The 104,497-nt window shown below is 42.6% G+C and overlaps 4 protein-coding genes across 8 annotated transcripts; all 4 read right to left on the bottom strand.

Moving 5' to 3' along the window:
• Positions 1–27,994: 27,994 nt before the first annotated feature.
• Positions 27,995–30,311, bottom strand: LOC307018910 (uncharacterized protein; the record flags this gene model as incomplete). Its single annotated transcript, XM_079649411.1, has 3 exons — positions 30,050–30,311; positions 29,797–29,929; positions 27,995–28,183 (listed from the first exon to the last, which is right to left on the bottom strand). The coding sequence occupies exons 1-3, from the start codon at positions 30,193–30,195 to the stop codon at positions 27,995–27,997; spliced, it is 468 nt and encodes a 155-aa protein (XP_079505537.1). The 5' UTR covers positions 30,196–30,311.
• A 4,042-nt stretch (positions 30,312–34,353) lies between these two features.
• On the bottom strand, positions 34,354–40,849 carry metrnlb (meteorin like, glial cell differentiation regulator b). The gene is made up of 5 exons (XM_079655502.1): positions 40,493–40,849; positions 39,202–39,385; positions 38,887–39,112; positions 36,074–36,133; positions 34,354–35,173 (listed from the first exon to the last, which is right to left on the bottom strand). The coding sequence occupies exons 1-5, from the start codon at positions 40,585–40,587 to the stop codon at positions 34,863–34,865; spliced, it is 876 nt and encodes a 291-aa protein (XP_079511628.1). The 5' UTR covers positions 40,588–40,849; the 3' UTR covers positions 34,354–34,862.
• Positions 40,850–55,825: 14,976 nt separating this feature from the next.
• b3gntl1 (UDP-GlcNAc:betaGal beta-1,3-N-acetylglucosaminyltransferase-like 1) lies at positions 55,826–71,741 on the bottom strand. The gene is made up of 12 exons (XM_079655493.1): positions 71,336–71,741; positions 70,294–70,410; positions 70,096–70,195; positions 68,206–68,270; positions 65,897–65,962; positions 64,814–64,909; positions 60,393–60,488; positions 60,191–60,315; positions 57,801–57,936; positions 57,575–57,643; positions 57,325–57,399; positions 55,826–56,133 (listed from the first exon to the last, which is right to left on the bottom strand). Exons 1-12 carry the CDS (start codon positions 71,420–71,422, stop codon positions 56,053–56,055), a joined length of 1,113 nt encoding a protein of 370 aa, XP_079511619.1. The 5' UTR covers positions 71,423–71,741; the 3' UTR covers positions 55,826–56,052.
• A 3,018-nt stretch (positions 71,742–74,759) lies between these two features.
• epn3b (epsin 3b) lies at positions 74,760–100,052 on the bottom strand. Of its 5 annotated transcripts, XM_079673667.1 has the most exons (13): positions 99,362–100,052; positions 98,047–98,086; positions 87,835–88,067; positions 87,443–87,601; positions 86,447–86,530; positions 85,642–85,939; positions 84,311–84,438; positions 82,990–83,076; positions 78,700–78,823; positions 78,453–78,623; positions 78,231–78,326; positions 77,467–77,760; positions 74,760–76,705 (listed from the first exon to the last, which is right to left on the bottom strand). In XM_079673667.1, exons 3-13 carry the CDS (start codon positions 87,901–87,903, stop codon positions 76,413–76,415), a joined length of 1,803 nt encoding a protein of 600 aa, XP_079529793.1. In that variant the 5' UTR covers positions 87,904–88,067; positions 98,047–98,086; positions 99,362–100,052; the 3' UTR covers positions 74,760–76,412. The 5 variants fall into 5 exon arrangements, with proteins under 5 accessions (XP_079529793.1, XP_079529790.1, XP_079529794.1 ...); XM_079673664.1 differs by lacking the exon at positions 98,047–98,086; XM_079673668.1 differs by lacking the exon at positions 98,047–98,086 and having other exon boundaries at positions 99,378–100,052.
• Positions 100,053–104,497: the final 4,445 nt, after the last annotated feature.

Below are 104,497 nucleotides of genomic sequence, written 5' to 3'. Positions count from 1 at the left end.
AACACACAATTATTCTTGTGTTTATTTATTTGTTTGATTGTATAATGTCGGACTTTTGGAGTCTGTCAGGACCGAGGGTCGGAGCAGCTCATAGTAGTTGCTTTAGAGAATTTTACACCCGGAAGTAAGTATTCTCTCTTCTTTGCTTGACAAACCCACGGATAGTCCTCAAGCTCTGTGATTGGATGTTGGAGTGGCAGTGCGCCGAGCGTCCAACATCACTTTGAAATGGAATGGAACCACGGCACATGGTCCAAAACTGGAGTCGGACGGGTCCACCCCCTCCCCCACCCCGTCACCAGAACTACACATGCTGGCTATTGTGTGTTTCGCACATAGGTTTCCATGTTCTATGGCACGTCTCTACTGGGAATTGTAGTTTTAAAAGACGTTTTCGTATTTCCCATATTAAGAAGTAGCCAGTATTAAACTGTGTACACACCTAGAGGTTTAGGGGATACGAAACACAGTAGTGTTATCACATTTAAAACATATAATTAATAAATGGGTGAAAATTGCTTGTGCCCATAATGGGCAGCATTAGTATACCCACATGACAGCTGAGGTCAGAAGAGCTTTATTTAACAGCTGGTCTTATGTCTGTGACCCCTCCTGTTGTCCATTGATAAGCCTTGAAACATGCACTTGTCAAGGTTCGAAGGCAAATTTTGCAAATATGGCAGTAGCCATCGATCATCTTAAGATAAGATATACTTTATTGATCCCAAGCGGGGCCATTTTTTCGTTACAGCAGCATGTGTAACAGTTGGAAATATGCAGTGGTGTTTATTTGGAAATCATTTAGTATAATCACACAAATTCTATGTTTTATATTTAATAATTCTCTGTTCCTCATTTATTGGATGTTCAATACCTGACAAGGTCAGAGATGAAAAAGGTCAGAGATTAAAAACTTGGGTCGCAGGTTCCTCAACAGTGCATTACAAGACAACTATCATCTGTCATATTCTGCACATTTCTTATACTATCTAGATACATCTTATAAGAGTATAATACATATGTATAATATCAGTTAAAATAAGTGCTTCAACTTAGTTAACATTGCAGGAAAATTGATTGTCAAGTTCCAAAACAAACTATGCAATATATTAGACGTTAAGTACTTTGTCAGACTTAATATTTGTCTGTAGATAGATACCCCCAAAGCTTTTTTCTTATTTAAAAGAAGACCTTAACTTAAAGTATTCTTTAATGTTTAAATGAAGCCTATTTAGTTTGTCTGTTTTGCACATCCTCCTATTAATATCTTTGGATGTCCTGCACTAAACTGTTTTATTGTGGAGATCACAACAGTATCTTCTTAATATTTTCATCTATATTTCTATGATTGACCTTCTACTTTCCCCCTATGTATGTACTCTTAATATTTTTATGTTTAATCAAATATAACATAATTCAACAAAAAAAATGCAATAACGTACTTTAACCACTAGGCGGTACGGGTTAAAAAAACTCAACTTTAAAGTGTTAACAAGACAAATTATACTGCTGTTTCCAGTTTAGTTTATGATGGATGTACTGTATTTTGTTATCGACACATATATTTTTTTGATATTTGTGACACCAATCTTCGGATAAAGTGTGTTTGGTATCTGAAATAAATTAGGGTTATGCAGGTTGCTGAGAGTTGACCGGCTCCGTTTCCACGGCAACGGTGGCTGAGGATCATGGGTAATCTAGCCTTCCGCTGTCGAAAAAGACCACAAAAAAACGAGTAAAAAACCTTTGAAGCCCCTGTACTGGTATTTAGAAGTTATCTACTGGCACTTCAGCATAGCTTAGTTAACTGGGGAAAGAATAATAACAGTAAATTCCTCCCATCAAGAGCTCCCCATCAAACACCGCATTGACTTTAAATATTACTTTTCACTTTCAGAGCCCTCAACAACCTTGCCCCCACCCGTCGCCTCAGATGTTAGCTGAAGCTAACCTACTGCAGCCCACCAGGACAAAGCTCCGCATACATAACAGTTATAAATGAGACCCCAGCTCTTCAAAATTACTCTCTTTGTTGCTTTGAAATAAACAGGACAAATCAACACCACACATTGCATCTCACCTGCAACCATCAGCTTGAAAATGGCCTCCACGTTGTCGAGGCATGTCTTGGCTGATGGGCTAATCTGGGCATGCATGGGCATCAAAACCTTCATTTTAGATGTCCGTGGAACCCTCTTGGTAGGGGGATACGCCAGCAGCAGCAGGTGCTTCAAGCCAAGGGCATGCAACTTCTCCAGCTGGGAAAATAATTGTTGAGAGGTAGAGAGATCAATTAGATAAATACACAAAACTGTTGTTTACATTTGAATTTATCCTAATATCCTGGCATCATAATAAAAACAATGATTTGTTCATAATGTTTTGTTGGATACATTTGGGATTTTGAACTTATGAGACACTTCCTAATCTTCCTACACATAATAGTTCATTCTGTTTGAAAATCATTAATCATGAATTATATTCTCATTAATGATACAATTAATACTGTGGATGTGAAGCAATGTAACCGGCTGTGTCTGACTCTGCGTTGTGTTGTGTAGAAAGACGACGACCCAGACGTGTAGCTTCATTCAGGATGTACATTTATTTTCACTCCTGACGAAACAGCGACAGAAAGAAAACATTTCTCCAGTCAGTACTCTCTTTAACGTGCCCCTCTCCCACAGAGATCAGTATCAAAAGGGCATAACGTAAAAAGTAACACAACATACCTGACGAAACAGCGACAGAAAGAAAACATTTCTCCAGTCAGTACTCTCTTTAACGTGCCCCTATACAAATTAAACAACACAGAAATACATTGTGAACACCCGTGAGACACTACAACAAAAATAAGTAATAAAAAGTAACTTAAAGTGCATAAAGTCGACACTAAAACACGGAAATTGCTTCTGGCTGAAGAGCCGCCTACCTCTCCCACAGAGATCAGTATCAAAAGGGGAGAACGATGCATGAACCCCGCGAAAAAAAGGGGAACAGTGTCACATACATAAGGAACGTAGGGGTACACGCTAAAATTATAGTTCCACATACTGATGTGAGTCCTACTGCGTCAGGTATTAACACAAGATGAAACAAGAATAAACACAGATTTTGTGTAATTATATAGACATATTTACATAATATATTATATACAAATGAGACATAACTGTCCCTGTTACACTCACCCCGCTAGAATTATGCAAAATTCTGGGTCGCAAAACAATCCACATATAAACACACTGGCCATTACAACAAGCAACAAAACCATATGAAACAGCAATAAGAGCTTCCTACCTAAAGGATAAGAGAATGAGGGACTCGCTTGGGCCCAGCAAGAACCCACAGTACTCTACAGACAAGGTGAGGTGCAGTTTACACCCCACACCCTGGCCAAACGATGTGGATGAGCGAAAAATAAAATAAAAAAAGGCTCAATACAGCAGTATATCACCAGAGCACAAATAATGGCTAACACGCCACATTTCACACATTAATAACAGCACGCGGCCTTATCTCAACCCTCAAGAAGGGACTCAAGTTGTGCCATGGACTCAATGAAGCGGCGCACAGGTCTAATGACTCTGCCGAATCGTGAGGTAACCTGGCCATCTACATGTGATGCTTGACGCTTATTGGCAGGGGGCCGTTGTGGCAGAGGAGCTGGGAAAGCCATTGGGGTCTCTACAGCAGTTGCAGGGTCACTAGAAACGGGGGTGACCAACACAGAAGGAGGTGGTGGGTGGTCTGGATGAACAGAGTCATCAAAAGGGGACTGCTCAAGGACCCATGAGGCGGTGCGGCCATCCTCCCCGTCAACATCCGAGAGGGAACCAGCTAGGGATGGCCCAGCTGTTGCAGCTGCTGTGTCTAACTCGGACACCTCTGTCCCATGCCAATCAGATGCCGGAGCGGTATCGGTCATGCTAGGGGTAGGTGCGGGCACAGGAGCATCATCTTCACCATCCGAGGCCTCCTCCAGCGGAAGGAAGTTGACTTGCAGCAGCAGGTTTCGGTGAACAACACGCTCATGTCCCTCTGGATCCCTGATCCGGTAGATATGGAGGGCTGGTTTTGAGGCCACCACAGTGTGCACAACAGGCATCCACTTGTCAGAAAGCTTGCATTTTCCCTTGGCGCCTTTGTTCGCCAGCAGCACCTGGTCACCGACAGACAGAGGTTGGCCCCTGACCGCTGTGCAGTTTTTCTGGGCCAGTGCCATGGCACAGTGCAGGTCTTCCAAGAGGGATTTCACGTAGGCATTGTAGTCACACACAGTCACATCATGAAGTACATTCCTGAACAGAAGGTCCACTGGCAGCCTTGGGATTCTCCCGAACATCAAATAGAAGGGCGCGAACCCAGTGGTCCCATGGACAGTGCAATTGTACACGAAAGTCATTGTCTGTATTATCTGCGGCCACTTCTGTTTGGAGCGAAGTGGTAGAGACCTCAACATGTTGCCCAGGGTGCGGTTGAACCTCTCTGTGCCGCCGTTCCCCATAGGGTGGTAAGGTGTGGTGTGGGACTTGTCAACCCCTGACAACTGCAAGAGCTCAGCAATCAGCTCACTTTCAAAGTTTGCTCCCTGGTCAGAACGAAGGCGCTGAGGGAAGCCATAAACACAGAAAAAGTTGTCCCACAGCTTCTTGGCTACTCTCTTAGCTGTCTGATCCTGGCAGGGGAAAGCATGTGCCAACTTTGTATAGTGATCGGTGATCACAAGAACATCCACAGACTTGTTGTGACGGTCTTCAGCTGACCAGAAGTCGATGCACACAAGCTCCAGAGGGGCAGAGGTCTTAATGCTCTCCAGTGGGGCTCTTGCGGAAGGTTCAGGAGTCTTGCTGAGAACACATCTGTGGCAGTGCTTCACATGATTGCGGACATCCTTCTCCATGTCGTACCAGAAGAAACGCTGGCGGGCCAGAGACAGTGTGCGGGGCTGACCTTGATGGCCAGCATGGTCGTGAACACCAGATAATGCATCTGCCTTTAGCGACTCCGGCACCACGAACTGGGACCTCTTCTGTCTAGTCAAGGGATCTTTCGTGACCCTGTAGAGGACGCCATTCAGAAGAGTCAGTTTTTCCCACTGCTTCAAGACTCTCAGAGTCGGCTGACTCTCATTGTAGCGTTCCCGTCTGGAAGGCCTGCGCTTCCTGTCGACATAGAGAGCGACCCTGGAAATTACTGGGTCCTGTTGCTGGTGTGACTGCAGCTCAGAAAGAGATAGGGAATGCAACGTGTCCTGGCCAGGTGGTTCAAAGGTGGTGAGGTGATCAACCAGGGAGGCTGCACGCTCCCTAGGAGCAGAGTCCCACTCGTCCAAGGAGGAAAGAAGAGAAGAGACCTCATCCTCAGACATTGAACCTTCAATGGCGTCAGAGTGAGATGGACCCTCCAGTGACTGTGGTTGGCAGGTGAGGCGGAAGGCATCTTGCACAGACCCATCACTGACGTCACAGACCTGGTCCAGTAGCTCCAAGTAGGGTTCACGCAGCAACCGTTCCCTCAAAGGTTTCACGAAAGGGTCTCTGCTGAGGGCATCCGCCACCACGTTCAACCTGCCGGGAATATGTTTGATTTCGAAGGAATACGGAGCCAACTTAGCAACCCACCGCTGCTCACAGGCGTCAAGTTTCGGCTTGGTCATGATATATGTGAGAGGATTGTTATCTGACCAGACGGTGAATCTGTGACCCTTGAGCCAGTGGCTAAACTTCTCACAAACCGCCCACTTTAGAGCCAAGAACTCCAGTCTGTGTGCAGGATAATTGAGCTGGCTGCGACTGAGAGTTTTGCTTGCAAAGGCGATGGGTCTTGCCTTCTCCTCACCAGCAGAAATTTGGGACAGTACAGCACCCAGACCATCAAGGGAAGCATCGGTGGAGAGGATGAAAGGCCTATCAAAGTCTGGGTGTGCCAGCACCACGCTGTTGAGGAGTGCGTGTCTCAGATCATCAAATGCCTTCTCACAGGCAGGGGTCCAATCCTGAGGAGTCAGTTCTCGAAAGGTGCCAGCTCTTCTCCGACCGAAAGAGCCCTTGGCTTTCCTCTTCTGCCCTGCAGTTAAGGCGTAGAGTGGCTTTGCGATGGAAGAACAGCCAGGAATGAAGTGTTGATAATACAGCACCATCCCGAGGAAAGACCTGACCTTCCGCTGAGATGGGGTGCAACCGTCGTCGTTCATGAGATCCTCCTTCCCGAAAGCTGAGATGACCCTCACCTTCTCTTGGTCGACTGAGACGCCACTGCTGTCTATCACGTGACCCAGAAACCCCACAGTCCTGCGAAGGAAGTAGCACTTCTTCTGAGACAGCTTCAGGTTGTTGGCTCTGAGCCGCGAGAAGACAGTCTCCAGCCGTTTCAGGGCTTCCTCCTCGGATGGAGCAAAGACAAGCAGGTCGTCCAAATAACAGAGGAGGCTGGAGAAGTTCAAATCACCAAACACACTCATCATCATCCGCATAAAGGACGCGGGACTGTTGCAAAGACCTTGGGGAAGTCTGTTGTACTCATACAGGCCTAAGGGTGTTGTGAATGCCGAGTACTTCCTGTCAGACTCATGGAGGGGGATGTTGTAGAACCCCGATGTGAGATCCATGGTGCTGAAAAAGGCGTTTCCACCAAGGGCAGCAAGACAGTCGGCCTGGTGAGGCAGCGGGTGGGCGTCCTTGACGGTCTTGGCATTAAGCCAGCGAAAGTCAGTGCAGATCCTTAACTCTCCTGACTTCTTCCAGACAAGGACCAGCGGCGATGCATACTCACTGACTGATTTACTGATGATGCCTTTCAACTCCATCTCAGACAGCACCTCTCTCAGTTTGTGATAGTGTGCTGGAGGGACACGGCGATAGGGTAGCCTGAAGGGGTGATCATCAGTGAGATGAATCCGGTGGACGAACTCTTTCGCTTCCCCACAGTCCAGCTTGTCTTTGGAGAAGACATCCTGGTAAGTGAGCAACAGTTCAGAGAGTCTCTTTTTCCATTCATCTGACACCGCACAGCCTTCGAGGTCGATGTCTGCCAATCCACAGTCTTTAAGCTGCTGAGTGTGGGTAGAGCTGGCATCTGAGTTGGGAGGAGGGTCAGCTGCCTGACTGGTCTGTGGCCTATTCACACCCTGAGAGAGGGGAAGGTCTTCCATCGCGACACAAGTAAACACATCGGCCACTTTAGCATTGCGGCGTAGTGTCACGGGACTCTTGGTTGGGTTAAGGACCTTCATAGGGACCCAACGATCTCCCCACATGGGTGCCACAACCCGTCCCACAATAATGTCTTTGGGGGCTGAACGGGAGGAGGTGGGCTCCACAATGACAGTGCTCCCAGGGGACACAGGAACACTGCCAGGTAGCTTTCCCCACACCAGATACTCCTTCTGTGGTGCTAGAGTGATAGCTTGCCGTAGCTTGACCGTGCCAACCTTGTCAGGCAGTTCAGGACCAGACCAACGAGTGATGCAGCTGAGCAACTGAAGAAACTGCTCACAGTCGGGGTCTGAGGTGTTGGACTGGATGAGCTCCCAGTACTTCTCATCAGACTTCATCCTCTGTAATATGGGCCTGATGACGTTGCTACCAATAATGAGTTCGTCTCTCTGCCCTGGGACAAGGAAAGTTGGCACAATGAATTTAGAACCGTAAACCTCAATCTCCAGGTCATAGATACATCTGGGTTGTGTCATAAGGCCACCACAGCCAACTAGGACCACCTTCTCTGGCACAGGCTGAGGACAAGGGAGGACACCAGCAGCTCTAAGATTGGACTCTGCCTCTTCGCTGAGTGTGCATGACATGCTCCCTGAATCAAGCATCCCCCTTAAAGTTGACTGACCCCCTACTAACACTGGGGTATAAAACAAGTCATTGGCTCCTTCAACTCTATGTGAACCCACAGCAATCACAGTTTTGTCATCAGGAAGATTACTACAGCAGTTCACATATGTTGATCTTAAGTCATTTTCCTCACTGAGGGTGTCACTAGTGCCGCCCATGCTATCCCTCTCACTGCACGGGCGGGCTAGTTTAAACCAGCATTGGAGGGAGAAGGTGGCATGGCTGAGGAAGGAGAGGCCTGTGGGCACTGATTTCTTATGTGACCAGGACTGAAGCAGTTAAGGCATAATCTGTAAAGCCTGCAGTGTGCATGGGTTGAATGGTCCCTGGAGCCACAAACCTTGCATGGAAAGGACTCAGATGCCTGCTGGTAACGGGGTCGACCATTCTGACGGTGGACTTGTTGGTGGTTGCCTGGCTGACCATTCTGACGGTGGGCTTGTTGGTGGTTACCTGGCTGATGGTAGTCTGGCCTTTGACTGGTTGTAAGGGAAGCGTTGCACATAGCCAGAACTCTGTCAAACATTGCAACTACCTGTTGAACACCAGCGTCGGTAGTAGGTGGGTTGACGGTGGTAGGGGCTGGGTCAGAGACAGCAGAGAGAGGCAGGGATAAGGGGGACACTTGGGGACTCACCCTAGCATGGTCTGGCTGAGGCTGACTGTAAGCAAGGGCAGTGGCCGGTAGAGAGTTGGGAGGGGGGTCTGGTTGGTGCGCTAATGAGGCCTGAGACATCCCCAGATTGACAGGGCGAAAAGAATCAGTCACAGGGCTCTGACTATAAACTGACAGACCCACCACATTATGAGACTGCGCTGCTGTTTTTCTCACATTTCTCATATGGGCGTCCAGACGCTCCTGAACCTCAGCCGTGGTCCACCGCTCAGGTGCCTTCAGTTGGAATGATATGGCGAGACTGGGGTCAGGACAGTGATTAATGAACATCAAGACCACTTCTGCACTGGGGTCATCTACACATTTACCTCGCCTCCGGAGGCACTCGTCCGCAGCATCTATTGACTTGTTAAGGCGTATCCAATAGTCCATAGCACTTTCACCAGCACGTGGAACAGTGCCGTAAAAATCTTTCATGGGCAAGTTAGAGTATGACAGCTCACTAAAGTTACCCTTCAATATGTCAAACACAGCTGTGGGCAGGTCGGTCGCACTCAAGTCAGGTCGGCTGCGGATTGACACTTTCACCACATCCCTGGCTTTACCTGTTAGTCTTGACATAATCAGATCAAACCTTTCTACGTGAGTGTCACATTTCACTCTATTCAGGTAACATCTCATCATGTCCTCCCATTCATGAATAGAAAATACATCAGCACGATCACCCCTGAAGTAAGGCGGAGCCTTGGTGTCTGACTGCACCACAACCTTCAATTGAGACAAATCAGCCTGGTGGGACGGGTGTGGATTGGTGGGAGACTGAGGCTGGGCAGCACTGGGCTGGTGCATGGTGCTTGATATGTTCTCACCTATCTGTTTAGCCAAACTTGTTATCATTTCCCCAAAAGCTTCAACAGATACTACTTGTGTAAGTTTACGGTCTGGCTGCATAATAGGTGTGGAGCTTGCAGCAGGTGTTAATGTCGGGTTGAAATCACTAGCGAACCCAAATCTTTCACTACCTTTAAGTCGCTGGCCCCTCCCCAACCCAAATGTGACATCATGCCCACTAACATCCATATTGTTAATGACAACAACAAAAAAATCCCACAAAGCAATCAAAACACAGTTTAAAGCCACCCACAAGAGATAAAACACTAAAATAAAATAAAATGATAAAACACAGATAGACAGATATACTCAGTGATAAGTGTCCTCTCAGACTCAGTGCATCTCTCAATTTGAATATGTACACTGTCCCTTTAACGCACCTGCCGTCGCAGCAAGAGAGGGGGGGGAAAAAAAAAGAGGAAAAAAAACACACACTCCAGTCTTTCCTTCTTCCCGCCGGTGGGCAGCAGCTTTATCCCGGGGACCAGACGGCGCTGGTCGCGGATACAACGGGTCGTCACGGCACCAAGTGTAACCGGCTGTGTCTGACTCTGCGTTGTGTTGTGTAGAAAGACGACGACCCAGACGTGTAGCTTCATTCAGGATGTACATTTATTTTCACTCCTGACGAAACAGCGACAGAAAGAAAACATTTCTCCAGTCAGTACTCTCTTTAACGTGCCCCTCTCCCACAGAGATCAGTATCAAAAGGGCATAACGTAAAAAGTAACACAACATACCTGACGAAACAGCGAAAGAAAGAAAACATTTCTCCAGTCAGTACTCTCTTTAACGTGCCCCTATACAAATTAAACAACACAGAAATACATTGTGAACACCCGTGAGACACTACAACAAAAATAAGTAATAAAAAGTAACTTAAAGTGCATAAAGTCGACACTAAAACACGGAAATTGCTTCTTGCTGAAGAGCCGCCTACCTCTCCCACAGAGATCAGTATCAAAAGGGGAGAACGATGCATGAACCCCGCGAAAAAAAGGGGAACAGTGTCACATACATAAGGAACGTAGGGGTACACGCTAAAATTATAGTTCCACATACTGATGTGAGTCCTACTGCGTCAGGTATTAACACAAGATGAAACAAGAATAAACACAGATTTTGTGTAATTATATAGACATATTTACATAATATATTATATACAAATGAGACATAACTGTCCCTGTTACAGCAATACCAGTTCACTTATAATCCTCTGTCAAAGTAATAAAACTACTTTTCACACTTTTGGTGAATGAGATAATTCTGTAAACTACATACCAGAAGGGCGGCGTCATCAAGAACGTGGGACTTGATTCTGTTTTTAGTCATGGATGACAACCACTGCTTCAGCTGGCTTTGGAATTTGTACATTTTCTTTTTGAGTCTCACATTGTTTGGCTGTGGATTTTCACATAGTGGGCAGATTTTATTTCCACAGTAAATATTTTCTCTACAGTTTGGGCAGGTCATTTTTTGTGACCCTCCAGCCATTTGTAGGAGTGAGAGAGTGATTAAAAGAGAAAGTGAGAGAGTGATTGAAAGAGAAAGTGAGAGAGAGTGATAGAAAGAGAGACAGTGAGAGAGAGTGGCTCTTAAAAGTGCTGTTGGTTTTATATGTGTGTGTGTGTGTGTGTGTGGGGATATGTGTGTGTTGGTGATAGTAAGCGTTGTAATGAAGCTGTAAAACAGGAAAAATAAACAGGATTATTTAGAATAGCAGTAACATCTGTGCATTACTATATATGCAATAATAATTAATCTGAGCATAACTCTGGCACACATTATGCATTTATACTGTGCATATCAGTGTTTCCCCTACCATTGTGACCATTGAGCCCCGCGCTCCCCCTGGAATTCAAGGTGTTTAAAAACACTTTTTTATAAAAAATGTTTAATTTATATATATATAGCTATATATATATATATAGCACCAAATTGCAACTAATCTATACCTACTGTCACTTTTCACGTTGAACAAATCCTACTTTGATTGAGCGAAGTATCGCTGGTGTTTTCTTTTGTTTTATTCAATTCTCTTTGGTTCTCTAGCCCCTCATGCTATAATCATGTGTATTTTCTCCATTCCTGTTCATGTGTCCTCTCGCAATTATTACTGGCCCCGTGTATCTCCTAATCGATTTAACCGGCCTGCTCTTGTCTATCCCACATGCTCCACTGAGATCCAACATCTCGTTTCAGGGGGGCTGTGGAACTGCCAGTCAGCTGTTCCTAAGGCTGACTTCATCTCTGGCTACGCTTCCCTGCAGTCTCTGGATTTCCTTGCTCTCACGGAGACCTGGATCACTCCATCCAACACATCCACCCCAGCAGCTCTCTCCACAGCATATTCCTTCTCCCATACACCCAGACCCTCTGGCAGAGGAGGTGGCACTGGTCTCCTGCTCTCTCCCAACTGGAGCTTTTCCCTCTTCAAGCTACCTAACTTCACTCCTTGAACAATAACTATTATTTATTTCAAGAACTGTTATTTACAGAAACTCAACATTTCTAATCTGTGTGACACAAATATGCACGATTGTTTTGGGCTCCCCCTATTTATCTCAAAGTCAGCCATCAAGGGAGCTCCCTCCCTCTTCGGGGGAGCCAAGCTCCCCCTAGCTCCCCCCCATTTCGAACAGTGTCTGTGGCTGAATGGCCAGCAATTAGTTGCAGCGCATTTATCATAGGTGATCAGAGCTAACTGCCTGCCGTCAGATTTCATTTAAAAAACAGATCTGATTTTAAGACTATTTCTGCGCTCACAAAGAATGATAAGAATAAGAATAATGCGTATTGAACTGGTTTCATTAATTAGTGAGTTTATTTAACACTAGAACCGCCAATCGGATCAATTTGTGTGATGTGTGTTGTGTGTGTGCAATGTAACTTTTTTTCAATAAAATATTAAAGTCTCCCAGTCCGTGACTTTTCCTGAAAGTGTGTTATGTAGCACCCTATGTTGTTAAAAATTGCATTCTAATAGCGGGATTTGACGGGTTTAGGTAGGCCTATACAAAAACCTCTGGCGGTTCTAGTGTTAAGGTAATTAGGTACAGTAGAAGCCCTTTTTTATCAGTAATGAATTTAGCAGTTGAACATAAAACTCAACTAACTGAGGGTCACTTGCAATGACAGTGTTGTGTCCAACTGTAAGCTTGTCACTCAAAGTAACCTACCGTTAATTTAGCTGCTGGAGAAGAAAGATCAAGGGGGGAGGGGGGGGAGAGAGCTGTGGTTGATGGGCCATTAGTTGTGTAAATACACAGCTGAGAGCTGCCGTTTCATTCAGACTGTTTAAAAAACTGTAGGCCTAACAACGGACTATTTTTCTTAGCGGATGCATGTCAATTTAAATCAATACAATAAATACATACAACTATTTTTTAAATCAATAAAAACATTTTCTAAATCCATAAAAGCATTTCAATTAATATTGGGAGTCATGTCGTTACTTTGTTGAGAATGTGGCGGTGTAATAAGCGGGATAATTTGCAGCGACTTGTAACACCCGTCATGTATGTGTAGAGGTGTGTGTGGTTAAAACACTTTCATGAAGTGAAGGAATTTCCTTCTATAAAACAGCTGTGGGCAGCAGTGAGTGTCACGGACATTAATTCATAGATCAAGGCAGACTGGTGCACACAATCTCCTGTCCTGCCAGGCGACACGCCCGTTCTAAGCCGTGTCTCTCACTCCTCACATCCCAAGCATCCCCACAAGTGTATTATGTTGTTACATCGTTTCAGATGTTATGTTTCAGTTGTGCTCTGTCTATGTTCAGTGATGCAAACTTGTCACCTTTCGGCGAAATTCGCCGTTTTGAATCCAAAATAAGTCGTTTGTGTGATTCATGTAGATCTGCAATACAAATATTTTTGGGGTATGGGGGGCGCTGTGACCCGGAGTAATCTGCGGCCGTGAGCTGTTATGTGCCATCATGACACGCATGGTGTTCTTTTTTTATATATATTATAATGAAGTGCGAGCTGTGTGCTCGAGTCTTCCTGCCTGTCGGCTCTGCTCATGGATGTATAATAAGGCTCTGCTGCTCCGAGATGATGGTCTAGCTTCAGCAGCTACATTACCTACGGGTGCGTTCGTTAATATTAACTGTGCGTCCGGAGTCACTGTGGCACAGACTGGACCGCTGGTGAACAGCTGTTAGAACGGGCTGTTCAGGTGTTCAGAGCAGAGCTCCCTGTCGGAGCGGCAGAGCATGATGTGAACTGAAAAGTTTTTCTGTGGCAATATTATTTAAGAAATTGTTGAGCTAGCTAGCTAGCATACATTGTCACTATCTCCTAACGTTAGCTTTAGCCTTCTATTTCTAATAGTTTTTTTCATAGGCTATAAACAGAGGTGGTATAAGTATATATATATTGTACTTGAGTAAAAGTAGAAGTACTCAGATCTTGTACTTGAGTAAAAATAGAAGTACTCAGGTCTTGTACTTGAGTAAAAGTAGAAGTACTCAGATCTTGTACTTGAGTAAAAGTAGAAGCACACAGATCTTGTACTAGAGTAAAAGTAGAAGTACTCAAGTCTTGTACTTGAGTAAAAGTAGAAGCACACAGATCTTTTACTAGAGTAAAAGTAGAAGTACTCAAATCTTGTACTTGAGTAAAAGTAGAAGCACTCAGGTCTTGTACTTGAGTAAAAGTAGAAGCACACAGATCTTGTACTAGAGTAAAAGTAGAAGTACTCAGGTCTTGTACTTGAGTAAAAGTAGAAGTACTCAGATCTTGTCCTTGAGTAAAAGTAATAGTCCCAGAGTGTAGGAATACTCTGTTACAGTAAAATTCCTGCATTCAAAATGTTCCTCAAGTAAAAGTAGAAAAGTATTATCATCAAAATATAGTGAAAGTAGCGACAGTAAAAGTAGTCATTGTGCAGATTGGTCCATTTCAGAATAATAGATATGATATGTTTTATAATGATTGATCATGAAAGTGTTCTCAAAGCTGGTAAAGGTGCAGCTAGTTTGAATGACTTTGTATACTGCAGGGTAGCTTGTGGATTTACTCCAGGTGGAACTAAAGTCTGATTTAACACTTGATTATATTTCACTTAATTAATCCAGATCTGTGAAGTAACTAAAGGTATTAAATACATGTAGTGGAGTCAAAGTACACCATGTACCTCTGAACTGTAGTGGAGTAGAAGAACAAAGTAGCAAAACATTGAAATACTTAAATAAAGTACAAGTATCTCAAAATTGTGCCCAAGTATAGTACTTGTTGAGTTTATGAACTTAGTTACTTTACACCATGTGGCTATAAAGATAAAAAGACTTAAGCCTTGCACAGAGGCATGAAAATACATTTTCAAAATGCTCAACAGTGCTGCCAAAATTATAAACTGACTGCTCCACAATTTAAAATAAATGCTTTTATATATTTCTATTAGATGTGACTCTTTGTCGTTTCTGTTATTATTAACACTGCTGCTTTAGTTGTTCTGACTGCTAAAATCCTCTGTCATTCCGTGGGGTGGGGGAGCCGGGGGCTCGGATCCTTGTCACCTTTTTCATACCTGATGAGTTTGCATCCCTGTATGTTAAAAAGCCTCAGTCACCTTAATTCATGTAATAAAAACATCTCAGGTCAGTAACACTCAAAGCTAAATGTGCAATACCATGTTCAGCTATGTTACTATTTATAATGTTATTGTTGTTACATCAGAAGATGTACATATTGAAATGATTTCTTAACTTACAGTAGGCTATTTTTTACAATGTGTGTTGGAAGGATTTATTAAATTACAATGAATATTGTCATTGTTGAAGGCTTTTAGAGAAGGGTGAACTATAAGCCTGAATTACATAACATTTTATACCTAAAAACATAAAAGCCACAATAAATAAATCACAATTATTCTAGTTATTTTTACCTCCCATATTGCTTTCAACCCACCAGCTTTTATGGTGTTGTTATGTCACTAACTGTAAGCTTGTCACATACAGTCTATGGTCACTCAGAGTAACCTACTGTTAATTTAGCTGCTGGAGAAGAAAGATCAGGGGGGGAGAGGGGGAGAGAGCTGTGGGTGATGGGCCATTAGTTGTGTAAATACACAGCTGAGAGCTGCCGTTTCATTCAGACTGTTTAAAAAACGGTAACAACGGACTATTTTTCTTAGCGGATGCATGTCAATTTAAATCAATACATACAACTATTTTTTAAATCAATAAAAACATTTTCTAAATCCATAAAAGCATTTCAATTAATATTGGGAGTCATGTCGTTACTTTGTTGAGAATGTGGCGGTGTAATAAGCGGGATAATTTGCAGCGACTTGTTCCTTATGGGGAAAATAACACCCTTCATCCAGATGAGGATCCCTCCGCTACACTTTGGGATCCTGATCGACCGACGAAGCTCCATTAAAATATACATATTTTTGGTGAATTACTGAGTTTAGGCACGTTAATAACGTTTTAATGAAGTTGAATACAGTATATTCATATGTGTCAGTGATTTCATGTCAATTCGGTGAACATCAACATAAATGATCTTGGTGAAGATGATGATTAAATTAGGATTAAAAATCGAGAGCCGGGCTGCATTTCCTCCCGTTCGTTTTTTTCTAATAACAAAATTATTTTGTTAAATAACAACATGGTGATGTTTTGTAAATGATTACATATCTCTTATTTAGCACAGTAGTATGATATCCGTGACATATGGATCTTAACAAAGTTCCGCTGTACATCCAGCATACTGTATTTCACTTTATTTCACATGAGCTCCAGTGTGGAACCCCACTGCACCCCCTGGTGGATGAATGATCCATTGCAGCTGGCTTCATTATAATTACATTTATCTATCACGGGGGCGGTCTCAAGTCAAGCTGGAGGTTTTCCCTTGAGCGAGGGCAGATCACGTACCAATCACGGCCCTCGCGTTTCAAACTGTCTGAAATGAATCGCTACATCTGTAAGTGTTAGACATTAGAATTGACTATTCTTGTCTGTCACATAAGTGGCGCAACTGAAGCGGTATTGCGCTAAAGGGAAATGATTTTGACCGAAGAGATTTAGATTTGCCGGATAAAGGGAACTCTGACGTCGCCATTTTGTGTGCTTCGCGGATGCGCTCGGCTCCTCTCGACTGCTGCTCGGTCAGCTTCCGGATGAGGAAGCATTCATTCGACCAACTTACAGTAGATAACATTACAAACATTTTTAACAGGGGCCATAATCGTGTAAATAATGTTTATTTTGGCAGTTACAACTGAATGTAATGTTTTGTACTTTTTTGCATCTGAGATGGAAAGTGTCTTGACAAACAACGTAAGTATTTCTTATAGCTAAGCAGGGCATGCAAGCGAAGACAAACACAAACAAGAACAAACAAACTTGAAATTGTACAATATAATATTGTGGTGGTTCATCTTGTAATTATAATAATAATAATAATGGCTTTAATTTATAAAGCACTTCATATTTGCATTCAAATCCCGAAGTGCTAACATCGTAAAAAGAATAAAAAGCAATAAATAAAAATAAATAAGTAAAAAGAATAAAATAAGATAAAAGGGTGATAATAAATAAATAAAAGGTCTAGGGAAAGGCTCTATTGAAGAGTTGGGTTTTGAGGCCTTTTTTAAAAACCTCCACGGTCTGTGATGCTCTCAAGTGGTCGGGGAGAGCGTTCCACAGACTGGGGGCACCCGAGCAGAAGGCCCGGTCTCCCATGGTATGGAGCTTAGTCCTCGGGGGTTTGAGGAGGTTTGAGTTGCTGGAGCAGGTGGTCCGCACGGAGGTAAGGGGGGTGAGGAGTTCCTTGAGGTATGGAGGGGCTGTTCCATAGATACACTGGTGTGTGAGGACGGAGACCTTGAATTTGATCCTCAATTCCACGGGGAGCCAGTGTAGTGATTTCAGGATGGGGGTGATATGATCATATTTGCGCACCCTCATCAGGATCCTAGCAGCGCTGTTCTGGATGTACTGGAGCCTCTGGATGCTTTTCTTAGGGATCCCGATGAGGAGTGCATTGCAGTAGTCCAGCCTTGAGGAGACAAAGGCGTGGACTAGCTTTTCCGCGTCAAACAGAGTGAGTGAGGGGCGGAGTTTGGCGATGTTCCTGAGGTGATAGAAGGAGTTTTTGCACAGCTGTTTAATGTGGGCCTCAAAGGTCAGATGGGCGTCCATTTTCACACCCAAGTTGGTGACTGTTGAGGAGAGGGTAATGTCCTGGCCGGAGAAGGTGATGGTCGTGATGGTGGATGACCGAACCTGATGTGGGGTGCCAACTATAATGGCTTCGGTCTTGGAGCTGTTGAGTTTCAGGAAGTTTAGCTTCATCCACGCCTGTATCTCCTCCAGGCAGGTAGTGAGTGTGGGTGAAGGCAGGGCTGCAGAGGAGGTAGGGTTGATCCTGAGGTACAATTGGGTGTCATCAGCGTAACAATGGAATGATACTCCATGTCGGCTGATGATAGAGCCAAGGGGGAGCATATAGAGTGTGAAAAGGATGGGGCCGAGAACTGATCCTTGAGGGACACCACAGGTGACGTTGTGGGTACCCGACTCTGCCTCACCCAAGGAGACGTACTCTGTTCTCCCGGTGAGGTATGATGTGAACCAGTCAAGGGGAGAGTCAGAGAGTCCGATGGTGGAGTGCAGACGATGGAGGAGGATGCCGTGATCGACGGTGTCGAAAGCTGCAGTGAGATCAAGGAGGATGAGGAGAGAGGGAGAGCCAGCATCAGCCGTCATCAGCAGGTCGTTGGTGACTCTGACCAGGGCAGTTTCTGTGCTGTGGCCTGAGCGGAAACCAGACTGGAACTTCTCAAATAGGTTGTTGGAGTTTAGGTGGTCCTGGAGCTGAGCAGCAACTATTTTTTCCAGCACCTTTGACAGAAATGGAAGGTTGGAAATGGGTCTATAGTTGGCCAGGACTCCCGGGTCAAGGGAGGGTTTTTTAAGACTAGGTTTGATGATAATTCAGTGATAATTCAGTCTAGAGAATGCACCAGACAGCATCTAAGACCTGCAAAAATCTTTTCTTTTCTAGGGGGAGGCCCCCCAAACCCTTCGTGCCATTTCGTCCACGCAAATTTTTCAGGGCAATCTCTATTGGGATCAGGGCCATCTGTAAATTAGCTTAGATGGCCCACAGGGCCATCTCCCAAAATCCTTAATGTCATGCACTGCCGTGACGACCTCCTAACCTATCAGGCTCTCCTCTCCTCTTTCTCTGCTTCCATCTCTCAGGCAAAAAGCACTTTCTTTCAAGATAAGATCCAATCTTCCTATTCCAATCTCGAAAAACTATTTTCTATCTTCTCCACCCTCTTGGACCCCCCCAAAGCCCCTCCCCCCTCCTCCCTTCTGTCAAGCGACTTTGTTAACCACTTTGAAAAAAAGGTTGATGATATTCGCTCTTCTTTTTCTGAATCACCTTTACTCACCGCTGGGTCACCAGACCCACCTTTCACCCACACACTAACCTCCTTCTCTCCTCTCTCTCCAAGTGAGGTTCTTTCCCTCATTACCTCTGCCCGTCCTACCACCTGTCCTCTGGACCCTATCCCCTCAAACCTCCTTCAGACTATCGCTCCTGATATTCTACCGTTTCTCACCCATTTCATCAACACTTCTCTAACTTCTGGTCACTTTCCAAACACTCTCAAGGAGGCAAGAGTAAACCCTCTCCTAAAGAAACCCACTCTCAACCCGTCTGATGTTATAAACTACAGGCCTGTCTCTCTCCTCCCGTTCCTGTCTAAAACACTTGAACGTGCTGTCTTTAAACAACTCTCCTGTTATCTCCATCAGAACAACCTTCTGGATCCGCACCAGTTCTTGGTCCCCTCCTCTTCTCCTTGTACACAAACTCACTCGGGTCTATCATTAGCCTGCATGGTTTTTCATACCACTGCTACGCTGACGACACCCAACTAATTCTGTCCTTTCCCCGCTCAGAGACCCAAGTCGTCGCACGCATCTCTGCTTGCCTAGCAGACATCTCTCGGTGGATGTCTGCTCATCACCTCAAGCTCAACCTTGACAAGACTGAACTGCTTTTCCTTCTGGGAAAAGATTGTCCCACTCTTGACCTAACAATCAACATCGGCACCTCTGTTGTTTTCCCGACTCAGACTGCAAGGAATCTGGGTGTGACCCTAGATAACAAACTGTCCTTCACTGCAAACATTGCTGCTACAACCCGCTGCTGCAGAAACACTCTTTACAACATCAGGAGGATACGTCCCCAGCTGACCCAGAAATCAGCGCAGGTTCTGGTCCAGGCTCTCGTCATCCCACGCCTAGACTACTGCAACTCCCTCCTGGCTGGTCTACCTGCATGTGCCTTCCGACCTCTGCAGCTCATCCAGAATGCAGCGGCTTGTCGGGTCTTCAACCTTCCAAAATTCTCCCACACCACGCCGCTCCTCCGCTCCCTTCACTGGCTTCCGGTAACTGCTAGAATCCACTTCAAGACACTGGTACTTGCGTACCATGCTGCGAATGGATCTGGCCCTTCCTACATCCAGGACATGGTTAAACCGTACACCCCAGCACGTGCACTCTGCTCTGCATCAGCCAAACAGCTCGCTGCACCCGCACTGCGAGGGGGACCAAAGTTCCCATCAGCAAAAATCCTGGCTCCAAAATGGTGGAATGAGCTCCCCATTGACATCAGGACAGCAGAAAGCTTACACATCTTCCGGCGCAGACTGAAAACTCATCTCTTCAGACTCCACTTCGAGCGATAGAATTACTAACAAAGCACTTATATACTAACAAAGGACTGGCTTATCTAAAGCCAGTTGAGTAGCACTTGAAATGTTTTAGCTCTATGAAACCTGATGTACTTATATGATTCTGTTTTCTTCAAGGTTGTATCTTCCTGGTCGAATGCACTTATTGTAAGTCGCTTTGGATAAAAGCGTCAGCTAAATGCAATGTAATGTAGTGTAATGTAATGTAACGTGTTCTTTTATTAAATAAATTATCGGTAAATGCTTTCATTTTAAGTTGTGAGTTTAGTTTTTTTGACCCTAAGAAACACTGATGCATTAATCAATAACAATAATCCACAGCTCCTCTCTCCCCTCAGCCAGCACCCCCCCAAAGCAGTAAACCTAGGGGAAACACTGCATATTGTTATATTATGCACATATTTTGACATACTTGTTGTTCTTATATCTTCTACTATATATTTAAATTCTACAATGTAACAATCCCAATTTCCCCCGGAGATCAATTAAGTATTTCTGATTCAGAGTGGGACATTGGGTGGTCCCCACTGGCCAGTCAAATCCTCTGGAAATACTCCAGTTCCACATTTTTGTTCCACTCCATCGCCGATGCCCTTTAGCCACTATTAAAACTCTGTGTTGAACACTGTCTTTACAACACATGTGCAAATACATGCATTTAAACATATCTTTCTAGCAGGCACCTCCACTATCCAACTGTGCCGGGGACAGCTAATGTCATGTAGCTGTATAAACTATAAATGCTATCCAGCTAAAAACTTTGACCGGAAGGCCGGAGGCCGCTAGTAGCTGGTAGCTGGACGTGGCCGCTACAGTAGGTTGCGCTTAGCCTATTGTAAAAGCTAAACACACTACAAAACTCAACCTAATATCCAGGAATGAAACGCTATAGAGACTGTGCTACAGTGGAATAAATAAAAGCAATATTATTTCGTGTTTTAAAGAAATAAGCTCCCCTTGATTTTAGGTTACTGTAGTCCGTTGTCAGATGAAATTAATGAAAGTGAGGTGATTGTGGGTAACGTAACGTGGCTACGTCACGTTGCCGTCAAGCGCGACGTAACGTTGCCGTGGTAATGACGGAATCTTCTTCTGGTTTATTGTTGTTATAATAAAAATGATTATTATTACTATTAAACAAAAAGCATTTAAAATACAGTCAGTAGCCATCGTCATTCCGATTACATTACATTACATTGCATTTAGCTGACGCTTTTATCCAAAGCGACTTACAATAAGTGCATTCGACCAGGAAGATACAACCTTTAAGAAAACAGAATCATATAAGTCCATCAGGTTTCATAGAGCCAAACATTTCAAGTGCTACTCAACTGGCATTTAGAAAGCCAGCCCTTTATTAGTATATAAGTGCTTTGTTAGTAATTCTATCGCTCGAAGTGGAGTCTAAAGAGATGAGTTTTCAGTTTGCGTCGGAAGATGTGTAAGCTATCTGCTGTCCTGATTTCAATGGGGAGCTCATTCCACCATTTTGGAGCCAGGATAGCAAACCCACGTGTTTTTGCTGACGGGAACTTGGGTCCCCCTCGCAGTGCGGGTGCAGCGAGCTGTTTGGCTGATGCAGAGCGGAGTGCACGTGCTGGGGTGTACGGTTTAACCATGTCCTGGATGTAGGAAGGGCCAGATCCATTCACAGCATGGTACGCAAGTACCAGTGTCTTGAAGTGGATTCTAGCAGTTACTGGAAGCCAGTGAAGGGAGCGGAGGAGCGGTGTGGTGTGGGAGAATTTGGGAAGGTTGAAGACCAGACGAGCCGCTGCATTCTGGATGAGCTGCAGAGGTCGGATGGCACATGCAGGTAGACCAGCCAGGAGGGAGTTGCAGTAGTCTAGGCGTGAGATGACGAGAGCCTGGACCAGAATCTGCGCTGATGTCTGGGTCAGCTGGGGACGTATCCTCCTGATGTTGTAAAGCGTGTATCTGCAGCAGCGGGTTGTAGCAGCGATGTTTGCAGTGAAGGACAATTTGTTATCTAGGACCACACCCAGATTCCTTGCAGTCTGAGTCGGGGAAACAACAGAGGTGCCGATGTTGATTGTTAGGTCAAGAGTGGGACAATCTTTTCCCGGAAGGAAGAGCAGTTCAGTCTTGTCAAGGTTGAGCTTGAGGTGATGAGCAGACATCCACCGAGAGATGTCTGCTAGGCAAGCAGAGATGCGTGCGACGACCTGGGTCTCTGAGCGGGGAAAGGACAGAATTAGTTGGGTGTCGTCAGCGTAGCAGTGGTATGAAAAACCATGCGGGCTAATGACAGACCCGAGCGAGTTTGTGTACAGGGAGAAGAGGAGGGGACCAAGAACCGAGCCCTGAGGGACCCCTGTAGTTAATTGACAAGGGTCGGACTCGGACCCTCTCCAAGTAACCCTGTAGGTGCGGTCGTTGAGGTATGAGGTGAGGAGGGAAAGTGCAGTGCCTGAAACTCCAAGTTCTTGGAGAGTGCGAAGGAGGATCCGATGGTTCACCGTGTCGAATGCAGCAGACAGGTCCAGAAGGATGATGACAGAGGAGAGGGAGGCTGCTTTAGCAGTGTGCAGTTCGTCAGAGACAGCAAGGAGAGCAGTTTCTGTTGAGTGACCTGCCTTGAAACCAGACTGGTGCGGATCCAGAAGGTTGTTCTGATGGAGATAACAGGAGAGTTGTTTAAAGACAGCGCGTTCAAGTGTTTTAGACAGGAACGGGAGGAGAGAGACGGGCCTGTAGTTAATAACATCAGACGGATTGAGAGTGGGTTTCTTAAGGAGAGGGTTTACTCTTGCCTCCTTGAGACTGTTTGGAAAGTGACCAGAAGTTAGAGAAGTGTTGATGAAATGGGTGAGAAATGGTAGAATATCAGGAGCGATAGTCTGAAGGAGGTTTGAGGGGATAGGGTCCAGAGAACAGGTGGTAGGACGGGCAGAGGTAACGAGGGTAAGAACCTCACTTGGAGAGAGAGGGGAGAAGGAGGTCAGTGTGTGGGTGAAGGGAGGGTCTGGTGACCCAGCGGTGAGTAAAGGTGAGTCAGAAAAAGAAGAGCGAATATCATCAACCTTTTTTTCAAAGTGGTTAACAAAGTCGCTTGACAGAAGGGAGGAGGGGGGAGGTGCTTTGGGGGGGTCCAAGAGGGTGGAGAAGATAGAAAATAGTTTTTTGGGATTGGAATAGGAAGATTGGATCTTATCTTGAAAGAAAGTGCTTTTTGCCTGAGAGATGGAAGCAGAGAAAGAGGAGAGGAGAGCCTGATAGGTTAGGAGGTCGTCATGGTGTTTGGATTTCCACCATTTCCGCTCTGCTGCCCGAAGGATGGTTCTATTAGCACGCAGTGCGTCATTTAGCCAGGGAGCAGGAGGGGACTGACGAGCCGGCCGCGATGTGAGAGGACAGAGAGAGTCCAGAGAGGATGAGAGAGTAGAGAGGAGAGTTTTTGCAGCAGCGTTTGGAGGCAGGAGTTGGAACGAGTCAGAGGAAGGGAGGGCTGAGAGCACCGATGAGGCAAAGGTAGAGGGGGAGAGGGAACGGAGGTTACGGCGGACAGGAGCAGAGTTAGAAGAGATTAGGTTGTTATGTTTGGAAAGGGGTAGAGAGAATGAAATGAAGAAGTGATCGGATGTGTGGAGCGGGTTTACAGAGAGGTTAGAAGTAGAGCAGTTCCTTGAGAATATGAGATCAAGGACATTGCCAGCTTTATGAGTTGGTCCGATGTTGGTCCGATGTGGGGGGAGTGGTTTTCACCATCATTATCATCATTATATATTTTTTAAATGACTAATATTGGCCTACAATACCCCTTTATTGATGAAATAGGAATATAATTGTCTTTTAAATAACGTAAATTAAAGGGAACAATCTATTTGACACAGCTGAAGCTCTGACCTTCCTTAAAAAATAACTAATTTAATAAAAATCACAGTTGTATTACACACAATGCACTGTTTTTTGAGAACACAAACTTGGTAAATAATGCACCATAATACATTCTGACGAAAAATTAAAATTATTATGAATACAAATAAAATAAAACAAGCCTCCCGTGAGTTACTACAAGCTATAAAGTAGATTTTAAAAACGTTTTATAGAATAAAAAGCTCACTGCAGGACGTTGTAGAAATAAGTGTGTGCACCACGACAAAGGAGCCTCATTCACTTTACATTGGCGTTGTTTGCGTGGTGCCGACACGTAAATGTAACAAATGTCGTGACTCCACCACGCAATGCGGTGTTAAGGAGTCGTGGTGGAGTCACGCATTCTGGTGAGATCAAATAAAAGCAATAATTGTGGCTTGCTATTGAGTAAGAACATGTTTTCATGAACCACACAGCTTCCGGTCTTCCTATAACACGTAATGCCGTGAGACTACCAATAGAAATATATTGCTTGCAACACGAAAAAAAGGGGAAAATCGTGTTGGTGAAAACGAATCAATAGATTAAAAATCGTGTTGGTCAACACGAAATGCCATGAGACTGGGTTGAGCATACAGATAGCGATATATAGTTAGCATAGATTGATAGAGAGATAGATAAATAGATAGATAGATAGATAGATAGCATACAGATAGCGGTAGAGCAAAGGGAGAAGGTTAACGTGATGGCACTATTTTACCCTCGATGTCTCCAAGACCTACCGAAGGTTAACATCAGTGATGTACATCGGCTGGTACAAGCGGCAAGCTCAGCCCAGAGGAGCAAAAGAGAAAAGGGGTTCAAGATGTACATATCCAGTTACATCGACAATTATGAAGGTAAGTGACAAACAAAGCTGTAGTTACTGGCTAACTTTGACAACTTGACAGTCTTGATACAGTGTAAAGCAAAACATGATGTACTATTACGTGTTTTGGATAACATGAATGATGTCCAATTCCCCACAGTTTCAAACAAAGATCTACCTTCAGGGAGAGTGAGCGTCAGGGCTAGCTGTTACAGGTCCATGAGAAAGCATGAAAAGCCTCATGATCTCAGAGTAGGGAGAAAAATATAAAGTGTTCATCGGTTCAAAGCCTCAATCAGGTTCATGTTCTGGGGTTTTGATGTAGCTCGAGTAGGTAACCTGTGATTTAGGATTTAAAAAAGCCCAGCTAGCTGACGTTTTGCAACAGATTCGTGATAATAGTGACAATAAATTAGCTCACATCAACTAGCTATGTGTGTGTAGCATGAAGGGGCTACAGATTTATTTTCGTTTTGTAACCCTCTCGTGTAAAATGATAAATACATTAGCTAAACCCAAACTTAGCTTTCATCAACGATTCTTAATGAGAGGTTGAAAACCGTCTCTGCTTTCATGGAAACCCCAGAAACTGGTTGTGACGGCTGCTGTTCTTTACTGTATGTATGGTTAGTATAATCCATGTAGGGTCCAATTATTTGTGTTGGCCAGTGTTAGGTCAGTGCTGGTTTTGTACCCTATATCTATGTTAAGCTGTTCAACGTTCTACTAACACATTTTATGTAGTTATAATATAATAATAAGATAATAAATTGAGACAGCTGAGAGAGCTTATCGGTTTGAATGTCCTTAAATTACCGTATGGACTGTCCACTCCAAGTAGAGAATGAGTCCTTACCCCAAGTGAAGGAGTTCAAGTATCTCGGGGTCTTGTTCTCGAGTGAGGGAACAATGGAGCGTGAGATGGGTCGGAGAATCGGAGCAGCGGGAGCGGTACTGCAGTCACTTTACCGCACCGTTGTGACGAAAAGGGAGCTGAGCCAGAAGGCAAAGCTCTCTGTCTACCGCGCCATTTTCGTTCCTACCCTCACCTATGGTCATGAAGGATGGGTCATGACCGAAAGAACGAGATCACGGGTACAAGCGGCCGAGATGGGTTTTCTCCGCAGGGTGGCTGGTGTCTCCCTTAGGGATAAGGTGAGAAGTTCGGTCATCCGGGAGGGACTCGGAGTTGAACCGCTCCTCCTTCGCGTCGAAAGGAGCCAGTTGAGGTGGTTCGGGCACCTAGTTAGGATGCCACCTGGGCGCCTCCCTAGGGAGGTGTTCCAGGCACGTCCAGCTGGGAAGAGACCAAGGGGTAGACCTAGAACCAGATGGAGGGATTATATCTCTTCGCTGGCCTGGGAGCGCCTTGGGATCCCCCAGTCAGAGCTGGTTGATGTGGCCAGGGAAAAGAAAGTTTGGGGCTCTCTGCTGGAACTGCTACCTCCGCGACCCGACCACGGATAAGCGGGAGAAGATGGATGGATGGATGGAAATTACCGTATTCCAAACAGCAGAACTTCTGTGTATGTGATGTGACTGATAACCTGACATGGTTTAGCCTTTTCCCACACCTACTACTTGCCTGATCAGCCTGCTCTCAGCTTTCTAATTTTTCTGTGTTGTATTGAAGCAGTGTCCTAAATGTAAAATGACTGATATTTTGTTTTAATGTGTAGATTGTCTTTGAGAACTGCTCACCAGTGGAGATTGCAGTGGCAAAGTGTTCCTGTGTAGCTGGAACAGCACTCTGCAACCACAATGTTGCACTGCTGTTCCAGACCGCACACTACTCTACACTCAACCTGGCTGCTGTACCCCCTGTCCTCAGCTGCACTGAAACCGAGCAGCAATGGCACAAGCCAAGAACCATGGTAAGTACAGTATGTGTTCACAACCAATCCACGGTTTAATGAGTATTTCCTTTGTGCCAAGAGCTGATTTAGTATGTTGCATCAATGACCATTTCAATTAATTTGACAATTCTTTTTTGTAATTAATAGGGTGTGAAACCAGGCAGAGTGAGTGACATGGTGTTTATTTCCACTAAGCCAAAGCAGTTTACAGTTGCTGATGGTGTAAGGTAATATCTATTGTCCTAAGTAATTGTATGTAGCCTGCAACTTTGTGATTGTTGTTTGAGTGTACAATTGTTCTTAAAGTCCTAATTATCATATAAACTTGTTCAAAGGAGTACACGTTACAAGGCCGTACGGGGGGAGCTGCCAGACCCAGATGTCCTCAAAGTCTGCGAGGCATATAAGGACTTCTCAGCAGACATCGCACCACTGATCACCACCATGGCTATAAGTGTAGACGTGCCACTGGTTAACTACACCTTTGGAAAAGTTCAGGAAGGTAGCCCCATCTCATTCCAGCATCCACTACCTCTTAGCCGGGTTATAGTGCGCCACCCAGATGCCCCTCCACCACCACCTCTACCTGTGGATGGCTATAGGCTGGAGCCTACCACCTGTGAGATTGTGTGCAGTCACCAACAGCACCTCCATCTACTGTCACTTGCGACAACATTGCCCATGGCAAGGAAAATCGAGGTGGCCACAAGGGAGCAGAGCAACAGTGTGGAATGGCACCGTGTTAGGAGGCCAAGAATAACTTCTTCCCGTTTCAGGGAAGTATGCCATGTTCGAGGTCAGAGTTCGGCTGAAAAAGAGCCATAATTCCCATCACTAATTGCTGCCCAGGCTTGCCCATGCTTTTACCAGCGGTCCGTTCTGGTAGTTGACCAGGAAGCAAGCCACATTGAAGAGCTCCTCAATGCTTCCACACACAGACAGTGGTATGGCTTTGTCAAATAGTTTGTTCTCTTTGACTCTTCTGATGTACCTCTCCACATGGACCATCAGACGTGCAATGGATTGAGTCTGCCTGGGATCCTCGCTGCTCATTTGAGTTTTTTTGTGCAGAAAGGCAGGCCGGTACACTTTACACTCAATCAGATTGTTCACAAGGAACCCTTTGTCGACCATTATCGCCATGTCTGGTGTGAGCAGCTTGAAGATCTCCCGGTCACTCATAGATCCTGCATACAGGCCAGACACAAATATAATGGCACCATGGGGTGCCATGCCGATCATGTCCTTAAATGTAACATGCGACTTGTATGTCGAATACACCTCACTCTGCAGCAGGAGAGATGATGGAGTCTGGCAGAATACTTCAGTGCAGTCAAGCACCACTTGTGTGTCAGGGAAAGCTGAAAACTCTGGTGGAACGTTTGCTTCCAAGCAGTTGGTAGAGGAAGTGTGTCCAGGTGGAAATAATTCTGCTGACTGTGGTGCGGTGAATGCCAAACCGTTCTGCTAGATCCCTCAGATGTAGGCCCACTGACAGGTGCATGAGGAACAGCAGCAGCTCATCTATGGGTGGAAGTGTCTGTGAAAACAAATAAGTGTTAGGCATACTGTAGATACTGTTATAGGGGAGACCGGGTACAGTTGTAACTAGGGATGTAACGATACCAAAAACTCAGGGTACGATAATATCGCGATAACAAGTCCACGGTACGGTATTTATCGCGATATTGTAATAAAGGTAAGAAAAAAAAATTCATTAATTTTTTTTTCAATAAAACATTTTTTTACTCGGAAAATGTTTCTTTATTACATAATAAATCTGATTTTTACAGCATTTTTGTAGGATAGCAGTATTTTAAAGTGTCAAAAACAAAGTGACAGTAACAGACTGGAACAAGAAAACCAGTGTTTTTGTACCTACTAGTACTACCAAACAAAGTAAGCATTTTCTTTATGCCACTGCATCTCACAAATAAACAAGGACATTTAATAATCAGACCCTGCAATAAAATAAATAAAGTTTCACTATAGTTTTTCAAGTAACTCAACTCAAACTCACTAGTCACTCACTCAGCATCATCAGACAGGTTTTTAGGAGAATGTCCACATTTCTAGGTATATATGAGCTGGGATGTATGGGCATTTACAATATCCCCTGCTCTGGAAAAAACTCTGTTGCTTTGTACTGATGTTGCTGGGACACCAGTGGTCGCGTTAACCGAATATTTTATTTAACAATGACGGAAAAATCTGAAAGCAGTCTGTAATTTTGAAAGATTAAAACAAACTCGGAACAGCGCCAACGTTTCCCCAGAGCCAGGCTCTGGTGTTATGCCGTGTTATGCATGCCCTCCAAAAGGAAATGATATAGTTTCCAAACCGTACTTTGCCGTACAGATCAATACATGTCTGGGAGATTTTGCTTTACGCTGTGCGCGTCCCGCGAGGTGCATGCACACACGGCATAACACCGCCCCCCCCACCCCCCGTTGACAGTTCATGAGCATGCTCTATCGTGAACTGTTCAGACCCGACGGGTAATAAGGGATTATGACGGATATTTTACGATCCTGTCTGTCAAAATGACGGACAGCAAAAAAGTCTAACGCCAGGCTTATTGACATGGCGAGATATAAATATATGGTTGGTACTTGTCAATGTCTCTAGGTGTGTACATGTAGCCCTGTAAATACGATGTCCTTTTGTGTTATCTGTTGTTTTATTTTCATGTTGTAACCTACTTGCTGCCATGTTGGACAGGTCTCTCTTGAAAAAGAGATCGATGATCTCAATGGGACCACCTGGTTAAATAAAGGTTGTTTTTTTTAAAAGTGTTTAAAAAAAAAAAAATTCGCGGTAGATTTAGTCAGTCTCACGACGGTATTGGGAAGTTATATCGTTACATCCCTAGTTGTAACACATTTTCCACTCTCTCTCTCTGTGTTTGTGTGTGTGTGTGTGTGTGTGTGTGTGTGTGTGTGTGTGTGTGTGTGTGTGTGTGTGTGTGTGTGTGTGTGTGTGTGTGTGTGTGTGTGTGTGGGTGTGGGTGTGGGTGTGGGTGTGGGTGTGTGTGTGGGTGTGGGTGTGGGTGTGTGTGTGTGTGTGTGTGTGCTGTGATGCACTTGTTAAACGGTGGTATAGTGCGCAGCGTGCATAATTATTAATATACAACCATGCTTGTATGCTGCTTACCGTTGTTGATGGTTGAGAGGAATCCGAGCTGCTGGCAGAGGATGCCTTGGCGTTGGTGATCCGCACCATCTTCTTGTTGGCTGCTGGCTCCACCAATTTCCAAAAGGCGAGGAAATGCTTGTATGTGGCAAATCTAAGAATGTAATAATATTCATGTTAGACATTGTTTTGTTTCTTAAATTAGCTTCCCCAAATGAAACATGTTTTTCAAACTAGTGGCCATAACAACATCCTGATAGCCTTATAAACAAACCTGGTGTAGAAACGAATGTCCTCGTCCGACCCTGCCAGGCGTTGTATCCCGAAACGAGATCTCAGTTGTAACACTTCCAGCTGGTGTTGGAGCTCCCTAACCTGGATTTTCAAGGCTTCGTTCTCGTTGGCCACCTGATTTGCCATCACTGCCGTCGCTGCATTTACAGAGTAGTCATGATCCGGCGGCGCAAGTGTTTCCACCTCCTACTCAGCTGTCAAGTCCGGGGTGGGACTCTCTGCCCTCGGCCGACGCTCCCAAACATTACGTCTTGGTGTAGGTAGCTCGTAGTTATTCCAAGCAAAGAGAACAGGTGTCGCTCCTTTCTTTACTCTGTTCAGTCCTCCAGCTGTGACCAATAAGTCTCCTGGTCGAAAATGCCTACACACACGGGTATTTGTTGTGGGGCTGAATTTGTCCCTACGGACCTTGATCAGCCACTGAGCCTTTACCTCAGCATCAATGGGAAATGCATGTAAACTTATCTCCCGATTATAACGGGAAGAATGTGTACAAAGGGGCACACAGCAATGTAGTGCCGACTTTCTTACCCGCTAGAAGGCCAATCGCTTTTCTTTACCGCTAATCATCTATGCTAACTCTATTGCTATCTGTATGCTATATATCTTGCTATCTATCTATCTATCTATCTCTATCTCTCTCTATCTATCTATCTATCTATCTCTCTCTCTGTCTCTCTCTCTCTATCTATCTATCTATGCTAACTATATATCGCTATCTGTATGCTATGTATCTTGCTATCTATCTATCTATCTTTCTCTCTCTCTCTCTCTCTCTCTCTCTATCTATCTATCGATCTATCTCTCTCTCTCTCTCTATCTATTGTATGTATCGCTAACCACCCGCTCAAACTCCACAACACCGCAGACCGGAAGTACTGGTGCGCACACCCAGCCACCGGAAGTTGATAGACGCCATCTTGTGCACCGAGCCTATAGTGCTCTAGGAGGAGATTCGGGCAATAAGATGGGTAGGTGTTACCTTGGTTGGTTATTGGCTAATGGTTACACAAGCCAAAAAATCGTTATGACATCACAAAGTGGCCAAAATCTGATCAGCTCATTTTCAGATAGGTTTTTTTATAAATGGATCAGGACAAAAAGAGAGAGAATCTTTTTTCCTGAAACTTTCTGAATATATTTACACAGAGGGGACACGTGTTTATGTATAAGAGTGAAAAAGTGGATTTTGCATTTTGGTTGACCTTAAAGTCTTGCATCCGTGTCAGGGGGCAGACAGCTTAATTAAAGGTCATACTTTGGACCCCCTGTAGAAACCAGACATACTTTAACCTAAAGTATTGTGCCACTGTTTAAAACCACTGATCCCACCCTGTCCAGCACATTATAAAATGCCAGTGGTGGTATATGTGGGTGTAAGCATGTGTGCGTTTTCCCTGAGCTCAGCCATTCCCTGGACTCCAGCTGACCGCTCAGCTGTGCCCCTCGCATACTGCAGCACACTGTTTCCATATCTCAGGCTCGCTCACGCTGAAAGGTTACCATGAAGACCCTGTGAGGCGAGGGAGGGATAAGTGTGTCCCGAATTAGAGAGGATGCCAAGGCGAGCTGGGCCCCTTGCCAGGTTGGGTTGCCAAGGAGTGTTGTGTGTTGCTACGGTGGGTTGGGTTTCTGCTGTGTGGCATGTTTGCATGTCTGCAGCGTGCAGGACGCGTGTATTGTGGTCTTCTCAAACTACCCAAGACACACACACACAACACACACACATACACACACACACACACACACACTCCACTAATTTAATTTTTAAGAGACATTTTGTTAAAAGTAGCTGAAGCTGTTTAAGTAAAATTACATTATTTCCCTTTTGAATGCAGTGGAGTCGAAGTATAAGAAGGAAGATTGTGGCTGACCCCTCCCGCCCTGGACCCAAACTGTTTGCCCCACTTCCCTCTGGTAGGAGGCTGCGCTCCATCACTTGAACAGTGGCATTACACAAATGCACTCTATGCAAACAATATCTTGTTTTATTTATTTCATTTAATTTGCATAGGTCTTTATTAGAGAAAATCAATAAGGGTATTTGTGGCAGATAAATGGACCCCCTATGCTTTTTTCATTCATATGTTATTATTCTTACTTGACTTTATTTTACGGCCAAATAAATATTCCTCTCACTTTACTTTGGAGGCTACTTTGGTAACATTAATGGTTGCACTGACAGGCTCAGTGAGATAAGTGTGGACGATGACTAGAAAAATATTTGGTTTATGCTGCCTTACCGTTTTCTTGAAGGCTGGTTTCTGACTTTTCTCTATTAAAAACCTGCAACTCTTCATAAATATTCCCAACCTTAAAAGCCTGCTTCCTGTATTTATTTTTGCCACATTTCAAAAATCCGGTAGTGACAGTTAGAAAATATATTAAATAAACATGAATTTTATTAAATGTTACAAAAATGTTTTAAGGTGACATGAGTGAAGGTGATATTTGAAGGAAGAACCAGGCCAAGTAGGCTTTACATTGTGAACCGACAGGTGTTTGAGATGGTTATTGTCAACTGACAACACCTCAACGATATCTAGTTTTTGCTGCAGTTTCCTCTTAGTTTATATTCACATTATTTTTTTAAGACTCAAAATGTTTGGTTATACCTTCATGGGAATAATGTTGAAGCTTTCTCTTTCCTTCTCCATGTAGTCCTTCACCTGAAAGGCATTTCTTTCCTCAGCACACTCTCTCGAAAAAAATGCATCTATAAGGAAGTGAAATCAGCATTAACTTGATAACAAGTCATAAACACATTTTTTATTTATCCTAACCTTTTTGGTGTAGTACAAACTAACAATTTTTTTTTACAGCGCATACACCAACCCACCCCCAATGAAGGGGGAGTATTATGTATAGGTATATTTGCTTCTTGTATCTGTACATTTATAAAGAAGATTCATAGAAATATATTTTCTTGAAGTGGCTTGTCTTTGTGTGATTTAATTCATTAACAGCTGTTGACGCTGGTATCGGTTTCACGTGAGTCTGTGTGATTGTCATCATGGCAAAATGTGATCCTGAAGATCCCTACTGCATCGGGAACTACCACGGAAGCTGTGTTGAGCCCTTTGTCCGGTGTTTATGTTTCTATTTGTCTGTGGACAGATTCTGTGTTTGTGATAGCTTCGCAATAAACAACATAGTCGATATAAAACCCACTTTACACCACTGGTCAAATGTGGCATTACAAACATTTACAGGTGGGTAGTTGGGTTCAAAACAAAGTCTGAGTTTGAAGATGGGTGTGGAATTAGAAAGGTAGGAAGTGAGGAAGCCTCCCACTTTTCCCCACCGCTTTACGGCCATGGCCCAATTTGGCGTCACGGCTACTGTTTTACCTCACAACATGGTCTCAAGTTGGGTGTGTTTTTCTCGTTCTGTACTCTAGTGGTGACTTTACCGTGTATTTGAGACACATTGGCAGTTTCACGGAACTGCATCCTGCTGAATGATACTTGTCAGGTATTAAGAAGGATTGTTATTGCCCTGCAGTACAGAACAAATGGTTTGTCTCAGCAGAGGGAGTGTGTGGGGGGTGGGTACATTCCAATCATTCTTGCTCTTCCTGAGGAAAGAAGGAAATCATCACGCGCACACAACTGCCGACAGGAGGCAGAAGAGAGGTGCAGCTACACACCTCTAAGGTCATTCACACATCCGCCTCTTCTTTTACCTCTCCACCCGTTAACCCACACATCAATCCACCACGGTATAGTTTCATTCCGACAGCTGTACATGCCTCTGTGCGAGAGAGAGAGGGCACGTTGCATTAGCACTTATTGTTTAAGCTTGTGTGATCATTTAGGCCACAGGAGTCTGCTTACATGAGGGGAAAAACGTTACCACATTAGTTATTTAACAATTTGCCTCTCTCTCTCAGCTGTGAATGCATGAACACACACACGCACAGAAGCAAGGAGGATGCCAACCAGAACAGAGGCTCCTCAAAGCTCCACAGGGGCAGCTACGCCAGCACTGACGCACTGCTGCTCTCCTGCCAGCTGACGGCCACTGAACACTCATAATGGTTGTTTTCTTCTCGTTAGTTTGGGGTATAATATCTCTTTCTTTTCATCAGAGAGAACGGTAACATTTGCTCCTTTATATTTTGGTCCTTCTATTAACTTCACTCACCATCTGGTTTTAATGATCTGCACCTCAACCACACTCAGCCTCGTATGACACACAGAGTGCAGGTTTGTTCAAAAATGTATTGCATGGTCCTTATATAAGAAATACTGGCTCAGTCACAAAAATGGAAATGGGGTAATCTTACACCTTTCAATGGCTTTTTATTTTTTGTAAATATATAGAAACCATTTGAAATCATTAGCAAAACACACACGCACACACTTAGACTCACAGAGCTGCATACTGTACACTTCTGTCAGAAGATTTCTACATTTTACAGAAAGCTTTTTACAAAGCAAACAATCATTTCAAGAATGATCACACAAGCAGTATCGTCGTCATGAGAATAAACAACAGTGAGCACACAGAAGTATACAGTCAAACGGGACAATTTAGTTCTTGCAGCACGGTGGCTATTAAAAGGTTCAAACTGTCCAACTGTCTTTTCTGATGCAAAGCAACAACAAGTTGCTCAGGTTTTCAGACTTAGCTTTTAAAGATGGCAGGGCGTCCGTGTTTCTGTGTATCACTGTGACAGGCTCAAACATACCGTCTCTACATCCTCAAAATCTCAAGCCTGTTCCTCTTTGCGTCTTCCTCACTGACTTGTTTGAGATGTGCTCCACCTTGTTTCACCCAGAAGAGATTTCTCAGTTTGTGTCTATTTCACAGGGGTTTGTTCCGGCTCTCTGTGCTCTGACGTACAGCCTCAGGAAGTCTTTGTATCGAGGTGCACAGCCAAGCCAGGCTTCACCAAAATGTACGGAGCCAGTCAGAAGGTACTCGTCCCCTCCAGGGTGCCCGATGCATTGTGAGGGAACATTGATGCGTCCCCCCCAGCCCCGCTTCCTGGCTCCCCCCCGAGCAAACACCCTGCTCTTCTGGCGGAACAGCCGACTCAGAGTCACCGCAGCAGGGGAGCGGTTTTTAGATCCCACACCTCGAAAGATGCCACTGCCAGCTACAGATACAGGAGCAGGAGAAGGAGATTAAATGAATAACTGTGTGCATAATAATGGGGCAATGTAGCCGTTGAAATCAATCAATCTTCCTTTTTTTCAAGATTCAAGGCTTTATTGTCATGTACAGACAGTAGCTACAGTGTAGATCTGGCAAAGAAAAACTTAAGGCTCCTCCAACAATGCAACATGAATATATATGGGACATAAAACAAATAAAATAGTGCAAGAGAATGTTTTGAGATGTGCAAGTAAATACAAATAAATAGTGCAAGAGAATGTTTTGAGATGTGCAAGTAAATACAAATAAATAGTGCAAGAAGTGTCAATGTACAAGTACATTTCGACAAATTCTAAATTTAAATAAATAAATAGCCAATAAAACATACTCTTACGCAATTCTTTAAACATATAGATACAGCCACGGTAGCTAACGTTGGCTATAGGTACTTTAGATTGATACTGTTGTGCAATAAAGTGAGTTTTCTGCTACATTTAGCTTATTCAGATCACATACCTGTGATGTATTTAAAGAAACATACTCAAAGAATCTTGAAAGATGTATAAAAAAGTCCAAAGGAGTAATGTTCTCTCATTGCCCTAATGACCACTGTTTAGTAAAAGTACATCAGCTTGGAGATAATTAGCTTAGCTTAGCATAACAACTGAACACAGCTGGTAACTTTCAAGATATCATGTGCTAATTTATGAGCTTAAGAGCTGCATGTTGGATGGTTTGGTTTCCTTTAGACAGCTGCTGGCTGTAGCTTCAGATTTTACCGCACAGACATGACAGTCGATTTATCTTCTTGTCTAACTTGGCAAGAAAGGGATTAAGCGTCTTTCTATAAACTACAAACTATTCCTGTAATATATATGTTTGTGTGTGTGCATGTGTTTACCAAAGTCACTGGTACACACTGCCATAAGGACCTCTTCATCTGAACAGGGTTTACAGGTAACTATAATGGGAAAACAGGAAAAAAGGCAACATGAAATACTTAATATATTACTTAAAAACACATAAGTTCTTATTGTCACAATACATTTTCTCTCCTTATTAATATCTGTATCATCCTGGGAGTTTTTTCACCCTTTGTCTGCTTCCTGTTCTCTCTTTTTCTCCGTCTTGGCGGGTGTTTACGAGACAAAAAAGACATCAGGAGAGAGTGTGTGAATGTGAATGAGAACAGCAGGTGAAGGAAGAGACGTAATCACTGAATTACCCCCTGACCCCATCAGCTATAAAAACAGCTATAAAAGCTCCAGACACACAGACAGACAGGCGTGGACAGGCTTTCTTCTGTCTCATTAGGAGGGCAGTCCTGCCTTCCTCTCCACCCTCCTTCAGACCGCTCTACTCATACGGGTGGGCTACCCAAAATCCCCTTCTTTAGGGGCGGCGGTCTGCTCTTGATTGACAGTTGAGAGACGATTGGCTGACCTTTGTGCTTGACCCTAACGTGACCTTTTGATTGGCCTGCTTGTTTTCATAAGTCTGGCTGAGACAAGGGAGTGTGGGAGTGAGGAAGTGGGGGGAGGGGGGGTTGTCAGAGAGGAGCAGCATGTAGTTGAGATGAAGAAACGGGGACAAACAGTAACGTGGCCTTCTGTCAACTTCCCTTTATGTCAGTAAGAAGACGGCCTGTGTAAAGTACGAGGAGTTTAACCGACCACTTTAAGAGTACTGACATTTACTTGAGATAGATGTATTTTCATAAATATTTATACTACTCCATTGTTTGTAGATGATAATAAATCAAACCCTAGCTTATACTGCACAAAGTATGTGAACAGATGTTTTGGTATAGTTTCACTGTGGTTAAAAGCAGCCCATAAAACATTAATTCATCAAGATTCTCTCAGTTTATGAATAAACTAAGAGATAAAACATTGAAGCATATGGAAAACATATATATAAATGTTAATTTAGGGTCTGGAGTAATCTTTAAAAACGTCAACAAAAAAAGTACTCCTCATGCAGGATGGTTCTTTTAATATTATAATATTAGATTATAATTAGTTTTATGTATTTACATGTAACGGTACTTTCCTAATGTAGCTGGTAATTCAGTAGCTAACTTCAGAAACTAGTTTATTCTATGAAACTGCATCATGTAATAAGCTGATCTTCTTTGTAAACTCTTAATCTAAAAAGGTAACTATAGTTTTTTTTATTTAGTAATATAGTGGAGTAAAAAACATTTTTGCTTTGAAATGTAGTGGTGGTATAGAAGTATACTAAATAGGGATGTAACGATACCAAAAACTCACGGTACGATAATATCGCGATAACAAGTCCACGGTACGGTATTTATCGCGATATTGAATAATAAAGGGAAGAAAAAAAAAAACATAAATCTTTTTTTTCAATAAAACATTTTTTTATTCGGAAAATATTTCTTTATTACATAATAAATCTGATTTTTACAGCCTTTTTGTAGGATAGCAGTATTTTAAAGTGTCAAAAACAAAGTGACAGTAACAGACTGGAACAAGAAAACCAGTGTTTTTGTACCTACTGGTACTACCCAACAAAGTAAGCATTTTCTTTATGCCACTGCATCTCACAAATAAACAAGGACATTTAATAATCAGACCCTGCAATAAAATAAATCAAGTTTCACTTTAGTTTTTCAAGTAACTCAACTCAAACTCACTAGTCACTCACTCAGCATCATCAGACAGGTTTTTAGGAATATGAGAATGTCCACATTTCCAGGTATTTATAAGCTGGGGTGTTTGGGCATTTACAATATCCCCTGCTCTGGAAACAACTCTCTCGCTTGGTACTGATGTTGCTTGGACACCAGTGGTCGCGTTAACCGAATATTTTATTTAACAATGACGGAAAAATCTGAAAGCAGTCTGTCATTTTGACAGATTAGAACAAACTCGGAACAGCGCCAACGTTTCCCCGCAGTGAGGCTCTGGTGTTATGCCGTGTTATGCATGCCCTCCAAAAGGAAATGATATAGTTCCCAAACCGTACTTTGCCGTACAGATCAATACATGTCTGGGAGGTTTTGCTTCACGCTGTGCGCGTCCCGCGAGGTGCATGCACACACGGCATAACACCGCCCCCCCCCCACCCCCCGTTGACAGTTCACGAGCATGCTCTATCGTGAACTGTTCAGACCCGACGGGTAATAAGGGATTATGACGGATATTTTACGATCCTGTCTGTCAAAATGACGGACAGCGAAAAAGTCTAACGCCAGGCTTATTGACATGGCGAGATATAACTATATGGTTGGTACTTGTCAATGTCTCTAGGTGTGTAAATGTAGCCCTGTAAATACGATGTCCTTTTGTGTTATCTGTTGTTTTATTTTCATGTTGTAACCTACTTGCTGCCATGTTGGACAGGTCTCTCTTGAAAAAGAGATCGATGATCTCAATGGGACCACCTGGTTAAATAAAGGTTTAAAAAAAAAAAAGTGTTTAAAAAAAAAATTTTTTTTTTTAAAAATTATTATTTTTTAAAAATCGCGGTAGATTTTGTCAGTCTCACGACGGTATTGGGAAATTTATTTACCGCGATACCGCGATATTCGGTATATCGTTACATCCCTAATACTAAATCAAGGTAAAAATAAAAAATACACAATGTTAAAGTTGTATACACAGTAAGTACAACAGTTGAGTAGATTCACATACATCTCTTCATCCTACATGTAAGAACCATGAAGAATGGGTGCTTGCATTCCCTCACCTAAACCAGGGTGCAGGTACGGGTACATGTGTGCCCCGGGACCCTGACTGGGCACCAGCTCGTACTGGAAAGCCGTGATCCTCCGGCTGATGTCTGCCTGGGGGACGGACTCCACAAAGAGAGCCCCCTCTGCCAGGTTGAAGCAGGTCACTGTGCCCTGAGCCTGGTCCTTCTCTGCCAGCAGCATCCTCAGGTCCCCGTTATTCTCCAGAAACACATGAGAGCCCTTCACATGGAGGGAGGACACACGTGATCACCACCCATCTGATCATCGCATCACACTGCAATGGTCATTTTCTGATGACTCGCTCTTACCTGGGAGAGAGGGTGGGGTTTGATGCACACATGGAGACCTGCCATGTGTCCTGATGAGGGCTCTGTGTTTGGCCGCAGGTTGATAATGATGGCTCCCGTAGGGTAGAGCCACTCCAGAGAGCCCTGAGAGCAGCGCAGGTAGACCTGCTCCACGTCCCTGCGGTGAGACTCGTGGCTCAAACCACTGCAGAGGAGAAGACACATTTACTTTTAATATGTTTTAGCCATGTGGTTTTGTCTCTGATCCAGAGTGAGGAACATAATAACATGCCTAAGATCATCAACAACAGAACATACATTTCTTTAATGCACGTAAGGGGTTCTTTGATATTGCAAAGTTCATTAAGATCAAGTCTAGTGCAGCTGTCTGCTGACTAATCTGTCGCTGTCCTCTGATGTGCACAAGTTACCTCAACCCGAGGAACTGATTGGGCTATTAAGTCGTAAGATGTTTGCGGCTGGTAAACTTTACAACACAGAGGGTGCTGAGGACCGGCTTTCATATTTTATGACTTGCAGACTTGGAAAAGTGATCAAAGGGGCCATATAGCTGTATTTACTTAAGGTAGGAATTGAAGCAGAGACATTCCTATATGTAAGAGGCTTATGATATGATTCAAAGTCAAGTTAAAGCACCTTGTTTACACTTATAATGGGTTGAACCATCCTTGATAGCAATTTTCCTCTTGGAGAAGAGTGATTGTCTAAAAATATGTAATGTTTTTTATATGTAACACTGAGCTCTGTCTGTGAAGTAACCACAAGTAAGGGCACAAAGCAGGCCAAAAACATCTGTACTAGTTTCCATTCCATCAGAATATGAAACCTTGTTTTTTTTTACTCTGACCTTCCAGTGGCCTTCCTGGAGATTACATTAAATCTTAATCAAACATACATGTTTAATTACTCCTTTGAACAAGCTGAAATCCAGAGTAATGCACAGCAGAGCCACTTCAAAGACACAGCCTCCCTCACACGACTGCAGTCCCTTTCATGATTACACTGCATTTACAGAATGTCATTTCCATGGGTTAAAGTAAAAACGCACATGATAGTAGAAAATCAAAAACAATTAAAAACCTTCTTTTCAAATGTAAGAAAGTGTATAACATTCTGACAACATTCCCGAGCAAAACTAGAGTGTTTTAAATTAAAAACAAAACAAATCTGGGATAAATAAAGACAAGTACATCTAATCGTATTTCTTTGTTGAAACCGTACTTTGCTTGGTAATAGAGAATATTATCCAAACTTAGAAGCCCATAAGTCCTTTCTTCAGGTTTTTCCTCACCTTCCTCTCCAGCTGCACTGGTCGCTGGAGTACTGTGCCCCCGCCATGCACAGGAGCAAAGCCGTGATCCAGAGCGCAGCCCACGGCCGGAGCATGGTGTCCTGTCCGCCGCGGCGCTCCCCGAGTCCCGCACAGCAGACCTCTGAGCAGCGCGCTCTGCTGCTCCCGAACAGCAAGATCCCGTAAAAAAAAAACCGAGCTCCGTTCAGCGTGAGCGCTTACGCTACATGGCGGGTTTAGTCGAGGCTGAGGTCACTAGTGTGACTGAAAAACATTTTGACACGAACTTTGTAAAATAAGTATCCAAGAGAGCGCGCGCAGCAGGACGACAGACTTGTTTTAAAACTCCTGCTCTGTGGAGCGCGTGCCAGCTGCTGAGTCCACTTGAGCGACACGCGAGCGCTCGCTCCAAACCACGCCCACACAACCACTGGGACATGTGTGTGGAGAAAGCCCTCGAAGACTCACTTCTAATACCACCAGACTTTTACACACATTTAAATTGGACGGTTTGGACCTACATTGAAGAGCATTTAGCCAGAGCTCGTCACACTGGTTATAAGTTATTAGCATATATGTTTGAATCATAGCATTAGGTAATAAAAAACTTGCCCCACAAATAGCCAATGCACAAATAAAATTCGCCTTCAATAAAGTAAATTCGACAAACGCCCGTGAAAATAAACACAATATGGCTGCTTTTAAAGCATTTGACTTCTATCCCTTTTAGCCAATGCCCCATTTATTTGCCAAGCTTTCTAGGGGAAGTTTGGCAGCTGCTTTTTAAGTCCTACAGGTCTTAAGATGCCAGAGAGAAACAGCACAAAATAATTTCAGTGTGTTGACGTTATAAACAGATGGATCATAATTATCGCAGGGAAAATTAGAGCAGCATGTCTCTTTCAAACATGCACAAAAACCTCTTTTACAAAGATTGGAATGATTTGTTTATTTTATTGGCCATGGGATTTAGGTATGTCTTTTTGTGTAGCCTATTTTAATGGAGATTGAATATGGCTGTATCATGATATTTCACAATGAAGCTCCTTAGGAAAAAAGACCCTGACGTAACGTGAAGTCACACATGTGCTCTAAATGTCTGTTTGGATCTCAGAAGGTTTTCCCGTGAGAAAACCGTCAGAACAGCAAGTATGTTACTGACTCGTCACATTCCCCCACACTGCCAGAGCTGTAACGCATTTCGAGAAATACCGAACCCTTCTCTTCACACACACACACACACACACACACACACACACACACACACACACACACACACACACACACACACACACACACACGCACACGCACACGCGCACGCACGCACGCACACACACACACACACACACACACACACACACACACACACACACACACACACACACACACACACACACACACACACACACACACCTCCCACACAAACAGTCACACACACACACACACACCTCCCACACAAACAGTCTTCCATTATAGCTCTGTGGAAATGTGATTTTCCAATACAGCTACAGTTCTGTTATTAGTGTATTAAATGAGCCATTTATTTTAAGAAATCAAATCAAACTACATTCATTTGTCCACCCTTTTTGTTGTTCTTGAGGATGCTGTGCAACAGGCTAAAACAAAAGTAACAACTATAGGCTTAACTTTAAAACACCCACACTCAAATGATTACATGGAAACTGAGTCACAGACTAAAATTAGTTTAAAAAAAGGCAACATTTATAAAGGGTTCCTAGGTTTATACTTGGCTTTATAGATAAGTTATGGGCCATTAATAATGAGGTCAACATTTGGGATAAAGGGTTAGAAGAATCCCTTTGACTTATTGGACCATAGGACCACAATCATTTATAACTGCAACAATACCAGAGCAAACAAGCAGCAAGATATTTGTCATAGCCCAACATGTGTCCTTATTAACTGCTATTTAAATATATGCATTCATGTAAAACATTGGAAATTTAGTAATTTCCCGGCAATGAAACCATAGTTTCCTTATAAACCCTGAATAAAAGATTACTTTTAAAAAATTGGAACCAAAAATAATTTCTTTAAAGTAAACGTCTTACAGATTTAATTTAAATAATGTTCTGTTTAGTTATTGTCGACAAATTAGGCACTGACTGATGGAAGTCTTTGTGTTGGCATTTTCTGGGTATCCCTGGGGACATTCCTGGGAAGAATCACAAGTGTAGTGCTGAGGACATGGAGTCGGAGGCGGTGCAATGGAGATGTGAAAGGGTACTTTAATAGAGAGCAGAATAGGACATGTTGTCGGGTCGCAGCCCGGGTTGACAAGAGAAAGAGCCAAGAGGGCACACACTATATATAAGTAACACATAACATGTCCGTGCGGGAACAATAGCCGCAACTGTAGTTCCCAGTTTGACTTATGAACCCAGTGTATAAATAGGTGGTCACCACACAAGTGTCAATCACTGGACAGTGAGATACAAAAACAAACGTGCATTACATCCACACAGCGGCGTGCGTTGACGCTTCACCATTAGGCTTGTTTGAGACGCGTTGCGGCTCGCCTCGAAAGTAGACGAGAATAGCCGATCGCAGCCGGGGGAGGTCTCAAAAAGCTCGCCTGAAGTCGGACAGCTCCGAGTCTTCTTCTTCTTCTTCTTCTTCTTCTTCTTCTTCTTCTTCTTCTTCTTCTTCTTCTTCTTCTTCTTCTTCTGTGGTGGATGTGTGTTTGAAGAGGGAAGAGGGAATTTCAACTTTAAAACTTTAATTCTTTTGTTTCTGTTTCAATCGTTTCTTTAACTGTATGATCTTTCGTTGGGATTTTTGTACCCTTTGCAAGTACGGTTAATTTGTTAATTTAGTGTTTTTCCGTGCCTCGTGGCGGGGATGGCGTCCTCCGGGGCGCCGCCGGTGTCTCTGAGACACGGAGTGCGGCTGGTGGCTCAGGCCGCAAGCACAGTGGAGCAGGTGCTGCTGGCTGTGGGGGATCAGGTCGGTCATGTAAATATCTCCTATGCTTCCCGCATGAACAAAGCGGTCGTGGTCTTTTTGAAAGACCAGAAATATGTGACGGAACTTATCGAGAGCGGATTAATGCTAAACGAGGAATACATTCAAGTTTCACCGCTGGCGACACCGTCCACGCGGATCACTGTGTCTGGCGTTCCTCCGTTCATCCCGAATGAGGCGCTGGAACGGGAGCTGAAGCGTTTTGGTAAGTTAGCCAGTAATCTCCGCACTGTTGCTCTGGGGTGTAAGGATGAAAAGTTAAAACATGTCCATTCTCTGCGGAGACAGGTTTTCATGTTTCTGAATTGTCCCACTCAGACACTAGATGTGTCCTTCCGGGTGAGGCACGAAGAGGGTTTTTATATGGTTTATGCAAGCTCAGGGAGCGTAAAGTGTTTTGAGTGCGGGGAGTCGGGTCACAAACGTGTTGCATGTCCACAGAGACGGCACGCCGCTCCGCCGGGTGCGGCTGTGCCCGGGGCCGCCGAGCCCGGGGCCGCCGGGGCAGCCGAGCCGGGGGCGGCCGGGCCGGGAGCCGCTGGGGCGGCCGAGCCGGGGGTGGCCGGGGCCGCTGGGCCCGGGGTGGCCGGGGCCGCTGTGGCGGCCGAGCCCGGGGCGGCCTGGTCCGCGGCAGCGGGACCCGGTGTCGCGGGGGCTGCTGCTGCTGCTGCACCCGCCGGGGCCCCGGTGGCTGCGGAGGAAGTAGGGATGAATATCGTGAGAGATGAAACAGGGACTGTAGAGAGTGTGGTGAGTGTGAGAGGAAAAAATGTGGAAACAGGTAAACGGATGAGAGATGATGTAGCAGGACAGGTGAGGACTGGTGCTGTGGGACAGGTAGAGGCTGTTGGCACACAGAAGGAGCTGCCGTCTGGCTCTGGGCGGCAAAAAGAGTTTCAACAGGCTGCAGACAATAATGAGGTGACAGAGATGGACACAGACGGTGAGGGGGATTCTGACTGTGTTTCAGTTGCAGATAGTCTCTCTCAGAACGCAGAGATATATTCTTTGGAAGAGATTAATGTCTTTTTAGACGAGTCTTTTGGCAAGTCAGTGGAAGTGAGAGATTTTTTCCCTGACATTGACAAGTTTCTTCATACAGTGAGAACTCTTCAGAAAGTTGTAGGGTTAGACCTGCTGGATGAAAAGAAACGTTATCGTCTCAGGAGGCATGTAACTGCTATGAAAAAAGATACGACAGGAAGCAAAAGAGGAAAGAAACTGAAAAGGTCTAAATAATTTCAACATGATCATGCAACACTGGGTGTCTCCTCTCTGCTGTGTGTACCTGTCTGTTCTTTCTCTCTGTCTCCTTCCTCTAATGCAGGCTTTAAGGGTTGCTTCCTTGAACATGAACGGGGGTAGAAGTGCACAGAAAAGAGCTTTAGTGTTAGAAGTCTTTAATCAGAAAAAATTAGATTTGATATTTCTGCAGGAAACGCACAGTGATAGCCTGAATGAGACGGACTGGGGGATGTGGTGGGGGGGTCAGTATGTACTCAGTCATGGCTCAAACTTTAGTGCTGGAGTAGCTGTTTTATTCTCCCCCTCTCTAAATGTAAAGATTTTATCCAGCATTGAGATAGTGGCAGGTAGAGCCTTGATGGTGAAAGTGGAACTGTTAGAGTTCAGTTTCACCTTTATTAATGTGTATGCACCCAATCAGGGCCCTGCACGTGTATCTGTGTTTCAGTTATTAAAAGACAAGCTAGACACTAGTGTACAGGGAGAGTGTGTTATACTGGGGGGGGACTGGAACGTTTGCACTAATGTCACTTTAGACAGAATAGGACGGGAGCCTCATCCTCAGTCGTCCCTTTTACTGTCACAGGTGATAAGAGAGGCTGACTTAGTGGATGTGTGGAGGATGAAGCATCCCTCCGTTAAACAATACACCTGGATGAGAATGCTAGATGGGGGCGTCAGTGCAGCCAGGCTAGACAGATTTTACATGTCTTCTTCTTTTATTACTCGTGCAGTGAACTGTCACATCCAACCTGTTGGTTTTACAGATCATCAGCTAGTTTCTTTGGATTTGGTTTTATCCAACACAGAGAAACCTAGATCGTTCTGGCAGTTTAATGTTAACATTTTACAAGATTTGATTTTCTGTGAGAATTTTAAATTGTTTTGGATCAACTGGAAATCAAAGAAAGAGTCTTTTCCCTCCCTGAGTCAGTGGTGGGAGGTAGGAAAGGCTCAGATTAGAGTGTTCTGTCAACAGTATACAGCCTACTCCACTGCAAACATTAGGAGAGCTATAGAGCAGTTAGAGAGAGAGATCAGAGAGTTAGAGAGTGTGTCTGCTCGAAATGTAGAACAGTCCCTCCTAAAACAACAACAGCTTAACTGTTTTCTTCAGGAGAAGGCCAAGGGAGCTCTGATCAGAGCCCGTTTTACTTCCATGAGAGACATTGATGCACCAACCACCTTTTTCTTCAACCTGGAGAGGTCTGTGGGCCAAAGGAAGCAGATGGTATGTCTGCGTCTTCCCGATGGACAGGTAACCTCTGAACCTGCTGAGATGAGGAGACATGCAGTGTCCTTCTACACGGACCTGTTCAAAGCCGAAGGTTGTGACGTGGAAGCCGCTGATGAACTTTTTCAGGGTCTTCCACAGCTGAGTCCAGCCGAAAGTGAGACCCTGGGCTCTGACATTACGCTGGAGGAACTGACCTCTGCGGTGACACAGATGGCCTCCGGCAAGGCTCCGGGCATAGACGGTTTACCTGCAGACTTTTTAAAACATTTTTGGAGCATTTTAGGACGTGATTTGTTGGATGTATTGATGGAGTCCTTTGGGAAAGGGACTCTTCCAGCTTCCTGTAGGCGTGCAGTGATTTCACTGTTGCCTAAGAAAGGAGATCTAACCCTGCTGAAGAATTGGAGACCTGTGACTCTCTTATGTACGGACTATAAGATACTGTCAAAGGTTTTAGCTAACAGACTGAAGTGTTTTATCGAACTTCTTGTTGGTACTGATCAAACATATTGCATCCCTGGCAGATCAATTGTGGACAATTTGTTTTTGATGAGAGACACTTTTGATGTTTGCAAACTGTACAATATAAATGTTGGTATTATTTCTATTGACCAAGAGAAGGCCTTTGATCGTGTGGATCACACTTTTCTGGCTGCCACATTGCAGGCTTTTGGTGTTGGGGAGCATTTTTTGTCCTGGGTGAAGTGTTTGTACAGTGATGCATGTTGTGTTGTGAAAGTGGGGGGAGGGCTAAGCAGACCTGTACCAGTTAAAAGGGGGATCAGGCAGGGCTGCCCTATCTCAGGCCTATTATAGTATTGCCATCGAGCCACTTTTGTGCAGGCTTAGAAACCGGCTGAGGGGCCTGAGTCTGCCAGTGTCAGCTCAGGCCCCCCCGGTGGTTGTATCAGCTTATGCTGATGATGTCAGTGTTTTTATCCAGGGTCAGCGAGATATCCAGGAGCTACAGGACAGTTTAGTTTTGTATAGGAAGGCTGCCTCAGCCAAAGTTAACTGGGAGAAGAGTGAGGCAGTTTTGGTAGGTCAGTGGAGTTTAGAAAATAGGCCCAGTCTTCCTGGTAACCTCAGCTGGGGAAACGAGGGTTTAAAGGTCCTGGGAGTTTGGTTGGGGTCTGAGGACATGGTGGCACAGAACTGGGAGGGATTGCTGGGAAAGGTGCAAGCAAAATTAGCCAAATGGAAATGGCTGCTACCCCAGCTGTCCTACAGGGGAAGAGTTCTTGTAGCCAACAATCTGGTTGCCTCATCTTTGTGGCACAGACTCCAGGTGTTAACCCCACCGCCGGACCTCATGAAACAACTGCAGCGGCTCCTCGTGGATTTCTTCTGGTCGGGTCATCACTGGGTGCCAGCATCGGTCCTGTACCTCCCTGTGGCGGAGGGGGGGCAGGGCCTTGTGGACATTACTGCGAGGACTGCTGCTTTTAGACTGCAGGCAGCTCAGCGGCTGCTGTATGGTGCCTCTCCCTGCTGGCTGGCTATGGCCCGGCTGTTGCTCTGGAGGGCAGGGGGCTTTGGTTTTGATAAACACCTGTTTCTGCTGAAGGCCCCTGCGTACAAGATAACTGGACTTGCACCTTTTTACTGCTCAGTCATCAATGCCTGGAAGATTCTGAGTTTTACCAGACCACCCGACCCCCGGCCTGGGATGTGGCGGTTTGAGGAGCCCCTGTTTGACACTGGTTTTCTTTCCGGAACCATTTTCTCTTCAGCCGCCCTAAAAAATGCGTTCATTGAAGCGGGAGTGGTAAAACTTGGCCATTTGACAGGGATCTCCACAGAAAAACTGGCTGAGGTGACGGGCATTCGATCAACTCGAGTTCTGGAGAACCTGGTAGAAGAGGTGTGGCAGTCGCTGTCGCCATCCCACCGGACTTTTGCTCTGGATGCAGATCTGGCCGACCAGTGGAGAAAGGGACATGATTATGTTTTTCCTGCCTTGAGTGTGGGTCCTGCGGTGGGGGAATGGAGAGAGGAGGATGGTCTCCTGCTATCACTGGGGACTCTAACACCTGGAATGTTCAGCTCCTGCAATGGGAAGAAGCTATATCTTAGCTGCGTAAAGGTGCTAAACCTCAGCTCGCTCGCAGGCGTCAGAGAGTCGAGGTGGACAGATGTGTTTGGTTTGGGCTCTTCCCCTCAGGGCAGCTGGCGGATCCTGTATAAGTCTCCCGTTGAAAAACGGATGGCTGACATCCAATGGAGAATTATACACGGTGCAATAGCCACTAACAAATACAGGGCTCATTTTGACCCAGGCACAAGGGGGGGCTGTCCGTTCTGTTTTATGGCAGAAACATTGGAGCATTTAGTGGTGTCCTGTCCCCGGTTGGCTGGTCTTAAAAAAATGTTACAGGAGTGGGTGGAGGGGTTCGGGGAGGTTTTCTCCATACCACTTTTTGTCCATGGCCCCAAATACATCCTGAAAAAGAAGGAAATCCTACTATTGATCAATTTCTTGTTTGCTAATGCAAAATTAGCAATCTGGAAAAGTAGGAAGAACCAACTTGCTGGAGTAGGGTGGACGGATGCAGTGCTCTGTCTGAGGGGGCTGGTGGCAGCGCGTCTGAAGGTGGAGCATGCATACTATACGCTGATCAATCATCTACAGGGGTTTCTGGATGTGTGGGCTGTTGGGCAGGTTCTGTGCTCACTGGGGGAAAATGACTCTTTAATATTGAAGTTTTAAAGGGTAGGTGAATTTTTTTGTTTTTAAAGTGTGTAAAAGATGATGTTTTGAAATGGGTAAAACGTTTTCAAATGACATTTATTTGGTAGACGTGAAAATCTGTTTATTTATTTGATTTGTGTAATGTTTTTTGTTTCGGTGTATAGTTAAAACAAATGGAAATAAAATTTGTTTTAAAAATCAAAAAATCTTCTTCTTCTTCTTCTTCTTCTTCTTCTTCTTCTCTCGATTTTTTGGCGGATTGCTAACCACTTTAAGGTGCATACCGCCACCTCCGTAGTCGGCTTGACTCGGTTTGCATTTATAAAGAATGTGTTTAATCGTTAATGTCAGATATGTACTAAGTAAATACATTTGTTCCTTCTCAAGATTAGATTACACTTTATTGTTATTGCACTTATTACAGGTACTGAGACAACGAAATGCAGTTTAGCTTCCAACCAGGAGTGCACCAAGCAAGTGAAAAGTAATGTACACAATCTACAGAATAAAATATAGAATGAATTGAATGATGACAGTGAGGGGTATGAATACACTAGATATACACAGCAGCCTGTGAGCAGTATGAACAGTGTACATGAATATGCTAAGATATATAAAGTATAAAAACGGTAAGTAGTGCAAGTATAGTATAAAATATATACTGTAGATATTAATTTCATGATTATAAACATTGTGGAACAATGATGAAAAATGTGAATGGAAGTGGCGACGTAAAAACTGACACAAAACAACAACAACACTTTTGCCGAGCCAATTGGAGAGTTTCATCACCAGCACGTGGTAAAAACCACCAATGAGCGCTCAGCTTGAGATACCAGCGAGTCGTTTCCCATCAAGCATTTCGCTTCCGCAGCCCATGGAGAGGAACTGCGCAGAGGCGAGGCGCCTCGCTCTCAAGTCTACGGGCTTCTTTGTCCCGCGAGGTTTCAACGTCTCATGTAGGCGAGCCTCCAGAGCAAGTCGGACAAAATGACTAACCATCAACGCACTAAGAAGACGTTGATCGAAATTGCGCAGGTCTCGTTTGTCTCAAACAAGCCTACTCACTAGGCTTGTTTCAGACAAGCGAGACCCGCGCAGACCTTGAAATCCGCCAAAAAACCGAGTGAAGAAGAAAAAGAAGGCGAAGAAGAAGAAGAAGAAGCCGACTCGGAGCTGTCCGACTTCAGGCAAGCTTTTTGAGACCTTCCCCGGCTGCGATCGGCTATTCTCGTCTACTTTCGAGGCGAGCCGCAACGCGTCTCAAACAAGCCTACTTTGAATGGGGTGACGTCACTTTTCGCTGAACTGCATCGTGGGAAGCGATGCGGAGCGTTGCTGGCGTGGCTCGCTGCAAAAGTTGAGCAATGTTCAACTTTTGACGCCTCGGCAGAAGCGTCAGCCAATCGAATCATATGCCAGTACAAGCTCTAGCCAATCAAACCGCTGCTTGTGTGTCAGGGGCGGGAGATTCATGTGATTGGTTGTTGGTTGAGTGTCAGACACGCCCGCTGGCAAGCGTCAACGCACGCCGCTGTGTGGACGTGCGTTGAAGCTTGCCGGTGAGCTTGTATGAAACTTGTTTGATTGGCTAGAGCTTGTACTGGCATTATTTGATTGGCTGGCGCTTCCGCCAAAGCTTCAAAAGTTGAACATTGCGAGCAAAGCGAAGCGACGCTCCCCCAATGCAGTTCGGCAAAGCGTGACGTCACCCCATTCAAAGTGAATGGGCAGAAGCGTTGAAGCTTCAACGCACGCCGCCGTGTGGATGGGCCGTCGTCATAGTTGCCACCATAGAGAGCAAAATTAAATATTTAAGATTTAAGAAATGTATTGTGAATGTCTGTAAATATATGAACAGGGTATAAACATTGCTATTTGAATGATGACTTGAATCATGTTTGCCACAATTGCACTGAGGGAGGACTTGGCCAGGAGTGCTGAGAATCTCCCTACAGAATAACCAGTCAGGTATACGGTGATGTCCTACACTTTACTTCCCTCGGTTTCATTATCCCATCCAACACATTCCCCCCAGTCACAGGATTTGAAGAACATATGGTGTAACATGGATTTCCCCATAAACACGACTGGTCCTAAAGCTCTGGAGGCTGCAGAGGGAGTCTGACCCAGGTCTAATCCTGTCCCCGCAGCAGAGGAAGTCTAAGCTGCTGATGTGCAGTTTGACCTCATGCGCTCTTCACCATTTGAAGTATTTACAGAGCAGCAGAGCCTCTGACCTGCCCCCCTCACCCCCCTGCTGTCACCTGGCTCCTCTCAAGTGGCCTGACAGGAGGAATGCTGTCTCACACATCTCACTATCTCTGATTACAATCTTCTTGACCTTTCTTTCTTCATTACCTGCACAAAGCACACTCCTCTCTCTATTTTTTAACATCTTTATTTACCGATTGGGGTCAACAAAGTCACTGGATCTTTTAGTAGCTTCAGTGCCTTGCTCAAGATGACATTTATATGTCCAGTATGACAACTTCATACTGGACAACAAAGAAGAATGCATTAGCTATAAAAGCAGATGAACTGAGAAACAGTTTTCAAGATGACCGTACATACTACATTACTGCACATAAAAGAAAGATTTTAAACCTAAACCTAAAATTGTTATAATGAATTTTGTTTTTAGAAAGACTTTGGGGTACAAAAAAGACCCCCTATAGATGTAGTGACATAATGTACAGCCGATATCTCCAACAATCAGTGATTCACACAGAGTTGAAAAGTCTGTGTTTTTAATTTTGTGCTGAACTGACCTTTCAAGTCCATTTAGCTAGCTAGCAGCTAAATCTCACTAGCTAGCTTTAACCTGATACGCGTTAGCTCTCCTTCCTAAGTTTTACAGTATATCTCTCTTTTACGTTTATATGTGAAATTATACATTTCTATGGCATACTTTAACATTTTATAGAAAAAATGCGGAGAAGCTAGATTCTGGATTTTAACAACATGTTGCAATAATAAGATATTCACTTTTTGTCGACCAGTTTAGAATAGTCCAATGACTAACAGTAGAGGTTTCTCAATACTCTAATTTCCCCTCCTCGACTCCTTTCCTCGACTCCTATCCTCGATACTTAGTCCCGCCCACAGGAGATGCGAGCGGAGGACTGAGGAGGGGAACCGAGGAGAGAGGAGGGGAAGCAGCAGGCGGTTAGAGAAATGAGAACTCCTCTCCTCTGAGCGGTCATTTTAAAGAGACGTCCATTAATGATGACAGGAGGCACAGCAGCCCTCTGTCTGATGGACAGATGTGTTCATGACGACTTATATATTTACTTTTAATTAATTGACAGTGCAGTATAATGAGACAATAACAGGCTACAGATGCGGACATATACACACTCATATATTTATATAAATATATACAATTTCAGAATCAAACAAGTATGAGAGCATTCTCATAATAACGTAACACAATCAGAGACTGGATATATATATCCCCCCTATGGTCGCTGAAATGGGGAATAGAAATTAAGGGCCAAAAGTTGTATTTACAAGTATTAAAAGTAAGCATAGGACACCAAACCAACTGAGACCCGCCTGTCCGCCGCATCTACGCATTGTACAGCACACACACCTACACACTGTACGTGTTGTACAGTCTGTACCACACACACCTACAGCTCCTAAGGCATTATCAGGCTCCAGCCGTTGTGTATTTTATTATGTGAAGCACTAAATGGTCTTGGAAAAATATTGACTCTTTGTTTGTAGATATTAACTACAGCATACAAATACAGAGAGTAATGTGGGCCTGTTATACTGAGTGATATATATTTTACACACTGCTCTGCATTCTGCACGGACCTCACAGCTGTTCTCACTGTAAACATCTCGTCGCCGTTCAAGCGGTTACTAAAATAATATCCATCGGATGCATGCAGAGCTGTCATTGGCTGAGATAAGTCCGGCCGTGCGTAACGCTTCCACCGTTCCCGAAAATGCATCCGTGGAGGAGCCGTGGAGGACCCATCAGTGTCTCCTCGGTTAGAGCTCCTCCAGAGAGCCTCCTCGACGCTCGATGCTCGGTCCTCGATGTGCATTTAGAGAAATTAGATGTCCTTCAACATGGCGCGCTGAAATCCATTTCCGGGTCACAACCGGAGGAAGACCGAGGAGTCGAGGAGGGGAAATTAGAGTATTGAGAAACCTCTAGTGTGTCTCTCCTTTTACTGACAGTCGTTGTCCACACACACACATCTTAATTCCATACAGAGTGTTGAAACATAGGAATGTGGTGAAGTTCCAGGTAAACAAAAAAGCCTTCAGTGTCCGACCTCTGTGAGCTCTCTTCACCCGAACACACCGACTCTTTCTCTTATCAGCTGCACTGCGGACACGCAGCTGTGTAAGTGCATATGGGAGTGTGTGTGTGTGCATTTCTCCATACACATTCAGGTTTATTTGACCAGCGAGGGCAAGCAGGCTCCAGGGTCAGGGTCATTCATTGTGTGTGTGTTATCAGGTCTGATGTCTGCAGAGAGACGGAGTGTAAACACTGAGTAAAGCTCTGTTTACTCTCTATCTGAGCTTCTTTCATAGTTTCTCCATTAGAGCTCGCTCTCATCGACCAAGTGCTTAATCATGAGGGCAGAGAGGGTGGAGGAGACAGGATGTATTTAGAGAGACGGTGGTCTAATTTAAACAAAATATTTTGGTTGGTTACATTATAAAATATATAGCATCCATTTAGTTGACGAGTATGGATAAGTCAGAGGATCATCGGAGTCTTTAGGATTCATCTTCTGAGGAACGTGAATGTCTGTACACAACTTCCTGGCAATCCATCACATAGTTGTTGTAGTGCGCTAACTGCCGGACAGACAGACATTTGTTGGAAAACTCACAAAAAACATAACCTTTGTTTAAAATATAATACGTTACCTGCGAACTAACTGCGAGCCAGATGATAGGCAAAATAATTATTTGCTGATAAAACAGAAAATGATTCCACATAACTCTATTGTTGAGGTCCTTTTATAGCAGATCATTTTGTTCAGTTTATTTTAAGCCATTTATTAAGCAAAATTATAGAGTTCATTAGTGTTGTGTGACATTAAACTAAAACTCCTTTAGTTTCAGACTGTTGGTAAGATAAATTAAGCTTTAAAAAAATGTCAGCTTGGGTTTTGGAAAAATGTAACGGCATTTACTATTTCTTAAAATTGTTGTAGAGTAAACAATGAATCGAGAAACTAATCATCAGACGAATGACGTCATCATTACTTGCGGTCCTACTGTAAAGAATCCCATCTCTGTGGAAGACACCTTCCTGTTTTAGTGTTTGCGTGCACAAACAGAGGGAAGAGGGGTCTAAATGGAGACCGAGTGCTGAGTGGATGTGATATTTTTCTCAGCCCCAACACTGCACTGTACTGGGGGTGGCAGAGGCAGAGGGTTCCCCCCAAAGGCTGGATCAGGTCCAAACAGTCCCGCAGTTTATCAAACACAATTCTTTTTTTTTTTATACTTTTATTGTCATTACACAGTGGGCCTACTTACTATGTAACCAAATTGTTTCTCTGCATTTGACCCATCCTAGTGTTAGGAGCAGTGGGCTGCCATTATGATCGGCGCCCGGGGACTCCGAGCCTAACCTCTAATACGGCACACTGTGTAACTGTATGTTCAGTATATAACAAACAAACTTTTGAAAATAAAAGTTTAGCAGAGTAAAAGACCCTTTTTTCTGCCACTGTTGCCTCCTTGCAAACTGCTGCGGCCACATTTACAGTAAGGCAGACCACGTCTCTGACCCAGGAAACATTGGGGGAGATTTTGTGGGAAAAGGTCTGTTTACCTTTGGGCGGAAAAACTCCACACTCTGTGAGGTAAAATAAACTTTTTATGCGTGTTTACGTATCTAAACTGTGCTCTCTTAAAGAGGTTATTGTTCTTCAGATTTCATAAGAGACCCCGGGAAAGAAAAACAAATACATGCAGTATCCATGTTTGTACATTTGCAGCAGCTGTGTGCGTGTATCTGATTTTGCATGGTTGCATCAGCGAAGGCTATTGAGAAATCGGAGTGATTCCGGTCATAAAACATCCCGCCCTTTATAAGTTAAACCTTCTGTGATGGTGCTGACTCACATGGCTTCCTCTAACTTCAACACCAGTTCAAGCGTACAGGTTCGCAAATACCCATCTCTGGGCACACAGGGTTAGAAAACATAGAAACATTTTATTCCTACAACATCGGCAACAGTAATATCCTCTGGCATGAGAAACAGAAACTTTCTTTTGGCATGAAAACCAAAGTTCAAGTTTTTTTATGAAATAGGTTGGTATTTGGGGGAAATAAACATACTTACTTCTTCCCTGTTCTCACTTCTTTCAATCTAATCTGTAGAGCAGAATGAAGCCACAAGCTGGATGGTTAGCGTAGTTTAGCACAAAGTTTGTTTGATTCTTACAAAAATGAGTATGTTAAAACAGGATAAAAAAACCTGGAATGACTGTGTTTGACACAAATTAAAGAACATTCTGGGTTATACAATACTCCCCATTCTTATTTTTTGTATGAATAAAACAAACCTGATATGATGTGTTAAATATTCCTAATTTCTCCTGCATGGTTCAGCTAAACTCAACACGACTCAACCCCTTTTGGTAGATGATGTTTTTTTCTATATCGTTTTTCACTGTGGATAGTACTCTCTCAATGTAGGTGGGAGTCTTACCTGACTGTCATAGTGACGTTAGGTAGCGTAACATCCTCTTCAACGCAGCACAGCGCACAATACTCCATTCTGTCATTCCAAACCCAACAGAGGAACAGCTGCAGAATTCTGAACATGACAGGATTTAGCCTGTTATTTTTTTAAATCTTGGTCTTGTAATTTAGAAAAAATACTTGGCTAACCAAGAATAGCGGGTTAGAGCAGGATGTCGCCGTTTTGTAAGTTCCCTCTGAGCAACCAGTGGCTTTTCCTAATTAGAATATGGAAAAGAAAGGTCTCATGTCGTGCCTTAGCATGCGTAATGTGGCAGTAGCGTGCTTTGGTGCACTGTTTCCAGTCTTGCTTCTCCTGGCTGTAACCTCATATTTCATGAACAGAAATGAGAGAGTGTTCTCATCTATCAAAGATAGCTATCTCACTATTGTGGTGGAGGAAACAGGGCTGGGATAAAACAGTTTTGCTTTCATCAGCGGTTGCGTTAACTTTGCACTTTTACGTTTTCACACCAATTTCCACACATAGAAATAATCTTTTAACACTTAAAACATACATTAAAACGTACTCTTTCCCTAGTCTTGGTAGAGTTATTATGCCAGTGTATGGTTCACTCCTTTCTTATCACCTGTCTATCCCTCAGTCTGTGTGCATTCCTCTTCTAAAGCCGCAGGGCTCCTCTTCACGTCTCCATCACTCTGAGCTGTCAGTTGAAATGGTAGTAATCAGTTCCTTCCTTTAGCTGCAAGGAGTTGAGGTTTTCCTCCAGAACGCCTCCTGTCATGTCCTACGATGAAGGAACAGCAACATAAAACATGGTAGAAGGTGAAAAAAATCCACACAAAGCTATTATAGGATTGTTTGCCCTTTAACTCTTCCATGCTTTATCTCTTTGATGAGGGTCCTTGTTATCTTCAGTATTTTAAATGCACTGAATACAAGTTAAAGGTTATGTACAGGCTAAAGACTTCGAGAGTCACCAACAGTAATTTAACCATGAGAAATGTTAAAAGCTCAAGTGAATTGTATATTTGTTAATTATAGTTATTTGACATCTGGATATAAAAAAATAGTTTGATTGAGTCCAGGTGTTCTTTTCATGAGCTATCATGTTTGTCATGGTGAGTGGGTGTATGTATGTGTGTGTGTGTGTGTGTGTGTGTGTGTGTGTGTGTGTGTGTGTGTGTGTGTGTGTGTGTGTGTGTGTGTGTGTGTGTGTGTGTGTGTGTGTGTGTGTGCCATAGGAGAGGGAGAATGATGGAGGCCAGGTCTCTTTTTTTTCTGACTATGATTACTTCTCCCAATTCCCATAATTGAGCAATTAGTAGCCCCCGTAGGTGGGGTCACTCTAGATTTGACGTCTGAATCTGGCTAGGTGATAAATAGGCAATTAGGGATTTGGCTGCCAGAACAGCAGAATGTGTGTGTGTGTGTGTGTGTGTGTGTGTGTGTGTGTGTGTGTGTGTGTGTGTGTGTGTGTGTGTGTGTGTGTGTGTGTGTGTGTGTGTGTGTGTGTGTGTGTGTGTGTGTGTGTGTGTGTGTGTGTGTGTGTGTGTGTGTGTGTGTGTGTGTGTGTGTGTGTGTGTGTGTGTGTGTATGGTAAAGCTAGCTACAGATATTGGCAGGATTTGGGAGCACAAAATGTACAAATATGAACGGGTGGCAAAGTCATCAGTTGTTTGTATAAGTGCCATGTGATCAAAGACCAGGCTGCTGTCTCTACCCATTTCCTGACTGCCCCCAGTGTGTGTGTGTGTGTGTGTGTGTGTGTGTGTGTGTGTGTGTGTGTGTGTGTGTGTGTGTGTGTGTGTGTGTGTGTGTGTGTGTGTGTGTGTGTGTGTGTGTGTGTGTGTGTGTGTGTGTGTCCTGTGCCGGGCACACGCCCTTGATCATTATGTCGTTAACTCAGATTACAGACATGAGGGACAGGCGGTCAGAAACAGCAAACATACAACACACAAACACGCTTTCTGCTCACCAGTTTTACACAGATAATGAAGGGGGCCGAGGCATCTTTGTAGTGTAGAACTGGGACTTTTGGCTTGGGTCTTTGCTGGAAAAAAGAAAGACACAGAAAACCAAAGATTTTTGTTTTTGACATCTTCATAGTAATCTAAACCACTGCAATAAAGTTGTTGGATGATCATTCATTTGAATCAAAGCTTATAATTTGTCGCGCTTAAAAAAAAACAGACCTTGTACTTAGAATCAACAATAGCTGATCTCACCTCAGAGTCCTCATATGTGTAAAAACCTTTCTGGATCTTGTTCTCATCGACATCACAGAAAGCCTTCACCTTATGAGTAAAGCAGAATATGTTTAGCTTGAAAGCTGACGCACTCTCACATCACGTCAGACTTGTTCCACTACATACAGTAGGAAGACTAATAGAGCTAACTAAAAGTAACTATTATAATGTTTCACATCAATCTGCATAGCCAGAGGTTGCATACCTTCTTTTGATTGGTCGGGCTCAGGCTTCGGTACAGCTTCCTGCCCTGTTTCCCAGCGTTCCATATGGTAAAGCTCTCCCATTGGCTTAGAACTCTCTCCTGTAGGAAGTCCACTCGCAGCTTCCAAATGGTTTCCCTGGAAACAGCGGTGAAGACTGAAGGATTAAGGGATGGATGGAGAAGCAGGTAGCTCATTAGCTTAATGCTACATTATGAAAAGATGAGATGGTGTCTTTAAAACTAAGAAAAGACTGTTGAATTTAGCCTGAAATTGTTTCATTTTGACTGAAAAGGGAAACACTGACAGATTTACTACGTGTTCTCTTATAAAAGTATACCGCATGCACTAATACTCCTATCATATTATGAAAAATGATGTTTAGCTAAATCAGGTAAGACAAGCAATTGGTAGAGATAGTGAACCCAAAACAATATATATTTCTAGTTGAACTGTCAATAGTCATTCATCAGTGGTCGTTCTTCGCATCCTATCTGATGATCTGATTCATTTGACTTCGCTTTGGCGAAAAAGCCAAGTTTCCCCAACTCAGCAATTACTTTAAATAATACAATGTATTCACAGCTGAAAGAAAGAAAGAAAGCTATAACCACAATAAAAGTAAGGTATCAAATCCGAAACCTGCTTTCTGTATCAAATCATTATCACCTCTTTAAATCGATTTCTTTGAAGCATGCACTGCATTACATTAAACTATGACTCAATAACAGCAGTTTGATTTCTTTTGGTAGATGGAAAGAATGTGTCTCTTTTAAATTACCTTGTTTTCCTGTTGCTTTGCACTTTGACTGATTTACACAGCTGTGCACGTGCCTCACACCCACACAAACACACACACACAAACTGATGTTGAGTAATTATACAGACACATTCACAGGACGTGCTCTGCTCTCATCTTCTGAAGTGAGCGTCTTACTGGGTCTAACAGTGGGCCTCATATAACAAACAAACCCACAGCCATCAGGGAGCGCGGGTGGTCCGCAGATCGCTTTTCTGTTCATTTGCGTTGATTCCGAGACATGGCAGTAACATGGCAGAGATTTACTATAAACTGTATGTGTATACACATACTGAAACCTTCATCCCACTAATACCCTGCCGATCAAAAAGCAGACACACTTTCGTGCACTCTAACACACAAGGGGATGGGAACACACTCATTTATAAACAAAGCCTTTCTGTGTTAAGAAGCCTCTCATCTCAGTTCCTCTTTTGAACCATCTTAACCTTTTAAAAACACACTTCTCACCTCACGGAAAGAGCTTTTATTATCACATGATGTGTGTGTGTGAGTGTGCATGTTTGAGACAGAAAGAAGGTGAGGGTTTCTTTTGACCAAAGAGGAAGTAGGCACTCGGCGGAGGGGAAGGGGTGACAAGAATTAGGGGAGAGTGGAAAGTAGGCAAGGCACGGCTTAAAATAGGTGTCCGTAAATAGACAGATGATAGATGAATACAGAGAGGAAGATGAAGGGTGAAGACATGCGTCAACAGGGGAAGATATACGAGAAGTTGACAGACGAAGAAGAGAAAGGAAGTAAGAAGGAAGGAAGGAAGGAGGAAAGGAAGGAGGGGATGAAAGGGATGGAGGCGTGGTGGGGGGGGAGGAATGACCTTCTTCTTTGGTGTGTTTTACCATTTGAGGCATTCACAGGCACCTGCAGACACTACATGGCCTTGCTGAAGCACAGGCAACAGCATTCTCCAGACACACACACACACACGTCGCACACACGTCGCACACACACACACACACACACACACACACACACACACACACACACACACACACACACACACACACACACACACACACACACACACACACACACACACACACACACACACACACACACACACACACACACACACACACACACACACACACACACACACACACACACACACACACACACACACACACACACACCATGACAAACACGGTAGTTCATGAAAAGCTCTGATTCCCTAAGGAAGATGCCCGACATTCCACAGTGAGAAAACTGGTTAAAATTCCTAAATTCCTGATATGCTGGGAAAGTTTCGGGAATTCCAAAAACATTCTGAAAATCTCAAGATTACGAAAACATGCTTCTATGTGCCTGTGAATATTTGTGTGTAGAAGTTTTGAGTCCTGAAAAATCCTTGGATACCAACGGGCAGCTGTGAGTATGTGGAGGATCAACACTGTGTGTGTGTGTGTGTGTGTGTGTGTGTGTGTGTGTGTGTGTGTGTGTGTGTGTGTGTGTGTGTGTGTGTGTGTGTGTGTGTGTGTGTGTGTGTGTGTGTGTGTGTGTGTGTGTGTGTGTGTGTGTGTGTGTGTGTGTGTAGCTGTAGCTGAGCAGGGGAAAGAGAGTGTGGGTGATACTGACTCTGTTACAGAGTGTGTGGTGGCCTTCTCGTGGTAACGGTACACCAGCAGGCACTGGTCGACCCTGGCCATGCCCCCTCCCTGACGAAGACTCTGGTAGAAGAAGATCAAGTCCTCCGGGACTCCCTGGGGAGGAGGAAGTGAGAGTGTGAAACACACACACACAGTGAGGAGGGTCAGGGACACTTTGGGTGAACTCTCACCTTGCCCCCCTCATCAAACGGTCCAACCTTCAGGTACCAGTTCCTCGAGCAGAACCACGTCGGCATGACAACTGTTGGCCCATGAGAGGTGTACACCTGAAACACAAATTCAGTCTTTAAATAGCAAAAATCTATTTATATAATATAATAGTGTTCTGGACACACTGCACGTGTACATACTGGTGGTCACTGCGAACAAACACTTTTAAGGACTTATTTTTCTCTCCCATGAAAATTGAAGCCTTTAGCCGCTTTCACACCAAATACTTTGCCGTACTTAGTGCTCAGCGGCCAGCACTTATTACCCCCATGGAACTAAGTACAGATCGCGTTCACACCGGAATAAGTTCCCTGAGGGAAGATTACGCAAATGAGCCGCTGACGTCACTTCTTCTTCTTCTGCTTCGGGTTTACTGGCAGGCCGCAAACCACTTCACGGGGTATACTGCCACGCGAAGTCCCCTGCCGTAAGTCCCCGGAGTTGGGAACTTCCGAGTAAATCGCCAGACCGCCGACACCTCCTTAGCAAATTTTGCATAAGTACACAGTGGAAGAAAAAACTGATATACTTAAATAAGGCCTTAGACGTGAGAAAAAGGGAAATGTAACCATGGATCAATGCACCTGGATACAAACTGTAGTATTAGCTAAGAGTATAAGTATACTTTTTTTAAAATATTGATATCACTTCATATAAATACTGTTAAATGTGAACATTAAAATAAGTCTGAACTCAGGCTTGAATAATCAAATCCTGCAAGAGTTATCATGATATATAAATACAACCACAACCTGCAGGTTGTCTCTCACCACACCGAGCAGGAAACAGAATTTAGTGTCAGCTCCACTTTATAAATAAAATAACTTTGTTTCGTGTTTAGAAAACATAACATTATATAAGCTAGAACCTGACCAGGGTTTGGCAGACAGGCGGCTCTGGGAAATTTCACATTTGTTTTTGAACAAACAGTACATTGCAGAAAGACTCAAGACAAAACAGGTTGGAGTTCAGCAGCATGTCTCACACCTTCCTGGAAGGACACACACCTCCATCCCCTGGTACATGATCTTATACTAATGACTTTGTTTGGGCCCGTTTCTCATCTAACCCGACAATACCAGGACCACATGACTGTATCTATATTTCCCCCTCTTCTCACCATTCCAGTTCTGCATACCCCTCTCTCCAGACCCTCACCCCTACTTGTACCTCCTTTCCTCTGCATGTGTGTATGTTTGTAGTTTTGTTGCGTTTTGAATCCGAGGGTCATTCCAGGTTGAGATGTTTCTTGCTCCAGCTATGTCACTATGAGTGTTCTTGGTTAAAGTTGAAGACAATTGCAAAGTTAAATTAAACACAGATGAAGAAAATGGAGGAAAACATCTGGATTCAGCCAGTCAAACAGCTGGACAGAATCTAGAAAGTGTGTGTGTGTGTGTGTGTGTGTGTGTGTGTGTGTGTGTGTGTGTGTGTGTGTGTGTGTGTGTGTGTGTGTGTGTGTGTGTGTGTGTGTGTGTGTGTGTGTGTGTGTGTGTGTGTGTGTGTGTGTGTGTGTGTGCGTGTATGCATACAACACACACACAACTCCTCTCCCTTCTGTTCTGTAATATTGCAACATTTTGCAGATGTAAGCTGTGGCCAAAAGCATGAATAAGAGGAATACGAATGAGTTCTGGGAAACCAGGGGACATAGAGAGAGAGAGAGAGAGAGAGAGAGAGAGAGAGAGAGAGAGAGAGAGAGAGAGAGAGAGAGAGAGAGAGAGAGAGAGAGAGAGAGAGAGAGAGAGAGAGGATGTGAGTCAGTGAGAGAAGATGTGAGTCAGTGTCAGAAGTCAGAGGGGTAGGGGAGGGTTGTGATAACCATAACTAATATCCTACAGATGAACACTCAGGTTCCACCTCTGGATCAGGTTAAACGAGCCACACTCAGAGTAAATCTCTGGTTTAACTCAGAGAGCTAGATTATGTTTCCTCACCCAGAAACTGGGAGTAAAGGCAGATAGAGTGAAGAAAGGAGAAAATGTGAGGAGAAGTGAGGAGCTGCTTCAAGCCTGCAGAATCAATGCATGATCTCATTCTCATGCTCCATGAAACTTAATATCACATAAATATCCAGGAATGCCTGCTAAGGAGTTATGCAGACTCTACGTGTGTGTGTGTGTGTGTGTGTGTGTGTGTGTGTGTGTGTGTGTGTGTGTGTGTGTGTGTGTGTGTGTGTGTGTGTGTGTGTGTGTGTGTGTGTGTGTGTGTGTGTGTGTGTGTGTCTGTGTGTGTGTGTGTGTGTGTGTCCAGGTTGTGTTGTATCCTTGGTGACGGTGTGTTTTGTTCAGACAGCAACAGTAGAGTTCCATCTCTACGTAAATAAAGGGTCTCATCATGCATCCTTTAGTGGTTAATGTCTCTTCTTATTATGGTGAAAGTAAAATAATTAATTATAAAAGTGGTAAAGATTTTCATTGAATAGCACCTTAAAATAACTATTCCACAGCTGAACAGATAAATAAAACGGATCTGTCAAAGCAGTTTAAAGGCACATGTATTTTTTAAATCGATGCTAGAGGACCAGAGTAAACAAAGAAAAAGGGCTGTGGTAATCAATTTAGCAGAAAACCTACAATATCCAGCATGCATTGTGCGTGCTGCACCACTATCCTCTCCAGCTTGCTGGGCTTGACTCTCTGCTGGGGTGTCCTTGTCTTCCTCCATACACCATAATCCCTCCACACTGAATACGTTGGCATACATAGCGAGAAGCCCCAAATATTATATTCCAGCAATACCCATTTAAGTAGCCGAGCACACAAAAACTGCAGAAGCACAATTTGTAGTTCAAACCAAAGCTCTAAAGCAGAGATGCGCTTCATCTGGCGGACTTTTGTTGGCAATGGGTATAAAGTTGTGGGAGCTGGCAACATAAAGGGAAGTTTAACATGATAAATTAGCAGTTAAAACACACATTGTAATGATAAACAGCCAGTTAAAAAACAGCAACATGTTCCTTTAATTAGCCAATGCCCTGCGAGGTAATAGCTGGGTTCGCTTATGTGTACAGTATAATGTCAACACAAGTGTTACCAAATGCATTGTGGCCCGACAGTCCAAATACCGTATATTATTATAGTCTCCAGTTAGCAGACCAACACCGTGCCAGTGTGGGGTCATGCTATCAGCTGGGTTTGCTTATGCTGGGTCACGTTTCCATTCTTTCCAGATGAGTGTGATTAGGCGAGTCATATAGCTTTCCATGACTTGGCTGTGAAACTTGGCTCCTGACCATTCAAATTTTTTCCATCCTTTGCATTTCACCATCTGCCACAGCCACAACAGAGCTCTGGCTCCACCTGCTCTGGAGCAGCCGTCATTTTTTAAAGGTCACCTATTATGCAAAATCCCCTTCTCATGTATTTTATACATAAACATGTGTCCCATCTGTGTAAAGAGATTATGAACATTCCAGGAAAAAAGACCCCTTCTCTTTTTGTCCTGATCCATTTATATAAAAAGCTGTCTGAAAATGAGCTGATCAGATTTTAGCCACTTTATGATGTCACAATGTTTTTTTGGCTTGTGTAACCACTAGCCAATCACCAACCAAGATAACACCCGCCCACCTTATCACCTGAATCTCCTCTTAGAGCAGCTTGTGTTCTTTTTAACCAAATATCTCTCAGAGGGGCGTGGGTACTTTTTTTCATACAAAGTAACAGACAGAGAAATCAGCACTTTGGAAACAGGGCTGCTACAATGCACGATCTGTTTGGTATTTCGAGCCAAACACTTCAGAGACATGTTTTGTATATAACTGAGAACTCTAATATATTGATGGAACAGTATAATAGCCTATTATACTGTTCCATCAATATATTAGAGTTCTCACTTTTTTATGAGCTCATCATTTGCTTCTGCACTCTGCCCCATTCAATTTCATAAGAAATAGTTTTATGCCTTAAAGGTCACAAGGGGACCTTTAAGGCATAAAACTATTTCATATGAAATTGAATGGGGCAGAGTGCAGAAGCAAATGATGAGCTTATAAAAAAAGTCTATAAAGACGTTATTATGTAGCAACCTTGACACAGTGGTGCAGTACAATGAGCACAACATGTCAGCAGTTGAAACTGAAATAAGCCTGCAGCACTTATTTCTGCAAAATGATCTTTTCCACCACAAGCATTTTCCACTACTGACCCCCTCAGCAGGCGGTGTGAGCGGTTTCCTCCGATGGGAGCGGGACGGACTGAGAGGTCAGGAGTGGAGCTGCGTCCTCGGTCTAGTCCACCGCCACATTTCCGTGGAAACAGCAGCGGCAGGTACGTATCCTGTTTCTATCTGACCTGGTTGATGCCTGGCACATGACCTCTCACATACACACACATTCAGAGGCAAAGTAGTGCCCGAACAACATGCTGCGGGTATTTACCTGTGTGAGGAGCTGATCCTGAGAGATCATGTTGATCCAGCGGGTGTAACGCTCCGTAGAGCCCTCAGGGACCCTCTGAACTTGACAGCCAATCAGCTAACACACAAACACGTCAAAAAAACGTTTCTGATAAGTACACATTGAAACTAATTTCAGCAATTTTGAAAAAGTATCAAGGTTTCATTAGAAGGCCTTCAGAATAAAAAGTTACATTTAAGTTTCAACAGACTAACAACCACACAGAATCATCGTGGTTTGAATTGTTGTTCAGATTTTAAGAACATTTGTATGAAGATTAAATAATTAATGGACTAAGCAATCAAATATTTCAATCATTCATCAAGCAAAATGATGTAAACTTTTGCAGATTTTCTTTGTCTTATGACAACAATTTCTATTTGTTTATGGTATTGGATAGTTTCCTTACAACATATGACCTCTTTCAAATGTCACTCTTGGCTATGGCAATTTATGATGCACAGTTTTCTTATTTTTTTCTAGGCCAAATAATTAACTGAATAATCAAGAAAATAAATGGCAAAGTAAGCAACATGAAAAGTCTTTAGTTTTGTTGCATCATGTATCTGAACTGCATCACTTGTTCCCTTTTCGAGACAAACCGGCCACATCTCAGAAGACAGAGCAATACAAAGTAAAGAGGGGTTTACATAAAGAATTAAGATTTTATACAAAGTTGGAAAAAACAAGAACATATTATCGTACAAGAACTATAAAATATTGCAGCCATCACATAAATGGGCATGTTGTTTGTGCAGGGCAGCAAGCCTGCTGTCTCCAGGCTTTCTCCCTCACTTCCCTCACACACACAACCTTTGACCTCTGACCTGGCGGGCCACAGAAAGCATCAACACCGGATACTCACACTGTGCTGGATGCCAACTGCAGGGATTCACACACACACACACCCACACGCAGGCCAACAACACGTATATCTTTGGGAGGAATTGGTCAGAGGATCAGAGGGAGAGAGAATGGGAAGGGGAAGGGAGAGAAGTGAGGAGAAAAGAAATGAAGAAAGGTGGGGGGGGAAGTGAGTAAGCAAATACTTGAGGGAGGACTTACAGAGAGTGGGTGGAGGACAGAGGCGTCATACTGCAGACCAACTCTTTGAGGAAGCATAACATCATCCTGGAGTAAAACAACAAATGAATTCAAACACAAACAACGTTTACATTATTCTGATTATTCAGCATGTGAAAAAAGTACACACTAGGTTACTTTATGAAAAAATCATACCCGTCTAGTTTGGCTTTTACTCAGCCTTTTTGTACGGACGGTATGTGCACTCTAGGATTGTATACTTGATCAATACTTTTAGGTGTTTTTCTTTTAAGATCCCACATGCTTGAACAAATATCTTCAGATTGGTAATTTCTCAATTTGATATTTTTCATCTTCAAAAGGAATTGATATCCTATATTAGGATATTTTGATAAACAATTGTGTTGTCTGGTTTGATGTGAACAAGCATATACCAAATCAAATGTACTAGTATGTTCATATTGAAAAAATAAATCAGAACATGCTCAGTACTTCTTCATTTGGCAAGTCATTCACACAAAAAAGGCTTTAAATAACCACGGGTTATTTATATACACTTATTTATTGACTAATTTATTGTTTTATCTAGCAATCATGCTATATTGTAATATATAGCGTTATCGAGATATGGATCAAACTATATAGGGATACGAGATTTTTGTCTTAAAGCCTAGCCTTGATAGAACAGACCAGTAATGGCTACTGGCTAGCTTTGCAGCTAGATACTGTAGAGACGCTAAAAGGGAGTTGTGGTGTTATAGCAGCTACTTCAAATTAGCTTAGATAATAACAATCCCAATCCCAATATGCATATGGTACCAAAAACAGAAATAATAAAATAGACAATGGAAACAGAGATATGTATTTAAACAATATTTCCCTGATATTTCCGTGCAAAGAAAAAATGCTGATGAAAAATATAAGGTATAAGGTAACTGTTTGATTTTAAGTTGTTTAAGGAAAACCAGTATATTAACAGTGTCAAAAAGTAGAATTAAACAAATACAAGAGAGCACATAGGAGTTTTCTGAGAAAGCAATCTTATTGTCTTTGGGTATTTTATTTTATTAAAATGAAAGACCATTTGATAATCTGTATGATACAAGCTGTTAAGAAATAGATCTAAACAGAGATCTCGCATCCTGATGTTTTGGCCATTGATTAGTTGATCTAACAATACAGCCTTCAGATCAGTGACCATAAAATACTGTTTCAAAGAAAGACGATCATGCTGTATAAACATCAATATATAAAACACACATAATGAAACGCTGCTCTCCGCTCATTAGTCATGCTCTCTGACAGGTCTGTCAAACAGTCACTGAGGTCTGTGTGTAAACGACTCAATGTACAGCGTGTATATTTGGGCAAAAATAATATGATCTTATTAGTTTTTACACACTACTGTATGTGTTATTAAAGACATCTGGACAGTGAAGTGAACCATACTTTGTCTGATGCACGCACACACACACACACACACACACACACACACACACACACACACACACACACACACACACACACACACACACACACACACACACACACACACACACACACACACACACACATTTACCAATTTGCATAATGAGTACTTTTACTTTTGATACATGAAGTATATTTTGATACTAATACTTTTGTATTTTTTTTTTGTAATGCATCACATCATGTGTATTCATATAACCAAGTAGTAGCTAGTAACTATGAGTGTTTAATATAGTAGTAGAGTACAAGTAGCTACAATAGGCTACTTGTAGTGGAGTAAAAGTGTATGTAGCATTACATGGAAAGTAGAGGTATGTAAAAATAGTACTGAAGTACAATACTTAGTAAATGTACTTTGTTAAATTCCACCACTGCCAGGGACTATAGCCTTCACATAATGTAGTGAAGTAAAATGTAATGTTTCCCTCTGATGTAGATTAGAAGTAGCAGGCCTAAACTACCTCCAAATATAATTGAGTAAATGTAGGTTACTTAATTACACTTCAACTCTGCTGTAGGTACTATCATTTGAATAGCACTAACTAAGTAGGTAAGTAAGTAAGTAAGTGAGAGTGATAAAGTTTATAAAGTGACATGGCCTGGCCTGGTGCGTCAACAAGCTCCCAACACAGAGAACTTACGTCACCCTCTGCACATGCGTGCTGAGAAAGCAGGTGTACTGTATATTTCAGGTGACGATGGATAGGAGGAGGGCGCCCATAGTGGGTCTGCATTATGCATTACCCAACCTCCCCTCCACACACACACACTCACTCACTCACTCACTCACTCACTCACTCACTCACTCACTCACTCACTCACTCACTCACTCACTCACTCACCGCATCCTGAAAGCACAAGTATTGCCCACAGCTCTGAGACACTGCCTTGTTCTTCGCATATCCCACTGAAAGACAAAAGAACAGTGTATGTTAATGTCTGTTTGCTTTTCTTTGTCTTCTAACAATTTCCATTTTGCCATGTGTAAGAAATTACCATGTTTAACTATTAAACATGGGACTGTTTGAATGTGCCAAACCAGAAAATGCTGAGGTATCAGCTGACCAGTCATAAGCATCGACAGTGTGTCAAACTGGTTAAAATAAGTATATCAAAAGAAAGTATAATGTATTTAAACTAAATATGGAACTTCTCAGAAAGAATACCCCAATCTTCCTGATCCAGTGACCAGTGGTGTAAAGTAACTAAGTACATTTACTCAAGTACTGTACTTAAGTGCAATTTTGAGATACTTGTACTTTACTTGATTATTTCAATGTGTTGCTACTTAGTATTTCTACTCCACTACAATTCAGAGGTAAATGGTATACTTTTACTCCACTACATTTACTTAATACCTTTAGTCACTTTACAGATTTTGATTAATGATGTGAAATATAATCAATACTTAAATAGAATTTAGTTCCACCTGGAGTAAATTCACAAGCTACACTGCAGTAAAGTCATTAAAACTAGCTGCACCTTTACCAGATTTGATAACACTTTAATGATCAATATTTATAATCAAAACATATCATATATATTATTCTGAAATTTACCAATTTGCATAATGAGTACTTTTACTTTTGATACATTAAGTATATTTTGATACTAATACTTTTGTATTTTTACTTGAGTTGACTGAATGCAGGACTCTTACTACGAGTATTCCTACACTCGGCTACTTCTACTTTTGACACAGAAAGACAATTTTACCGCAGTAATTAGGGCTGCTCAATTAATCGTATTTTATTCGCGATTACGATTATGGCTTGCAACGATTACGAAAACAACATAATCGAAATAAAACGATTATCTTTTTATTATTATTATTTCTTTTTTTCAATACATTTTTTTTTGGGGGGTTTTCAGTTGAATTATACTTAAAGTTCAGGGTAATCAACTGTTAAAAACATACTGCTTACATTTTGTTCTCCAATAAATTGATGTTTTCAAAGTCAATGAATAATTGCATTTAATAATCGCAATTACAATTATTGACCCAAATAATCGAGATTATGATTTTTGCCATAACCGAGCAGCCCTAGCAGTAATTATACAAAATATGTTAAGGTGGAAATTTAAAGGGAGTATTTGACTTATCAGGATGAATTCCAAAAGGATGACTGTGCCACAGTTTGGGAGCTCTGACAGCAAACACACACTCCTTTAGTTTTAGGTTTATACCAGGGAACTGTAGGTATTGTTATCTTACAGGATTATATACTGATTGCAGTAAAAAAAAGCATACTGTAGGTTGGATTACAGACCAAAAAAGCTTTAAAAGTTCATTAGTTAAACCTCCCCTTATTTGGAATAAATTAAAAAGCCAAAGCAATATGTCACATCTCTTACTACAATGGATTACACACATACACTACATGTTTTCCTCAGCAACTCAATGAATAATAACACTTTTGATAATATGATATTACCTCAGGGTGCACTTTTAAGCTTTTTCTTGAGCACTAACCTCCTCTAACTGCCTTCACAGAAAAAATACTGAATAAACTCTAGAAACAGACAAGGTCAGCTGTCTGTGAACACAATACAAAGAGTAGTCCAAGGATCTCTATGAAGTAGAACATCATGAAACATGGTTGAATGCTGGTAAATGGACTTGAATCTTCCCTGGCTTCTCATAGAAAATGTTCTACTGATGTCAGCGACTGACAAGGAGATTCAATCAGGCATGGGAATTGATACTGATCAACCACCTAAAGTCCACTGACCTCCTCTGGGTTGGGATGAGTTGTGGCCGGAGATCACCACGGAGACGCCCCTCTCCTCCAGCCTGTCCTTCCAGCCCTCCACCACTGTCCTCGAGTCGTCCTAAAGGAAACACACACAGAGTTTAAACTTCAACTGGGGTCTCATATTTTGTGACTAATTAGATCTGTGTGTTTATATGCGTACAAAAATAAACATACAGTGCTTGCGTCATCAAAGACAGACAGCTCCATGGTGCCAGTGTAGTCTTGATGTAATATGGCCTGCAGACATTCATCCAGCCAACAGGATGCATTGTACATTGGCATGACAATACTCTGAAAACACGACAAAACAGTCAAGTTACGCATGATGAAAGCATCAATCAGAATCAGAATCAGAATACCTTTATTAGTCCCACAGAGGGGAAATTTGCAGCGTTACAGCAGGAAAGAGCCACAGACAGCTTAGTGTTGCATATCTTAAATGCGTTAAAAAAAGTACTAAGTTATAATATAATAAACAAACAACACAACAATATTCAAAAAAAGTACTAAGTTATAATATAATAAATAATATGCTAAAAAAAGATAAAAACAAAAAAAGTTACATAATTTTCAAAAATACAGATCAAAAACAAATCAAATCTACAAATCAAATCCTGTAGCGGTTTTTAGGATTTAGCAGCCCGGTATATATTACAGTTATTAAAGATGGCATATGTATATAAAGTATATATTGCACATAGTTTGACAGTATTTAACAGCAGCAAGTTACACAATCTACAAAATACATACCTTGTAGCAGTAACAAGGGTTTAGCAGCCAGGTATAAATTACACAGTTATTAACGGCATACATATATTGATTGATTTAGTGGCCAGGTATAAATTACACAGTTATTAATGGCATATATATATTGCACATATAGCACATATTGCACAAAATTGGTTTGTATTTAGCAGCAAGGGGGTGTTATAGTCTGTGTTGAATGAATAGATTCCAACTTTCACATTTAATGTTGTTCTTCATCGTTGTATAATGCACATATTTCTACTCACTTGTTTCTACTTTTTTATGGTTTCTCTATTTCAATTTTAATTCAATAATAGGAGCAATGTAACGTCGCCCAATTTCAATTACCCCAATTTCATTCTGGCCACATACTCAAAAAACCTGCCAGCGTGCTGTATATTGCCTTTAAGCTCAGAAAATCAATGTTAGCTGTTTATTTGAAATTGCAGGTGTATCACCTATCACCTACCACATCCACAGCTCCCCCCTCCTCCTTCCCTCCTGTCGGTGGTTCTTCCTCATCTCCTGTGGACCGGAGCCTCTTCGGGGGGTTCATGCCCACCTCTGAGCCCGCAGAGCAAGCACTTGGGCAGAGACACAATCGATCAACCAAGGTTTAGAAGATGTGATAAAGGCCGAAATCAAAGTTATTTAGCACAGTTGAGTCTGCGACGGAGGTTGAACAACGAGGGGAACACGTGGAATCAAAACGTAAGTTCTCACTGTGTCATTTCTGTTGTCTAATTGACAAATTACATCTCTCGAAAGGTGGTGTGTACATTTTGTGACGCTTAAAGAAACTCTTTTAGCAAAAACATTTAGTCCAAACCTGCAGCGCGGATACTGGCTTCACAACTTCCGCAAACAACGAATTGCAGACGCTCATTGGCTGGTGTAAAACACGGACAGACTCCGGATTCGCTGAAACTCCCCGTCAATCACATGACTTGTGACGTTACAGGCAGTGTGTAAATCAGCTCAAGGCCTCGTTTATTTCTACTTGCAGCCAAAAAGCTAGTTTGCCTTTTTAGCTCTCACTCTTTTCCAGGAAGCTGGATATTTACAAGTCAAATCTGAAGTAGGCTATTCCTTTTTTTAAAACTGACAAATCATCAATAATGTTCAATTAAGATCTAAATTCGTAAAATACACTTTGGAATTTTTTCTTAGTTAGTAGAAAGTTGCCATTATTAATCATATCATATATATTTTGTTTTCAGTATTCAATCATAACAAATTCCTAGCACAAGATCAATTTTCTGGACATTTTCCAAAGCTTTCATCCACATCTCAGAGCCTTCATAAGGATATTTTCAGTTGTCATGAACTATAAATTTTATTTTTTTGTGTCTGACTGTACGAGGTCTATCTTCATGTTTTTGTTTGGTCATGCTCATTGTTAATGCAACATTGCAGCGCTCAGAGCCGCTTTCCTGCATAATGTTGACTATAGCAAACCAGATCAGGGTAGGTTTTTTATGTTAACGTTGGCAGCAGCAGCATGGTTTGTCTTGGTTAGCGGACAGAAAAACAGGATGGGCTGAAATAATGTTTCTGACCATCGTTTACATTTTCCCTCAGATAGGAGAGCACATGGATGAGAGAGAGAGGAAGAGAAAGATAGAGCAGGCTCAGTGTATCAGTATGTGTGAATCAGTCTGATTGTTGACATATGAAGATATATTTATTTTTTAATGTAACTGTAGTCACAGTAACAACAAAAATAATACAAATCCCAGCACTCAGCTGAAGCAGGGACGATCAAACAGTTCATGATTTGAGTCAGGAATCAAAACAAATTAGTCCTGGATACGGTTTATCCCTTCTCTGGTGCCCATTACATCTTGGCCTACTTCCATAGTACAGACGGCTCATTATCATCCTCATTTTTTATGTGTGTCATGATAGCAATTCATGAGCAATAAAAAACCTAAGCTGATTTACTTCTGTGTTATTTTTTAATAAAGTCCTGATTTGTATTAGACACAGTCAGACACACTCCTCTATAGGCCACCACTCAGACAGGATGTGGTCCAGAGATTACACCGGAGAATAATTGTTCCCACATGGCCTGCAGGAGCATTTTTGGATTGGACAAAACGCAATTTATTACTTTGAATAATTCTTTAAATTGGACAAAGGCCTCATTGCACTCAAGGAACAACAGCTCCAAGGGGGGGGGGGGGGGGGCAACCGGGCAGGACTTATTATTTCATGCTTGAGTGCATGATGTATGGGATCAGGAGAAAACTTGACCTGACTGTGCAACACCTGCTGAAGAGGGGAGTTTCAATACAAAGCTTCAATGCTGGTATGATGTAATGAAAGAAGCAAACAAATGACATTATTGTATGTACGTTTTTCCGAAAAACTGACAAGTAGTGTTTGATAACTACAGAAAGACATGCACGATTTACTTTTAATTATACATCTCACTGGTTGTACTCCTGGAGGCTCAGGGTGAGTTCCTCTGAGTCTGTTGTAAATGTGAAGTTTGCCCATTTCCCTGCACAGCGGGTCCACATCGTGTCTGATATTCTTTTGCAACAGACCCAATGGTCTACTCATTCTGACAACTGTTCTCCCATCCATTTAATCCTTTCCTTCCCCAAATCAACACCACATGTCGAGGTTGCAAATGAAATGGTGCAGGCTGCTGCTGTTTAGATCTGTGATCAGGCTGCACTTGATCTTGTTTGGACAGACAGGCCGGACATTAAAGAGGAGGGAAGTGTGCGAGTGTGTGTCTGTGGGTAACGGGATGATTGGATTTCTTCGATTCAGTTCGTTTTCGGGAACTGTGCATATTTGAGACAACTTGTGGTTGTTTTAAATGATCTTGTGAAGCATCTCATGCAGACACACACAGAGAAGAGATACCTGCAGGGACTAAAGAAGACAGTATCAGTCTTTCTTTGAGTTCAATATCTTTTCAAAGGCAAGATATTTTTGCAGCAACTTGCAATACTTTACTGCTTTAGTCCATGATGATACATACACACATACACATGGCACTGCTTTAGTGCACAAATACTACTACTATATTTACTGAATAGTAACAACTGCTGCTGTTTACTACTTAATCAAATAAAGTGTGCTGGCTGATGGGTTGCTTCACTAACAGGACTGTAATCATATCCATGTTGTTACCCAGGAGTAAAATAATGAAGGAAGACCTGCAGGGTGCAAAAACAGCTGGGTCCATATTACCATCTAGTGGTCGAGACGTGAAATTAATAAGACCTACTCCTTGTTCTCTTTAGCAACAACATAAACTTTTCTTTTCAGATATTAATGCATGTGTGCGTTAGATTTTGAGTGTGGCTTTACTGATGAATGGTGGACAATAATAACATTTAACAGCAGTTTCAATCTGTTACCTGTGGTGCTGGTTTTGCAGTTTTTTTACCTGAAGCTGCAGCTCCCTATGTCACATGCGTGCTGATTAGAATAAGCCCCCGCCATTTGAGTACCTCCAATGACAGCTTGAAAACCGTGGAAGTATAAAGAGAAATGGATAAAGCACTGGAGGCGGCCCTCCGTTCATTCTGGGAAAGTTGCTCAGGGGCTAAATTCTAATTAAATTGATATGTGTCTCTGTCGTAACAAATGAAGGAAGTAGAAGGTCCCTGGAGAGAGCAGACCTCCTGCCAAGGGTAGTTTCCATAATAGAATAATAATGTGTGTATCAGCCTTGTGATGCAGATCCCCTACAAAAAGTCATGTGTTTCCTTGGCCAATGCTGCACTCTTACGGTACACCAATGAACGTTCATAAAAGTCAGGAAACTAGTTTTTTCCATAATCTTTCTGACATGCACACCAAAACAAACAAATGTAACTTCTGTGGCAGAGTTATAGTAACTCATCAATCAACCATATGAACGCAGAGAGTAAAATGCAAACACCATTCATTTATTGGTATAATATTTCATAATTTATAGGTATCATTCTGTTAAATACATATGTACTACGCCTGTGTGTATCTATAGGCAGGCATTTCACATTCATGTCCAGGTTCAGTGCAGTGATGACCAAACATCTTTTTGTATGATTCATTTGTTCCAAACACAGAGTGAGCACAGAGCAGAAGAAAGGAGGAGACACTGGACAATACATACATTTATCATCTGTTATTTCGTTATCTAATTTTCTCCACCCTCCTACTTTATCCCTTCTCATCATCTTAAATAAAATCTTTGTTCTCCCTGTGGTTCTACCTCTAGACTAATGTTTTTCTCTAAGGGTTTCACTGGAGGAGGGTCAGAGCGGTCTCCCTGAGGCCCTGCTTTATGGCATCATACTGTATGAACCGGCCGGGAATGCATTGTGGGTAAGCTGCAGAGACAGGCACACGGGTCTGACAGGGTACAATCAGTGTAGGTCCAGATTATGACAGGGAGCTATGGTTGAGGTTGGTTTTAGACCAGTTTTGAATAAACAAATAATGTATCTAACCAGATGCTGTTGAGCCTTCAAGGTAACAAGGCAACTATAAAAATATATCATTGTGTTCATTAAGATTGCAACAATTTAGTTGAGTAATCGATCGTTGGGAAATGATTCGCCTATTTTGATAATAGATTAATCGTAGCACTACGTTTTTATGCAATAAAGGCAGAACATGCTGCGTTCAGCCTCTCATATATGGAGATTTTCCTTATTTTCTTGTCTGATTTATATCATAACTGAATATCTTTGGGTTTTGGAAAAAACAAGACACTACTTTGGACGTTGAGAAACTGGGAAGGACATTTGTAGACCAAACTAAAATCGAATAATCTAGAAAATAAACCGGCCGATTAATTTATAACGACAATAATCATAGGTTGCAGCCCTACTGTGTATGTACTGTAGGGAAGAATACAGTATCAATTATTTCTTGATCGGTGATACATGCTGTCTTGAATGTAACAGTAACACTCTTTTGGGCTTTCTCCAGTGTTTTATTTGTGCCAACAAAGCTCAATATATCGGACTCATCAGAAAAAGAGGAGTTATTTAAAGAACTTGTCTCAGGTGCTCAGCAGAGTAAATAGAGTGGAGTCTTGGGGGGTGGGTTGCATTCATGCTTTCGTCGGTGAAGCAGCAGCGGTAAGGATCCTGGTGAATCTCGGTGGACAATCAAAGTGTGTGGCTTCATTTTGATCTTCTTGAGGAACAGTTCTGGGCTCGGTGGGTAAAGAGTGTTCGGGGTCATCACTGTTGATTGAGGAAAGGCATCGAAGGGACAGTTGAGATACACCCTGTAAGTTTGGTGGTGTGTGCAAGTGTGTGTCTGCACCTTTAAGTGCGCCTGAGTGCGTGTGTGTGTGTGCGTGTGTGTGTGTTGGGTGTGTGTTTGCTTTTTCTTCAAGAGTTCAGGTTGTATAGCAGCTGATATGTCTTTAGACACAAATACAATCCGAGTTGTATCACATCAGACCAGGATCCGCGGTCCAGTTCAGGCCCATTTGTCTTGTTGTAGTCGGCATAGATTCATCCAAAATAAAGAGTCCATTCTGTCGTCTCCCTCTGCAGACCGGAGCTCAGAAGCTGCAGGGGGTCTCAGAGGAAGGGGTTGTGGCTGTGTGTCTGTGACTGAGTGTGCTGCGCCCGGCGGGGGGAGAGGGGCAGGAGGGGCTGGGGGAGGTTGGAGGGGAGGTCCAGGAGTCCTGCGTGAGGCTGTGTGAGGGAGGAGGGGAGGGTGGAGGGCTGGTGGTGCAGCGGAAGGGGCAGCGACGGGCTGTAGGAGAGCATGTGGGGGGGCAGGGGGGATGTGGAGCACGGTCGCATCTGGTTGAGGGTGAGGCGAGGCTGGTCGCAGTGGAACGGGTTGGTGGGAGACGGGGCGCTCAGACCTGAGGAGACAGGATGGAAAGGATTAACAATATCACAATAGTATTTCTGGAAATACAGTTAGGGATGACAGTTGATATGCTTTTTTAAATACCAATGTTATTATTGATCCTGCACCTTGGTTAGATTCTTCATTATTATTTATTCCTAGAAACAGTAGGCCCATATTGTTTCAAGTGTCAACGCAGTTATTTTCTTATCTCCACGTCTGAAGTTTTCTGGACCCCCTTGAAAACGAGATGGTGCATCTCAAGGGGTTTACCCTAATAAACACATTTCTACAAGTGTAGGGCCTGATACATTTAAGCTAATTAAAATAAATGTCACAGACATTACAAGCAGCCCTGTGTCATCTTTCTTTGAGAGTACACTTTGATATACTGTATTTTTTTTTTTCCTGGATATAGATAGCAAAATGGGCCCAGTTCTATTTTATTTTTTGTTAAATATTTGTTTATATGTATAACATTATTTTAGTTTAGTTTTACATTATTTGTTATGTAAAATGGAGCAACTGTTGCAAAATACAATCTCCTCCTGTCGACAAAATTGTATATTAATGGTATTTTTTATTTGTGTCGTGCGCGTTTCCAGCTGAATTTGACGTCATGACATGTGAGTTACATAAACGCAACTTTCACAAAATCATGCCACCATCGTTGAAAGGAATTGATCATCTCAGAGGTACAGGATTATTGGTTCTAGATTCACATTCACATACAAGTAAAGTTTGTGGGTGGGCTCTTCAACTCTGGTTTGTTACCTAAGAGGAAGGGGTTGTTGTGCATCTTGCTGGCGGGGTTGGAGGGTATAAGTGCGTCTAAATTAACCAGCGAGGCCCCCGTAGGTCCAAGGAAGGCTTCTGGGGTTCGACACAACCGTGAAGCAGGGGCGCTGAGGGGGGGCGCGAGCCGGGACAGGTCAAAGATCTCCGGGCTTACCGACTCTCGTCCGTTTACCAGAGGGTTCACAGGAGGGTCGCTGCCAAACGGATCGGGGTTAAAATCTGCTCCGGAAAATGGGTCGGAGTCTGCCTTCACTCCAAACAGCTCTTCATCTGCTCCAGGAACAGAAATATTATGAAGTTTACGAAGGCAACGCAGAATTATTTTACCGGCTTTGAATGCCACAAGATGGCATTAAACTGGAAGTGCTAACAATTAATAGTTTTTCAAATGCAGTTTATCCCTGCATAATTTACAACATGCATTGATCAGAATTTAGCTTAGCCAAAGCTACATTTGAAATATAACTAAAACTAATTGAAAGCTAAAAACGATCACAACCCTAAGGGGTGGACACAAGCTATGGGACATTTCGTGCAATGCAGCAGAACATACTGTATGTAAATAAAATAAACACAACAGCAAGCCACCTTTTGTCTATACTGTGTATCTATATCAACTTATTTTGTGAGTACTATCTATGAGTGCTGCTGCCCATAGGCTCATGCTGGACTTATAATTACTGCGTCTAAGATCCAAATGTACAGACTGTAGTACTTCTTGCTGTCTTGTACTACAATACCTGTGGGACTAGCAGGTTGAGGGGGGGACAGCTGAGGAACTTCCTGTTTAGGATTTTCCTCTTCCTGTGCAGCGAACGGATCTTCCCCGCCACCATCTGCTTGTCAAAAAAAACAAAAAACATTAAATAAAATAGGAAAAAGGTAGTGGTAACATTGTTTGGACAGATATTGAAAACAACAACATATATGCATTTCGTTGATGCTTGGTACTTCTCAGGTACCTCCGTCTGTTGGGCTGTCCCACGCATGATTGACAGGACTGGAGGAGACGGGCGGAGCTTCCCAGGGGTCTGTGTGTGAGTCTTCACATGGAGCCCAAGGATTGGACGCATTGGAGGAGGAGGGAGGGGCCATCCAAGGGCTACCAATCACAGGAGTGCTGGATTGGACCGCTGTTACAGGTAAAAAACACATTGTAAAGCATAAGAAAACCTCACAGCATGTGTGTGTGTGTGATGAGCCACCCACCTACAGAGTCCCAGGGGTCCGAAGAGATGTCATCGCTGGGTTGGGTTGAGTTCCAAGGGTCATGAGGCGGGGGAGGGGCCTCTGATGATTGGCCAAATATGTCCACCAGCTCCAGCATGGTGGACTACAGAGGGAGACAAAACTATTAATACGAGCCAGGTGAGAGTCAACTCTGGAGATCTGTGGAGGCGAGTATGGTAAATGATACTGTCCTTGTATAATATGACAATTCCTATTAATGTATTCAGCTTGGCAGATCTTTGTTAATTTAGATAAAAGATACAGAATTTTGACTTGTTTCGAGACAGGTTTTTGCATCTCTTAAAATGTTAGTGTCTATACTATTGGCAATTTTTTTATGCATTCCTGAGTCAGGATATGCATTTGCGTATTCGAGGAATATCAGGGAAGACGCCAACAGTAGGTACAGGTGATCATTCATGTAAGTCGTTTTTTGCTTCTAGTCGTTTTCAGATTCAAAACGATTATTTTTTTCAGTTTCAAATCTTGATTTTTCAGGTTTCCCATTGCTTTTCATCTTCAGATCGTTTTTCACTTTCAGATCTTTTTTTTATCGCTTTCAGATCTTTTTTTTTCGCTTTCAAACTTTTGGCCCTTATATTGCTTGGGGGGCGGGGCTTACCAAAGAGTAGTTTGGCATCCTGAGTGACAGGCCTCCCTCTGTCATGTTGGCTTCATGGATGTTAGAAAACTGAGACCAGCGTCAAGGTTCCGTTCAGCGAGCTGTTGAGCATCGTAGTTGGCAACAATCAAGTACCAATAAACTGTGTTAGAATGTGAAATTACGTATCCGCAACGAGCCAGCAGGTTGTTCTGGTGGACCTGACGCACATCCCCCGCTGTCTCATGGAGAGATACCGCAGGTCCTTCCTTCCTGCAGCGGTCAGACTATACAACCAGCACAGCCCCTAGTAGACCCTGCACAAAACAACACAGACTATAACACCTCTTGTTGATAAATACCAACTATGTGCAATATTTGCAGTATGTGCAATATATATATGCCGTTAAAAACTGTGCAATATATACAGTACCTGGCTGCTAAATCCGCAGAACTGTCACAGGGTGTGTATTATGTAAAATGTGTAACTTTAAAAATATAGCCTATATAATTTATTTTTTTAATCTTTAATACTTTAATGCATACTTTAGGTAACATTAAGCTGTCTTTGGCTCTTGTCTGCTGTAACAATGTAAACGTATCCCCTGTGGGACTAATAAAGGTATTCTGATTCTGATCGCAAAAACCAAGCCAATACTATGCTGCGTTCATGGAGCTACGTGGAAGTGGGGAAGGACAATGCTTGATTGCGGATACGTGATTTCAGATTCTAGCACGGTTTATTGCTTTTATACCTTGATTGTTGCCAACTACGATGCTCAACAGCTCGCTTAACGGAACTTTGATGCTGGTATCAGTTTTGTTTACCACCAATCACGGGAGTATTGTGTATAGAAAGTGTGTAGTTGTATTTCTTGCGTTACCTAACATCCATGAAGGTATCTGACAGAGGGAGGCTGTCACTCAGGGTGCCAAACTACTCTTAGGTAAGCCCCCCCCCCCCCCCGAAGCAATATCAGGGTCAAAAGTCTGAAAGCGAAAAAAAAAGATCTGAAAATGAAACACTATCTGAAGCCGAAAAAAAGATTGACACCTGAAAAAAATTATATTTGAAACTGAAAAAATAATTGTATTCAAATATCAAAATATGTATAAAAGTGAAATATGAAAATAAATATTTTATTAAAAATAATTGCTGAACTGAATCAAAAATAATATTCAACCTGAACAATTATTTCAAATACTTTTTTTTGTTTTGAATACAACATTGTATTTTTCAAAGTTCAGGATGAAAACTTGGATTTTCAAATAAATTGTATTTTTTTGAATGATCAAAACTTATGACCCTGAAATAGCTCCATAAGTCAGAGCTTAAATAGCAAGGCATTTCGATAATCCTCAAACGCATCAAGACAAGGACGTATTATTGAATTTAGCTATTTCTATACAGTTTTTCTGATACATTACTTCAAAATGTATGTGAATGTGTGCAATGTGTACTTCATAACTATGTAATCAAAACAACAATTACATTTACTGGGTACCCCGTTACCCTGGAGGATTGTGTATCTTAATACACCATTTTGATATTACTTAAGCTGAATAAACCATCCAACATTTCGAAATAAAATATAAGACATTGTCCCATTGTGCTGTACATTTTTAAAAAGTTGATGTTTTACAGATGCACGGTTTTCACGAACAGTGAAGATCTGCTGAAGTGATACTGACTTTCTTTATGCACTTATTAGGAATATTAAAGCTCACTAAATGTTGTTTTATTTGAGTGTGAATATGCACAAGCTAGAATGAAAGCACACATTTATAACAACTGTTTTAAGCATCCTTGATAGTTATATAAGTATTCAATGATTTCTGTTATTTTACAGCCTGTATAATATACTAAAAAGCAGAAATAGGTATATTAGATACTTTGGCACAATATGCATATATTTTGTTTGGTTTTGTGTGTATATTGGCAAAGAGATACAGTGACATATTGCAGTGAATAGTGCTTGAGGGGATTTTTCAGACTGCAACAGGGCTCCCTTGTTTCGTTTACTCTGCAGCAGCCGGCAGCGCACAATCTTTCAGGAATAACGTCAGTCAGAGAGGAGGGCACCTAAAAGTACCACAAATTCTACGAAAAACAACGTACATGACCGACTACAAGGCCTAGAGAGCTTTACATAAGATAGATGGTGACTGATTGGCTTGTTGATAGGCAATGAGGAAAGGAGCTGGTGTGCTTTAACTGTTAAGCCCCAATCCTGTTTTACAGGTCTCAGGCTCGAAAATGACATTCCCAGAACGAATGACTATACCTTCACTTCTAAAAGGGGTAAATTAATAATATTTGTTCTCAAAGCAATGATAAACCTGTGAGTTGGATGTAGAAAAGTCAGAATCAATATAGAATGTTTTTATTTTAAAGTAAATTCAGATTGAACATTGTAAATTATAGTTTCCGTCCAAAAACACCCCATTACTTATAGTGAAAACCACCCTTGAATGATGGGATAGTAGACAAAAAGCTTTAGGAATCCAAACTATAACATATAAGTACAATGTATCAAGATTGATGCAAAACAAGTTAAATTTGACCTTTTTACAGAGGTTTAAGAAAAAAAAAACTCCTCTGGGGTCATTTGGGTGAATTTTCCATATCTCTGGAACCCATTGGTCGATTTTGGTGATTGTCATAACTTTTGAACCGTTAGAGCCAATAGAATCGAGAGGGAAGTTCCTAAATCCACCTACACGTTACCATGAGGAGTAAGAGTGATGCACACGCAGTTTGCCCAAACCAAAAGCTATGTTACGCTCTGAAAACTGAAAACTATAGGCTTATTGCCATAAATGCAATGATGGATGATCAGTAATCATTTCAAAGGGACACAGAGACATTGGATTAACCTTCAGCAGCGTTTATCTGCGTTTTAATGCCCTTGAACACCACTTTTGATCAGAAAACAGCAAAGGTAAGACATATTTGCCCTTTTGGCTACGTAAAGTGAAGTTGTGTGTAGTCTTTGCTGGCTTTTGCTGCCGAGAGTTTTGGTCGTGGAGTGATGATACTTATACCATTGGAATCAGTGGAATCTAAGCTTTCGTATGTTTGTATGTTTCGTATGCTTTCGTATATCTTGTTTGTGCAGAACCGATGAAGTATAAAATATTTCTACCATCAGTTCTGGGCTAAGTGCGTTAGCATTTTTTCGCTTAGTGCTAATTCAGAGGCTCAGGGTTACACTTGTGTTTTGTTTCGGTAAAAATGGTTCATATCGTCAGTTAGCTGAGTTTCTTCCCGTTAAGTGGGTATGACACATTCATAGGTTGTTAAATGTTAAGAAGCCCTGAGACACAGTTTCGTGAGAAAAAAAAAGCCTGTAGCCCTGCCGGCGGGGGCTATGGGGCTTAACAGATAAGGAGTATGCTTTCAGGGAAAATGTTATGCTGAGCTCAAGGTTAGACGAGACAAAGCCATTGTCATTCACCAGGCACCTCTTTCTCCTCTCTCAGCTCTGTCAAACCTCCCTCGTTATGCTGATCTATGTCTTTTTGTTTAGTTTCCCTCGCAGTAAACTCCACTTCATTCTCTTAATGCCTGCCAAAAAAACAACCTACAAATGCACCCGCTCACCCTTGTGTAGCACGAATGCACCCACACACATGCTGTACAGAGCACACACGTTTCTAAAACTCACCTCCTGTGTACCCGACTCACTCTCTCTCCTGCTCTCATCCAGGGCCTTCTGCAACAGAGACTCGTCTCCTTGGCGACAGCACTGGTCCTGCAGGGGCGGTATCGTGACATCAACATTATCGCCGCGGTTATGAGCGTAAACACACACACACACACACACACACACACACACACACACACACACACACACACACACACACACACACACACACACACACACACACACACACACACACACACACACACACACACACACACACACACACACACACACACACACACACACACACACACACACACAAGTGAAACAGAGGCAGCGCTGGTGTCTTTTTTTGTGCAGATGAAATATTTAGTTGACAGTGAGCAGAGGCTGGATCAGAACAACACAGAGGATGTTTTTACTGTAGATGGAGAAGATTAAATTATACTTGTGCGAGGAAAGAGGGATGTATGTTTGAAAGAGCAACAACAACAAGGTGGTTAATGGATTAGTAGATTTAGGGAAACATAATAACTTCTATTTTGACAATCAAGTGAAGTCATTTTACAATCAAAATGGCAGAATTGGGTATTATGTAGATCTTCTATGTTTTATACCATATTCAAGTGTGGGTTCATTATGATTGACAAACGTTTAATTTGGATTTCGGTTGATTTCTTTCAACAATTTTGTTGACGAAATAAAAGATTCCACATATAAACCTGTGATTAAAATGCGCGTTGAAGGCAGGCCAAGTGTTTGAGAGCCGGTCGATATTTAAAGGAGTTAGCTGGCTATCAAAAATAAGAAGAAATCACTGGATGGCAACAAATAAGCAGTTTATTTAGAATGAGTCCTATGACACACTCGACTAGAGGGTTAATAAATGCTGACACTGAATGGTAAGCTGTGTAGTGAGGTGTGTTTCTGTGTGTATAACTGCTCAGGCTACTTTAGGAGAAGGCTTGGAGCAATCTGTAGTTGTGTGTCTTCATCCATCTCTATGGTAACAGGGAAAGGAAGGGCTAGCTAGATTAAAGTGGGCGTATGTTCGGAACATTTCTACCAAAATTGTCCTTTTGGAATCATGTAGAGGCAACGAGACATGTGACTGCAGAGGAAGGTCTGTGTGTGGAGGGAGAGTATGCTGTCACTGAGAGATGAAGGAGATTACACAATTTTGTCGTGTGTGTGTGTGTGTGTGTGTGTGTGTGTGTGTGTGTGTGTGTGTGTGTGTGTGTGTGTGTGTGTGTGTGTGTGTGTGTGTGTGTGTGTGTGTGTGTGTGTGTGTGTGTGTGTGTGTGTGTGTGTGTGTGTGTGTGTGTGTGTGTGTGTGTGTTACCTTCTGACTCTCCTCCCTGCTCATGGCTAAAGCTAGTTGCAGCTGCAGCTCCTCCTCGCCGCTGGTCTGAGGTCGAGCCTGCTCCAGGTCTGAGGCGGCGCGAGGGGACGAGGACGAGGCTGCAGAGGCTGCAGAGGGAAGGAGGACACTCAAGCAATGAGTGTGTATGATGAGAAAATGGTCAGATTGACGTGGGGTTGAATGACGCACTGAGGCAAAGAGCACAGGAAGTGGGGGGCTCATCTGAATATTTTCATGCCCACGCAGCAGTATTGGTAATCCATGTGGTGGATTGTCCAAAATGCTCGGCTTCAGCACAAAATGCATTTCATTGGGTATCAGCGTGAATACAAGGGAGAATTCTTCATCCACTTAACTGCCAACACATAAAGTTAGCTGTTCTGTGCTCTAGATAAGTTCAGAGTTTTAAGCAGTGATACATTTTTATGAAACAAAAATCGATGGCAATGGAGCTGATAGTGATAAATGACAATCATCACCAGAGTATGGAGCTCCTCTGAGCTTTACAGAGCTTTATATCAAGGGTCAGCTCGTTGTTCAGCTGTCTGGCAACGCTACTGTTGTGATCCATTTTCACATCCTTCAAAGTGCTGTTTTCAGTCGCAGCAAGCAGGTGTTTTCAGCAAAGTAATGCAAGCCCAGTGACTTTCTCTCACATAGTGCATGAGAGACAGTCCCATAAGAAAGCTGGATGTACATTTGCCTATTTAATTCTCTAAGACGCTTTGAGAACACTTCCAGCTTAAATCTCACCTTTGCATTGCTTAACATAATTTAAAAGGCTATTTTTAGCTTTCCATCCTCAGTGTGCAGTAAAGAGCATATTAAAGCTTAGTACACTACAAAAACGCAAAGAGGACGTCATACTGGATGATATCATGGACAAGCGGCCATTAAGGGAGATTTACGCTTTATTAGAAATGTTTTCAAACTGTGTTCTTTTTTTCTGTTTTGTGGTATTCAAAATGTTCCTATTCATTGATGAGCGGGTTAAACCTATTGTATACTATCTGTAAAGCAACACAGCAGACACATTTAGTGACTAGCTGGTGAACACAGTGGAGTACTTAGCAGCTTTAGAGACAGATATAACACAGAGCTAAAAGACATTGACGAATGGAAATACTTTGGCCACGTTGGCAGAAACACAACTTCAAACAATTGTAAATGTTGCTCCGTAACTGTTCGCTTCCCGCCAAGTAAATTTAAAAGGGATGATATGTCGCTGCTGTGTTCACAAATTGTTTCTGCTGCCCCCATGTGGCCCAGAAATGTAAGTTATTGCAGTTTTAAATACCCTCAGAACTCACAGTTAAATGAAGATGGAGAGCCTCGGGAGCGGCTGAACTCCTCCCCGTAAAGCACAGCCATGCTGGGCTGGCTTGTCCGCCTGCCTGGGTGGTAAGACGGTGGTATACCTCCATACACCCCTCCGCCCCCTCCACTGCCCCCCCCAGCCATTCGCTCCTTGGTCTTCAGGGCCTGACTCCTCTCCTGTCGAAGCCGCTCCTCATCCCGAAGGAGACACACCAGTTGGCGGGCTTTTTCCCTCACGTTGGCCCCCTGATCTCTGCCGTCACGGTCCATGTACTGGAAGTCACGTAGCGTCTGAACCACACATACATAAAATAAATGTTAATTATATTTGAAGGATGACATTTACTTAAAGAAATACAATTCAAGCTGTGGTAATGAAGATGTAGGAAAACCCCAATAATTTAAATCTCAGAAAAGAACACTAGTATGTGAGGAAATATGGTTTGTTCATTCTCCTTTGAAAAGGATAATCTCCGTTTTTTTATAGATATTTTTTGTTTTTCTTAGTTTTCAAATCGTATATGGGGAAACAAGGATTGTTTGACTGTCAATTTAGAGAATATATTTTAGGGGTTAATTGTTCTATTCAATGTTTGAAAGTAATTTAAGCCACAACAGTACATATAGTGTACTATTTGCTGATCATAATGTTTTTTCATTATTTTTTATATGGACCCCAGAAAGAGTAGTGATTTCCAAGGTTAAAACTAATTACAAACCAATAAACTACTGTATAAAGCAGCTCTGTTCCTGAGACAGTCAGATTGATGAGGTTCTCCTCCTGTTTCAGTCCAGTACCTGAATAGTGAAAGCGTTCTCACGGCACTGTTGGGCCACTCTATCTGATCCTGTCTTCAGCAGGTAATCCAACAGAGTCAGGGCCTGGAGTCAAAAGCTGATTAATACACTGATAGTACATTCATATCATACACAAATCTACTGTACAGGGCGATCTGCAATGACATGGATGCAGGAGAGTCTGCAGCCGTGTTAGCCAATGTGTGAGGCTGTACAGGTAAGCTAAAGGCTTAGCATGCTGAAATACTTACAATACTAATGCTAGGATTTTTTGTTTTAGTTTGCTAGCATGCCAAAATATGTGGGCTTTAGTTGTATGCAAGTAAACAGTCCGGCTGGAGAGCTAAAGTGGTGGGGTGCATGGGCCCAATAAATCCTGGAATCTATCGACTATAAACTGATGTCATTTTAGCTTAGAATTAGCTCTAAAATGGCGACTTCAGAAACAACTCTGTTATGGACGTAGTCTCTCAACTCTAACTCCATGCCTCGGAAGTTACAAATTGCACTATAAACAACAACATTAAAAAGGAAGTGTTGACCTGATATCCATAAGCTACAGGAAGCTAATGAGTTTTTAGATTGAGCTCATTATGGCCCAAGAGGAAAGTCAGAGGATCCCCTAAGTCAGCAAGATACCTTATCTACGCACTGTTGATAATATATTTTACAATTTTGGGACAATTCATGGAGTCGATATTGTGACATTTGTCAGGATGAGTGAAAATGTAACCTACGGTTTTCACTAGAGGGACAGTACAGCTGTATGATATGTTCTCTAATATCTGTCAAAATCCAGATGTCAACCTCAGTCAATCATCAAATAGGAGAAAGGTGACGGGCGGTAAATGGTGGTGAGAGGCCAGCGGTCAGAGGGAAGCTAAAGAAACAGCTGAAGCTTTAGTAAGCGAGAAGAAGGAAGTGAAACATGTACACAGAGAGGATTTATAAATATTCTGAGCAGCCGAATCTGACAGAACTCTCTCCTGAGGTCACCTTGTAAACGTGCCTCCAGTTCTTGCCGCTGTCGTTCAGGCGTTTCCACACCATGCCCATGACCTCAGCAAACGCCACCACATTGAAGGTCAAGTCAGCGATCTCTGACATGAGAGACGAGGACGGGCCCCATGGATCATTCGAAGTGGCTTCACGAACCTACACGTGACCAACAGAGGATCATTGACATCCTTTTCTTCTCATATTTGTATGCATATCATTTTCTTTCTCATCCAAAGTAACCATATCATAACAAATGACAAATAACAGATGTCAAAGCAAGTTTATAGTTAGATGAAGTTGGGTTCTGACGTTAATTGATCTGATGTGACTCGACATTGATTTAAAGGCATTAAATCAGAATGACGTACAGCTTGTTTTTAATTGGCTACCTTGATCTCTGCTTCTGAATAGTTGTGCACGATATTTTTCACCTGCCGGCGCAGGGCTGAGGTTGTCATGGTGACAGGTTATGGAGGATGTGGAGGGATAGAAAAATGTTAAAAAAACAACGCTTAACAGATGAAGAGACGGGGTGAAAGGGGGAACGTGGACAAGGGGAGTGGAGGAGAGGTAGCTATGGCAATGAAAGCTCCTCTTCTCTGTCAGGAGTTATAGGACGCCCCTGTAAGAAAGAAAAACAGACATTATATGAATAAAAGTATACTCTAGAAATAACTTCATTCTTACTCTTTTTTGGGGACGATCTAATTAGCTAAATATAGTTTTTTTTGTATCCGTGCAAGGGGCAACACATAAACACAGCAATAGACTGGTTTTAGAATTTAGACCAAATTAAACAAAGCAATAGAAACATCTAAATAATACAATGATTATTAATATGAAAATGAAACAGTATGCAAACCAGTTGTTATTAATGATGGTTGTGTCCATGTTATGTATGGCGACATGTGTATTAGTGTGTGTTGTTAATAGCGTCAATGAGCACACTGAGGAATACACACAATAACTGATGATAGTGACTGAGTGAGTGGCTCAACACTGGTTCCCTGCTCAGGAAGTAGGTCATACAGAAGCTTTGGCACTCAGGTGTCTGATGGAGCTTCTTGGCAGCTTAATTTATTCAGGCCAACACACACATGCAGCTGCCTGTTTGCCCACAGACACACACATAACCCATTTTCTCTTCTGAGTCCATAATTCAGAGAGGACGGAGGGGAATCGATCATTCAGGTTTCCTGTCACACTTTTCTCCAGTGATACTTCCCACTATCCCCTGATACAACTCCATGTGACTGACACTGAACACACTGTACTCACCAAAGTAAAGCTGACCTCTGGTGACCTCAAACTAAACATCTTCCCTTCAGTGATCAGCTAACACACAAAGTTATTTTTAAATGGTAATGTAGAGGTGATGTGTTTACATTCTTATCATTATCTATCTTGGGGTATCATCTGCAGATAAAAGAACACCTGACTTGCTTTAGTAACTTGTTCAACAGTATGTATGAATGCTATTCACAAATCAGGGCTATTCAATTAGTTTGGAATGGGGGCCGGTTGATGAAAATGATCCAAAGCAAGGGGCCGGGAAAAAAATGGCTTGAAATATGAGCAATCATATAAGAGCTTCAGATACAGTAAATACTACAGCAGGTCACCCTTGAAAAGAGATAAATGATCTCAATGGGATTCACCTGCATAAATAAAGGTTTGAAATGAAATGAAATGACTACAACAGCATAGTGGAGTGCATATATTTTGTTTAATTAAATCAAAAATAGCCCCAAGGCCTTTATAAATGGCAAGTTCAGAACTCAGTACATGTGAAGCTAATATAACCATCAACATAATTCGATTTAGATTAAATGATCTAATAATTCACACAAAATAGCAATTTAGGGCCATACACAAACAACAGTGCATATTATGGTATAATAACAATAAAGACAAGTGAGTCATACCACATCAATTGCTTAATTAAAAGCAAAAACAATTATCAAAAGACTTGTATTAATTACCAAACCACAACACACAGCCTTTTAAAACTCAAACCTTTTTTGATTAACATAGTGATAACTGACATACAGTATGCAACCAACTTGGCAAATATATGCCATCTAATGAGAGAAATGGCATTTTTTCGATTTAGCAAAAGCAGGGAAGTCGGGAGTATACGTTGTCATGCCAATACGCATACAGTGATGCAGATGCTGGTCAGTGAGGGATGCTCGATTATTAGTATTTATGGCATTCATGTGTGAGAATGCCGATTTGCACGTGTAAGTCGAGCCAAACATTGTGAGGACAAAAAGTGCAAGACCCCTTGAACGAGGGAATTTCTCGTGGCTGACTTCATGAGTCCAGAACTTTTCAGAACCTGCCAGCTGAAATGACTATCGCAGGTCATCTGATGACTGAATGTCAATGAGTTCAAGTTGTAAAGACGCCTCATTTAATGTCACAATCAGCTCCTTTGCTTTCAGTGCAAACTCCCCCTCTACATTCACAGAGAAAGGGTCCTTCACAAATCTCATCACTTCAGTCGGGAGACTGAAATGTTCAAACCTCGCGGCAAAGTTGGTTTTCAATGCGTCCATAAATCCAGTCATCACCTCTGTGATTTGTAAACCTGCAGTGCGCAGTGTTGGAAAATGGAGCATTTTGCCTGGACATAAATCCGCAAAAAAAAGTGTGAGCTTTTTTAAAAACGCATTGAGTCTCTCCACAAGTTGTTTAACCATTTTATCTCTGCCCTGCAACTCCAAAATGAGTTGGTTCAGATGTTGGAAAGTGTCGCTCAAAAAGAAAACAGCAGCGTAAAACTCATCATTCTCTATCAGACACAGAAAGGCGTTGGCTTTTTTATGTTTTGAATTGCGGAGAAACGCCATGATCTCCTCCTTAAGTTCACAAAATCGTTTCAAGACGTTTCCTTTGCTTAGCCATCTAATGTCACTGTGCATGAGCAAATCATTATATCGAGCTGACATGTCTGACAACATCTGGCGGAAAAGGCGGTGCTGTAAACTGGAATTACAACGAATAAAGTTAATAATCGCCATGACAGAGTCCATTGTGTTTTTTAACTCACCACTCAGTTTTGCGCACAGGCTTTGGTGGATGAGGCAATGAAGCGATCTCAGCTGTGGAGCCACATCTGCCAGCCTAGCGGACAGTCCCTGTGTTCGGCCCGACATTACATTACATTGCATTTAGCTGACGCTTTTATCCAAAGAAACTTACAATAAGTGTTAATACGATCCAATCCCAACTTGTGCTCCTTGAATGTTCTTAATTGAGTCAATAACGCTTTTTCTGATTTTCTCATCTGCAACCACTTCCTCAATTGATGCAAGCATACACTCTTTGACTGTCTCTGCGTCCGTAAAAGGCCTTTTCTTTTTGCCTAATATCCAGGCCACTCGTAGGGACGCTGCGGTAGCTCTCTCTTGGTCAATGCAAGCCCGAAACAGGGAGCTACGTCTTTGGTCATAGCACGAAGTTAGCCCCAAAATCTTCTGGCGGCGAGCATCAGAGCCCGCTGGAAAAGTGGCGTCAAAGTTGGCGTGAGCTGTCTTAAAATGCCTTCTCAAGTTGTACTCTTTAAACACCGATAAACACTCATTGCAGATTAAACACATGGGCCTCCCACTGACATTTACACACAAGTACTTCTCTTTCCACTCGCTGTTGAATTGCCGGTTTTCGGTGTCAACCTTTCGTTTTTTTAACGTAGAAAGAGACATTTTGATATCCAACTATGCTGACCAGGTTTGATTAATCGTACCATTGGCGCGAAACCGTCGAAGGTGCGCGAGCTTGTAGTGAAGGGCAGCGCGAGCCGCGAGGACGCGCGCAGAGACGCAATAAATGACAGGAGTTGCTAGTAGGTGGGTTCGAAACCCGAGCCCGCCAAAGTTTTCAGGCAATGTCTTCCCCTCTATCTCTCAATGTAACACCCTCTCAGGAATAAAGGCACTCTGGCCCAAAAAAAATTATGTTAAATGAATTTCTTTTTAAATTAAACTTAACATTCTTTTTTTTACTTTTTAACATTATACTCAAAGGGCCAGTAAATATCACCCGGGGGCCGGATTTGGCCCGCGGGCCGCCAATTGAATAGCCTTCTAGAACATTTGATGGCAAGGCCTGTGAATCTGTGTAGAAATGTTGCACTTTTTTTATATAGGCAACCCCTACTGCCACACACTCTTTTTGCCAATTGGCCTAACCAGTGGTGTAGTCTACTTTTTTGTAGTGGGTATACTGTAATAATTGTATTCATCCTGTCTCGAAGCAACACCTCATGAACACCATCACACTTAGTAATGCATAGACTAGTCTTGAGACTGGTTATGTGTTATCAACATGTCAATGTATTATAAGCATTTTTATGTGACTTTTAACTGCCAGAGACATTAACAATAAAAAAATAAAAGAATGAACAATGATGGAAAAAGCCCACTTATCTTCTAGGGTTGAACAATTAATCGACATTTTTATCAAAATCTCAATATGGCCTACTGCAAACACTGTCTCTGACACAGCTCTCACCAAATTTCCAACTAAATCCTGTCCACCATTCTCCGTGAGCTCCTGGGCTATTTTGTGTGCTCTGGACGTCTCATGTCGTCTAATCTTGTTTCTCAAAGAGGCCAGAGATGTTGATCTGCTTGAATCTGAGGACTGGATCTTAAAGTGCACCCACTCCTCAGACATAGACACTCGTTGTTCTGTGAGGACATCTGTTGATTTTGTAGCGCTGCAAAGAGCACAACCTGGAAATAAACAAAACCATGACTAATTAGCATAATACAAGTTTTTACCAATAATATCTGCAGAAAAGAGCCAAGATTTACTCAAAAGTATTTAATAAACTGCTTACAATATTTACATCATGGCTAACAAATGCATGAAAAGCAGATAAAAGGAGAAAAATCTTCCACTTTTTCAATAGCTAATTATTTGACAACTACTGATAACTAACATATAGTAATATAATGGTGTTTTAAATGCACTTTTAACATGACCATGAATTAACTCTCATTTGCATAGTCATTGACTTTATGAATTTCTGTTGTTTAGATCAGATTTCCTTTGCATGTCTGCTGACATTTACCTAACTTTCTGTCCCTCCACTCTAACCAAGGATGCCTGTTCTTACATTCCAGCTACTGTTACGTTAATGATAACCATGCTAATTCCACTTACCGGGTAAATTTGCGGTAGCGCCGGGCTCGTTCTCTGTCACCTTTAGGACAGCCGCCTGACCTGGCTCTTCTTCTGTAGTGGTAATAGGGGAAAACTTCGGAAAACATTAAAATATTTTCGTCTGTTTTCGTTTCATGTTTGCTTCCTGTTTAGCGCTCCGCGAACTTGAATGATGGAAGGATCAAATTCTGATAACGTTAGAGAAACGTGGGGTTTGTCAGAGCCGAACAAAGTGTGTTGCTGTTGCTTAGCAACAGGCCAAAGGCGACGGAAGCCCCAGACGTCCAAAAGTATTAACACAGAAGGGGGCGAAAGCGTGAAAGCGAAGTCACAAAATGATGTTGTTACGTATCATCGCTCATTTTTAAGAGGGCATACGGAAATCACTGGCATTTTCTAGTGGGTATACGGCGTATACCTGCGTATCACGTAGACTACACCACTGGGCCTAACAACAAACACACTCCCACACACTTGACCTCAATGCCAAATTGCAGTCTCATGGGAAAAAATGTGTCCCTCTAGCAACGTATGGAACTGTGAGTTAAAGCTTTATGCAGATGCTCGTTATCAAGTAATTGGAATCAGACCCAAGAAAATGGGGTCAGTACTCCCCTTTGTTTGACAGAACCCTTTGACAATCTATCCATTCAACAGCCCCTTGCATTTGGCTAACATGAGAATATTATTAACAGACTGCTGCTGCTTTAATCATGGGGCAACAAGCAATAACTGACCTTTAAAATACTCTTTTCATGTACCTGATCTCATGTTCATGTCACTGTCCACTGCTGCTCTACACACAAAGGCTGTCAGGGAAAGAAGTCACAGGAGCCTCATCCTGTCGATAAAGCAAACATCAGCAGAAGCGCAGAGGAACTGAGACACACAGCAGGGACACTGACAGAAAACGTTCTGAGTGTTTTTGTGCATGTGCAGGAGAGGGAGAGAATGAAGGGCATAGAGAAGAAAGTAAAGCTCAGCAACTTCACCCAGTATCACCTTTCTGCGAAATCATCTTCAGCTTCGTGTTCGGACATAGACAAACCCACACAAAGGTTTTCAATGGCGGATGCTGTCTACTGCACGAGGTGTTTGAAACTACCCCTTTATCTGATCCTCACAAGGTTTTAGTAATATTATTCTTTGTGTGCATTACAGCCCTAAAAGGGGAAGGAATCTGGGGCCAATCGACAGTAAGTGTGTTAGAGGGAGGAATTTATGTTGCTATTTATATGAAGTCATTCAATCCCAAATTCAAAATCTGCTGTAAAAAGGTTCCCAGGAATACATGTGAGCCCTGGACCAAATATGTGCTTCCACCCTTCAGACTGCTAAAAGTCACTATTTGAGAGGTGAAAGAAGTATTTCTATCATAAAACAAATCCTATACAACAAATCCATAACAAAATTAGACTCTAAAAGTAAAGCAGCATTAGCAATAGCATTTACTTGAAGTCTCAAAAGAAAACATATTCATTCTGAATAGCGACCCCTTCCAACAAGGTTAAATTAATCATTACCATTGCTGCATTGAGATGATATAGTTGGTATACTACAGTACATGCTACATAAAGTAGCATCAAATAAAGTAAGTACAATGTCAAAGTTATACTTAAATACAATACTTAACTAAGCATCTGTTATTTTCTAACAATGCTATTTGACTTGCAGGCTACATATGTGGGAGTATATGGGCTACAAGTTGTAGCCCATATACTCCACTATCTTACATCTGTCCTAAAGTATTTCTAAAAATCCAACCACTCCTAGCCACATCCAATCAGATTTAAGTAGCAAATAATATATCAAATTGTGCAACATTGAATATGCACAGTTACACAAACATCAACATGTGCTCTTAAACCAAAATTAAAATGATAAAATCTATCCTCAAGTATAATAAATAAGGCATTTCTGTTATAAAGTACATCTCAGTCTCAGAGTGTGTATTTGATCAAGTTTCATCCAGAGACAGACTGTTGGGATGCTCGGCCTGCGAGTATTGCAACAACTCCTTGGACAAGATAACAGCACCCATTGTGGTTTGATATTTTATGACTCACAGCTTTGAGCTCTATTTAAATGAATCATCTGGTGGTGTAATAACTACTTCAATCTGTGCTACTGTCACTACATCGAGATGAAACAACTCAGAGAAGAGTCACCTGATGACAGAGCCGGCCCGACCCATTAAGCGACATAAGCGGCCGCTTAGGGCCCCGCAGCCAATAAGGGGCCCCCTAGCAAAAAAAAAAAAAGTTATAAAAAAAAAAAAGAAGAATCTCAGTACACCGTCGCCGTGATAAGTATGTTTAATTAATTGTGTTAATATGCCTAGATTGCCGACAATTCTCAAGTGGTGGCTCACACAACAACCCCAGAGCCACCACTTGAGCCAGGTAAACAAGGTATGTAAATGTCAGTAAACTTCCAAGTTATGCGAACATGTAAGCAAAGCATAAATTACAGCTACGTTGACGTTACTTTGAATCGCGGGGGTAAGCTAAACCGTTAGCAAGTAGCTATAGGTAGCCAGATATATTAAATAAACACTTTGTCATACAATCTAAATGGAATGTTTTTTAGCGTTACCCGGTGATTTCAAAGAAAGCTCTCTGGGAAATGTTGACTTACTGTTCGACATGAAGCTAGAAGCTACCTTACAGTACACAGTTGATCCGGAGTCCTGTCAGTTAACGTGTTTCACAGTTAGCTTTGCTAAGCATCAACCTAGCACTGAAATATATGGATGTTATGTGAAAAAGTCAGCTGAAATGGTGGCGTAGTTGCCACGGCTTTACATGTCAACAGCATCTTTGAACGTATTTGCTGCAGTAAATGTGGCTGTTTGGCCACTGACGTTGCCATAACAACACCTGAATTTAAATGTGCAACCTCTTTTTGTGACAGATTTTTACAAGAAATTATAATTCTTCTGAATGATATTCCTATTGACAGCTAGTTTCTATGTGAACATTATGAGATGGACAGCCAGAGAGAATAAATGAAAAACAGTTATGAAATACTATATGACAAAACAAGAATACAGTTTAAAGTGGACCTATCATGCTATATTTGAATAATATAGTGTAGGACCATACCTATATAAGGCATATTTATACTTTTTATTTTTCAAAATACCAAACAGATCATGCATTTTAGCCATTCCTCATTTCGCTCAATTTAACACTGTCTTTGCATGGGCTGATTCTGTGAGAACAGCACCATCTACAGGCCTGGCATATGTACATAGCCGTGGGAACATGTTTCAAATGGGGGGTGCTGTGGGGATGACACCAGGGCTGGTTCTGAGCAATGTGCTGCCCTATAGGCAAGATTTTAGCTGGCAATGAAAAACCTCTACAAAAGACCAATACATTACAAAAAAAGAAACATATTGACATGGTGGACAGCTTATATAAAAAGGCATTTAGTATTAGGTATTTAGTATTATAACATGTTTTAATTGGGGGGTGGACTTCACATCCTCTAGGGGGGGTCCGGGGGTGTCCCCCCGGGAAGATATTTTTAACATTTTAAAGTAAAATGCTTCAATCTGGTGCACTTTGAGCGCCCAATTACAGAGACCTGATCTAGGGGGTACAACTCTAAAATACCCATATGAAAAAGATCGGTTTGCATTTTATTAATCAAATAAGTATGTGAACTTTTCCAATAACCTACCATAGCCAATAACAAATAAATGTAACTTATTTTATTTTTGTTGTTCATTCATATCTTATTTTACCAGTTAACATTTATTTATTTATGCATATTTTTAAATCTCTCCAGTTTTAAACGATATTTTTGGTTTACTGTCCTATAGTATACATTGGAATGATTTCAAACCTGTTTTTATTTATCCTAATAATTATAAAGGTGTGCCTTGGAAATATTTGTTTACATAATTGTGATCAATACGTTTGAGACTCAATAAGATAAATTAGACTAAAGTGAATTATCTAAACCCTCAGAGTCCTTTACCTCACTGAGCCTCTCAGTCTGACAGGACAGAGCTCTCCCTCCACATTATTGTAGAAACAGCTTCTTATATCCGTTAGCGCAACCGAAGCTAACAACAATCCCCGCCGGTACCGATGCACCCCCTCTCTCTATCTCTCTCACGCTGGCTGTGAGCTGCGGGCGCCTGAAGCCAACATCCCCCACTTTTATCACTACAGCGCCCATCGTACAGGGCAAATAGAAAATGTAACTGGGGTGAAAAGGGTGTTATCTTTACTTAATTATGAATGTTGTTACATCAAGGCTGAAAATTCTTTTTTTTGGTATTATATTAGTATTATATCTTGTAGAAGTGCAGATCCCCTGTCATCCACCAGGGGGTGCTGCAGCACCCTAAGCACCCCTACTTCCCACGGCCCTGCATATGTACTACAGCGTCTCCAGCGCTTTCGAACGGCAATGTCCGTGGCTGTCTCCTCCTGATTGGAGGAGTTGGCCCAATAGCCTTAGCGACACTTCTGTGATGTCATAGAAGTGTTCAAATCTGGATCAGTCTGTATCAGATCTGTTGCAGCCCCTTTTTAAGAGATTTGGGTATGGAGGAAAATAGAGAAGGTTGTGTCTTCTGACACTTGGTGAGCTCCCTGGAACACCAGGGACACATATTCATGTATAAAAGACGTACAAAAGTGCATTTTGCATGATAGGTCACCTTTAAGTGATTTGTAAGATATTCATAAAGAAAAATCTGTTTACAGTTCTGTTTCATATGGGTGTTGAGAGATGTATCCATAGATCTCTTAATTTTTCTCTCAAAGTGCACCAGATTGATGCTTTTAACTTCAATATTTAAAAAAAATCTTCCCGGGGGAATATGCCCCCGGACCCCCCTAGAGGAGGTGAGGACCCCCCTAGAGGAGGTTAGGTCCACGGTGTTTACATGCTTATTTATACAATATGTGTGCTTATGCTAACATCATAAGCCAAAAGTTGGTTCCGTGTTGTAGTGAGAACGCGCTAGAGTGAGGGAGGCCCCCAAGCCAAAGTTCGCTTAGGGCCCCCAAAAGTCTAGGGCCGGCCATGCCTGATGAAGTCAAACACTCGAGTAGTGATGCTCAACTGCAGGGAGACATCTGTCTGTAAATCAGTGAGGGAGGGAGTATTCAGATTGTTTACCTAAGTAGAAACACTAATACACGCTGTAAAAAGTGAATTTCCTGCATTTAAAATGTGGTTAAGTAGAAGTATTCAAGTAGGCCAATGAGGAATATGTAATATAAGTATTGAAGGTATTTAATGGAGAAAAAGTGTACCCTATGACTCTAATAATATTATCTAATTAGATAGTAAGATTTTTCTGTCACATTTTGTTTTATATGTATTCATATTCTGATGAATTCCTTGATCGTTGATTGATTGGTTTATAAAAACGTTTAAAATAAAAATGCTGTCAACATTACCCCAAGCCCATGGCGGAACCTTCACATCTACGCTGCAACCCTAACAACACAATGTTAAAAATAAATAAAAGAAAAATTCTCATTTGAGCAGTTGGAGTCATGACATGTTTTGTATAGAAAATGATTCAAACGGTTATCAGAAAAGTTCATGTTAGAGTCAACATATGAATACGTTCCTGAGCAAAATAACAGTCACTAGGAATCAGTGGTGGAAAAATAACCTAGGCAGGCAGAATTACTATGGTCTTAAAATACTCCATGACAAATACAAATCTTGAATTTAAACTATTACTGAAGTAGTAGTGCGGAAATATTATCAGTCAAATGTATAATATTATTGTGTTTTTATCAGTAGCAAGTACATGTCAAATAATTGTACTTAAGTTTGTCAAGCCAATTCCTGATACTTTTTAAAACACTATTTATTGTAAGAATTAAAGTAATGCATCACATCATGTGTATTCATATAACCAAGTAGTAGCTAGTAACTATGAGTGTTTAATATAGTAGTAGAGTACAAGTAGCTACAATAGGCTACTTGTAGTGGAGTAAAAGTGTATGTAGCATTACATGGAAAGTAGAGGTATGTAAAAATAGTACTGAAGTACAATACTTAGTAAATGTACTTTGTTAAATTCCACCACTGCCAGGGACTATAGCCTTCACATAATGTAGTGAAGTAAAATGTAATGTTTCCCTCTGATGTAGATTAGAAGTAGCAGGCCTAAACTACCTCCAAATATAATTGAGTAAATGTAGGTTACTTAATTACACTTCAACTCTGCTGTAGGTACTATCATTTGAATAGCACTAACTAAGTAGGTAAGTAAGTAAGTAAGTGAGAGTGATAAAGTTTATAAAGTGACATGGCCTGGCCTGGTGCGTCAACAAGCTCCCAACACAGAGAACTTACGTCACCCTCTGCACATGCGTGCTGAGAAAGCAGGTGTCCTGTATATTTCAGGTGACGATGGATAGGAGGAGGGCGCCCATAGTGGGTCTGCATTATGCATTACCCAACCTCCCCTCCCCTCCCCACACACACACACACACACACACACACACACACACACACACACACACACACACACACACACACACACACACACACACACACACACACACACACACACACACACACACACAGTTGCGGTGGTTCCCTATGCGGGCTGCCATGTGTAACACACATTCCTATGCAAGGCCAAGTGGGGTTATCTGTTCGGCAGCACGGCTCAATACAGATTCAATGATAGCATGTTTATTTAGCCACTCACACTTATTAGAGCTAACCTGGTAATTTCAACATGCCGCTTACCTTGCCCATTGCTCACCTCTCGCCTTGAGCATCCTCTCCTCTATAAATCCCGGTAATAACCCCTTCCGCCAAGCAGGGCAGTTTTCCCCCTTCTATCCGCTCATATATCCGGTAAACGTGAAAGTTGATCCGATCCCAGAGTTTCCATCAATAGTCTGTATACCTCTGCCTGCGGTGGATGATGCGCGCCGCTCGGGCATGCAGTCAGCGGTGAAATCCGCATAGGACAAGGATAAGCCACAGCACGGTGCTCACTCACTCCCTCTCTCTCTCTCAGGCATCCACACACGCATACGGCACCGGCAGGCCACGCACGCACAGCATACACAATCACACCGGGAGAGCGTCAGGGGCAGGCAGTGGCACGTGCACACATAGACATCAAAGTGAGCTTGAGCCCCTGCCCTTTTTCTTCCTTCAGAGAAAGTGCCCTTTTTTAAATAAATGAATATGTATCTATTGCTGTTTGCGCAGTTTCCCTTTCCAAAAATATATTGATTGAATACAAAATAAAAATATCAGGTCGGGAGATTAGACTGTGAAGTTCCGATGCTCTCTCTCCCCTCCCTCCACGTCTCGCGCACAGAGCGGTGCGGACATCGTCACTTCAGACCGACAGGTAGCAGCACCTCCCACTTTACTGTCCCATGTTATGCCGGCTTTTCTTGGCTTGTCTGAAGGTGAGTGGCGATGAACAAATGACTAAACTGCCAGTGTCTCAATCAGGGCCGGCCCTAGACTTTTGGGGGCCCTAAGCGAGCTTTGGCTTGGGGGCCCCCTCACTCTATCGCAGCGGTTTTCAAAGTGTGAGGCGCGCCTCCCCTGGGGGGCGCCAGAGAGCTTCAGGGGAGGCGCAGCGTGAGACACAAAAGAACGAGAAAAAGACGAGTAAAGTGACACTTGCCCACTTGTGGCTGTCTGTGGAGACCGAGTTCCCCCACCTTGCCAAAAAGGCTGTAAAAGTGCTCATTCCCTTCACCTCCACCTACCTGTGTGAGTGCAGGTTTTCCGCATTGACTTTGATCAAAAGCAAGTACTGGTAAAGGCTGCAGCCAGAGTGTGATCTGCGTTTATCCTTGTGTGCATCAAAGACGCAGACTCATTGTTCCCACTAAAGTAGGGGTGAGTGTAATAAGGAGGCAAAGTTGACGTTTAGTGTGTTGCCGGCAGCATATAAGGATTTATCCACCATGTTGAAAATGTTAAAAAAAATATGTCTTGAGAACATGGCGTGCGGAAATATACGGGTCGTGCTAGATGTGCCTTTCCTCTGTAAGAAGGTGTCGGCGACTGACATGCAAGGAAGAACGGCTGTCCACAGGCTGTTCCAACTTTAACAACTGTATTAACTTCCAGGGTAGTGAATTGAACATGCAATTGTCATTGAGTGTGTGGTATATTTTCATGCACGGACACGCATGTTCCACAACACACAAACTGAACAACACTAAATGTTCCGATCGCTACCAGTGTCCTTGCGATCTTGTTATAATAACAAGTGCACGTTACTGATGCAATATGGTTGAGACTGTTCGGGCTTATTCTAGAGGGGTGCAAGGAATAGTCCAAGTAGTGGGGGAGTTTTATACAATATGTTTAAAACATAAAAATAAAAAGGTTTAAAAAAGTTATTGTTTAATGTTTGAAGGAGGTGACGCTACTCAGCCAATCAAATCGGTGCAGTCAGCACGATAGATTCAACACACACACACACACACACACACACACACACACACACACACACACACACACACACACACACACACACACACACACACACACACACACACACACACACACACACACACACACACACACACACACACACACACACACACACACACACACACACACACACACACACACACACACACACACACACACACACACACACACACAGATGAGACAAGAGGAGAGAAACAGTCGGAGTAATTTCAAATGGCGGAAGGTAGACAGCGAAAACAGAGCATTTAATTACATTTTCACTTACTGGACCTCTTTGAAATGCAATTGAATACCCCTGCATTATAGCAACAACAACAATAATAATAATAATAATAATAATAATAATAACAGCAATAATAATTGGGAGGTGGGGCGCGGCTGTTCTTATGTTCTCTGAGGGGAGGCTCACCTACCCACACTTTGAAAACCCCTGCTCTAGCGCATTCTCATTACACTCAACAAGGAACCAACTTTTGTCTTATGATGTTAGCATAAGCACACATATTGTATAAATAACTATGTAAACACCGTGGACCTAACCTCCTCTAGGGGGATCCTCACCTCCTCTAAGGGGGTCCGGGGGCATGCTCCCCCAGGAAGATTTTTTTTTTAATATTTGAAGTTAAAAGCATCAATCTGGTGCACTTTGAGAGCAAAATTAAGAGATCTATGGATACATCTCTCAACATCAATATGAAACAGAACTGTAAACAGATTGACTTTTTCTTTATATATTTTACAAATCACTTCCCTTTTAAACTGTATTCTTGTTTTGTCATATAGTATTTCATAACTGTTTTTCATTTATTCTCTCTGGCTGTCCATCTCATAACGTTCACATAGAAACTAGCTGTCATACGCACTGTTAGGAAAATCCTTAATTCAGTGCTCAAACAGCAAGCCATGGATGATGAGGGCCTTCAGATCGTGCTATGTGAGGTGGAGTCCATTATCAATGATCGCCCCATCACAAAGATTTCTGATCACCCCAATGACCTTGAGGCACTCACACCAAACCACTTGTTGTTACTCAAGTCTAAATCAAGCGTGCCCCCAGTGGTGTTCAGGAAGGAGGATGAGTATTCACGACGCAGATGGAAACAATCACAATATCTGGCTGAACTGTTCTGGTCAAGATGGACACGGGAATACCTACCTCTCCTACAAGAGCGCCAGAAGTGGACCACACCAAGGAGAAACTTCCAGCCAGGAGACATCATCTTAATTGTGGATGACTCAGCCCCTCGTAATTCGTGGGTGATGGGAAGAGTCCTTAAGACTATTTCAGATGCCAAAGGACCTGTACGCAGCGTCAGCGTGAAGACCAAGACCAGTGTCTTAGTGAGACCGATCACGAAGCTCTGTCTGCTTCTCGAAGCAGTGTGATGGCCCCCCCCCCCCCCCCCCAAGGAAACAAAAACGGACCTCCAGTAAAAATATATATATATATATGTTTGTAAAGTTGCTTAATTATGTTTAGATTATATGGTCCTATTTAAGTTTATTTTTAGTAATTGGTATGCTCCCCGCCTAGCCAATTAGGGACCGGAAATGTAGGAGCCATATGTTAAAATGTATATTTGAATATTATAATCCTTTGTTATTAGTGCTATCATATCATTTATTTGAACCAGCCGTGTGAAATTGACGGCATAGACGACCGCAGCTGTACATGATTACGAGATGTTATAGCCAACGGCAGCTGCTGGTGATTGGGGTGTGAGAAGGAGAAAGAAGCACCGAGCAACATAATTTTTTGACCTGAGAGAATATGTGTTTGTATTTGATACTTTTTTGTGTAAGTAAAAAACAAACTATTCTGAGACGTATTTTGTCCGAGTCAAGCTTATTTGCTATCTGTGAGCCGAATTTTGGATTACTGGAACTACAATAGGAATATCATTCAGAATAATTATAATTTCATGCAAAAATCTGTCACAAAAAAGAGGTTGCACATTTAAATTCAGGTGTTGTTATGGCAACATCAGTGGCCAAACAGCCACATTTACAGCTGCAAATACGTTCAAACATGCTGTCGATACGTAAAGCAGTGGCAACTATGCCACCATTTCAGCTGACTTTTTCTCAGAAATACTGTCACATAACATCCATATATTTCAGTGCTAGGTTGATGCTTAACTAAGCCAACTATTAAACACTTTAACTGACAGGACTCAGGATCAACTGTGTACTGTAAGGTGGCTTCCAGCTTCATGTCGATCAACTGTGTTGTACTTTTCTTTCCATTACAGTGAAAGACAACATGGAAGCAAAATAGACCAAAATAACAAAATGTATAGTACATGAAAAAACGATATTTTTGCCTGTAATGTCCTGCCTTAAACAGTAACGTCATAATTTTGATTGTTGGCTGCTCATTTAATAACTATTAATTTGACTAGTTTGTTGTCTGCTCTTGTGCTTAGGGAATACTAAAGAAGGCCATTTAGACCCTCCAGAAAAACGCGATTCTGCGATCGCAGAATTTAACGCATAATCAGCAAAATGGCGCAGATTTTTAAAAGGCCGCATATTTATCAAAAGGCCGCATAATCCCCGCATTTTTCCACACAAAGTTGAGAGAAAAAAAAGTTAACTCGTCTTGACGTGACGTCATCAGCTCGCGCATCACAGAATGTAAACAACACTGTATAGAGTGAACGTGTGGAGCTCACACGATAGAGAAAACACCAAGATGAAAAAATCTAATCCATCTCATTTACCGACGAACATTTCTACTAAAGACCGGGCAAAAAGTGGGGGGAAACTATTCTGCCCCCCGTGCAACTGTGTGTTGGAGCATAAGAGAAAATCGACGGTGACGACCCACTTTGATTCATTCAAACATTCGAAAATGCTTTCTGCTGCTGCGGACAAGAAAGCCAAACAACGCACGTTCACCGAGGCATCAACCTCCAAAACCCTTTCGAGGGCTACAAGAAACAAAGTGAGTAGCCTACAAGATTGAAGCTGGTCAGATAACGAACGAGTAAATGAAAACAGAATGAGGCGGAGGAGTGTGTGTGTGTCTGAGATTAAAATAGCCCAATTGCTTTTACAATAAATAAACATTGAATTTGTTTAATTGAATAGTAAAGGGGTTAACGTTAGTGGCAGGTTGTGTGTGAGAGAGAATAAATAAGACAGCCCAATATTTAAAACAAATGTTATTCTTTTTCCCCGCATATTTTGCATATTTTGCAACTTTCCGCATATTTCGCAACTTCCCGCAATTTCACCGCATAAAATCACATAAAAACCCCGCATGTTTAAATCGCATAATCAAGGATTTTAGCCCGCATAATCAAGGAATTTAGCCTGCATAATCAAGGATTTTTGCCCGCGTTTTTCTGGAGGGTCTAGCCATTGTCTCCGTGTTAACTGATTATTTTGTAGAATTCTGTTGAGTAT

This window comes from Notothenia rossii, assembly GCF_949606895.1.
Source record: "Notothenia rossii genome assembly, chromosome: 1".
NCBI lineage: Eukaryota > Metazoa > Chordata > Actinopteri > Perciformes > Nototheniidae > Notothenia > Notothenia rossii.
This window is presented reverse-complemented; position numbering and strand designations above follow the sequence as displayed.

Excerpts from the sequence above, each read along its gene's own strand:
- b3gntl1 (XM_079655493.1), bottom strand. The coding sequence starts at position 71,422 with ATGAACCCCCCGAAGAGGCTCCGGTCCACAGGAGATGAGGAAGAACCA. Across the intron at positions 65,963-68,205 it reads ACTTGTGCTTTCAGGATGCG|GATGATGTTATGCTTCCTCA; the intron begins GTGAGTGAGTGA and ends GTTTTACTCCAG. Across the intron at positions 57,644-57,800 it reads GCCCGACCAATCAAAAGAAG|GTGAAGGCTTTCTGTGATGT; the intron begins GTATGCAACCTC and ends TTTACTCATAAG.
- metrnlb (XM_079655502.1), bottom strand. The coding sequence starts at position 40,587 with ATGCTCCGGCCGTGGGCTGCGCTCTGGATCACGGCTTTGCTCCTGTGC. Across the intron at positions 39,113-39,201 it reads AACCCCACCCTCTCTCCCAG|GGCTCTCATGTGTTTCTGGA; the intron begins GTAAGAGCGAGT and ends CTCCATGTGAAG. Across the intron at positions 36,134-38,886 it reads GTACCTGCACCCTGGTTTAG|TTACCTGTAAACCCTGTTCA; the intron begins GTGAGGGAATGC and ends TTCCCATTATAG.
- epn3b (XM_079673667.1), bottom strand. The coding sequence starts at position 87,903 with ATGACAACCTCAGCCCTGCGCCGGCAGGTGAAAAATATCGTGCACAAC. Across the intron at positions 85,940-86,446 it reads AGAACGCTTTCACTATTCAG|ACGCTACGTGACTTCCAGTA; the intron begins GTACTGGACTGA and ends TGTGTGGTTCAG. Across the intron at positions 83,077-84,310 it reads GCAGGGAGGAGAGTCAGAAG|GACCAGTGCTGTCGCCAAGG; the intron begins GTAACACACACA and ends CCGCCCCTGCAG.